The sequence below is a fragment of the Heteronotia binoei genome, chromosome 21, assembly GCF_032191835.1.
Source record: "Heteronotia binoei isolate CCM8104 ecotype False Entrance Well chromosome 21, APGP_CSIRO_Hbin_v1, whole genome shotgun sequence".
NCBI classification, from domain to species: Eukaryota; Metazoa; Chordata; class Lepidosauria; order Squamata; family Gekkonidae; genus Heteronotia; species Heteronotia binoei.
The window spans coordinates 176157658-176301836 of NC_083243.1; the positions used below are offsets into that span (position 1 = coordinate 176157658).

At 44.4% G+C, this 144179-nt stretch overlaps 2 protein-coding genes across 4 annotated transcripts in view; both read right to left on the reverse strand.

The window, feature by feature from the left end:
• Window positions 1–31632: 31632 nt before the first annotated feature.
• CFAP65 (cilia and flagella associated protein 65) lies at window positions 31633–89842 on the reverse strand. Of its 3 annotated transcripts, none has more exons than XM_060261285.1 (33): window positions 89767–89842; window positions 87681–87865; window positions 79752–79854; window positions 78760–78926; window positions 76611–76807; window positions 72967–73112; window positions 69955–70177; window positions 67899–68161; window positions 67020–67220; window positions 65993–66355; window positions 64051–64188; window positions 60658–60903; window positions 59035–59259; window positions 58572–58730; window positions 58208–58373; window positions 57992–58120; window positions 55061–55277; window positions 54736–54864; window positions 53594–53770; window positions 52691–52757; window positions 51580–51690; window positions 50074–50265; window positions 47485–47643; window positions 45181–45324; window positions 44546–44662; window positions 43531–43668; window positions 42868–42933; window positions 37943–38157; window positions 37069–37233; window positions 33576–33869; window positions 32415–32552; window positions 31970–32068; window positions 31633–31798 (listed from the first exon to the last, which is right to left on the reverse strand). In XM_060261285.1, the coding sequence occupies exons 1-33, from the start codon at window positions 89839–89841 to the stop codon at window positions 31678–31680; spliced, it is 5535 nt and encodes a 1844-aa protein (XP_060117268.1). In that variant the 5' UTR covers window position 89842; the 3' UTR covers window positions 31633–31677. The 3 variants fall into 3 exon arrangements, with proteins under 3 accessions (XP_060117268.1, XP_060117267.1, XP_060117269.1); XM_060261284.1 differs by having other exon boundaries at window positions 45181–45320; window positions 47481–47643; XM_060261286.1 differs by lacking the exon at window positions 31970–32068 and having other exon boundaries at window positions 45181–45320; window positions 47481–47643.
• A 27505-nt stretch (window positions 89843–117347) lies between these two features.
• LOC132589370 (motor neuron and pancreas homeobox protein 1-like) overlaps window positions 117348–144179 on the reverse strand; it is a 45942-nt gene continuing 19110 nt past the window's right edge. The window contains exons 2-3 of the mRNA XM_060262092.1: window positions 119526–119686; window positions 117348–118008 (exon numbers count right to left, since the gene is read on the reverse strand). Coding sequence (XP_060118075.1) covers window positions 117697–118008; window positions 119526–119686 — 473 coding nt within the window. The 3' untranslated portion in view covers window positions 117348–117696. The remainder of the gene's footprint in view (window positions 118009–119525; window positions 119687–144179) is intronic.

A 144179-nucleotide genomic window follows, 5' to 3' on the forward strand; every position in this document is an offset into this window, starting at 1 on the left:
CACCAAAGAAGAGGTACAAGGACTCCTTGAAGAAATCCCTTAGCACCTGTCACATCAACCATCACCAGTGGTCTGACCTAGCCTCAGATCGCAAAGCATGGAGGCACACCATCCACCAGGCTGTCTCTTCCTTTGAGAACACACGCATAGCTGGTCTTGAGGACAAAAGGAGATTGAGGAAGAATCGCACTGCTACAGGACCAACCCTAAATCAGACTTTTCCCTGCAGCCGCTGTGGCCGGACCTGCCTGTCCCACATTGGTCTTGTCAGCCACCAGCGAGCCTGCAGCAAACGTGGACTATTGCACCCTTCTTAAATCTTCGTTCGCGAAGCCAAGCCGAGAGAAGAGAGAGAGAGTTGCACTTTCCCAGCCATGGGTGACCGTCCTTGCACACTGAGCCCCCAGAGGCCAGGGACCTGTTAAGACCTGGAAACATGAGCAGTTAGCCCCAGGGGAGAGACCTTGCTCTCCTCCTCTCAAGTCAAAGAGCTTGCCCTATACTATCCAAGCAGCCTTGCTGTGCAAAGGGCCTCAGCCCTCGCTCTAAATCCATGCATCAGGGAGCTCCCCGGCAGAGTCCCATGCAGAGTTGTGTGGGCCAGAATGGAAGGCTTTGTGGGGGGGGGGGGCTGTGATTAGGTGCTGCAGAGGGGGCTCATCCTGCCAGGGGCGTGCGGGGGTTGGTGTGCTGTTTAGTCGGCTCCCACAGGGGTTTCGAGGCTGAGCCGGAAGCAGCAGCAAACTTTGGTTTTGGGATCCATGAGTCTCTATGGGATACGCCTGCATTCCCGTCGTCATAACTTTGTGCCTCTTGTGGGGGGCATTCCCTGGCTGAAAAATCTTAGGGAGCCGACTAATGGTTCCATGCATCTGAGGCCACCCCCTCATATGCTGGAGTAGTGGCGTATGCCCCAGTTCCACCACTGGCTTGGCGTGGTGCCGCTCTGCCAGAAGCCATGGGCAGGTGTACTCTGAGATGCCCAGGGAATAGGGCAAGTCCCATTTACACCAGCGGGGAGGGAGTTAGAATGGTGCAACTCCCATTTCTACCAGTGTAGTGATTAGTTTGCTCCCAAAGCACTTTCAGCCCCCCCCCCCTCCAGAATTGTGCTGTTAATGTGTGGAAATGTGCAATTGAAGCTTTTCATGGCACATAAGTAAATACCTCACCTGGTAAATAATGTACCATTAAACCTCTGTAAGGGGACAAGACATCTTCCTCTAAGCTAGGCAACTGTATGGGAAACTAGAGTGGCAAGTCAATTGTTTCAATTCCTTCTCTGCATTCGTTTTTCCACGGAAATTAAAGACGTCAAAAGTTCTGAGTTTCATATCACCGATTCACGTCTCAGGCTTGGCCTTAAGTGCGCCTGTCTTTATGATATTGCAATGTGTACAAACACACACACGGGTTTGAGAGAGGAAGACAGACGCTCCCCAGAGTATGAGGGATGGATAGTAATTTGCTTCTATCGTCTCCTAATCTGTTGTATGTGCAGGCAAATCATTTACCCCTGGTGCTTAAGAGGCACAGCACCAGCACCAGAGAGAACAGAATAGAAAACCAACAGGAGCTCAGTTATATAGAATCAAATCAAAGCCATTCCAGAATCGATGAGCCAGCCATATAATTGGCATCAACAATATTTTGGAAAGGCAGAGCTATCGAATTGTAGCTCTGCTAACTGGGTAATAGCTTTGTCAGTTATTTGCTGAGTCCCCTTCCTCTGATTCCACCACCACCACCCCCCCCACACACACACGCAAAGTAAACCAAACAACAAGGCATAAAAACAGCCAAACCCCAGAATTCCTGTATCTTATTTTCATTTGGATTACTTAACAATCACTCTGTTGCTACAAAAATGGAGATTGTTGGGGTGCGTGTGGGGGATGAACAAGTAAAAGGCATATTCCTACACTAGCGAGGCAGGGCAGATCAGGATTGTACCTTCTAAGCAAAATTATCTAATAGGATTGCCAGGTCCAATTCAGAAAATTTTGGGGGACTTTGGGGGTGGAGCCAGGAGTCTTTAGGGATGGAGCCAGGAGCAAGGTTGTGACAAACACAATTGAACTCCAGAGAAAGTTCTGGCCATCACATTGGAGGAACTGAGTTTCTTTTGAATACCTTGCTTTCATTGGAAATTACGGAGGACGGGAGTATCTTCTTTTGGAGCTCATAGAATTGGACCCCTGGTCCAATCTTTTTGAAACTTGGAGGGTTTTTTAAGGAGAGGCACTAGATGCTATGCTGAAAATTTGGTGCCTCTACCTCAAAAAAACACCCCCAGAGCCTCAGATATCCATAGATCAATTCTCCATTATACCCTATGGGGTTCAGTCTCCTTAGGGTATAATGGAGTACTCAGTGGACATTTCCCACCAACCCCCCAGTTTATGATAACCCTGAGGTGGTGGAAGGGCCTTCAAACTAGGGGATCCCCTGCCCCCAACCAGCTGGGGATTGGTAACCTTACAAAGTGTAACCTGAAACTCATGTAGAGTTGCCAAGTCCCCCATGGCCTCCCAAATACCATAGAGTTTTCTCCCAAATACTATAGAGTTTTCCCTCCAAAATCACTACAGCATCCGGGAAAACCATAGAGTTTTCTCAGAAATGCCTAGAGTGGCCGGCGCGTGGTACTGCCAGTGCGATAACATCACTTCCGGGTGATGTCATTGCTCCAGCAATGTTGGAGGAGGTTCTTCTCACTGGCCCATTGTGGGCTGGAAGGATTGGAACCTCATAGAATCATAGAGTTGGAAGGGACCTCCAGGGTCATCTAGTCCAACCCCCTGCACAATGCAGGAAACTCACAAACACCTCCCCCTAAATTCACAGGATCTTTATTGCTGTGAGATGGCCATCTAGCCTCTGTTTAAAAACCTCAAAGGAAAGAGAGCCCACCACCTCCCGAGGAGGCCTGTTCCACTGAGGAATCGCTCTAACGGTCAGGAAGTTCTTCCTTATGTTGAGCTGGAAACTCTTTTGATTTAATTTCAACCCATTGGTTCTGGTCCTACCTTCTGGGGCCACAGAAAACCATCCCACACCATCCTCTATATGACAGTCCTTCATGTACTTGAAGATGGTGATCACATCACCTCTCAGCTTCCTCCTCTCCAGGCTAAACATCCCCAGCTCCCTTAACCTTTCCTCAAAGGACTTGGTCTCCAGACCCCTCACCATCTTCGTTGCCCTCCTCTGGACCCATTCCAGCTTGTCTATATACTTCTTAAAATGTGGTGCCGAAAACTGAATACAATACTCCAAGTGAGGTCTTACCAGAGCAGAGCAAAGTGATATCATTTCACGTGATCTGGACTTCTGTTGATACAGCCCAAAATTGCATTGCCTATTTAGCCACAGCATCACACTGTTGACTCATGTTCAGCGTATGATCCACTAAGACCCCTAGATCCTTTTTGCACATACTACTGCTTAGACAAGTCTCCCCCATCCTATAACCATGCATTGGATTTTTCCTACCTAAATGCAGAACTTTACATTCATCCCTGTTAAAATTCATTTTATTGATTTTAGCCCAGTTTTCCAGCCTGTCAAGGTCATCCTGTATCCTGTTTCTGTCTTCTACTGTATTTGCAACCCCTCCCAATTTAGTGTCATCGGCAAATTAAATAAGCATTCCCTCTATTCCTTCATCCAAATTGTTTATAAAGACAAAACCGGTCCCAGGACAGATCCTTGAGGCACTCCACTTGTCACTCCTCTCCAAGAGGATGAGGAACCATTCACAAGCACTCTTTGGGAGCGATCTGTCAACCAGTTACAGATCCACCTAATGGTAACAGGATCCAAACCACATTTTACCAACTTGTCAACCAGGACAGTATGTGGAACCTTATCAAAAGCCTTACTGAAATCAAGATAAACGACGTCTACAGCATTCCCCTGATCCAGCAAGGTAGTCACTTTCTCAAAAAAAGAGATCAGGTTAGTTTGACATGACTTGTTCCTGAGAAACCCATGTTGGCTCTTAGTAATCACATCCATTCTTTCTAAATGTTCCAGAACTGACTGACTGATGATTTGTTCTAAAACTTTTCCAGATATAGACGTCAAGCTGACAGGTCGGTAGTTACCCGGATCCTTTTTTCTCCTTCTTGAAGATGGGGACAACATTCACCTGCCTCCAATCTTCCGGCACACTGCCGGCACCCCCACCCAGTGGCTTGGGGGCCCTAAGCTCATGCTATGCTGGCAACATACTGTAGTAGCTTTGGTTGCTAACAGTTCAGCAAGCCGTCCTGCACCAGTCAATTGTGCAGCAATTAGCTGGTGATCATTGTTAGCTCCATGTCAGAAACAATCTTCATCTATTGATTTCTGAAATCAAACCTCCATTAAATGGAGCAAGTCAGGTCAACTTCTATTTTTCCAGCCAGTTGGAATAAAGAAGTTCACTAATGCAATATCTGCTTAGCCAAGCATAGTTATTACCAGCTGAGCTGTGGCAGTGTAAACAGTATAGAAGTGAAGTACTTTTACTGCTAGATAAAAGCGCATGTATGAACTTGTCCTAATTTAAATTTGCCCTTTCGATAGTCTCCTAATTATCTCTCAGATAAAGACTTCCCCTTTCCATCTCAGATTTTTGAGAAAGACATTGTTCTTGTAACTAGTACTGCGGTATACAGAAATCCAACAGGTTCAGTTTCTCCCATCACTATCCTATGCTATATTCTCCTGTTCAGTTTTGCTGTTCCCAGACTGTTAGGCAAATTCTGTGTATCCTCACACCCATCTAAGATAGTCAAGGCAAATTGTAGGAATGACTAGATATTAAATAATTACACTAGTTTCTATTAGATGCCTCTCTCTTTCTCTCACACACACACACACACACACACACACAAATACTTTAAAATTCTTTGGCACTCATACTGTGCCGATGTGCTTCCTTTCTCTATTAGTGCATCTATATTTAAATAATTGTTGCTATTAAAGGCACAGAAACCTTGGTAAAGAATAGAAGGAAGGCAGACTTAAATGTGCTCCTTGACACCATAGAAATGGCGCTTTTTTCCCAGTTCAGCATAAAACAATGTGGCTTCCCCATGTTGAGTATTGGTGCGTATGTTTGTGTCCCCCAAACTCAACAGTACTTAAGCTGCCTTAGTGAGTTTTAATCAGCCTTGCGTGACAGTCAAGAGAGTGAGACAGACTACTAGAGACGGAAGTAGGTAAACACACTTTGGAAGGGTAGAGAAAATTTCATCAACACCCCTGCATGGCAAGTTGCTTGTGACCAAGTATCTTCTGTACCAAAGCTTGTGACCAAAGCTTCTGTACCAAAGCACAGGAGTCCAGTTTTCCTTTACATTTGATTGCCCCAAGAATTTCTGTTGGCATCCCCGCTCTCAATTTACTCAGGATAATAGAGAGATGCCAAACAGGCTGGGAGTAACTGCAGTTACCACATCCTGGTGCCCCACCCTGCCAACCGGGATCTGGGTATTCCCTGATGGAGCTGTCTTTTACCCTACCCTAAGATCAAATGCTTAAAAATACCAGGACAAATGTAGGGTTGAGTTGTCAGAGATCCAAACCCTGAAAGAGCTTCCTGTACCTTTTAAAAGGCTACAGAACAAGGGTTGGCTGGAAGGTAATCCCAGGCTGGGTGATGGCGGATCTCTAAATGTATCTTATGTAGAAGCCACCAGGAGTCTTCATTGCCTGCTGCTCCTTGGCTTAAATATAGAATGCATTTTAGTCTTCTCTCATCCTGTTGTCCAGAAAGTCCCCATTGCTGCAAGAACAACCCATATCCTACATTTCCAGGGCAATCAGTCTAGTTGGCCACTCTGCAGCCACTCCTCTTGAATGAAGTCCAACATAAGAATACTGAGGCAGATTGCAAATAACCGCTGCTCAGCCTCGGTGTTCCAGACCTGTAAAATGGCCTTATAAATTTGGTTGCTTGTTTTCAGGTAGCATAGTTAAGGCTTCGTTTGTAATTCTTGAGGGGAATTTGTATTTAAACAGGCAGATACCTCAATGTCTGACTCATGCACTGCATCTGGAAACTGTGGCTTGCACTGCTCTCTAAGGCAACTATCCCTGGGAGAAGCTGAACATAAGGGGGAAATAGTCGATCATTCCTTCAGTCTGAAGTTTGTGAATTCCTAGCGTAGAAGACTGAATTCAGCTAAGGTGTACTTCTCCCTAAAAGTTGTGCAGGAGCGGAAAACCATGCTTGGTCAGTTTCTTCCTTTTCCTGCAAATCTTATGGGCACAGAAGCTTCCAGGGCCTTGAAGTCCTTCAGTGACTGGAACAAGCAGAAATAAGAGATCTTCACTAAGTTCTGTAGAGCATTAACAATTTGTAGACTAAGGGAAGCCCTTTACAACAAAGGTTTTCACAATTCTCAACTACTCCTATGACTGCCATGCTAAAACCTCAAAAATAAGGGGTCGTGTTGGGTTCTGGATCTGAAACGCGATATTATGATTTCACATAGAACCATGAACTATAGAAATAAGTACAGAACAGATTAATGTATCTGGCATTCTGATACTCAGCCTAGAGTAAAAGCGGTGGCTGGTATGGCAGCTTTACCTATTACTTCCCAGTGTGCCCTCTGCTATGTGTGTGATCCTTTTGTTTTGTTTCAAAACCTCATTGCAGCACCAAAGGAGAAGCAGTGAAAATACTGGAAGCAAAGAGAACCAGATCACAAAGCCTAAACAATGAGAAACACTTGAAAGGTGGAGTGCTAGTCAGTGAAAAATAATGGAGCTGCAATGACCTGAATTATTGACCATACGCTATGTTCTATGAGGCTAGAATATTCTGGAATAGGGACAATTCTTTAAATCATGATACCTCAACAATCATTTATGGGAATTCCAGAGGAATACCCATGTTAATCTGTAGCTACAAAATAAAACAAGAGTCCAGGAACACCATAAAGGCCAACAAAACTATGCAATATACGTGCTTTGGATTCCCATTTGTGTGCAACAGTCATCATGTTAGTTCATTAATTCTATCACATTTTCCATACACTTATAGCAGAATATTTTGTATGAGGGGATACAATATTTCCCAAATAGCAGAATCACTGCTATATTGTGATTGCCGTGTGGAAGCTAGATGTACAAATGTCAAGACTATCCAACAGTAATTCTTGTCATGATTTTGTCATAAACAACAAAACTTATGCACACTACCACCAATGGGGCCTTTGAAAAAAATGGTTTTAAATGTTTTAAAATTATTTGGAAGCTCTGCAGTCTTCTATGGTAAGACAGTCTTCTATGGTAGTACTATTTTTTAAAAGTGACAAACTTGCTTTGTCTCCAAAACAATGGAACTAGCATCTTGGGATACTTTAACTGTAGGTTCATTTTAATTTTTGGAGGCAGCGTTGGCAATTTGTTTTTAAATGCCTGTACAGAAAGGGCCAGCTGAAGCTGCCCTTTCATTGCATGGAGGTATATATCATCTGTTAATAACATCCCACTATGCCTCTATTAAAGGAACAGGACATTTTTTTTCTCTAAGTCGTTGCCCACCCTAGTATAGGTGTGATGTGGGGATACAAATAACCAGAACGGAGATGAGAGTGTATATTGGGCCTGCATGGATGGGATGGATGTAGTTGTTTGTTTTATAACTTGGACACTCCAATAATGAAAAAAAGACAGAAGCATTTATGATTCACTGGGAGGGAGGCCTCCTAGACTACACCTGACAGACTGAGCTGAAGAGAGAATAACGTATCTGAGAGCTGAATTGATTGGATTGCCTTGGTTGGGCCAGTGTCTGCATACTGGCCTGCACTTGGAAGGCACTGCTGCAGTGGCCACCACACTTTGAAGAGCCTCTTGAGGTGTTAATGTAGAAAGATACAAGCAATTCAGAAGCAGAGTTATCCGTCCCTGTTGAGTAAGAGAAACTGTTTTATATCACTCCATTCTGGAAAAAGCTCCATTTCTTTGTACAGGAGGCATAAAGGGGAGGGGGAAAACTACTTAGAAGTTTAACAAGTATTACAGTTACATTCTATATTTCTTCACTCATCATAATAGAGCTCCATGTGGCATACTTAAGATTCCTAGGAAGTCTCCTGTCTAGGCACTCAATCAGACCAAGAGCTGCTCCAGCAGGATGGCTTTATCATGTACCCTTAGGCCATATTCTAAGCTCAAAGTTTTTAAGTCATTTTGAAGTCTTGTCATCACTGACCAGTGTATGTGAGTGAACATGTGTGCATGTACAGACACCCTTTCTTTACTGGTGTATTTGAAACTTAGAGTTATCATGGATATATGTTTCAGACATGGGCCTTTTGAAAATATAAACGTGTCCATTAAATATATATACCATATGACCGACGTCTAAAGTGGTATGCTTGGAGATTAGTTCTATATGAAACTAAATCACTGGAGGTACTTTCAGGTGAGTAGCCATGCTTGTCTGGAGTAACAGAACAAAATTCAAGTCCAATAGCACCTGGAAGTCCAACAAAATCTTCCAGAGTATAAGAGTTTTTTGATCAAAGCACACTTCGATACCTGACAAAAGAGAGCTTTGACCCACAAAAGCTGGAAGGATTTGGTTTTGTTTTGTCTTTAAGGTGCTACTTGACTTGAATTTTGTCCTCTTAGTGTCCAAAAGTGAAACTCGTGCAAATGAACTATTTGTTCCTAATTGCTGAAAAGTTAAAACACTCATGCAACCACATAAATTGTGTGACTCTATTTAATCAGTGTGAATTCAAAGAAAGAGACATCCCCCCCCCCCCCACAAAATATCTGGATAGTTGGGGATACAGTACTATTAAAATGGCAGTATCTGGAAAGCACAGAGCTTACCTTCTAGTCTTAAGAATGTTTCCTCAGTAGTAAGTCCCACTGAATTCAATAGTACTTACTCCCAAGTAAGTGTACCTGAACAACAGTCTTAATCAGATGATTTGGGTAATCAAGGTCTGCAGCTCCTCAAAAGTTGTATTTATTTGGTTGTCTCCCCACCTTACAAGCATTCCTCTCTCATTTTTATCAAGGGCAGTGTCGCCACTTATCCTACTCAGACTTTGTCCTATTTAAAGGACATCATACAACTGAATGATCACTTTCCTTGGTTGTCTTACCTCCTACATGAGTGTCAAGCTTTTGGCTACACACTGTTCCAATTCCAGATAATTTTTATTTAAAGTGAAGCTGGCTGCCTCCTCTCCTTTCCCAGATGCAGAACTCCAGTTTCTGGCAGCAGGCGCTAAGCTAGAAGATAATGTCGTTAAGGACCAACCTGTACCCCAATAAGCTTCCTCAAACCTCAGACAAACAGGAAACATTGGAAATGAGGGCTTCTGTAACCCGGTTTTTCAGGAGAGGTTGTTGCTAGAGTCCCTCTGGAAGGACACAGCTTTCTTTTACCAACCCTAGGCTGTACTGATCTAATTCCATATGCACGTATATAAGGCAACTGGAGATGTTGCACTGAACCTCACAAGGGCATGCGCTCTGTTTCTCCCCCTCCCCTCTCCATTTTGGTAAAAGGATGAAAACTCATGTTGCCATTGTCCCCAGCCTCCACCTTCATAAGGGATGCCATTCCACTGAGTCCAGGTGACGCTCTGAATTTCAGTAAATGTGCCAAGCGGCTGAAGTAGCCAGCCAAGAGGACTTAACTCAAAGGGCTACTCTTCAAGGATAGGAACAAGTGAAGGAGGCAGCAGGCATGGAGAGGGAAGAGGCTAATGAAAAGTATCCAAGAAGTGAGGTTAAAAGCCCTGCTTTGCCATACACCCTCTGGGATTTCAGGCAAATTGTTTTAACTTCTGTTTCCATCTATGAAATGAGGCTAATAGTACCTGTATGGGCTGGAACCAAAAGCCACAAGAGAATGTAACAGGGATGGTAATGTTAAGCAATTTGACACAGCAGGTGAAGGAAAAGAGGAGAGCAGCCACAAACATATCCATGTATCCCATTCCTTTCAAACAGATGACTCCTGAAGAGGCCAGCAAACTTGGTCCAAAGTGTGACCCCCATATAATGCAAGTCAAGGGTTGCCAGCCTCAGTATCAAGGAATCCCACTGTAGCCACACTTGAGAAAAGATAGGTGGTGTTCAAGCCCACCATTTCACAAGGTCTCTGGGCCATTTGGATCTGTATTCCTGGATAGCCACATTGTCAGGCTTACTTGATGTTGAGGTCACACGCAGCATACATAGGGCACACGTGTGTTGTGCTGCACAGATGCACATAAAGCCCTTTGCGTGCACAGTGCATGTGGATGAAAACGCTATATGGATGTCACTCACTGCCAGAACACATGCTTGCCAAACACATGTTGCTCACACACACCATATGTTCGCAGACCGGCTAGACCTGCCTAACGCGAGCCGAACGAACAAAACATTCACATCAGGTCTTGTGCGTGGGGCTCGACGCGAGGCAAGCACAGCAATTGCACCAGCGACAATCACCGCTAGGGCTGTGGGAGAGGGCCCATTCCAGTTAAGTCCTTCAGCCGTCCAGCATTTGAGAGATGGAGCCCCTGTTGCCACTTGGCGCTCCAGCCGGTATCACCTTGAAGAGGACTCCTTGGCATCTGTAGAAGAAAAAAAGGCCAACACAAAAAGTGGGGGGGGGGAAGGGAGAATGAGCACAAAAAGAAAAGGAGAGGGAGTAGCTAAGACTGGCAGGCAAACAGATAGTAGGAGTTTGCAGATTCAGTACTGGATACTGCTTTTGTATCCTGAATACAATACCATGTTAGAACAGTAGTATAAGGCAGAATGTTGTTTGAACTTTAGAGGCCCATGTTTAATCTCCCCCCCCCAACAATGAACCACATTGGTTACTCTTTGAGTACTGCAAAACTGCTAGTAGTAATGAAGTTACGGGATCATATTGGCACTTACAGTTTTTACTTTTCTTACCACCTCATAATCTTGATGGGAGAAGTGGAATCCACTTAGATCTCTGAAGCAAAACTACTGAAGGCACCAAAGCGCTGAATCCACCCAGTCTAGCAGCAACTCTGTTACATCTCCCCTCCCCCCCCCCCAGTCCTAGGTCACATCAGAACCCCCCCCCCCTACCTTTGGGTCTCCAGTCCTCCATAGCCCCCATCCCCGCAGCCTTCCCAGAGCTCCTCCTAGCTCCCATCCCCACCCCAGCCCAGCTAAGCCGCCGCCTGGGAATGCCTCACCTGGTTCCAGTGACACGTTGGCAGCTCCAGGTGAGCGACTCACCTTCCCGACCGAGGAGCGGAAAATGAGGGTGATGCTGGCCCTGCTGTGGCTTTTATAGGCCTGATAAAAATAGCTCTGACTTGGCAGGCGGCAAGGGGGGGGCCGGGGCGTTGGGGGCTGCACGGACGAGCCGGAGGGCTGGGTTGTCACCAAGAGTGCCGTCTCCCCTGCACACCTGTCATGGGCTCTGCATTTACTCAGGGCAAATATTGACACAGCAGGGCAGGCAGGAAGGCCAGGCGGGCACGCGGGGGGGAGGGGGCATCAGGACCCCCCCCCCCCAGATCAGCACCAGAGCCTTCCGCTTAATGGGGTTGATTAGAGCAAGTCGCTCCATAAAGAGCGGGGGGGGGGGGAGGCAGGAGATGCTCATTAAAGCTTCCCTGGAACAACACCAGCTGTCGCTTTCCGCCCACCTGCCTCGCTCACTTGGCTGCCCCAGGGCGGGCAGAGTTGGAGAGGGAGCGGAGACCCGGGCAGGTGTATCTGGAGGACACGACGCAGAAAGGGAAGGCGAAGCTAGGAGGGGAGGGGATGGGCCCGGCTGGAGGAGGTGTAAAGTTTCCACATCCTGGTGAGGAGGGTGTGAGACGACTTGGTGCGCGCCCAGGAGAGCCAGCCTGGAACGAGCAGGCTGCCTGGGGGAAAGAGAGGGCAGCGGCGGCCAATCCTTTGCGAATCCAGCCCGAGCAAAGCGGTGGGTTGTGGGATTGGCCGGCCCCATTGGTGGCCAGGAAGAGGCTGACAAGTTCAAATCGCTCCTGGGGAGGAGCGGCCCCTTGGCTCTCTCTCTCTCTCTCCGCGTCGCTGAGAAAAAAAAAAGGCCCCGGGGGTTAGAGGAAAGGGACGACGCGCATGTGAGGCTGGAAGGGAACGCCGCGGAGATCTGCAACCGTTTGCGGGGTGCATTAGCAAAAGGATTGCAGGAGAAGCCGTCGGAAACAGCGTCCCGTTTATGAATTCGTTATTGGCCTGGCCTTTTTCAATGCATAAGTTCAATTTGGTTATTCCCTCGCTGCTACTGGGACGCAGTCACTATACGTAACCATTTTATAGGTGGAGAACAGAGACATGGAATTCTGGATGGGGGGGGGGGGTGTCCCTGGCCTACATCCAACTTTCTAGTCAGTGAGCCATAGTCGTTTTGAATTCCGCATTTCGAAGAGAGACGTAGACAAAGAGGAGGTGCTTCAGAGGCCGGAAAACAACGAAGACTGTAACAACTTTAGAATTCTTGGCATTGGTAGGGAAACAGAGCAAGTATAAAGTATTCAATGCATATTTAGCACAGAAAGAATGAATGGGGGAAGGATCAGCACGAGTAATCCAGTTTTCTGTTCTTTTTACTGCCTTTGGGGGACGCTCCTTAGAGCTTTAAATGCCTGGCAGAGAGGGAGTGAGAGGGGCTGTGGCTTAGTGATAGAGCCACATGCAGAAAGTCCAGGTTCAACTCGGAACTTTGCATGCAGAAGGTCCAGGTTCAACCTCCAGCATCTGTAGGTAAAAAGGATGAGTCAGTAAATGATATGCAAGACCTCTGCCTGAGGCCCCAGAGAGCTGTTGTCTGAGTAGACAATACTGACTTTGATGGACCAAGGGTCTGATTCAGCATAAGGCAGTTTCATGTACTTTCAAATGGAGAGACAATCCAAGAGGGGCGCAAAGGACATTAGAAGGCACAAGCTGAAATAAATGTTGCTGTTGAATGCACTCAGTTGGTGCAGGATCTGGTTACCATAGAGAGTGCACTGCCTTTGATGTGTCTAGGCTTTACCTGAACTGAACACTGCAAAAATCCATTGCACAATCACAAAAGATGTGTTCTGTGGGTTCTAGCCAGGTTGGAACTTAAACCCAAAAACAGCCAAAATGGTGGGGTGGTTCTCACTGAGCACCTTGTGACACCAGCAGCTATTCTCATGTGTATTTTTATGCTACAACTCCCAGCATTAATTAACACCTGTTAACCATTGCATTTGTTAAAGCTGCCAATTCTGACTTTCCGTCATTCTCATATATGTGAAAGAGTGCATGGTTTCCAGGTGGATCTGTGTCAGAAAAGGGAAAACTGCACAACCATACTGTTGGGGACATTGGAACCAAATTGGCTCCTACACTAATTGCTGGCTTGAATGCCCAATGATCCAACCCTTCTGGAAAGCAGTATTAAATGACATTCATACTCTAACTCAACAAAATATTTCTATGACACCGGAAGCTTTGCTACTGAATTTTAGACCCGAGAACAATGCTTCCAAAGTTGTACAAGAAAGAATTACTTTACTACTATATACAGCTAGATCAACAATAGCCAGTACATGGAAAATTGACAAAACTCCATCCTTAAAAACCTGGTATAATAAACGCTGGAATTTATACAGCATATCCTAGCAAAACTTAATGACAAATTGAAACCATTAAGGGACTCTTAACTACCATTCTATATTATTATTTATTTATTTATTTATTTATTTGATTTATATCCCGCCCTACCCCACCGAAGCAGGCTCAGGGCGGCTTACAATACAAAGATTCTAACACAGAATTCAAATTTTAAATATAATAGCAATTTACATAATTAAGAAATTAACACATTAAAAAACATTAAAAACGGTGCATCAGTCCAACAGCATACAATCTATACACTTCCTTCAATATTTTGGTAGTTTGGTGGTTTGATGCCGGTCAATTATAGGCCAACCAGAAGAGGACTGTCTTACAGGCCCTGCGGAATTGTCCAATATCCCGCAGGGCCCTGACCTCTCCCGGTAACTGGTTCCACCAGCAAGGGGCTGTTATTGAGAAGGCCCTGTCCCTGGTTGACTTCAACCGGGCCTCCTTTGGCCCGGGGATTACGAGCAGATTTTGGGAGCCAGATCGCAGTTCTCTCTGGGGAACATATGGGAAGAGACGGTTCTGATATAGTGACTGTCCGGTTTCCAATTTTAGAATTCCTACAAGAAAGATCTGAGACACCTACTGTTATAGAAGCTTTTTATCTATGGTAAATGGGATTTATTTACTTGTAACAATAAGTCTGACAACAGTGACATGGAAAAGTATTTATTTGTTAATACTGTTAAATAATACATAAGTATGTATTGCTATATAACAAAACGACCAATAAAAAAATTATTGGAAAAAGGAATAGTTTGCTTACTGGACTTTTTTTTTTTTTTTAAAGGAAGGTTAACATGGCAGGTGAATCTAAATCCTGGGTGGTAGACTGCAACTTTGATGTTGTCCAGCACTCTCCCTCAGCCAATAACAGAAGCAGTTTTTCTTATCAGTCCAGATGAGAAATGGTCCAAGTCAAGGATAATCATCCTCACACTTCAGAAGCACATCCTCCAAGTCTACAGGAGAAACTATGGTCCAACCACAGGAAACAATATTGACCCTCAAATGCCCTGAATTCTGAGTATCTGAAAACTGGTGATTGTGTATGAAAACTGGGAGATCCTCAGTCAAATGGAGTACTTTTTACCTGCCAAACAAATGACAAATTCATTGGAAGGAGCGTAAGTTGCATCTGCCTGTCCGCTAACTTGTTCAGGACCTGGAATAGTTTAGCCAGACAGCATTTTAATAAGTGCTGCGGCCATCAACATAATTTGCCTTTTAACAGTTATCTATGTCACTGGGCTTATCTCTTCTCAGCAGACTTCCTCTGCTTTTGATATTCTGTGACCCTGAGAGATCAGTCACAGTGAAGCAGTATTAGATGATCTCTGGGAGCCAGCGGTTCAACACGGTATTCCACAGGTTAGCATGACTGAGGTGTCAAAGTGAGTAGAGCGAAAAGGAGAGATGGGATTCTGTTGGCTCAATTAGCAACAAAGGACAATGTGACCATTTTATTAATATTTACATGGCAGCAATCATATGCATAGCAGTTTGACAAATACAAATGGACGATCTGTGCCCCAAAGAGCTTACAATATAAATTTTAATGTAAGGCAGACAATAAAAGGAGAGGGAGATGGGAGTGTCAAGCGCGCTTATTTCTATAACATATTTTTCTTCTAGAGAAAGAGCAGGTCACCAGCTCTCTTCTGCTCCCCCCTTATTTACAACCATTGGGCAAGTAATAAATCCATCTGGCCCAAGGATGTTTATACTACAGCTTGGCTGGCATTACTTTCAAGTCGCCTCTCCCACAGGTTCACACAGACAGCTCTTCTCCCAGAATAGTGTGAGAATGGTTGATATTTCCAATAGCCTAAATCCCTTAGTAATAAAATAGATAGTTGTTCAGCAACCTTTGAACCCGTGACTCAAGTATGCATCTGTATGGTAACCTTTGATGATACCCTATATAGCAACTGTGTGTACGTCATTACTCCCAAGGCTTGTGTCCTTGGTACAGCTCCTGAGTTTCTAACAATAAAACAGCTTTGATTTAAAAACAAAAGACTACTTATTGAGAAATATCGGCGCTTGACAGGGAGCAGGGATAAACCAAAGAAGAATCTGAGTCCATTCAAGACACATGCTCCAGGCTTAGTTCAAGTAGGGTAGGGGGACTAAGAAACTATGCCCATGGCTTTGCATTGAAGGTGGATTCTGAAGGGAGTGACAGAGATGGCATTGGGCAGTGTTCTAGGGAGCAGGTACAAGTGACAGCAGGTGAAAAAGGGTCAAATTGTTTGAGGAAGCAGGACCTTGAGGAGGAGGTTGGTGAAGTGGCAGAAGTAAAAGTCACAGGTAGGATGTACCCAGGCTATGAGAGGAGAGGTCATGAAGGAGTTTGAAGGTGAGGACCAGGAGTGGACAAAAGCAGCCACTGCAGGGATATAATGAGGAACATCATATGGTCAGCAATAGCCAAGGACAGAAATCATTGGACCATTGATCATAAGGGGTAGAAAAAGAGTGCTATGTTTTTGCTATACTTTGATGTGACATAAAAGAATGCTGAGGGAAATAAAAAATAAAGCCAAAGCTTTGTATCAGTTCCAAAGGCAGGAATCGTGAAGAAGACACTGACAGGGACTGAGGCAGCTCTATACAGCTGACAGGAAAGCTGTGTGTACTTTGTATGCTCATTGATTATTCTGTGACTGCTGTCACAAATGTTTACAGCCATTCAGGACAGAACTAGCCATTACCCTAAATGTGGAGTTGCCACCACAAAGTTCTGCCCCATGTTGAATTCCTCCTCTCCTCTTCGCGTAACATGTAATTAAATGCATATATGCAATGTCATGCATTTTTCTCCACACAGTTTGGGAAACATAGGAAAGGTAAATGTGTGTGTGTGTGGGGGGGGAATTGGACATGGGACTATGTTTTTCCCTCAGAGGCACTCCTATGTAATTTTTAGTTCCACTCCTTGGACTATACCAGCAACGAAGGCCTTTTGTAAAAGGTTGGAATGACTTGAACACCATCTAGTGTGACCTGTTAGAAATGAAACAGAAATCTCCATACTCAAACACTCCTAATAGGTGATCTCAGAAAATAGATTACAATCCATGTCATAGGCCTTATGATCCCTCTAGTAGTGTGTCGCACCCAACTACAAAGGATGAAGCTGCTCCCATATGAGAACTGTCTGCAGGAGAAGGAAAACAAAGGTGGGTGGTTTTACATGCTTAACGGTGTAACTCTGCTTAAGGTTACACTATCAGTCTCTCCCAATGAAATTAAAAGGAATCAGTAGTAGTTAGCTTTGGCTTCATCATGCCATTTGTTTCAGGATGCTCTGGGGCTGGAATGGTAGAACAACACTGAAGATCTTGCACAATGTTCTTTTGTCTTCTTATTGATACAACACTTGTTTACATAGCACTCTATAATCTATTTTAGTTCGTTATGATGCATACCACTATTATTCCCACAATATAGACATTATTCTTCTGCGACTGCAGTCACAAATATTTAGGCCCTTGCAGGGCAGTTAGCCATTTCCCTGAATGCGGCGTTCCCACCACAAAGTTCTGCCCCATGAGGACGATGAGGGACACGCCCAAGATCACGCAGTGGCTACGTATGCCAGATGCATTAGCACCGCTATATTTCATTCTTTGAAGCGATCGTTTGGATTACATTCATTTAACTTGCGACTCTCATTTAGCTTGCGGTGATGGCAGCAGCAGAATTATTGCTGTTTTTATTAATGGGAACTCAAAAGGCCTTCTCCTTTCGCTTACAATTTATTTATTTTATTTTTTTGCAAAATATAAACTGAACCATACAAGACACACCATGTCAATTTATTTATTGGATTCAATTTTTATATCGCCCTTCCCTGTCAAACATGACTCTGGGCAGTATGCAACAGATTAAACATATTCATACTAATTTAAGATTAAAACATTGAATTAACAGTAAAATTATATTAATCCACTTAATCAGATGGTGACTAGAACTTCTTGTTGTGCCACTGCTTTGTGTGTGTGAGGGGTGGGGGGGTAAGAATGCCAGCCAGATGAACACTATCGCTGTTCTCAGCCACATGCCTGGTGGAACATCTCCACCTTACAAGCCCCACAGAACTGTATCAAGTCCCAAAGGGCACAGATGTTACTCAGCAGAGAGTTCTACCAGGTTGGGGCCAGGACACTAAAAGCCCTGGCTATGGTTGAGGACAGCTGGCTCTCAGGCCAGGGGCCACAGAGTATAATTTCCTGCAGAGTATAATGCTTTTTTGGGGATATACTAGGAAAGACAGTCCCATAGATACATGGGCCCTAGACCATTAGGGGCATTGAAGGTAAGTGTCAGCTTGTATACATTGAAGTTTGCTTTATGACCTGATTTGTTTATTTACTGCTAACTAACCCCATGCCTTTTACCATACTAACCATAGTATTATAGTGGAATGTGGAGAATGGCCAGGAGGGGGGGAGTCGACGTGCCAACAGGCTTTTGAAGTGTTAAACATCTAGCTGGTTCCCAGGCGCCTAGCAGGAATAAGCAGAGACGAGCAAGGCCATTGCAGGGGAGGAGAGACTGCCATGTCGGTGGGAGATAACAGATAGGCGCCCTGGCTCTTCTCAACTGAGGAGCCCCAGTTTTATTGTGGGAAATGATTTAAACCCCTTATCCTTTGATGTGTATCCATATATGCTCATGCCTGCACCCCTCTCGTTATTAGTATCAATGAACCTGCGTAGTGAAATGCATTGCTGTAATCAATAAAAGGAAACTTTGTTTTTAACAAAGCTAAGCCTGTTCATTGTTGAAACTTCAATGCCCCTTCGCTGACAGTAAGCACCAAAGCCCTGAATCTGATCTGGCACTCCACTGAAAGCCAGTGCAGCTCACACAGCACAGGTCAAATATGTGCAGTTCATGGGTCTTTATAGGGACTCACACCACTGCTTTCTGAACCAGTTGGTGTTTCCAGGTCAGTCTCAAGGGTAGCTCTACACAAAGTGAGTTACAGTAGTCAAATCTGGAGGTGGTCTTTGCATGGATTACTGCGGCTAGGTCAGGGTGGGACAGATAGGGAGCCAGTAGCCTGACCTGGCATAGCTGAAAGAATGTCTGTCTGGCAACATTTGTGATCTGGGCCTCCACAGATGAGGCATCCAGAATCATGACAGTTGGTGCTAGTGTTAAGGGCATGCCATCAAGAACTGGGAGTTGGCACCGCAAATCCGAGTCCTCCCTACCCAGTCACAGAACCTCCACCTTAGCAGGATTCAGTCTCAGCCAGTTCTGTTTCAACCATCCTACCACAGCCTCCAGCCCCTCAGCTAGAGTTGCTAGGACAGCATCTGGCCGACCACCCATCAACAGATATAGCTGGGTGCCATCAGCATACTGATGGCATCCCGGACTGAAGCTCAACACCAGTTGGTCAAGGGGGTGCATGTAGGTGTTAGACAACATCAGGGGGAAGAGTGCTCCCTGAAGGACCCCCGCATACTAAGGAGTGCCTAGTTGACACCCTGTCACCCAGCGCCATCCTTTGTCTTTGACCTTGGAGAAATGAGGTAAGCCACTTCAAATCTGCCCCTCAAGTTCCTGCATTGGCAAGGTGGTGGATCAAAATATTATGACTGACAATGCTGAGCACTGCTGTAAGGTCAAACAATAGCAGTGCCAACCCACCTCGATCCAACTGTCTGTGGAGGTCATCAGTGAGGGCAACCAATGTCGTCTCTGTTCCACGTCTGGGGCAGAAACCCAACTGGAATGTTAAAGATCCAACTACAATATAAACAATTGTGCTAGGTGCCAACTAACGGATGTGATGAAGGCTGTAAAAAAAATTCTCATAGGATTTCATAAATGTCCTATCATGTTATTATGTCTTCATCACAAGTATGCCACTAAACTTGTCCTAGTCATCTGAGTTCCCATTTCATTCCCCCTATTACGAACCCTCCAGCTTTCATTTCATATGCAGAACAGGAACATTTATATGGTACTCGTTTCGGTTGGCACCATCATAAAGAACACAAAACATCCAAATAGCAAGCCGTTTACACCAGTTATATAACACATTTTATCTCAGTTATATACTGTGATCCTGAACCTAAACATGCAATTTCTAAAGATGTCTCTAAAGCAGCTCCGAAGTATTCTAGTGGTCCATGTTCTGTTACTACTGTTCCTTCTAAAGTCCTCTTCAAAGAAACAAGAAAAGCCCTGGAATAGCATCTTCACCCAATAGCCAAAGTTGGGCCCTGATGTGCCAACCTATTGCCCCAGGAAGGGTATCATAACAGAACTGTGTACAGCAGCCTCTTACTAGGCAATCCCATTTGTTGCTTTTGTTCCTCTTTTTAAAAAAAGGTAATTCAGACAATGGAGAGAATCAGCAGGTGTTAAATGTTTAACAGGTCTATGGATCACACCTGGCCAGACAATGCGCACCCCTACCTCGTGCTTTATTGCTTTTGAGTGGAAAACAAACTAAATGCAGGTCTCTCCTGGTAGTGGGTGAAAAGGAATCATGTCATGAGAGCTGCCCATGGTTAAATTCTCCTTCCAGCTAAGGAAAGGCTTTCACCGAAGCACAGGCAAGTATAACCCAGCACAGAGATCCTAGGTTACTAAAGGGATTATAATGAAGGATATTGTCATTGTGCTTGTTCCATAGAAAGACAATATGATAAATGATACGGTTCATTTGATTTAATTTTGTACCCAAATCTTGAAAATGTATTACCCAGCTTCCAATTAGGTGGTGTTTTCATTAACAATAGTGCTTGTCTGTCAGGGGTTTCCAGTCGATTTTGCCATCATAGATTCAGACCTTCCACAGAACCCTAGAACTACTTTTTAAACGAAAAAGATGGAGGAGGGGGATAATCTGGGGACTCAGCAGTGGGCTGAAAGAGCAACTGACAGGAAAATGCTGCTTGTGTGATGAATGTACATTTCTCGCTTACAGCTATCACACGGAATGCTATCAATTTAAGTAGAGCTTATTTCTATTAGAATCAAGGGTGGAGTGAAACGTTAAGACAACCCAGGAGAAAGCCGAACCAAATATTCCGTATGGTGCTGGTAGCACCACTGGGGCTCACAGCCCAGCTTGGCTTGCAGGAACCAGCAGCTTACCTACCAGGAACTTTCCTGACAAGTTGAAGGGCCAGTCTTACTGCTATTCAAAATCATAAACCTCTCCACCTTTTACTTACTGAATCTTATTACCTGTGGTAGCCATACTGGACCTAGCGGAAAAGACTTTTTGTTGATAGTTGAGTGGTGCAACATCTGTTGTCATTGCAGTAAGGCAGCTCCATGGCCCTGCCAAGATTTCACTTTGCTTGTGTGATGTAGCCCTTTCACCCAATCCTTTTAATTTTCTGCTACTACAGTGGCCTAAGATGGTGCTAACCTGGAGCCGCTGCCGCTTTTTCTTTCAACAAGAATGTCAAGAAACTGATAACAATTGTTTGTGTGTAGTGACATATCCGGAGTTTCTCTCACAATGGTGCCTTGTGACAAAGGCAATTCCTAAACAAAGCAAAATTAAGACAGAAATAAGAGAAAGGAGGGGAATAAAAAAACTTAACCCAAAATTGAATTAAGACCCTGGAAAGTGAAATAAATACAAATCTGAGGGCCAGTTCCTAAAAAATGATAAATGTAAAACATAAACGTATAAATAATGCAAAATTATCAAAAAAAATAACGTATGTACTACAAGATAATTTAAAAACAGTTATGGGTCCAACTATAACCTCGATACAAGATAAAATCGTGCAATGTACACAAATGAAACCTAATGTGACCTGGGACATTTTGGCCAAACTGGCCTTCTTTAGTGGTCAAGCACAGATTGTGCACTTAGGCTCAATACTGCAATAATAATACAAATAGTTAATCAGTGTAGGACCATAAAGGAGCTTTATAGTTATAATCAATGATTTAAGGCATAGTATTATTATGGAGGCCTCATACAATATTGCCTTGTGTCATAATCAGATGCATATAATCTGGATGATGTTTCAATTATATACCTTCCAATTCTGGTCCAGAAGATACAGTCTCAAGAGCAATTCAGAGCATATGTGCAACAACGGTACATTTGTTAAAACTGTTGCTGGGCATGAGCCCCTGTCTTGAGAACATCATTGGAAAGGGGAATGAGGGTGGTGGAATTTGATTGGGGCCCACATCATGCTGCTTCCTTTATTGCAGGGGTCCTCAAACTTTTTAAATAGGGGGCCAGTTCACTGTCCCTCAGACTGTTGGAGGGCCAGACTGATGTTACTGTACAAGGCCGCGGGCCGTCAGTTCTCCGTCTTCTGCATCTCTCTCCCTTCCCCACACCACACACCCCGGCCTGGGAACTCACCTCACCTCGGTATCACCTCACACTCTGTCTCCGCCGCCTCAGCCCAGTGCCGGAAGTGTGCGTTGCTAACGCAAGTTTAGGTCGAACGTCACTTCCGGTCTGATTTTGCCATAACCCGGCGGGCCGCATAAACGTCCTCAGCGGGCCGCATCTGGCCCGTGGGCCGTAGTTTGAGGACCCCTGCTTTATTGTGTCGAGTGCTGTGCCAAAGGAATTTCAAACACCTCATCATCTGATAAATCTTGGTGAATGGAGACACTGCCTTGAAGGCAGTGGTGTCCTTGGCCTTGAAGAATGGTCATTTTTCATTGGAACTGGTGAGTCTTGCTGCTGAGGTGACAGTGACACGTGATTGGTTGAGGACAACGCTTGGTTCCAAGAGGTGGCATGGGGTTGGTGTCAATCGGGCGAGTCCTGTTGGTCTCAAACGAAGGACAGACTCGATGTCAGGGAGATGGGGATTACTGGCATTGAGCCAGCAGCTGGTGGCAAGGAAAGAGGAAAGCTGAGGTTCAGCTTGGTAAGCATAATTTAACTTTTTCTTAGATTTGTTTCAACAGCAGCTCCGAGGCTGATCAAACAGTGGTTAGTTTTTCCAACCGTTGGAAAGTGGATGGGGTCAGTATAGAACCTACTAATGGGGCCCTTGCTCTTTTCTCTAAGGCAGGCAGGGCGCTTCTCCAGTATCAGATTGGGGGCCACTAAAGCCTCTTCCCACAATGCAGTTTTGAGTCTGACTGCTCTGCCTTCTCTAGCCTTCAAGTGTGAGGCAACGGCAGGCTAGGCATGAGGCAGTATTATGTGCTTTGCCCAAACATAACAGGCGCGGTTTGTTCTTGCCGTTCTGAGCCATTTTGGCTCCACATGCTTCACTAGCTATGTGTTGGGAACCTGCTGGAGATTTGGGGGGGTAGAACCTGGGAAGGGCGATGTTTTGGGAAGGGAAGAGACTTCAGAATGGTGCCTTGCCACAGAATCCACCCTCTAAAGCAGCCGTTTTCTCCAGGGAAACTGATCTTGGTTGCCTGGAGATCACTTGTAAAAGTGGGAGATCTCCAGGTACCACCTGGAGGTTACAAAACAAGAAACTGCAAAGCATGAATCAGAACAACAATTAACAAAATACAAAACTCTTAATATTGTGAAAATATCTAGCCAACGGCTAACAAGCAAATAATAACTTAACAGAGCAAAGTAGGCTCACAGGCACCAGAAGCAAGCACACAAATATTAATATGTACACCATTTCCCTGGAACAAAAAAATTATATGTCCATAAGTGGAGTCCATAGACTTCCAAATCATTCATACAAGGAGACAACGATGAATCAGCCAAATTAAGATGCCTTTTCCGGATACTGGAGAATGTTTCAATAATTTTTGCTTCAGTTCGTGTGGCTGCTGTGACGGAACCTGATTTCATTGTTTACTAACATTAGACACAGAGTTCATAGTGCTTGGGTAGAATCGCAGGTTCTCATGTGAAGACACTAGCAAAGGCTGCATAACGCCTGCCTGGAGGTTGGCAACCATATAATCACTTTAAAAAACCCTTACTATCCTACCCATCATCCTTTACAGTTCTGAAAAAAATCTTCATGAAGTGAAAACGGCTTGCTAAGGAACATCATCTCTTTATGGTGGCAAGAAGACTAAGGGGAGAGTACTCACCCTCCCCTGTCCCATCTGGGTGGGAAAGGCTATACTGAAGACGGAGAGGAAGGGGAGCACTCTTGGGCTCTAGAAACTTCTCTTTAAAGCTTGTTAACTCCTCTCCAGATGCCATGAAGATGAAGATTAACACTGAAGCCAGGATGTTTTTGTTTAGAAGAAGAGATTGGGTTTATACCCCACCCTTCACTACCCAAAGGAGTCTCAGAGCAGCTTACAATCTCCTTTCCTTTCCCTTCCCCTCTTCACAACAGACACCTGTGAAGTAGGTGGGGCTGAGAGAGCTCTAACAAAAACTGCTCTTGAGAGGAGCAGCTCTGCAAGAACTTGTGACTGACTCAAGGTCACATCAGCAGCTGCAAGTGGAGGAGTGGGGAATCAAACCCAGTTATCCTAGATAAGAGTCCACATACTTAACCACTACACCAAAGTGGCTCAGTTTAGTGGGGCACATAGCCAGGATTTTTCATTTAACGGAGAACATTTAGTGGGGGGTCCCAGATGAGCGCCATCAAAAGTTTGGCTTGCCTTTGGGTCCTGGAAATGGGCCTCTCTATCCCTGCAACCACAGGCTGCCTACCCAACCGCCCTCCTGGCGCCAGCTCTGGACTCTGGCTGTGGGAAGGAAGGGTAGTATTGGGATGGGAACGCTGTCTCGAGGGGCTTCATGGGGAGAAGCTGCGCAGCACTGCCCGGCCAGGGGAGGGGCACCTCTGCCTTGGCCACTTTTGTTTCCATGGTGGGGAGCAGTACCAACTCCCCTTACCCTGCTGGTAACAGGCACCATTTCTCTTCCTGGGCCTTCCTTTGCTGCCTGGTTTTCTCGCGGGGGGTGGGGGGAAGAGACATATAGTGTGGCCAAGCAGCCAGTGTGCAGTCCTCCCCTTTTTTTTCTTTAGCCAATGAACCAAATTCTTCCCCTAAAAATTTGTTATGTAAAAATTGTATCCGATTGTCTAATGTGTACTTCTTGTAGACAAATTATATTACATTTTTGTTTTGTAATGCAATGAAATGTTGCTCTTAGTTTCTGCGGCGAATTTAGGCCATTAACATTCCAAGAAATTAATTTGTAATCCATAATGATTCTTCAATTAAACTGTGTCCCCAAAATCCTTATTGTCTGCCAAAAACCCGTCCATGCCTTGAATGTCTATTATGGAATACTTCAGCCCTTTATACTCAAAAGTCCAGCAGGTAAAATCCATTGATATCTTGTACCTTTTGCCCTTAATTTATCCGTCAAAGGTTTAAATGATCTTCTGTCACTAATGACCTTCCTTGGTAGTTCCTTCATCATTCTGACTCTGCTCTCCTCCGCCACCAATTCTTTTGCAAATTGTTGGCTCAAGATCCTTCCCACTATATCTCTAGTGGTAAATTTAATTACTGTGTCTCTTGGCAATTTACACCTTCTGGTAAACTCTGAATTGACCCTGTACACGTAATCACATTGATCTTCAGTCTTCTCTGGATCTTCACCCAAATATTCAGCAATAATAGTCATGATATATTTCTTTAAGTCCTCTTGATTGTTTTCTGGCACCCCCCTCAGATGTACAAAGTTCTCCATCAGCTTACAGTCTTGTAGTAGAACTTTTTCTTGAATCTTTATTGTAACATCTTGATTTGTAACTCTATTTTCCACCTCTTGCATCTTCTGTGTTGTTGCTTGTGACTCCTTCCTCAGATCTTCAATTTCTTTCTTGATCTCTTTCTTTACAGCTTCAGCACTGGAATTTATTTCTTTTGTTAGTTCCTTAGTTATCTCTTTTGTTATTTCTTTAGTCTCTTTAGTCAACTTTTTCTCCCTTGTAGTTATCAAATCTTTCATTGCCTTTGTTAATCTGGCCTCCATAGCATCCAGCTGTTCTTGGGCAATCTTAGACATTTTGCCCTCTACTGAGCCAGCTCTTCCACGCGTTCTTAGTTCATATTTTGGATCAGACATCAGACGTCAGTCTTCTCATAGCATATAATAGTCCCCAAGTTGACCTCACCAAACTACAAACCGATAACACGGTTCAATAGATTAGAGCATGCCCTCTTCAGCAAGCCCAAAATTGCCATCCTCAGAGCTTCCTGGGCCAAGATATTAATATTTAAAGTTTTGTAAACATTCAAAATGGCAGCCACAACTTTTTCAGGCCCCAACTCTGATTTTTTGGGCTAGAGTAGGCCTGGAGGTCCAGGATGTGTCCCTCTTCTCCCAGCGCTGTTTCCTGACTCTCTGGAAATGAAGTCCCATTCTCAATGGTTTCCACTCTCGAGATATTTTGATCATCACTTCCTGTTTCCCAATTGCAAGCCGAGGCTTTGTTATGACGGGGGATTTTTTTGCAGAAGCCACAAAGGTAAACAAATCTTGTTTTTTTGAGTTTTACAGCGCCTATTAAAGTCCCAAAGCCACGATTTCACCCCCAGCCTCTGTAACACAGCTTAACTTCTTTGCAAATAGTTCCAAATCTTTGTTTCTTTAGTTTAAAAACGTTCTTTTAATCCCGGAATGAAAGATAAGAATTGTACCTTATCAAGTGTCCAAAACTTCCTTACACCGATCATTCCAATCTTCAGTAGTCTATAGTCCATAGAAAGTTGGGGTTGGGTGAACTTATGTCAACTTAATGACTCCAAAAAGCCTTTGTAGACATTGTTATGCGATTTCTCACAGGAGATTCTTCAAAGCCGAAAAGGAGCCCCTACAGGACTCCTCGCCAGCCAAAGTTAAACTCCTCAAAATCTTGCAAGCATGTCTTGGACTCTTCCCATAACTGGGAGGGTAGACAGCAGGTGATAAAAACACCTTTTATGTCCAGAACAAGGGCGTTGGTCCACTCCGCGAAAGGGAGATGCGTCAATTCCCCATCTTTCCAACTCCGGAAGCCATGAATACTAGTTTTTCCAGCCACAAAGTCTCAACCTGGAAGAAGAATGACTGTGCCCCACAACTGTGTGTGTGTGTGGCGATTTGCCCAAAAACTTTGAATGCCTGTACATACACTTCAAACAAGCCCAACAATGGATGAAAATCTTTGAAAAGTAGTTACGTGTGAGTGAAGAATTTAAGTTCTTCAAAAGTTTCCACAGAAGGGCAAGTAAACACCTCAACATCCTAACTAGTGATGGAAGAAAAGGACGGCATGGGGGACATGAACAACAGTTACGTTGATTGAACTGAAGTTGTTCTATAATTTTAGGAAAGGTAATGAAAACAGTTGGAAGATAGGCCAAGTTCCTAACAGAATATTATTGTCTGATCATCTCATTCGGTAAAGTAACATTGTCTTTTTTCAGTGACATAGACAGTCTCTTAAGGCACCTTTCCACATTGCGATTGTGAAAAACAGAACGTGACAAGTGGGGACTCATAATACTCACAGAGGGGTGACTCCCACTGCACATTGCTGCCGATTCCCCACTTTTCCCTCTTTACAGCTTGGGTGGGGGACAGAGACTCATGTGGGGGGGGGGATCCCAAATCCCCACTCATTGCTAATCCTGGCATGGCTCCAAGCTCTCCCCCCCCCACCTCTATAGAGCCCAGTGTCCTCTTCCTCCACAGCCTGGCTTAGCATGGCTGTTGTCGTCCTCTGCTTCCAGGCTCAGCGCAGCTTCTGCCTTCTCCACTACTTTGGCTGGGTCCAGCATTGCTGCCAGCCTCCTCTGCCACTAGGGTCCAGCTCAGCACAGCTGCTGGCCTCCTCCTCCAGCACTGCTGGGCCGGGATGGAGCGGCTCCTTCTGGGCTCCTGGACTGCATGGCCAATGCTGTCAGGCCTTGTGAAGCTCCGCTCACTGTGCCGCCACCACTGAACCCACCACAGCTCCCTATCCCATCACCAACCACCCAAGGTAAGCGTGTTCTCTGTTTGTGTAGGGAATGCTACTTTATTTTTCAGAGGATTTAAACTAGACTGTTATCGTTCTTTTTAATTTTCAGGTTTTTCTGCAAGCCTGGGGAATGCCCCAAGTTTGCTGAAAAATCTGTTTGGCCTCCATGTGGCCTTGATCTGTGGATTTAGATATCTGCAGATGGGAGCCACACTTGGCTAACAGTATACAGATGAACACATTTAGACTTTCTTGAGAAAATGCCAACATGCTGTTGTCCCAAGAACGCTAAAAAATTCATTGCGCTGTTTTGAGGGGGGGGAGGGGTTCAGATTGTACATTATCACCTACAAACTGAAATATGGTATGCCCCAGCCTTCAATGTTCAGGCCTGTTTCCACAGCAGAGGCAAAAAGATAACTTCCTTTCTGGCTATGAAGAGATGTGACACCTTTTTTGAAATTATTGCCAACAGGCCTGGAGAAAATAACAGAGGCTTAAGGTGCAGAAATGGGCAGTGGAGGCTATTCATGGCATGCGGGAAGTGTAAATAACATAACCTGGTAAATGACATCCTATTAACATTCTATTAAAGGGACATTTCATCCTTCAGGCAATTGGCAACCATACTTTTCTCATAACGCTAAGCTGCAAGTTTTCAAAAGTTTGTTGCATTCTCTTTTCGTTTAAGCCTAAGAAGGAGCAGTGCCCTAAAGTGAAAGTTTAACTCTGGGCATTACTGTTTGTGTAATATCCCCCATTGTACCCCATCTGGGTACAAGAAAAAAACAAACAGATAAGGAAAGCATTTGATTCCTGGGCCATGAATCTATACTTTGTGGTACCTGTACAGAATATCAGAAGGAAGAAAAGTTATTCGATGTCATGAACTCTTCCGCTTCCATTCTCGATTAATAAACCATGTAATTAAAATTAAGAAATCTTTCCAAAATTCAGAAGAGTGGCTTGTGTTAGTCTTTCATAGCAAAAACAAACAACAGTCTTGTGGCACTTTAAAGACAAACCCAGTTTAATTGTAGCACAATGCTTTGTGGACTAGAGCCCATGTTGTCAAATGCGTATAGTATGCCTTCACTAGTAAGGCATTTACATGCGAAATGATATAGGGGGTAGGAAATAGGATAGTATAGATATCTGCTGAATGAGAACTCACTTCATGCACCTAATGACATTTATGCTGCTATTAAAAAACGTCAGTAGTGCTACAAGACACGTTTGTAGTTCCAAAATGTTGCTGGAGATAATGCCATCAATTAACCCAGGTATCCCCAACCTTTTTGAACTTGCAGGCACCTCTGGCATTCTGATATGGGCACAGCAACAAAATGGCTGCTGCAGGTGGCAGAGCCAGCCACAAAATGATTGGCACAGCTTAAGTTCAGTAACACAGTGCAGATCCTTGTGCTGTGATAGCAACTGCTACCAAAGCAAAAAAAAAAAAAAAGATTAAAAGCCCCAGCTGGCCCCACCGACTTGCTAAAAACACTTGGTGGGCACCAGAATAGGTGTTAAAGGGAGCCGTGTATGGGCACCTGTATGGCCTGGGTGACTCCATCTTTGTTACATGCTAATGCTTAGCTGCCTTGAGTCCTGGGGGCAGGCACGGCATGTGGGGTTCTGTTGCCCAAGGCAGAACCCTAAGGCACCCCCCACACCGGTAGATTTTTCTAAGCGTGTGCACAGCATAACGATGTCAACCTTACGCCAGGTGAACTCAGCTTGCCGAGTTCGACAGGCGCTGCAGATGGGAAGCCCAATTTTTTTTCTTGGCTTTAAGGGATCTGTAGCAGAACTATTTTGTAATTGGTTCCCTGCCTTGGAAAGAGTCTTTTTTCCCAACTGTCTCCAGCTGGTAGATCTTGAAGCTCTGACCAAAAAAAGATTAAACCTCTCAGTCCTAAAGTATGCCTAACCCTAGCTTACGGGAATCCCTTGTCGAGACCAAGGCCCTATAGAGTAGCCCCTGGGGATTGTCCAGGATCCAGGACAAAAGTATATAACTGAGGAACAGTGAGGCATCCCCACTGGCCACAGGGAGGGAAATGGTTAAATCGCCTCTGCTGCTCCTCTCTCTCTGCTAATTCACTCCAGTCGTCTTTCTCTGGACTCAGGCATGACTGGGCTCCCTCTGCTAGAGTCATGGTGTTCCTCCTTGGTCAGGGTCCCCCTCCTGACCTTTATACCAACTTCCCCTTCCTACACCCCCAGGTGACTGCCTTCCCCAGGTGTTTCTCCACAATGTATATTTGGGTCAAGCCAGGGACAACACAGGTGTTCCCCCCCCCCCCCGTTCCTCCAGTGGGGGGTTTCCCTCCAGATTTTCCTCCCATCTACCTCTCACCCAAACTCCTGCGCGATGGAGCCTATATAAAACAGCAAGGCCTCAAGTGCCAGATATCCCTCTTTAGCCTGAAATCTACCAGGGACAGGGCTTTCTCTGTAATGGCCCCTTCCTGGTGGAACCAGCTGCCGGAGGAGGTGAGGGCCCTGTGGGACCTTGCTCAGTTACGCAGGGCCTGCAAGACAGCCCTCTTCCGGCTGGCTTATAACTAACCGGCATTGGAAACTGAGTGTAGTTTTATTAGACTCCTGTTATGTTTTTAATGTTTTAACTGTGTAAAATGTTTAAATTTAATATTTTTATGTTAGATTTTATGTGCTGTGAGCCGCCCTGAGCCACTTTGGTGGGAAGGGCGGGATATAAATCGTAAATAAACTAAACTAAACTAAAACTAGCAGCGTAGCTTGTAGTAAAAAAGGGAGATGTGTGGAAAATAACTGCAAAATTAAGGGACACGTGCTGAAAAGAGATGATTTTTAGTTAAAATTATCAGTTTTCCCCACAGCTGATAATTTTATTTACACAACTTGTTCCCATCAGGAAAAGGCATTTAGTATAGATGTCTCAGCATGTTTAAGAGCAGGGTCCTTAACGGCAGCTTTTTATTTCCAGGATGCAGCTCAAGCAGCTTAGTGTGTGTGTTTTGGTGCTGTCTATAAACCTACAGCGCAGGGAACTGTGGTGGTGGTGGTGCTGCTGAAAGGGCTGTTAGCCAAATGGGACAAAAACCTGATGACATGTGGCAAACGACGGTTGTGCTGATTTAGATTTTTTTTTTCTCACTACAACATAGTAGAATTTCCTGTTCAATGTTTACAAACCTCTGCCTATTGGAGGACAAACAAAAAAACCCAAAACAGCCTGGATGAATGGGGCTCCACCAGCGCCAGATTAAACCCTGTGGAGGCCCCTGGGCAGTCAAAACCTTGGGGGCTCCCTCACAAATTACCTCAGAGTCGGAGCACCCGCCCCCACCACCCACAGCCCTCGCTGCAGCCTGCAGGCACCTTCTCAAAAGCCCCTTTGACAAAGCTGCGGGGGAGAGGCGGAGAGAGGCAAACTTGGCGACGACGCCAGCAGCCGCTGCACCAGGCAAGTCAGGCAAAGAGCAGCTCAATCGCCGGCTGCGCGTGCAGGCTGGGAGGGCTGCAAGCAGGGGGAGGAAATGGGGGGGGGAGCCAGCCCAGGGCCCCTAAAGGCATGAGGGCCCATAGGCCAGTGCCTACCTGGTCTAATCATTAATCTGACCCTGGGCCCCATCCTATTCCTTGGTCACCTGCACTGTAAGGACGTGGTGCATACCATAGCTGGCTATCTCAAAGACCATATAACTCAGATCTTTTTTGTTCCTACTGTCCACTATAGCTCCGCGGCTTGCATATTTGGCTGACGTATTACATTATATCACCAGCGAGGGAAATACCTTGCACTATCCCCTGCTGAAGTGAATCTCTGCCAGGCCAGGCTGGACAAAGCCTGTATTGCCCCCTGCTGGAAAAAGAAAAAACTTGAACACAGAAGACTTGCAGAAGTGAAAGCAATTACCTTCATTTGAAGAAACCCCACAATGTGTCTCACGCAACACAAATGGATCCATCTTTGCTGCAGAACAGAATCAAATTTTGAAGATAGCATGACACAATTTCCTGTGCTTCTCCTTATACTACAAAAGGCAGCGCCCACATTACAGTTCTGCTGCAAGTCATTTCTCATTTGGTCAAGGAGACAGGCTTCCTAGAAGTGCTATAGCTCTCACATAGGCTAGGCTGCTGCAAATACTGGCCTCAGGCGGCCCCAGAGTTTGTCAGGTGCCTACGAGGGCAAAGTGATGTGCCGTGGTGCATCAGAATCCTTCATCTCGCTGGACATACAGCTCGGTGGTGCTACAAAACGCTGGGAGAGTCTGCCGCAGGACTCAGCAGAACTGACATCTCTGAAAGAAAAAAGTTTCCTTTAATTTCTCCCTGTTTCATCCCCACCATGTTACTGAATGTGTTCTACCTATATAAAACAGCAAGACCAATTTCTGGCTTTTAGGAAAGAGGGATTCAGCACAGCCCCAGTAAGGCATTGAAATTCGGAGTCAACAATACAGAAAAAATACCTGTATTCCTCATATCCTGTCCTGACTTTCCTTCTAGAACTGGAGCTGCCATGGAAATCTTTAGTTCTGGCTGATGTATCCTGGTCCTTCACGGAGGAGCTGTAATTGCAGAGTATTCACCAAGCTCAGTGCAACAGTTGATGCTTTCACTACCCAGACCTCCGATCACTTCCCTCTGGCTGCCCACACTCCTCTCTCCCCTTGAGACCCTTTTCCCCACGCTCTCAGCAAACCGCAAATAAAACTCTGGTCAGTCAAAAAGGGAACCAATCAGGCAACAAGAGAGAAGATGGAAGAACACTTCCAACCACACATAAACAGCTTTCACCGTTGCTGAAAAGGGCATCGCTCAAGCTCCTCTTTCCTTTGCCCTAGCCTCATGCTCAAGTCTAACATTAATTTGTAAGTGCTTTCATTTCCAGAGCCCACACCCAAATCTACTTACTTTTGGCAGAGAAGAGGAGGGAGTGCAATGATTCTGGGTCTTGCGGTCAACACCACCTCGCCACGACTGGCCTCCACCAGAATGTTCTGGATGGTATTGTCCAGTACCAGTTCTGTCAGATTTGCATATGCCGGCATCCTTGGAAGAAAGAATGCTTCAGTCCCCCCCGCATCTAGCAGAACTGTATTTCTCAATATGCTCACGCAGAACGCTATTGTGGTACACTTCTCTCCTTTATAAGAGGCACAGCTACCACAGTGGCAAAGACTAGGCCCAGATCTAACAAGCCAGGAATGCAATGGTCTGGAACGCATTCATGAGCGACAAGAAGGATGGATCAGTCAGTCCATATATATAATGCAGATGCTCATGGGGGAGAGGAGGGGGGAGAGACCTTTTGATTTCCCATGCTCTCCTGGAACTACTTAGAGTATATCAAAGGTCCAGTGCCTACCACCTTGAAGGACTATATTCACTTTCTCTTATAGCATTGATGGGAGTTACTCACTTCTATGCAGGCCTCGATTTCAGCAGGAGCTCACAGAAGCACAGCTCCTGAACCGTTCCGAGGGCTCCCCCTCCTCCTCCCCACCTTGTCCATTGAACAGTAAGTGCAGCTGCACAAGAATCCCTGGATGAGCTCCACCAACTATTTTTCTACAAATCACCCCCTGCGTCTATGACAGAAAGTAAAGCAAAGGAGCTGCCACCAGGGATATAGATGAGATGGGGGGTAAATCCAACCCATTGCACTTGGGAAGAAAGGAAGCAAGCTTTGCCTACTCCCTCAGCTATTTGCTGATGGCAGCCCCTCTGCTTCTTCCATAAGTAGCTCCCTTTCATTTCTGTGGGGAAAAGTAAAGGGAGGAAAGGCATACAGACTGAATACAGTATTTTCCACGTATAGCTATCCTCAGGGAGATCGAAATATGGCAAGCTGGCGATTAGCTTTCCCATCTCATATGGTTCTGTAGGAAAGTTCCTGTTCTGTTTTGTATTGCAGGAATATTAGCCTCAGAGTATGGCTAGTTGTGAAAGCAACATCACCCCGGAGTCGGAAACGACTGGCGCTTGCACAGGGGACTACCTTTACCTTTTTTATGACTAGTTGGCTGGCAATTCCTCCTCAAAGGTGATCCCAGAGTCATATCTTTTGGTTACCTGAGAATGGCTTCTCTCTCCTCCTGGAACTGTTCCTTGCGAATGATGACACTTAGGCTCTCTATAGCATCTGAAGTCCCTGAAGGTGATACCTCCCCTCTCCTAGTGTCTTCCTCTCCTATCTTGTCCTTAGCAATGACTTCTGGGGAAGGAGTTTTAGGGGAGGTACCAGAACTCTGCTTCTTGTCATGCAGCTTGGCAGACTCCTCACTCCAAAACTGGCAAAAGTAAGGTGTGGGCTCAGCAATATTTCTCACCACTGCCTCATGAAACTGGGTCTCCTCCAGCAAGCCCCTGGAATATTAGGAGGGAAGGTGAAACCAGAATGAGACACAGAGATGGGCTACATTTGTCATGTCATTGCCTTTAGTCTCCAAGAAGAAGAAGAAGAAGAAGATATTGGCTTTATATCCCGCCCTCCACTCCGAAGAGTCTCAGAGCGGCTCACAATCTCCTTTACCTTCCTCCCCCACAACAGACACCCTGTGAGGTGGATGGGGCTGGAGAGGGCTCTCCCAGCAGCTGCCCTTTCAAGGACAAAGGTTCAGAGCGGCTCACAATCTCCTTTATCTCCCTCCCCCACAACAGACACCCTGTGAGGTGGGTGGGGCTGGAGACGGCTCTCACAGCAGCTGCCCTTTCAAGGACAACCTCTGCCAGAGCTATGACTGAAACAAGGCCATGCTAGCAGGTGCAAGTGGAGGAGTGGGGAATCAAACCCGGTTCTCCCAGATAAGAGTCCGCACACTTAACCACTACACCAAACTGGCTTTCTTCCTCCCCACAACAGACACCCTGTGAGGTGGGTGGGGCTGGAGAGGGCTCTCCCAGCAGCTGCCCTTTCAAGGACAACCTCTGCAAGAGCTATGGCTGACCCAAGGCTATTCCAGCAGGTGCAAGTGGAGGAGTGGGGAATCAAACCCGGTTCTCCCAGATAAGAGTCCGCACACTTAACCACTACACCAAACTGGCTCTCCAAGTCCAGGGAGCTAGGATAAGCTAATATACCCCAGAGATTCAGAGTATAGGGCGGAATATAAATCCAAAATCTTCTCAGAGGCTACTTCAGTGTATGTCAGAAAAGGGGGAAAATAGGGCAAATCTGAAGGATATATTCTTAAACGGCATATAAGGCACCCTGGTAACATTTGTTACAGTGAGATTTCATGGGGAATTATCACCTGTGCATGGAGCAACAGCAGGACTCAAGATGCATATTTCCCATGTAACCATCTAGATTGTACAGGTTGCGATATGGCAATTTATTTATTCTTGATTTTATTTCTATTCCGCTGTACCCACAAGCGGTCTCAGGGCGGATGACGACAAGAGGTTTTACAGAACCATGAAAACAAACTGCCACAACAAACTACTTAAAACCATTTAAAATTACACATTAATTTATAAGGGCCCAGCAGTGCTAATATACGACAAAACAAAAAGTCGCAACAGAAGCAATAATAACATCTCTTTACATGAGCAAATGTAACAGGGCAGGTTTTCATCAAGGGAGGCCAGACGATTGGCGTCCACCCCCTCGACAAAAGGCCTGGCGGAACGGTTCTACTTCCCCCCCCCCCTGCTTAACAGTTTTTTATTATAAAGAAAAAAACCCCAAAAAGACAACAAAACAACTCAACATTGAAACATTGAAACACAAAATAACAATAATAACACTAATAACAATCATACAATCATACAACGGACCAACATACACCAAATTAACATCATTCCAAGATCCCCAATCATACAAGGAGCATTGGGGGATATCAATTTACAAGCTGTGTTGTTCCAAGTCTACACCTTTTTCTTTCACCCAAAGATAGACTGGATTCCACGTCTCACTACATTTCTGCATATTACCCTCTCGTAATCTTGTAGTCAACATATCCATCTCAGCAGCTTCTAATAATTTTGCAATAAATTCCTCTCTATTTGGGATTAAGGATGTCTTCCAGTAGTTAGCATAGAGGATTCTGGCTATAGTAACAATATGTAATAATAATTTACAGGTAGATTTAGGGAGATTATTTCTACAGATACTTAAAAGGTACAATTCTGGTACATGGGGTAAATTAATTTTAAGGATTTTTTTGATCCATGTACTAATCAAAGCCCAGTATTTTTTAGCATAGTCGCATTGCCACCATATATGGTACATGGATCCTTTAATTTTTTTACACTTCCAGCATTTCTTGGAATAGTCGGGATATATCTTTGCCAAACGCACTGGAGTAAGATACCAGCGATATGCCATTTTATACAAATTCTCTTTATATACCGTAGATCTTGTCAGTTTAAGGTTTTGTTTCCATAATTTATCCCACTCATCTAATTCTATATTATATCCAAAGTCTTTTAGCCAATTTATCCAAGCTTCTTTGACTACTTCATCCTGCATTTTGTCCTGAAGCAACCATTCATACACATTAGAAATAATTTTTGGTTTCATTTGCAATAATCGATCCAACTCATTCCATTTTGATTTTTTCGGAAAACCTTTTTCTTTATCCAGTGGAACGGTTCTACTTTACAGGCCCTGCGGAACTGCAGTAAGCCTCACAGAGCCCTGATCTCAAGCAGGAGCATGTTCCACCAGGTGGGGGTCAGGGCGGAAAAGCTCCTGGTCGAGGCTGCCGGGGACAGCCAGCAGATGTTGGTCAGTGCGGCTCAAGGCTGACGGAGGGGCCTATGGGGAGAGATGGTCCCTTAGATATGTTGGTCTCGGGTCATATAGGGCCTTGAAGGTGAACACCATCACTTTGAAACGGATCTGGTACTGAATTGGTAGCCAGTGCAATTGGCATAGCGTCAGCTGAATGCACACCCGCGCAGATGTCGCGGTCAGCAGGCACACAGCCGCATTTTGCACTAGCTGGAGTTTGCGGATCAGATTCAAGGGTAAACCCTATAAAGTGAGTTTCAGTTATCTGTCAGTGACGGTAGCCAAGTCCTGGGAGGAGAGATAAGGAATCGTTTGCCTGGTCTGCTAAAGATGATGAAAGGCAGACCAGGCAACACTGGTGACCCGGGCCTCCACAAAAAGTGAGGCGTCCAGGATCACCCCTAGGCTCCTTACTCTCAGCAGCGGCACCAGCAGTGCCAGGAGCCTGATTCAATAAAGTCCTCCTGCAGGAAAGGAGGATTCTATTTAGTCAAACCATCCAACAATAAAGATTTTTGCTTTTAGCAAGAGTCTGAACTAGAAGATTTTGTATTAGAAACATAACTTACTGTTGTGGATGGACCAGGAAAAGCTGGTTGCAAATCCCCACTCAGCTGTGAAAGAGCCTAGGCAACTTTGGATATTTCTATCTCTCAAGATAGCTGACTTGGGAGAATACTATGGGACAACCTGAGGCGCATCGCTCTGAACACTTTGTAGTAACAGCATGACACAAATGTCTCCACCTAACCCTACAGTTCTATGACCCTGGGTATATGCTGCCTTTGTAAGGGAGGAATTCTAGCAGGGAGGGGAGAAGTGACTCACTTGATTACTGTAGACAGCACATCTGTCACTAGCTGCGCCTCCTGTTTTGAACAGTTTGCTAGTTCCTGCCAGGTTGGAGCCAATGCAGTTCGTCGTTTGCTCTTGCCATTATCAAGAGGTGTTTTATCTGAAGCATTATTTCTTGCCGCTGTTGTCTTAAGTTGGCTGGAAAGAGGAAAGTGATGAGAATTAAAACACTGTACTGAATGATGCTGTTAGTGCACCAGTGTATCTAGAAACAAAGGATTCAGATACTGGCTTAGGTTGCTACATTTCCCCATATCACAGGAATGAAATGGAAGGTATCAGTGGTCTGAGCCTGTATAACAAGGGTGGTGTGTGTTTCACCTATGCTGCATATCCCTTGATCCTCAAGAGGCTCTCATATACTGCTTTTCCCAATCACAGCATAGACAGTTTAAGAAAAGCAACATGTAAAACAGTTCTCAAACAAAAGAATCACAGGGGTATGATTTACCCAACATTTACGATTGGAGGAGGAGGCTGGATTTATATTCCACCTGTCTTACCCAAAGGAGTCTCTGAGCAGCTTACAACCTCCTTTCCCTTCACCTCCCCACAAAAAAACATCCTGTGAGGTACGTGAGGCTGAGAGAGCTCTGACAGAAACTGGTCTTGAGAGAACAGCTTCTGACAGAGTTATGACTGACCCAAGGTCACCCCAGCAGTTGCATGTGGAGGGAGTGGGGAATCAAACCTGGTTCTCCCAGATAAGAGTCCATGCACTTAACCACTACACCAAACTGGCAAACTGTAGTGCTGTTAGATACTAGCAATAAACAGCATATCTGGATAGAGAGCCAAAATCTTTTCTGTGAAGTTTGCAACAGAAGGGGAAATGTGTTTGTCTTACCGATAGAGGAAATACTGGGGCATTTCACCAGAGAAGCTGTCCAGGAAATCATCGACTGAGTGAGATCTGGCAGTGACTGCCAAGTGCATGAGGAAGGGCAGGGGGGGCTCTGGCTTGGCCCACAGCTTTCTGGCCTCTTTGTCCCTCATTTGTCTCCTCTGGCTACGGCTGGCAGGGGGGTTGGGTGCACTGTTGTTTTTAATGGGGGGAAGAGTCTGTTGGGAATAATTGAAACACATTCTTCATTCTCTGAAACTAACCAATAAAACAATCCTTACTGGAGGAATCTTGAGAAAAAGGGAGAATAGAGACAAGGTATACAAATAAGTGGGATGAGTTTCTTTTTATTTCATATTGTATTCTGTATTTCCTTTGATTTTCTAATGAATTAGGCTTTTTTTTAGAATAAGAATTACCACCCCTACCATACAATTCACTCTGAACCTTTAAAGAAAATGAATAATACAGAACCCAGAAAATGGTGTTACTCTTACCTGTAACCATTGTTCATCGAGTGGTCTTCTGTGCAGACACACATGGGGACTGCCTGAGGGCAGGCTTGCCACAGAAAAGATTTCTAAGCTTTCCAATAGGCAAGGAGCACCCCTTCTTCCTCAGGTGCTTTCCCACCAAAATTATCATCTGACTGGGAAGAGGGGTGCTACTCCCTCAGTTCTCTCTATGCCACCATCAGAGACCAAAGTTACAGAGAATTCACAGCAGGGCAGGAAGGAGGGATGTGAGCCTGCATGGAAGAGCACTCAATGAACAATGGTTACAGATAAGTGCAACCCCATTTTCATGGCGTCTGTGCATTCCCATTTGGGGAGTACACTGAATGAAGCAAGTGGGTGCAAATCTCTCAAAGCAGGAGACCACAGAGAACCACCTTCCGGATGGGTGTTTAGTGTCATGTAATGACCTTCACCCAGAACTGCCTTAGAACAGAACAGCAAGCTCAGAACAAGTGTCCCAAATGAAATACCAACAGGGATATGTCAAATAAAACAGTACTCTTTTGGAGGACCATGACACCTAAAGTAGCATTGAACAGCTATGCACTCAAGACGGAATATAAGGGCCTCAGCCAATCCACAAGGATGGGCTGTGTGAGAACATTGACCATGTGTGACATGAGGACTGAGAGATAATCCTTGGTAGATGATCCCAGCCAGGGCATCGCCTTGTGAAACATCATGAGTGGAGAGGGCTTGGGTTAGAACCCTCAATGTCTCCGTGCCAATAGTGGAACTGCTGCATACTAAAAAAACCATATTCTAAATACCACACTGGCTTTTGCTTCAAAGTGTGTCACATGAGAGTGAGTCCTGCAAGGTAATCATTTTTAATGAAAACAGTGGCAGTTAAGGAGTCCCCCAATTCATTGACAGTTCTGAAGGATACCATGGAACCAAGAGGAGTTGCGAACTACTTAGGCTTGCCTCAAAAAGCATACTTGCCAATCACTTCTGAGTTTCCCCATAGAGATGGTACCAGTATCAGTGCTGAGAGATTGCAGCAAGATGGTGGGTTGAGCCTGCTGTGTCAGCTTTTAAAACTAGACCTTAGGAATAGGGAGTGGAGCTCAACAGCAGGGGATAGTGCAGGGTATTTTCCTTGCTGGTGATATAATGGAATATGTCAGCCAATTCTGGTCCTGGAATCCAGGCAGTCCCAATAGAGTGGTAAAATACAGCAGGACTTAAGCACAGCTAGTTCTGTTGTCTCAGGACATGACTGAAAACAAGGGGAAACGCCAGTCATTTCAGCCACTACAGGAGCTGAAGAGGCCCATAGAACCCCAACTGAAAAGCACAATACTGTTCTGACACATAATACCTTTCACAAAGAAGCAGAGAGAATTGCAAAGCTTTGTTAACCCATGCCTCCATGGATTTTACTGTGAAACTGAGGACAATAAGGAAAAAGTTCTGTCAGCCAAGCATAGCTAAGCTTCAAAACAGGCCTTTAACAGGCCATACTTCCAGGTCTCTGGTTGGAATTAACAGAAGGCAAAGAGGGGGAAGATTTCCTTCAGGCAAACAGTCTCTGCCAGGCCACATAGGGTTGCCAAGTTCCTCCGTTGCTGCGGGGGGGGGGGGTGTTTTCTCGGTGCACCATGACATCACATCCATGGTGTGGCATCCTTCGTGTGATGACATCACTCAGAAGTGATGTCATCACACGAAGGATGCCACACCATGGATGCTCTAGGACTCATGTGATGATCAAATGCTTTCAGACATCTCTAATAACAGAAGTCACTGAGCCCCAGTAGTTAGAAATCACTGAGCCACTTCGGTGGGAAGGGCGGGATATAAGTCTAAATATAAATAAATAAATAAATAAACAAACAAACAAACAAACAAACAAATAAATAAATAAATGAGTCTCCTTCTCCAGAGCCAAACTTAGAGGGAAATGGTAAGTTGGAAATTTATTTTATTTATTTATTTAGTTGGCTTATATTCTGCCCTTTCCCATAATGGGCTCAGGGCGGATCACGACATAAACTGAACAGTAAAAACCTACCATTTAAATTTAAAACAATACAATAAAATTAATAAATCAAACAATAGAACAATAAAACAAATAGGTGCATCGTCAGGCTGGAAGGGCACATTTCACAGGATACAGCAGTTTTCGGCCCAAAACAAATGATGGCGATAATAGATAGGACAGCACCATGGTCTGTAAAGCATGATGTCCCAACAAGGGAGGCCAACTGATGGAATAGTTGCTGGAATAGGATGCCCGCTGCCTCAACCAAAGGCCTGGTGGAACAGCTCCATCTTACAGGCCCTATGAAATGATAGTAATTCAGGTAGGCCCAGATCTCCATAGGGAGCTGATTCCTACAGGCAGGGGCCAGAGTTGAAAAGGCCCTGGCCCTGGTTGAGGCAAAATGGATGTCCTTCAGGCCAGAGGTGGTCAGGAGGTGTTGTGTAGCAGACCGCAAGGACCTCCGGGGTGTATATGGGGAAAGGCGGTCCCTCAGATATGTCAGTCCCAGGCCACATAAGGCTTTAAACGTCAGTACCAAAACCCTGAAGCAGATCTAGTACTTGATTTGTAGCCAGTGCAATTAGCGCAGCACCGGCCGAATGCTTGCCCGTAAAGGCAATGCAATGAACAGCATTTTGCACCAGCTGAAGTTTCCGGATTAGCCCCAGGGGCACGCCTGCGCACAGCGAGTTACAGTAATCCAGCCTGGAAGTGATCATTGCATGGATCACTGTAGCTAAATCCTGGAAGGACAGATAGGGCGCCAGCTGCCTGACCTGCCGAAGATGATAAAAGGCAGATCGTGCAACTGCTGTGACCTGGGCTTCCATGGTAAGCGAGGCATCCAGTATCACTCCCAAACTCTTCACCTTCTGAGCCACCACAAGAGATGCACCGTCCAGGATTGGGAGGTGGGGGCCTAAGCAAGCAAGCTCGATACCATCCAGAAGAACCACTAATTAGCAGCCGAGGTCTAATGCTGTTCAGTTGGCTATCACTCCTTGATTTCAAGCAGAGCTCCTGCACAGACTTAGGCAAACAACTAAAACTTAAGCCCTGGCGCTACAGGTGATCCCTAACCAGTGGATAAGGAAGGAAATTTATTTATTTAGATAATTTATATTCTGCCCTTTCCCAAACGGGCTCAGGGTGGATAACAACATTTGAACAACGATATAAAACAACAGTTAAAACCAATAAAAGTGAACAATACAGTTTGGCGGAATGGATGGTAAAAGGAGATTTTTCTTCCTTGTCGAGCTTGCTTGCTTAGGCAAGGGGCTGCTGTGACCTTAGGGTCAATGAAGTGAATCTTTTGGAACCCTGGAAGACTCTGACAGACAGCCCCTGAGAGGAATTGCCCTGTGAAGCCCTGGACTTTTAACTATCTACAGTTGGCTTGTTGCCAAATAGTTGGCTTTAAAGGCTTTTAATTTTTCTTTGCACTATGTGCGGGGGGGGGGGGGGCGGGGAGATGCCTGTGTACCCAGAATAAATTTTGTTTGAACTTTTGTTCTGGTGTTTGTGTCAGTGGTTTGCAAAAGGGACCAGTTGCCTTTATCCAAGAGTGCTCCTGAGGGAATGTACGGATGCCTTAAGTCAGGGGTGGCAAAAATGTGGCTCGGGAGCCATACGTGGCTCTCTGACACATATTGTGTGGCTCTCAAAGCCCCACCCTTACCCCATTGGCTGGCAGCTCGGAAAACGCATTTAAAGTTGCTTTCTTTCCACCACTCCCTCCCACATCTATTTCCTGCCTGTCCGCTCTCAAGCATCTGGCATGCAAACATCTGCTGCTCTCAAACATCTGACACTCATGTCTTGTGGCTCTCAAGCATCTGATGTTTATACTATGAGGCTCTTATGTAAAGCAAGTTTGCCCACCCCTGCCTTAAGTATTTCCTTGCTCATTTGGGAATTATTGACCCTACTAAGGGAACAAGGAGGACTGGGCCCTGGAACTTGAATACCCAGTCTGGTGGCAGCTTATTTGGGGGAAGGCAGCAGAGCTCTGCCTCCCTCTTTGGAATAAGCTCTAAAGGCCCTGTTAGTAGGTTCCCAAGATCGGTCTCCTCAAAAGGAGCTGGGAGGTGGGCCAGAAGGGCCTGCAGGGCTCTACATTACCCTTGTCTTCTAGGAGCTACTTCCTTCAGACTTGTTAGGGATGGGCTAAGCTTTCCACTTCCCTAACTCAGCATCCTTCTTAATCCTCTCCCACTATGCTTCACTCTCTCACTGTTAAGTGTTAACCCTCAGTTCCTGACTGACACTCTAAATGGAACAATTCCATTTGAATCTCCTGTCACTCAAGCTTCTCAGGCCGGATTAAAGCCTTCATCGTGCACGACTGTCCGTCGCAGTGCCCTATCCATCATCTTGTTCTGTAAGTGTATTTCAGTTGGGAGGTGCAAGCATATTACCTTGTATTTCCGGATCTCTGTCTGTGGCATCAAGGACTTTGCTGACTCCATGGATTTTGAAGAACCCTAAACAAGTTTTCAAATAAACCATTTAATCCACTTTCTGCTTTCAAGGTGGCTCAGAGGGATAAAAAAAAAAAATTAACATCAACATTCAATACAAATATTTTGTGGCAAAGGGGTTCTCATAACGGAGGGGAACCTGGCTACTTCCTGTTGTACCTCAGCGGACTGCAAAACTGCCAGAGAAGCGCTCTCAGCTATAGCTGAACTCAGGTACAATGGAAGGGAGCCTGACTGCTTCTTACCCTCCCTCACATGACCTCATTAATGGCAACGAACAATACAAAATAAAGTAAACAATGAGATAGTGTTGGATAAATAGCGGGATGGTGCTAAACTGTCTTCAGTAGCTCCTGCAGCAAAATTAGCTGCTCAAGGGATCTGAACTCCATTTAGAAAAGCAGCCAGAAAATGTGAATGTTTGTAATGTTAAGGGTCAAAACTTCACTCATTTTGGCCACTTTTTTACATATGTTTGAAAAGCCTGGAGAAAGACAGTGATGCTGGAAGCAGCTCCCAAAAAGCTTCCCAATCAGAAACTTCATCCAAACAAATCCATACTGCTCCTGCCATCTCCCTCCTTAACAGGCTTGTCCTTACCTTGGTATATTCTTTTACATTCTTCTTTACATGCAGATCCTTTTCTGTGATGGTGAACTCCACAGCCTGCCGTGCCTTCTCAGTTTCCCATTCTTTCAGCTCTTTTTCATACTGATCCAGTGGTTGTTGTGTGAAAATCTACAAAGGAACACTCTATAGTTAGCTCACCATGTTCCAGCTTAACATGCCTGCTACTTTCCTTTTTCAAAGGTCTGAAGCTTTGTCTGTTTGCAAACATCCGATGCAATCTGAGTCCAAAATTTTGGCAAAGCTCTCTCTATTAATGTGTCAACTTTGAAAAAGAATTGCTGCAAAATAAAACTTTATCCAGGCAAGAAGAAATACAACCACAGCAACAAGGAGAGGTGTTTTTACCAAGGACAAGCCCCAGTTGTAGTGGCCCAAAAATTATAGAGAGAAGGAGAGAAAACGGAGCTACATGTTTACTACAGCATCTTATTTGGTACATACACTGTGAAACAGTTTTTAGAACTTTGTCTTTTTTCTTAGGCAGCACATAATTTCCACAGAACCTGTACCCTCTATGCAGTTGTGACATCTGCAAGAGTTTATGTTGCCTAACTTTAACTATACTGTTGCCCTGACCAGGCTGGCCTGATCTTGTCAGATCTTGGAAGGGCCCTGGTTAATATTTGAATGGGAGACAACCAATGGAGTGCAGAGTCTCTAGGCAAAGGCAGACAATAACAAACCATCTCTCAGTGTCTCTTGCCTTGAAAATCATATGGAGTCACTGTATGTTGGCTGAAACTTGACAGCACTTTTCACCACCGCCAATTTTGCTACATACGTTTTACATTATCACTGACGTTAACGAATCAAGCAATAACAACTCCCCAAGTTTAGAAAGCTCATTCATTTTGAAGCTATGTAGAAGGTCCATCTTTTTGAACTGTGGCCTCTATGGTAAGCACTGAAATCCTTTTTTAAGTTACTTTCAGCTACCAATGTCACTGAGTTTAGATATTAAGAGAAAGGACCTACTTAGCCTCACCTCACAGATCAGATCAACATTGTAGAAGCAAGGGGTTTCACTTGTATGTAGTGTGAGAACGCAATGAGTGCTCTCTCCAGCTGGAACAATCCCAGTCTCTGGAACAATGTTCAACACCTATAAACAAAACAAGAGATGATTGCATATAACAATGCATCCCTACCAAATACTGTAATAGCTGTTACTCCTATTCTGAAATCACGTACTATCCCTCATAGCATGCAAAAGGTTACATACAAATTAACCCTGAGGTTACATACAAATTAGCAAAAACTGGCTAAAAAAACTCTAATAATTTAGTTAGGAAATAGCAAAACACCTTTGCCAATCTGTTTGCTGTAACTGCCATGTTCTGTTATATTTGTAGTTTTACAACAGTATTTTATGCCTTTTTATGTATGATTTTATGGCCATTCAGCTTTAATTTTGTACGATTTTACTGTTTTTAAATGCTGATTTAGGCTGTGAATAAACAAATCAATCAATCATACGCTCCACTGGTTCAGATGTCAAATCTAAAAAAGGTCGTTGTGAGATGGGCACAGCCAAACTAAGTTCTATAGGAAGCTGAAATGAAACAGAAGAGCAAGGAGAGTGCCAAAAGGAAGGGAAGCAGTCAAACGGATGGAGCTCACCACCATGGCATTTGAAGTTCCAATGTACCAAGTAAAAACGATTGCCTCCTTCTCAGATGTGTTGTTGAGAAAGAAGAGGCGGCTGCATTTGCTGTAAACTGGGATGTTGCTAAAACAAATCCGGGGCTGAGATAAATACACTGCCTGGAACGAAAAAGACAGGTGATCCCTTAGCCTAAAAAAGATGAGGTCCTTTTCCTTCTCCCTCCTGTGAGCAGAAGGAAGAGGACCTACAGATGTGCCTAGCATAGGTAGTTAATGGTAGTCACTGAGGAAGCAACAGATTTATTACATATTAAACTAGGCCTACTGTATATACAAATGAGTAACCAACTGATTTTATACAAACTTCCAATATACTGATTTAGACCACTGGTCTATCTAACTCCATATTGATTCTTCACAGTTTCAGAAGAAACAGTTCACAGTTTTTGGGACCTGAGATTCTGCATGCAAAGCACATGCTTTAGCACTGAGTTATTATCCCTGTAGTTTCCATAACTTGACTGCATCTTATTTGTCTGTTTTCACACTCCAGAGAAACGGGGCCAAATTAATTATATGCTTGTTTCTAACTTAACATTTTGTGGGGTAATTATTGAGCAGCTGGTAATAGAGCAATTGGAGGAGTTCCTAGACGACACATCTACCTTTGCGATTTTTCAGTCTGGCTTCAGGCCTGATTTTAGATTGTCCTACTAGTTCTGGTAAACAATCTGCACCTACAAATAGGTAAGAAGGAATGCCTGCTTCATTAATACTGATTTCGCTGTTTCTGCAGTATGGCCAATGACACTTTATTGTTGTATCCTTTTGGAAAAATCATGGGGATTGTGAAACACAATTCTGAAATTATTCGGATTGTTTCTATTTAACAAGCAAGGAAGAATCCACAAGCTGAATTCAACCAGGGACATTGCCCAGGATTCAGTTATAAATGAGAGAGCTTCAATTGTCTGTAGCTTTGGAAATGGGTGTCATCGATATGCTGTTATATGCAGTGGTACATCTCTTTGAATAAACCTCCAGATGTGATAATCTCTGTTCTGAATCAGTGCCTGAATTGGTTAAGTGGTTGAAGGAGAACAGTCTGAAACTAAATCCAGCTACGATGGAGGTGATGCTGGATGGTAAGGTTGAGTTTTACGTGATGTCGCACTGCCAGCTAGAAATAAGGCTCCATGGTAGATTCTGTTAAGAGTCCTTTTGGATCCTACCCTTTTGTTTGAAAAACAGGTAAAATGTAGTAGCCAAGAATACATTTTTTCTATGCACTTGGCACACAAAACAGCATCTTTCTTTGACTCAGCTAATCCAGCCACACCAATCTATGCTTCGGTAAATTTGAGGACTGAATACTGTAACTCACTCTACATGGATTACCCCTGAAAACAAATTTAGGAAATTGTGAGTGCAGATTGTAGTAGTCGGTTTATTGATGAAAGTTAAGCTAGCCACCTAAATTATTCAAATATCAAGATCTTTGCATTGGCTGTTCATTTTATTTCTGTGTTCAATTTAAGGTACTGCTTAAAATCTTTAACACCTTTTTAGGGCCTGAGGTCTACATACTTGGAAGAACATCTCTAATGGAATCTGTGTGACCAACAGCATTCCTCTGGTCATGCTTTCTGTCTCTTTGTGCAAGTATGGATGGTGCTATATCATACACAATTCTTTCTCTGTGGCAGACTATATTCTGTGAAATAGAGTTCCTAAGAACACGAGGAAGACCTCATTTTTAGAAACCTCGTTGAGTTTGAGCTCGTTCAAAGGTTTTGCAAGACCATTTAACTGGGGCATAGTATTCTAATAGCTGTCAATACCCTTTTAAAAATTCTATTTTGTTCTAGTTTGCTTTATTTGTTCTTACCCAACTTGGGTCTCCAGGCTGAGGAGAAAGATGGGCTAATAATTTTAATAAATAAATCTTTGTATAGACTGGTTACGTATAAATATAATACATTTAATATAAAACTGATTCTTAGAATGGGCTGGCACACATGCAGCCTAGAAGTTCACGCAACATGAAGCCCTTGAAATACATATAGCATGGGAGCTAAATATTGTGAATGACAAAGTGTTTTGAAAATACACACAGTTTTTGTGGGCTCGTGTGTTAAAAGCTGCACATTGTATTTTATGGGAAAGTATCCTTCAAATAGCCAGTGCTACATTAAAACTGCACCACTAAGATAAGAGAAGCTGGTGCAGTGCCAAGGATTCATTTTCAGTGTCAATTTGAAATGCCTTTTCAGTACTCTCCCATGCATTACTGGAAACTCAGTAATTTTCAATACTTACCAAGCCAGGCACTGTTAATTTTGCAGATCCTAGTGCTGTGACAGGAGACACTACTTTATCAAACTGTGCCGCCTCTCTCATAACATGTGGATCATAGCCTACGCCCTGGAAGGTGATCAGAGCACAGTCTCCCTCAAGGATGTGGATGGGCACATCCACCTAGGCAGAGAGAGAGGAGAAAAAAGACTTGCAGCTTGAAAGAGCCCTGGTTTGCTCTGGATTTGGTCAGCAGTATAATAATAATAATAATAATAATAATAATAATAATAATAATAATAATAATAGATTTTATTTATATCCCGCCCTCCCCGCCTAGGCAGGCTCAGGGCGGCTAACAACATGTCCATACAACAATTATACAAACTTTTAAAATCAACATTAGTCTTAAAAACATTCTGGTTTAAAATTGACAATAAATTAGCAAAAGGCATTCCTGGTGCTATTCTATCAGTTGGCATGATGGCGAAAGTCACTGAAGCGAGTCCATCAATCAGCAATCCGCAAAGGCCATCCTGAAAAGGATGGTCTTGCAGGCCCTGCGGAATTGGTCAAGGCTCCGCAGGGCCCACACCTCTTCCGGGAGCTGGTTCCATAGGTGTGGAGCTACAAAAGAGAAGGCCCGTGTGTTCTGCAGTTTTGCCTCCTTTGGCCTGTATTGTTTGGAACATAGCAGCCATCCTGGAAGCCTGGAATAAACCCCTCAAGTACCAATTTTGAGGAGGTATGGACATATCAGGAGAGACTGTAACTCTATTTTGGACAAAGATTTTTCAAATTGGCACTGAAGAGGAAACTGGTGTCAGATTTCAATTGGCAGTTAATATCTTTGGAAACCAACAAGCTGCCGGAGGATCACAACTTTGAAAGCCCCGCTGTTTGACATGAAAAGGGAAGCATTATCTTTACATGCACTGTGGTACTCTCCTCTATATTCTGTTACACATGCCTGTGTATAGGTTCCAGGACTAAATCCTCTTTCAGTTAAAGCATGGCTACAGTCCAAGAAACTCAGTTTTATTAAATCTGGTCAAAAAGAACAGTTCATTCCAGTATTTTTGATAGACATTGGCCATTTGGGTATACAAATCAAACATTTATTCTCATTTACAGGCCCCTACTATATGATTAGGGAGTTTTGTACAACAAATGCACATTTTTAAAGTTCATTTATTATATCTAGATATTTTCCTTCAAGGCTGCGTTTCTGTTGCAGTTACATCTTTCTAGAATTCAATCTGCAGTATTTTGTAACTGAGAAAAAATTGACGGTTCTCCAAGATAGTTGCAATTGTGGTGTAAAATGTGGTTGTGTGGGTACAGTGTCTGTTCACCCACTAGACTTCTGAGTATAACCCAACTGCTTCTCCCATCCCATAGCGTCAGAATTTTGTGAACTTTCAAAGCATATATTATTACCCAAATACCCATCTACATCCTCAGTGTTCAACTACCTACTCAAAGATGCTCATCCACCTTTCTTTTAAATGGAAAAGGGTAAAGCTACCCCACTGAATTCACTCCATTGAAACTTTGTTTTGTTAAACTTTGTTTAATGTTATTGTAATTCCCTAGAGATTGTGTGCTCCTCTTCTCCTATACAAGAGCACACATCTAGTTAGATTTATTTTTTTTAGAGAGGGAGAGCAAGGTTTTGTGTCCACCATCATCTATTCAAAAGGTTTTAATGATGAAAATCAGTACGGAACAGGGATTTTTTAAAAAGCCCAGCAAGAACTCATTTGCATATTACGCCACACCCCTTGAGGCCAAGCCAACCGGATCTACGTTCCTTTTCAAAAAAAGCCCTGGTTTAGAGGATTATCATGCATAGGTTAAAATACAATTTGGGCACACTCTGAATTATAGCTTAAGGTTCCAGATAAAAGGGTGACAGTGGTATCAAAGATTTCAGGTTTTCACGGCTGGCATCATCATTAGGGTTTGTAGAATCTTTCGGGCTCAAGTGCCGTGTTCTACTGGAGAAAGTTTTCCTTCCAGACGTTTCGTTCTCAGCTGCGGAGAACATCCTCGGTGGTGTTGCAGCCGGCGCAGGCGCTCTGACCTTCTTGGCTGCTGTGCATTGAGTGAGGCCAGGGCTGCTCTCAACACCCCCCCTCCAGCCTAGAAATAGCAGCTCTCCAGCAGCCCTGGCCTCACTCAATGCACAGCAGCCAAGAAGGTCAGAGCGCCTGCTCCGGCTGCAACGCCACTGAGGATGTTCTCCGCAGCTGAGAACGAAACGTCTGGAAGGAAAACTTTCTCCAGTAGAACACGGCACTTGAGCCCGAAAGATTCTACAAGCCCTAATGGTGACAGTGGTGCTTCAGCTTTGTACCATGATACTATTGTTCTCTGCAATATACAAGAATGGGAGCTAGGAGTGCTGAAGAGACCCAATAAGGACGTCTCCGAACAAGTTAAACCATCAGCAGTTACGAGGCAATGAGATGGATGTGACTGTATCAGTGGGAGAAGAGCAGCTGAAGAAACGTAAGTTCTAACTGTATACGTGGGTGGCATTGGGAATGTTATGAAATATCTGCACATTTCTTAAGACAAAGTACTTCCTCTTGAGGAAGAAAACCTTACGGAGTACATTTTGGCTTCCAGTGGGGCAAAAATCCACTCAGTATGGGCAGTCAAGCCTGGGCCAATCTCTCCTTTTGGATTTAAACAGAGAAACACTGCATGCTGATGATTTTCTTCTTGAACCTTCATCAGAGCATCCACCTGGATTTCATAAACTACTTTCGTAGCCCCTCCATTGTATAGTTCATAGATCTGCAAGGGAAAAAAATGCAAGTTTACTGCTGGAAGGCTAGTCTACACCGCCTGCCAGGTTACTCACACGAACCATCCAGTTTTTACCCAGCACAACACTATCAGGAGTAGATCCTCTTAGTAGCTATGGATGGAGATAATATTTTGAGGTAATTTCCCAGCAGAATTACCAAGTTTACTCCTTTACACACTCTCTACTATGCACAAATAAAACTCATAGGGCGTTTTCGCACTGACCTTCAAGTGGCGCGACCACCTTCTTCACACCAGAGGATCTGCGCGGATTTCGCACAAGAAGCGCCAGAGCACCCAAAAGAGGCGGCGACTTCCGTCGCAAAAGCCGCTCAAACGTTTTCCTGCTTCTCGGCGGTTTCCGTTTGAGCGGGTTTCGCGACGGAAGTCGCCGGCTCTTTTGGGTGCTCCGGCGCTTCTTGTGCGAAATCCGCGCAGATCCTCCGGTGTGAAGAGGGTGGTCGCGCCACTTGAAGGTCAGTGCGAAAACGCCCATAGGGAAAAGGCAGGCTCTCCAGTAACGAATTTCAAACAGGCCGGATACTCAAGAGAGACTGTACAGTATGCAATAATCACAAAAAGCCACACTTTCTCCAAAGATGGACAGCTATGTACGGTTTAAGCCTAAAGGGCACTAATGCTGGGCAAAATGGATGTTACCTCAGCAAAATAGGGATTCCCAAATACATATTTGCCAAGCTACTGCAAATGCAGGGGTGGAATCATTTATTTATTTAGGCAATCTATATTCTGCCCTTTCCCAAAACGGGCTCAGGGTGGATCACAACATTCTAAATACAATATAAAACAACAGAATTACATCAATAGGAACAATACAGTTCTATGGAAAAGTGAGTGGAAGAGGAGGGGTGCTTTATCCTCTCTGTCCCTACTGACTTTCCTATGCAAATGCCCTCCCCACAATTGCTTTCTTTAATTGGCCACATTTTACATCGATAGATAGATGAGAGAATAAATGAGTTAAAATGTCCCATGCTGGGGAGGGGGACAATCAGCAAGTGGATAAGCACACCTCTAATATGTGACATCCCCCCTCAACGCAAACACCCCCCCTGCTTTGATCTTTCAAGGCAAGCATGCCTCACACTCCATGGCCCTCACTCACAGACTGTTTCTCCTGTCATCCATCATCCTGGGTTGCCTTCTATCCAAACCTGGCCACTGAAGTCCCTTTTCTTTATACTGATTTTTACAATTCAGCCCAGGGGGGTGGGGGGTTGAGGCTGGGGGGGGGGGCTAGAAAAAGACAAAACAAGACAAATATTACTTTGGATATTTCACCTGTTTAGGAGGGTCACAGGTTCCAATAGCAATGGGTGTAAACACATGCTTGGTTGAAGTGAAGTGAATGTAGTGCCGCTCTAGATTCAAGGTCACGCCAATAAAATTCAGCTGGAGATGCAGAATTTTTTTAAAAGAAAAGGACAGACTGTTAAGACAGTATCATCATATGTTGTCAAGGCATCTCATGCTTGCTTCAAAAAAGAGATACAGAAGGACAGCCAGAGGTGTCTTTGCATTCCTATGCTTAGGGGGTGGGGAACAAGACCTCCTGGGAACAGTTCTGCAGCACTGCCAGAGGATCTCATTCCCACGCAAATTTGCCCTCTGGTTCACAGCATAAGAGCTTCTGGCCAGCTCCCTGGCCATAGGACAGGAGGGCTATGCTCCAGGCCAGAACTCCTGCGCTCCAAAATCAGCTTCCCCACTGGGCAGCCACCAAGACATGTGCCAAGTGGGCTGAGCCAAGTGAGCCCATCCACAGGCTTTGCACGAAGGCACAGTTAAGCCTGTGTTTTCACAGCTTGCTCAACAAGCTGAATTTTCAGCTGACGGTAGCCCCTGAAGAGAAAAATGGAAAAGAAAAGACTGATGGGAACACATTGTTCTCACTGGAGATCTTGGGAGGATGATGGGCACCTAGTGGAGGCCCAATGGAGCATAAGAGGAGTGCCCATTAGATCACAGGGTAACTGATTCAACTTGACACGCTGAGGGGAGAGGGAGGGAAAGTGAGCTGAGCTCACTAATCAAGCTCAGCCTGATGATGGAACACTAAAGATAAAAAAGGGGAACTGATATAAAGTAATTGAGGACCGTGACTCCTATTTTTGCCCAGAAGAGACAACCAGTGAGCTAATCTGTTCCTGTAAAATACCACAGCATCCCTATTGGGGGAAAGACAGACTTAAGAAGAGTTGAAATAAGAGGTTTCTTGAAGACAAAATCACTGCACAATTGTGACTGCACTGTCACAAGCACTCTAGGTCTTGACTACATCATAAAGGGTAGGAATTTTTTTTAAAAAAAATCTATGCCTGCACTGGAGTGAAAGCGTTTCCAGGAAAATAATGCCCCCAATGCCATACAGGCAGTTGAAATAGAATCATACCAGAATTTCTCGACCGTGGGAGATCTTCAACAACACCGGAAGTCGGTCAGTACCAAAGAAATCATGTCTGGAAGGGCAAGAACAAGCACAAGTATCAGAATTGCAGACAGAACAAACTGTTCCAAAGTATGAGCTAGAAAATATGTCTCAAACAGTAAATTATGGGAACAAAGTTCGAGACCAGTGACACCGTGAAGACCGACAAAATTTTATTCAAAGTATAAGCTTTTGTGTGCCACTGGACTCAACTTTGTTCTGTTGCTTCAGACCAACACAGCTCCCCGCCTGAATCTAGTAAATTAGGGACAATTTATTTCCCTGATAAAGAGGTGCACTGCTGCGTAAAGATCTTTCCAGGCAGAAGGGCGCAAACACCTCTCTGGATAGGGACAAAGAGTAGTGAGACCGCTTAGATTTGCAGTGGTTTCTGAGCCCTACGCGTAAGCTCAGGACATCCAAGAATCAGGCTTTAGGGAATGCAGAATCAGTGTAATTTTTTCCCTTCTATTTTAGCAACAAAGAGTAGGACTCCAGTAGCACATTAAAGAGTAGCAACATTTGTGGCAAGGTATGAGCTTTTGCGAGTCACTACCCACCTGCCACAAATTGTGTTAGTCTTTAAGATACTACTGGATTATTGCTCTTTTTTTACTGCTACAGACAGACTAACGCAGCTACCCGTCTTGATCTATCTTTTATTTTGTAGAGCCCTTCGCATGTCTCGGCGTGTGTTTGTATGGAAGCGTCTGGTTTTGGATTGACACGACACTGCCCTTCCACATCAGCTCTCATGGGCATGAAAGCTGTGTTAATGAATCCTGATCGATACAGGAGCCGACCTTGGCGTATGGGTTTGAGATCAGCTCCCACTTGAGGAAGAAAGGAACCAAGGTTTGTGGGTACCTATAGGATAGATGTACAGTTTGCTCTTGCCCTGGAAGGAGATTTCCTGACTTGGGACAAATGCTAAAAAGTCGGTTATCCTGGATCCGCATCTGGTGTAGCTCACTGGGATCATACTCAGCACTTTCTGCCCAGTATTCCATGTCTATCTTCTGGTCGGAAGGAAACAGAAAGGCCCTAGGAAGCATCCATCAGCCAAGGTAAGAGAAAAACAAACACAACTCATTATTAAAAGGCAAAGATTACTGACTTGATATTGAGGAAAGTAGCAAGCGGATTATGCTGCTTGCCTAATTGTCGTACAAAGCAAGCTTTGCAAATCTGATCATACATGAGTGCACTTGGCTTTTTAAAGATAATTTTCTTCTTATAAGCTATCCAAATTCTGCATCCAAAAGCTGGGTTCTGCACCTATATAAACAATACGCACATTGAATGCATAAGACTTCCTTCATAATTCATTCTGCATTTTCACTGTCTTGGTACAGTTAGTTCTGGTTTTGCTAGTCATAGGGAAAGGGAACGAATCAAACTGATCCCCTGCTCATTGGGAATCTTTTTTTCTGGCATCTTCTGATTTCAAAAACTTAAGTAGGCATTGAAGCATATCTGTTGTCCATCTCATATTTAGAAAAGTAGGATGGGAATAATGTTAATAAGTAAATCTTCAAAGTCGTGTACATTAGAAACTACACACACACACACACTTTAAATAAGAACAAAGATTTTCAGGGAGTTAAACTGTTTCCTCAACACCATACGCTGTGCTTTTCTTTGCCTTTCTAATAATTGTGGTATATGTTTAACTCTGATCCACACCCACAGTTCTGCCATTGCAACAGGCCTTGTCTCTATACACATACACACATATGTATGCAGCTCAACTGGTCCTTAACACTGCAGCTTCCCTCTCTACCCTCCAGTGAGCCCTGAGGGAGCATTCTGGTATTTTGTCTCAGATTCTAGTGAGAACCAGAGGCCCGAGGGATTCTAAAACATCACAAGCATATTCCATTCACTGACTTCCCTCATTTAGTGGAGCCATAAAGAAGGTCAAGACCCTGTTCGAACCTGAACAATACGAGTTGTTCATGGAGCTCTTACAACTATTCCCTGAATAGGACCAGAGAATGATTACTCACCAGTTCACAGGCATCGCCCCACTATTTTGCAGCATCAGCACCACCGCAGAGGGCTCACTTCCGACGGGAGCAGCGCCGAAGTTGAAATCCAGCACGACAGGGGTGTAAACGGGGGGCATCCGTTGTGTGCTGCGGTTAAAAATAAATGGATGTGACAAAAAGTCCTGAAGGCAGACTGCAGATTCCCAGATATGCCATTATATTTTGACTTCTGCATACTTGAGAAATGGAAGTGCCTTTCAGACTCTGAAGAATTAGGACTACTCCTGCAAATGAACAGAGAAAGCAAGGAGTGAAAAATAAACAGGAGAACAACAAACTTTACCTGTGTCTGGTAGGCACTCTGAAGGTGAGCTCTTGCGGAGTTGGATCTCGCTCCAGATACTTATTCAGAGTCTCCAGGGAAAAAAGCTGCCAGAGGTGCAGCTTGCAAATGCCACGGGCACTGCCTGTCCCGCAAGCATCAGTGATGCAGATGGATGGATAGATGCCTGTGGCTGTCACACTACACACTGGCTGCTTTTCTACAAGAGGTTCCTTGGCTTGTTGGCAGGGGTAGAAATACAGAAAAGTTATTGCAGTTGAGATAACACAGTACTGTTTTAGACCATTTTATAACTCAAAAAACGCATCCCCTGTCCCCTTCCTTTATGGCGAACTTTCCACCGGCCATCGAAATAGAGGGGCACCAAAGAAGAGGTACAAGGACTCCTTGAAGAAATCCCTTGGCACCTGTCGCATCAACCATCACCAGTGGTCTGACCTAGCCTCAGATCGCAAAGCATGGAGGCACACCATCCACCAGGCTGCCTCTTCCTTTGAGAACGCACGCATAGCTGGTCCTGAGGACAAAAGGAGATTGAGGAAGAATCGCACTGCTACAGCACCAACCCCAAATCAGACTTTTCCCTGCAGCCACTGTGGCCGGACCTGCCTGTCCCGCTGGTCTTGAGGACAAAAGGAGATTGAGGAAGAATCGCACTGCTACAGCACCAACCCCAAATCAGACTTTTCCCTGCAGCCGCTGTGGCCGGACCTGCCTGTCCCGCATTGGTCTTGTCAGCCACCAGCGAGCCTGCAGCAGACGTGGACTACTGCACCCTTCTTAAATCTTCGTTCGCGAAGTCAAGCCGAGAGAGAGACAAACCATATTTCCCTTTTCCCACTGTAGACATACTGCGTTCCTCCAATGCTCCAACAGCATTTACTATTTCTGGGGAAATGTGCTTCTTCTCCCAGATTCAATGCTATTAGAATTGCTGGTTACTATGGTTCTGTCAATTTCACAGACTTCCGTCGACTGTTGTTTGTGACATGAGATGAGAAGGTCTATAGAAGGAAGCGCTGATTATCATGGCTGTTGCCTTAGATGAGAAAAGCTAATGGACAGGCTCTGATCTAGGAGCTTTAGGCAAAAGACAGCAAGAAGGCAATTTTGCCTTTGAAACTTGATACAGAGAATCAAGCTGAAACCTCTAGAGTTGAGGTTTCAGCTAGAAATAAACACCCTAAATAAATAACTATAGTTTTCTTCTCACATCTCCTCCCTCCCCAGATCTGATTCCCACATGAATGTCTGTGCTTGATGTAGGAGACAGCAAATAGTAGCTGTGCTCTCCTGTACATTCCTTCACAATCTCTCCAGTGCCAGGCACAAATGAAAGGAAAAGGAGAAGAGGGAGCTGTTCTGACTATTTCTTCCTCCCACTCCGTACAAACATGTGCATGCCCTTCTAAAAAAATGACTAGGCAGCACAGATGAGGCAAAGTCTCTAAAGTTTGTAGGAATGAGGGGAAAAAACTCATTGCTCCTTTGGAAAATATGAAAAAGAATGTAAATGTGCAACAAATATGCAATAAAAGAAATAGATGAAAAAGCCCATCAGCAGAGCTGCATCTGGAAAAGCACTTTGTCAGTTTAATTTGTTTTTACAACTATAAAAAAGAGAGGTTGACCTAGAGAGGAGTTTCTCAAAATGCCTTTCCCATAAGTCACGCCCACTGTACTATTGTTGGAGTTTTTAATTTTTTTTTCTCTGTGTGTACACGTGCATGCATGCCTAGAAGTCATGGCAACTTCTGGTGACTGGGGCATGGAGGACATTCAGAGAAGTGGCTTGATATGGCCTGCCTCTGCCTCCCGCTCCTAGTATTGAAAAGAGGTCTCCCGTCCAAATATTTGCCAGGGTCAGCCCTGCTCACCTTCCAAGATCTGATGAGATCAGGCTTGCCTAGGCTATCCACGCCAGAGCTTTTTCTTTTTTTCTGCATTGATAAGTGCTCTCCACTTGCAAGATAGTACTACGGCATTTAGTTTCCTTTGGATTAGAGGTAATTTTGTAATATTTGCTTGTTCACAACTACACACGCTCAGCATTTTGCATGCAAGCAGATCGTAAAAGCAGATGGCGCACTTGCTAACTCCATACAGATTCCAGAACAGCAATGACATGAACCATTATGGGACCTTTTGCTGTTGCAAGTTCACTCGGTCTTTGAATTCAAACCGCAACTATTTAGTTGTCTCTCCAACCAACCCCCCAGGTGTTATATATATTTACTGAAATATTTATAAATTGCCTTTCACAAAAATTTTATTTGTAAAGCAAAATCACAGGACTGAACTACTAATCGAATAAACTAAACTAACTAAACTAATGCCAATCAAGGCACCATTTTCCATTCTGAAAGGAAGCCTCACCAAACCTAGCCAATGGTTCCCACTGCCCGGTTTCCTTGAAGGCTGATTACTTCTCCTCTCCCATTACAGAGCATAAATCCACTTTGTATTTTAGATAAACCACAAAGATATTCCCTCTTCTCACCAGTATGTTGCGTGAGGGGCGGGACATCATATTACCACCACTCCACTGGAGTTTGCACAGATATTCCATATAGGATTTTTAAAAGTGTGAAGGAAGGCCCCTGGATTAACAGGAGACACCTTGACCCTCTTGTGCCAGAAATTCACTTAAGATCATTCAAATGACAGAGGATGGAACACTATAACAATATAAAAGAAGCAACAGGTGAGCTCCCTTTGCCTAAGAAGCTCATGGCCTAAGCTAGGCATTTTGCTAACTCATCACTCAGCTTCGAGCTACAGAAGCTTTTTGGAAGGTTAAATACGTAGTGAAATAAGGACAGTCTCATCTGGTGCTGAATCCCCACCACCACACCTGCACTCAAACAGATAAATAATTTGCTTATTGTGGACAGTGACCTATATTACTTTCCAGTTCCTCTAACTGCTCACCTTTCACAGTGGAGAGGGCATAAAAGACAGTCCAGGTGTAGTGCAACTGACGGGCTGGGCTAAAAGTTGCTCGCAACAAGATCTTTCCCCGAGCAGGAATTGTTCCTCTGTAGTGGTCAAGTTCTATTGCTGGGATGGGGGGGGGGGGGGAGAAATGGTATGAACATGGAGCAGAGAACTCAGACAGCCACAAAGATTTGCACCTTTAATAAATACCTAGTGTGTCACTGGCAACTTCTTCAGGGTCACACGGTCCAGTGATCGACTGCTCCACACTGAGTATATATTTTAGGGAACAGGCCCCATTGTTTAACAGCACAAATTCACATGACTGTGTTCTGCCAACTAAGATACTGCCAGCATCCACTTGCTCTTCTAGTGCCTGCAGCCCAAACACAGAAAGATCAGGCCCATCAAGCAAAACAGATTATAGGAATTTCTTCTAAATATACTCCCATACTCAAGACAATGAGGTCCAGAGATGCTAGATTGCCCCTTGAGTTTGCTTTAATGGGCACCTCTATAATAGTGCTTAAACTCTCCTCCAACACTCTTTATTCCCCCAAATGTTGTAACTTACTGTTAAGGTGGCCATTGCTCCCTCCCCGATAACTCGTAGTGGATAACGAACATTCTCTGGGGCTTTGTCATTCAGCATCTCTTGATCTCTCCACACCGTCACCCAAGCCCGCAGAAGATATTTTATCTCCTCACTAGGGGTGAAGGTCCATGTCTGAGCCTTAAATCACATGCAAATGAAGAAGATGGTCAGTGTTTTCTGACTGTCCAGAATGCAGAATCCAGAACATGAAAACAGTTAAAGATAAAGAGAAACTTTTAAGAAGACTTCAGCTGCCACGCATCCACTTCAGTGGCTTCTCGGGCATTATTTCTCCTCTCTGGAACTATGTGTGTATGAATGTGCTTATCTAGTTTTTACAGGGAAAGCGGAAGCATACTACCATCCATGACTGAAAGTGGACTGTGTTACCATTCAATGTAACTGCTTCAAATTACTCAGCAAAAACCATGTGTCTACTCACCAAAGCTTCATTGGGAAGAATAGTCCCTTCAGCAGGCTGGACAGACAGGAACTTTTTGTCAGACTGCTGGATCTTCCACTTGAAGAACATGGGAAGCCGAGTGGAGTTCTTTATAGCATAGGTATGTGAGGAAGAGAGACCCACACACGTGGGCTTGAAATAGATGCTGCCATCACCTTCTAAGAGTAGGACAAGAGGCTCAGCACAGCTCTGGAGAATGATTTCCTGAAGAAGCAAACATCAAAAGTAATCTTTAGCCAACATGCTTCCAACCATGGTGCTTCCACGAGGTAAAACTGAGCTGAACTCTAGGATAGCAAACACAGACCTGAAATAGCTAGGACCGACATAAGAATGCATAGAACCAAAATTACCGAGATAAATTAATAACAGGGTGGATCCAACCAGCTTTTTTTCAACCATCCGACCATTTCCATGTGGGAACACTCATCTAGCTTGTTTAAAAAATATGAGGCAAAGAACAGCTGCTTAAACTGATGATGCATGAGAAAACTTTATCCTACACTGTGGCTCAAAAGGGGGGAGGGGGTTATGTGCAGGAGAAGGTAGCAGCGTCCACACCTTCTGACCTGGCTACCATACAGTGAGAAATGGCTTAGAGATTGAGCATGGGGTTTGGATACGGAATGTGGGAACAAGTAGAGGCAGAAATACTATAGTGACACACACTTCTTGAATTTGATTAGACCAATATTTGATTAGAGGCAATATGATGGGTGGAGCCACTGTGCTTGTAGCTATATATTGTAAACATGGAAGTCTAAGGGCTCCACAGAACTATGCACTATTAACACTACACCTTTGCTCAGAAGCACCAGAAACTCAAGGTATTCGTTCCACAGCAGTGCCCTTATATTTTATACACCCTTTTTTGATTGGTTCGTTTTGATTCCCTTTTAATTCATTCTTTGACGTTTGTGCTCACTCCCTCTCTAATACTGGAAGGCTCACCTAATCCTGCTCTCATTTTTAATGGGGCAAAGAGCAACACAGCTCTCCATAAATTATATGTTAGGTGTACAGCGTACCAGGCGTCGGATTCAGTGGGAGCTCATAGGAGCACAGCTCCTGAACCTTTCTGAGAGTTCCACCTCCTCCTTCTGAGAGTTCCTCCTCCTTCTGAGAGTTCCACCTCCTCCTTCTGAGAGTTCCACCTCCTCATCCATTGAATAGTAGGTGCAGCTGCAGAACAACCCCTGCATGAGCTCCACCACCTATTTTTCTACAAAATGACCCCTGCAGCATACTATTGCCTTATGGGAGCATTGCATGATAGTTAGAATGTGACTGTTTTATATTTCTAATCCATCTTTCACCCAAAATGGGTCTTTGGAGCAAATCACTAAAAAGTCAGGCAGACATATATCTGTTTAAAACAAGCTAGACTTTTAAAAAAAAATCAATTACATCTGGTGATCAAAACATCTAGCCAAGAGATCACGTAACAAAGCAGATAAATTCAGAGAGAGCAGACAGCTAATACCGGTATACCTTTCCCCCTTCATATTCTGCCTAGCTTCTTTGCAAAGCTCTTCAAGGTTTGTGTTAACTATCAAAGAAGAAAATGATGTGTTGGTAATCCAGTGAGCGAATTTGACCCACCTTTGTGAATGATGGAGAAAAGTTGAGATGCAGGGACAAGGTATGCTGCTGTACAGAGGTTTCCTGAGGACAGGTTGAGAGGAGGAGGATCTGGTGAGCTCCAGGTGCAATCAACCCAAAGTGAGGCTTGATCAGAATGGAAGGGCACTTCTCCAGGCTCATGTGGAAGCTTATGGCAGTGGTGCCTGTGTTGCAGAGCAGCATGCTGCAATATGTGGTGGTGTTCTGGCATACTGGAGGAAAGACCTAGAAGCAGAAAGGGACTTGGACTGAAAGAGTAGCCATCCGTATTAGCCTTGGTGATATGATTTATGAGAACTGTAACTCCTAAAAATACAAACAAAACACTATCATCAAGCTTACTATAAAGGGCCAGCTCTTTTAATTGGATAATCTTACTCTTATTGTTGTGTATGCTGATTAATGTTATATAAGGATCGTGTTCCTGCCTGGCTCATTGGAGCCTGTAGGACGAAGCTTGGGGACTCAGGAATGATGGGCAGGAGGATCCAAATCCCTGTTGCCCTGCTCCAATCACAGGCCTCCTGCTGGTTTGAATGATCCAGTGGCGTCTTAGCACAGGAACCTTGAAGTGTATATACCGGCGTATAAGATGACTTTTTTGCCCTAAAAAACATGCCTCCAAGTGGCGGGGTCGTCTTATACGCCGGGTGCACTTCAGTTGGGATAGACATAGCTGCCCATAGTGGCCTCCCGATGCCCGCCCACCTCATTCTACATACCGTCCAGTATCGTGCGGTATCCAGCACAGCCGCGGCGGGTCATCAGCGTGGCTGCGGCGAGCATCAGCAGCGAGACAGGGGTGCCAGCCTTTTCGGCGCGACCGGCCTGTTCTGCTCGGCGGGAAGCAGCGGCGCTCTGGCCCGCCCCTTGTCTATGCAGAGCTCGCACTTGCGCACTAGTGCCGGTCACAGGGAGATGCAGGGGCGGGCCGGAGGCGCTGCGGTCGCACTGCGGCCGTACAATGCTGACAATGACAGGTACTGTATATAACAAACTCTATATTTTGAGTGGAAATGTTGGGGAGTCGTCTTATACGCCAGCAAATACGGTAGTTGGCTCTGTTGACCCCGTTAAGCAGTCTTCTTTAGTTACTGGTTACCATACTTTAACTCAATAAAGAGCTATGATCACTGCAACCTCACCTCCAATATGCATTGAACCCACTATATTATACTTATCCTGTCCCTCCTCCAAGCAGTCCAGAGTGGTAGATACAGCTCTCCCTTCCCCATTTTATCATTACAACAACCCTAGGAGATAGGTTAGGCTGAGAGATAGTACCAGTATGACTGGCTCAAAATCACAGCAGAGCAGGGATATTAACTCAAGCCTCCTTGTCCAACCACCACTTTACTATATTGGCTCCCTTTTGTAGACAGAAACAGACCCAAAATTAAAAGGCCAAGCATGTACTGGTACCCACTGATTACATCCCCAGGTCGTTTATAGTCTACACCCATGTGAGAGGTAATTATGAGAGGAATGAGTGATTCAGGGGCTACAGATTTTATTTATTTAAACCATTTATTTTCACCCTTCCATCCTACGTAGGCAGTTTACCACAAAAGTCAGCAAAACAGTACAAACACAGTCATCATCAATAGAAGACACAGTGGTCACCAGCAGACAAAGCAAATCAGAGAAGAAAAAACAATGGTTCACTGGGGAAAAAAAGTATATTATGTTCCACTCAAAGACCCCTACACGTTTTGCATGCTGCTTTGTCAGGCGATCTGTAAAGCAGCCTTTCTCTCAGGACATTCTCACTGTAACATGCTGCTTATTTTTCTCTGCTTTGACTCTAAATTGGTATGCCCCCCCCCTTTTTACACTCAACAGAAAAAGCAACCGTAAAATACATTTCAGCATTCGCAAAGTACTTCACCGTTCAATAAAACTGCTCAATTCTGCTCAAAAGCAACTGTAAAATATATTTCAGCATTAGCAAAGTAATTCACCATTCAGTAAAACTGCTCAGTTCTTTCACCCTGGAAGAATGACAATTCAAAATTAGAGAAACAAGAAGTCCCTATAATTCAAAGTGTCCCTTAAAAAGGGTTGTTTTTAACAGCCATTGAACATTTTGCAGAGAAGGAACCACGTGTACCTTTCTTTAGGAGCACATTTCACATTCATAGCACTGCTACCCACAAGGTCCTCTCTTCTGTGGCTGCCCATCACCTGTCTAATGACAGGGGCACCTAGAGAAGAACCTCACAAGATTACCTTATGTCTGGATAGCACTATAGGGAAGATGACCCTTCCCATGTGCTGTTCCCAGATGCTTTAGAGCTTTAAAGGACATCATCAGCACCTAGAACTGGGCAAGTGGTGGTTCAGTGGAAGAGCATCTGCTTGGGAAGCAGAAGGTCCCAGTTCAATCCCCGGCATCTCCAAAAAAGGGTCCAGGCAAGTAGGCGTGAAAATCCTCAGCTTGAGACCCTGGAGAGCCGCTGCCAGTCTGAGAAGACAATACTGACTTTGTTGGACTGAGGGGGGTCTGATTCAGTAGAAGGCAGCTTCATATGTTCTTCATATAACTGACAATCTGGTCAAATTAAACAAAATAAAAGAAACATGCTCCTGTTGATTTGCCCCAATCAACAACTTTATTTTAAAGCTGCCGTAATTTTTGAACACTCTTCAAAGGCAGCTCTGTGTGAAATATTTTACGGTAGTTGTCTGGCCACTGAGTTCACACCCAGCCTTGGACACTTCCTTGCTGGAAGACATTTACAAAATCTGCCTCCCATCTGCACAACAGAAATATTAACAAGCCTGGCCCGCATTATTCCAAGAAGTAACAAAATAGGGATCTCACAGAATCAAACACACTTACAAAACTATGGTGCATGTTATCCATATGAAACTGTAACTGGGCCTCTACTGACCTCTGCTGTCCTCAAGCTGGATAAGACACCAGCCAAGAAATGCTAACTCAGAACCTCAGGCTGGATTTCTCTAAAGTAAATGAGGAAAGAGCAAAAAAACAAATAACAAAACCCACTCTCCTTCCAATAGAGAACTGCACAAAGCAAACCTTTGGGTACATGTGCAAGTTTGCAGAAGTGGGAGGAAACCCAGTGTGGTCAAATGGATAAAAAGATTGCTTTTAACTCGGTATAACTTAGTTAATAACTGTGCCCAGTCTATGCCAACAGATGTCCTTGAACACAAGATTTTTCAGAATAATTATCTTTTTTTGTTAAGTGGAACCAGAGATTAATTTATCAGGACAGTGCCTGAAATAGAAGCCTGTAGCACTTCTCCAAGAAAGAAATGGAAATTAATGATGAATTCCTTCCACTCTGCAAATAGGAGATGGGCTACAAATAAACCACCCCAAGGAACAAAAGCCACTTTGCTCACCTTGTAGGATTCCAAAGTATACTGTGGGATAAAGTGCTGTCGCCCAGGTTCAAAAGTATGTCCACGCAAACGGACGGTGAAGCTCCACGACGGGCATATGGTGGTGGGCTCTTCAATATTGTTGTAGTTCCGTAACACCTACCAGCAACAAGAGATGGGGGTAAGGCAAAACCCGTTGACTTAAAAGGACACCACAGCAAGGTTTCATCCATTATATATCCAGTCCGAATTTTAGTTATATTTATTTCTGGAAAATTTACATTTCTCCCTGCAGCTATAGGCTTTCAATAGAAAAGGAAGATAACTGTCCTTCAATAGAAATCCCAGGTTGATTGCTAGCTCCATTTTTAAACTTGTCCTTTTCTCAGTGGGCATAGCAACACTTACACACAGTGTCCCTGACAGTCAGTCCCTCAGACCAAGCTGCGAACAATCTTTTTCTTGACACCTTCATAACATAATAAAAGTCTTTTCGCCTTGGCAAAATTGAGCAACCTGATTGGTTGAGACTGGGTGGAACTGTGGTGCATCAACCTTTGGCCCATCAAACTATCAGTCAAGAGTACTTGAGCGCCATTGGTTGAATCCACTCCTCTCTCCCGCCCAAGTGGCTGTTACTAGCCAGCAAAGCTGATTCTGTCAGTAAAAGGCAACCAACCTTAGTTCTGGCGGTTACTGAGTCTCCCTACTCTCCCATTGGCTGAGCTGTCTATTGCACCAATTCACAGAGGAGAGAAAGAAACCCTTCCCTCTATTGGATCAGGGAGAAAGGAGGAGGGAAACAGCCAGAGAAAGGCTTCCCTTGATTGACTAAGAACTCTTCTCCATCCTCCCCTGGAAAGGGGGAAGAAGGGCATCCTGTGCTTAAGACCAACAACATTATCAGAGAAGATTGCAAATTTATACCCTGCCCTTCTCTCTGAATCAGAGACTCAGAGCAGCTTACTATCTCCTATATCTTCTCCCCCCACAACAGACACCCTGTGAGATGGGTGCGGCTGAGAGGGCTCTCACAGCAGCTGCCCCTTCAAGGACAACTCCTGTGAGAGCTATGGCTAACCCAAGGCTATTCCAGCAGCTGTAAATGGAGGAGTGGGGAATCAAACTCAGTTCTCCCAGATAAGTCCGCACACTTAACCACTGCACCAAACTGTACTGAGACAGAGACAGACTGTTGGTCTGGAAAGGTATCACTAAAGGCCTCTGAGGCAGAACTTATTGCAGCCAATCCTAACTATGGCTGCCAGTTTCAGGTTGGTGGGAAATTCCTGGAGATTCTGTGGTGTTGTTTGAGGAGGGCATAGGGGTTAGGGCTTCAGAGTGAGGTCCGCCAGACACAGGTTCCTGCTGTGGAAGCTGACTGTGTGATTTTGGACCAGTCACAGACTTCCAACCTAACCTACCTCACAGGGTTTTTGCTCAGATCAAAGGGGGGAGAAGAGAATGATGTAAGCTGCTTTCGTCCCCCCCACCACTGTGGAGAAAGACTGTTCTTTTCCTATGTAGAGGCTGCAGGGAGGGGACAGGCGATAGAAAGTTGAAGTCAGGAGGCAGATAAAGGGAAGAATATAAGGTTGCCAACTCCAAGTTAGGAAATTCCTGGAGATTTAAGAGGTGGGGCCTGTGGAGAGGTAGGACTTCAGACAGGTACAATGCCATTTCCTCCTAGGAAACCACTGTTGCCAATCTCCAGGTGAGAGCTGGAGATCACTCAGAATTACAACTGCTCTCCAAATGGCAGAGATCAGCTCCCCTTGAGGTGGGATGGGGGGGATGAATGCCTTCACTTGGGTGGGAAGACACTAAGGGGGGACACTCACCCAAAGCCTCTTTCTAGATCCCGTTGTATTTTTCTCTATAACAGATTTTATTCGTAGTCAGTTATAAAGATCAAGTTGGAATTTCTATGCTATAAATGCCTTAAACATAGATTCCTACCCACCTTGTAGAAGGCAAACCCTTCTAGTTCTGCTGCATACAAAGAGTTGAGCTGAGGAGGCTGAAAAGTGACAAAAAAAGCCATAGATTTAAGAGGTGGGATGTCACAACTATCTGGAGCCACCTGGAAAGGACTCTCTGGCTTGTTTGTCCATTTGACAGTGATCTTTCCTTTCGTGCAATTAGTCAGGCAGAGAGGAAGTGGCTGTATATTTTGAAGCTCTATGCAGCAGCCAAAATCAAACTCATTGGTGCTCAGGCTGACATGAGGAGGAAACACAGTGAGGTCACTGTTTACTCCATCGTGGAAGTATTCAACCATGGGCTCAAGAGAAGGATATTCCTCAGGTGCCTTGTCCTCCAGCATCTAGAAACAAAGAAGAGATATCTCTGACTAAAGTGAAGATATACTGAAGATAGCTGACCAGTCAGAATGGATGGGAGTCCGTGTGATCCTGACAAGTTTATCCGGCTTCTTTAGTAGAAAGTAAGAAATGAATGATGCCCATTCACAAGAAAAGCCAGATCCCTACAGCATTTCAACTTTCTTTTTTTTGTGTGTGATTTTACAAGGATAAAGGCCCACAAAGGATAAGAGGTTAAGTTTAAAGCTCCACATTGTTTAGCAGCTTCACAGTATACTCAGAGTAATCACATAGCTATCATACATATCATATTAGGGGAGGGATGGTGGCTCAGTGGTAGAGCATCTGCTTGGGAAGCAGAAGGTCCCAGGTTCAATCCCTGGCATCTCCAAAAAAGGGTCCAGGCAAATAGGTGTGAAAAACCTCAGCTTGAGACCCTGGAGAGCCGCTGCCAGTCTGAGAAGGCAATACTGACTTTGATGGACCAAAGGTCTGATTCAGTATAAGGTAGCTTCATACGTTCATACAATCGCAAAAAAAATCAAGAGCAATTTGGGCCTCACCATGGGCACATCCATGGGGCACCAAGAGAGTACTCCTATTGGACATCCATAGCCATGGGAGCAGAACAGGGTAATCTTGGCCCCACCAACAGATGTGTTTTACCTCTGGAGGAAGTGTGAGGGCTCCATTTTGATCCAGCAGCAACTTGCCTTCCCTCAGCATGGTACCCAGGACATCTGGTGGGTAAAAGGTCAGTCCTCGGGCCATATGTGTCCTATACCTTATAAGGTCCTTCAGTTTTAGAATTTCTGGTTTCATTGTGTCTGAGTGGCACGTCCCAAACAAATCCAGGAACAATGGGTCCTAAGAGGCACCAGAAATACAAAGAAGGATCAACCAACTTTGCCTGCACTCTAGTCAAGGCTATAGCTCTGTCACTCTTCTTTCATAGAATCACAAAATCAGAGTTCGATGGTACCTCCAGGGTCATCTAGTCCAACCTCCTGCACAATGCAGGAAACTCACATATACTGCCCCCCCCTAAATTCACAGGATCCGCATTGCTGTCAGATGGCCATCCAACCTCTGTTTAAAAACCTCCAAAGGAGGAGAGCCCACCACCTCCCGAGGAAGCCTGTTCCACTGAGGAACACACGGAAAAGCAGCCCTTGCGTAGCATTAAAAGGGCTAATCATTGCTCACTTATTCTAATTCTCATCTTAATTCTCATTTCATATATTTCTACTCACAGGACAGCCAAGAGCTATGGGAGGAGGGGGAGGGTGCAACAGAGCGGGGCTCAAAGACTAAATACAACCTGCAGAGATGTAAAGCTTGCAGCTCAGATCAAAATAAGTGCTTTTGTCAAGCTGACACACCATGTAAAAGAAAGCATTAAGACAGCAGAAACTATTCTGTGTAGGCATAGCAGCCAGTCAAAAAGACATGATCCTGTTCTCCTGCTGAAACACCACATCTTTGACATGGGGAAACACAACCAAGAGCAACACTTCAGTGGGAGACAGAACCCAGTACTCTTACCTGGTGATGTACAAGGCAAACCACTCTTCGGTAATAAATCATTGGATAGGTGGGCTGGAAGGTCACCTTCAGTGTAATAGTGGACATCCCAGACAAAATTCCACATGGGTGGTCAAAATAAAAGATACTCTGTTTACAGTCAATGTCAAATTGATAATAGGCTGGGACATCAGAAGTATTGGTGATGTTTAAGGGCCGAGTTAAGCTCTCCCCTAGGTTAATGCAGTCAAAGTAGACAAAAGGATGAAGAGAAACTCCAGGACCTGTAATGACAAACAAGGCAATTTTCACACTGTGTCTCTCAGACTAGTCCACTCACATTAGACCTCTGACGCTGAGCAGTCTTGCCTAGTACTTGGATGGGAGACCTCCAAGGAATGCCAGGGTCCTGACACAGAGGCGGGCAATGGCAAACCACCTCTGAATGCCTCTTGCTTTGAACACCCTACACGGTCACCATAAATTAGCTGTGACTCGATGTCAAAAAACCCCCAACAAAACGCATGTTGCTACTGACACTGGGGAAATGATGTGTTCGTATACCAGTGGTTCCTGTCTTTTTCTTACTCTGAATTTGGTTATTAAAAGTGTAGCTGTAAAAGAGGAGGAGGAAGGGATTGGATTTATACCCCGCCCTTCACTCAGGCGCTGATTCTGTACTAACCGTGCTCTGCATCAGGCTTCCATTTCTCTCCGGAGCAAGCTAGCGATTTCACACCAGCTGCTCCACGCCACCATTTTGCATGAGGAAAACCCGCGATTTGCTGTGCACAGGTTTTTTTTTTTCAGGTTCACACTGCGGCGTGGCAAATTGCGGGTTTTCCCCACGCAAAATGATGGCACGGAGCAGCTGGTGTGAAATCGCTAGCTTGCTCCGGAGAGAAATGGAAGCCTGGCATGGAGCAAGGTTACTGTGGAATCAGCCAGAGTCTCAGAGTGGCTTACAATCTCTTTTCCCCTCCCCTCCCCACAACAAGACACCCTGTGAAGCAGATGGAACTCTTGAGAGCAGCTCTGAGAAAACTTGGGGCTGATCCAAGGTCACAACAGCAGCTGCATTTGGAAGAGTGAGGAATCAAACCTGGCTCTCCCAGATTGAAGTCCATGCTCTTAACCACTATACCAAACTGCAGTACGGACAGCATAGTCCCATACTGCTGCCTGACAAAGGATACAAGATTGGATACAACATTTGACTTCAGAAGTCATTTTTAGCAACCAGACCCTCTTCCAAAGAAGTTGCTTAGTTTTTACCACTCCTTGTGTCCCTGAGTTGAAGATGTGGTCTGAGCCCACAAGGGATAACAATCTTGGTGATTGCTCTTGATCGCCTGTTTCCTTGGGTATTCAGCAGTATTCCCAGATATTGCTACAGACACATTCTCATTCATACAATATCAAAGACACAGCATCCCTCCCACCGACTAGTGAGAGGAAAGGTCAGCTTTCTTCTGCAAAGAGTGCAAAATTTTGTTTATTGATGGAAGCGGATACTAGAAATGGGCTACAATGCCATAAATCGTAGGAAGTGACCTGCGCATGGCTTTTTTTTGTAGCAGGAACTCCTTTGCATATTAGGCCACACAGCCCTGATGCAGCCAATCCTCCAAGAGCTTACAGGACTCTTCTTACAGGGCCAACTGTAAGCTCCTGGAGGATTGGCTACATCATGGGGGTGTGGCCTAATATGCAAAGGGAGCTCCTGCTAAAAAAAAAAAGCCCTGCCTACAGGCATGCCAGCAGCAGTAAAATGTTGAAAATCACAGTAGTAGAAAACAGTATGAGAATCCAAACAATATGGTTTGTAGTTGTAATTTACTATATTCCTTGGCGAATTAAAAAGACCTATTAATAATTAACTGTGGAATACATGTAGCACCTACACATGGTTGAACTTTCCATGCAAACGTTCATATACATCCCCTGACTATACTCCAGTACTCAGAAAGATTCTGCGAACTACCTCTCCAGGAATCAGCAGAAACAAGAGAGAAATGCCTGCATGTATATTTTTGATTCAGCATGGAGAATCAAAAGCGTTCTCAGTGCCTTGTACCTTTGCATGATCCTGTCAGCTTCAGCACAGAATGTGTCACATTCCCAGCAGGTGCAACAGTGAAATAATCCACACTGTTCATGTCCACAATCCTCGGGTTAAAACGAAAGGGGACGAGAAACTTCCCACCAGCCGAAACAACGGCTTGGGTGACATCGCAAAAGAAGTCACAGTCACGAAGCATTAATTCTTTTGATCTTTCAATCCGGAATGGAGCATTAACCTGCCAAGAAAAAAAAACAGTTACATCCTTCTCTTTAAGAAGTGAAAAGCCTGCCCTGCATCTGATAGCTTAGGTCAGCAGAATCTGAGCCAAAGGAACATTTGGGAGATTCCCATGCAAGCCACTCATATTCCCTTTGGCTAAGTAGTGGAAATGCACCAGGAGACAATCAGAACAGTATTCTCCATTCCATCCTGAGGTACTGTATTGGATGAACAAGGACACCAAATAAAGTTTTATGTATTCCTGTGCAAAATAAATCAACTGCAACTTGACAGCATTTTACACATATATACACATGCATGCATGCACACGCACATAAACACAAACAAAAAAAACCTGGGGGAAACTGAAATATATGCAATACTTTATTTTTTATCAGATCTAAATTTACTTTATTACTTAAACACTATAAAAGGCACACAAAACTGTACTATTTAGCATGCATCCAACTAAAGAGTGCTGCAGAATGCTTTTGCACATGTTTTTGCTACCATAAAAGCATGGAAATTTGAAAACTGGAAATACATTTCATAGTAAACAAAAGAGAGTTATTTGGACACAAACTCGCATCTCAAGAGAACTACTAGTATTATGGAATACAGAACTTTATAGCACCGAACACTTTAAAATACTGAACTTTTTCTGGGCCTTCGCATATCTAGCCCTATGTCAGGCAATATTGCAAAGACATCAAAGACTGTTGCTCACTGTTGCTTGCTTTCCTGAGGTTGAAACAGTTGCAGGACAGGGGAAATGAAAGCAGGCTATCATCCATGGCTATCAACACTTTTCAGTGATGGATTGCTAGGCCCAACTAATGCTTAGCATGGCAGTCTGATATAAATCCAAACAAGTCTCATGATGCACTAATCTCTAATGTTCAGTGGCACATCTCAGGAGCTATTCCACAAATGAACCGTGCTTACCTCAATTTCCACGGAAATCAAGAATGAAAGGCACTAAGTTATATGAAATAATGTCAGCAGGAAGCAAACTGGGAAATTGTTCAGCCTAATTTGGTAAAACTGATTTAATGAAAGGTGGAAGGAAGAGACAACAGAGTCAAAGCAGAGCACATCCCAGAACTTGTTGGACATAGTATAGGGCTTACCATGGAAATACACCCAACTTTTGCAACTTTTGCAATCTGGCAATTTTGTAATCTTTTGCAACCTGGCAAATACAATTATTATAAACATGTGCCTTGAAGACCAAAGGTCCACCAAGTAACCACTACTTACTTTCTAGCAAGCTACCTAACACGTGTTGATTGATGAAATATTGTGACAAAGAAGAGGAGATTGGATTTATATCCCAGCCTTCACTACCCGGAAGAGTCTCAAAGCAGCTTATTATTTCCTTTCCCTTCCCCTCCCCACAAAAGAGAGCCAGTTTGGTGTAGTGGTTAAGTGTGCGGACTCTTATCTGGGAGAACCAGGTTTGATTCCCCACTCCTCCACTTGCACCTGCTAGCATGGCCTTGGGTCAGCCATAGCTCTGGCAGAGGTTGTCCTTGAAAGGGCAGCTGCTGTGAGAGCCCTCTCCAGCCCCACCCACCTCACAAGGTGTCTGTTGTGGGGGAGGAAGGTAAAGGAGATTGTGAGACGCTCTGAGACTCTTCGGAGTGGAGGGCGGGATATAACTCCAATATCTTCTTCTTCAATCTTCAAAAGACACCCTGTGAGGTAGGTGGGGCTGAGAGAGCTCTTTCAAGAACCGTTCTTGAGAAAGCAAAGAATGCTAGACTAAACTCAGAATCACCTGACACGGATTCATTATGTCTTAACTGGAAATGCATCCTGAGAGTGCATTCTTGCTTTGTAAATTTGAAACGTATTGATGGATCATGGGTAGTTTACTAAAAGAAAAATGACGCAATGCAACACTGAAGTCATCTCACCCATGAATTATAGCATGAGTACACTCCCTAACTTGCTACTCTGAAAAAAAAAATGGCTGAGTCCACTATAGTAGGTTTTGAGACTCAACAGCACAAAGGCAAATGTTCAGTGCATCACTCCAGGAACTCATTTGCATATTATGCCACATCCCCTGCCACCAAGCCAGCTGGAACGGCGTTCCTGCACATTCCTGCTCAAAAAAAGCCCTGCATCACTCTCTGAAATTTGGTCGAGAGAATTACGGGATAGTATCTAGAATAAGGACGACACTGTGTGGCTTCAAAAATAAGCTCTCAAAATGATTATGGTAATTGGCCTTGAGTTGGTTATGGAAATGCCCTGTACAAATAATGTAGAGCCTTGTGAGGCAATCTGGATGAATCCTTCATCATATACCATATGCCCAACGTCTAATTTTTCAGCATATGTCAAGATTTTACCACACTACTACCATAAAATTATTGGAATCTTCTGTGTAAAATATTAGTATGCTGTATGTACAGATGAAAAGAGCCCCGTGGCGCAGAGTGGTAAAGCTACAGTACTGCAGTTGGAGCCCTCTGCTCACGACCTGAGTTCGATCCCAGCTGGTTCAGGTAGCCGGTTCCAGGTTTCCATCTGAGGTCGGTAAAATGAATACCCAAATTGCTGGGGGGAAAGTGTAGATGACTGGGGAAGGCAATGGCAAACCACCCCGTACAAAGTCTGCTGTGAAAACATGAAAAGCAATGTCACCCCAGAGTCAAAAACGACTGGTGCTTGCACAGGGGACTACCTTTACTATTTTTATGTACAGATGAAACACAACTTGGACATGTACTCTTGAATATGTGATTATGCATGTGAATAATCTCCCGGTCAAATTCAGTAATAATATTCCTGTACCACAGACATATTGCAGATCTCCACATATCTTTCCACAGTGCTACCAACAGCAACAGAGCCAAAGCAGAGCACATCCCGGAAATGTCTATGCCCAGCTTCTTCGCATGAGTCTCCTAGCACATTCACCAGCAGATGGGGATATTTTGCTGCAAAAAAAAAAGATAAATGTTAAAAAAAAAACCCAAGACTATTGGAGTTTTCTATGCTGAAAGCATGTGGAAATTCAGGCGGCATCAAAGAGTGGGTGACCAAGACGTGGGTCAACACCCTGAATAATGAGAGTCATCTTAAATTGGAAAAGCCAGACGTCCAAAGCGAAACACCGACTACAGACACGGACCAGCCATATCCAGGCAACTTGTGATGGAAAGGGCCACAAGTCACTGCTAATTTATAGCAACGCCATACGGTTTTCAGGACATAAGCACAGCTGGTTTACCGCTGCCTATCTCTGTGTAGTAACCCTGAACTCCCTTGATGGTCTCCCATCCAAGCACTAACCAGGGCCCACCCTGCTTAGCTTCCAAGGTCTGATGGGCTAGATTTCCTAGTACGTCTTACCAATTGCAGCGTAATTGATCCATGCGTGTTACTAATTGTAACGTACACAAACTGGGGGTCTGTCTACGTATGGGACTGATTAAAATGCAACACATCCTCTCCTCCTGACTTCTCATTGTCCTGAGGATAAAAGTAAAGCAACTCTTTGCCCCTCTGTAACATTTGCTGTGTTCCTAGGTTCCTGCTATGCCTGTCTTTGCGTTTGCAAAAAATAAATATCTGTCTCTCTACCACCTCTGTAACTCCATCTGTTCCCTCAAAGGTATAAGTAAAAAAATTACCTTTTTATCTCTTTGTGATAGCACCTGCTTTTCTGGGAATGCTAAATGTCAATCTGCCTGTTACGCCTTCCTGCCTGTATTCCTTACAGCTCCAAATGTAAGTCACTGCCCACTGCATAACACCTCTCTTTGCCTATTGTGTAGTCTACTTTCTTCTGTCTCCGTCCTGTATAATCTTGTCCAGTTTCTGGGGATACTAAACGTTTTTGTTTTCCCATTCTGCCATGTAAGAATGCCTTATAGACGTTGCCATGATCCTAGTGCAGCCTACAAGCTCCAGGGAAGCCTGTATTAGACAATCAACCAGGCCTACATCTCCCAGGATCCCCTCTGTCCCTCTGATTGGGTGGGCAGAAATTTTGGAGGGAAAACTTGCCCAGTGGAGACCAACGGTGTGGGACTTGGAAGGAAACAATAAAAGGACTAGCTAAAGTGGGGGAAGTGTTCTCTCTGGAAAGGCTGAACTGGAGAGAGGCTGCAGCAGGAGGGTTTCCTCATCCAAAGAGGGGTGAGTTGGTTTGAAATCAGAAGGCGGAAACACATCAGAGCTTTTATTTGCTTTGTACCACCTTTACTGGTTTTTCCTTTTTCACTGTTGCATAAATAATTAAAACCCACCTGTTTGTTCTTGGGCACTTACAATAATAGCATCATAGAGTTGGAAGGGACCTTTAGGGTCATCTAGTCCAACCCCCCGCACAATGCAGGAAACTCACAAATACCTCCCTTTAAATTCACAGGATCTTCATTGCTGTCAGATGGCCATTTATTTATTTAAGATTTATATTTAAGATTTAAGATTTATTTAAGATTTATATCCCGCCCTTCCCACAAGTGGCTCAGGGCTCTAGCTTCTGTTTAAAAACCTCTAAGGAAGGTGAACCCACCACCTCCTGAAGAAGCCTGTTCCACTGAGGAACCGCTCTAACAGTCAGGAAGTTCTTCCTATTGTTGAGCCGGAAAGTCTTTTGATTTAATTTCAACCCACTGATTCTGGTCCTACCTTTTGGGGCCACAGAAAACAATCCCACACCATCTTCTATATGACAGCCCTTTAAGTGCTTGAAGATGGTGACCATATCACCTCTCAGCTGCCTCCTCTCCAAGCTAAACATGCCCAGCTTCTTCAATCTTTCTTCAGAGGACTTGGTCTCTAAACCCCTCACCATCTTCGTTGCCCTCTTCTGGACCTGTTCCAGTTTGTTTATATCCTTCTTAAAATGTGGTGCCCATAACTGAACACAATACTCCAGGTGAGGTCTTACCAAAGCAGAGTAATGTGATACCATCACTTCACGTGATCTGGACACTATACTTCTGTTGATACAGTCCAAAACTGCTTTTGCCTTTTTAGCCACCACATCGCTGTTGACTCATGTTCAGCGTATGGTCCACTAAAACCCCTAGATCCTTTTCGCACATACTGCTGCTAAGACAAGTCTCCCCCATCCTATAGCCATGCATTGGATTTTTCCTACCTGAATGCAGAACTTTACATTTATCCCTGTTAAGATTCATTTTATTGGTTTTAGCCCAGTTTTCCAGCCTGTCAAGATCATCCTGTGTCCTGTTTCTGTCTTCTACTGTATTTGCAATCCCTCCCAATTTAATATCATCTGCAAATTTAATAAGCGTTCCCGCTATTCCTCCATCCAAATAATTTATAAAGATGTTGAACAAAACAAGTCCCAAGACAGATCCTTGAGGCATTCCACTTGTCACTCCTCTCCAAGAGGATGAGGAACCATCCACAAGCACTCTTTGGGTGCAATCTGTCAACCAGTTACAGATCCACCCAACGGTAACAGGATTCAAACCACGCTTTACCAACTTGTTAACAAGGATAGTATGTGGAATAAATCAATTATTGTTATACTGCTTGGGTCCTCATACCTGTTTGGTGATGGAGGAAGGAATTTTCTAAGAAGTAAGTCAGAGGGGTTGGGGGGGGTGCTCTGGACCCTCTCAGACAGACCCATACGCGAGTGGTGGCAGCCTATAGAGGCCCTCCCTGATCCCCTGCTTGTGACAGAAGTACAGACTCCTGTCCGTGTGCCACACAGCAGGGCCTTCTACTGGCTGCCACCACTCTGCTAAGGGTCTGTATGGAGGGCCCAGAGCACCCAACCACCCTTGTCTTCCTTATTAATAAATACCTCCTAATTGTGACCAAGGAGACATGAGAACCCAGGCAGTATAACAACAAAAAGAAATTTATTATTAGAGCTCTAAAACAATAAGTGGGTCACAAAGATTTAGTGCTAAAGTGAATATGAAAACACTAAAGGTTGCTGCAAAGAAACAAAAGCCCTGACATATTTAACTAGACAGTCCCTGCTCTAATAACCAATACTCACCCCCTTGGGGAAGGGATCTTTTCCTGCCGCCTCTTCCAGAGAGCCTTCCTTCTCTGTCTGCAACTTCTCTAGACAGAGAACCTTTCTACCTGCAGCTTCTCCAGAAAGGAACACACCCTGTCTGGGTTTGGCCCTGTAATGCTCTCCTCCCAGACCCCCCCCCCCTCTGTGGGCTAGTTTCCCTCCAAAACTTTGGCACCCAATCAGAGGGACAGAGAGGATCCCGGGAAATGTAGGCTTTCCCCCAGTAACTCCTAAGCAGGCTTCTCTGGGGCCTGCAGGCCTCACTAGGCCCAGGATCATGATACCGTGTTTTATGGTAACTGTATAAATAACTTTCTAGATGCTATAGAGTCCAGTTTCTTCTACAAAACTAAGACCCTTTTCTCCCATTTCTCTCGCAACGTGCTGTGTACTCTTGCTTTCAGAGTCTACATATCCTTACCAACAGCTGTTAGTCTCATGGACTTCTGCTCCTGAGTTTCTCCAAAGCTGCATGTTGCTGACACATCATGCACCAGAGCTGCATGAGGTTGAAAGGTCACCTTTATTGGGCACTCTTGACCTGGATCCAACATGCCATGGGAAGGAATGAAGTTGAAAGGTGTTGACACCTCCCAGCTAAAGCATGTATATACATCCCTGGAAGAAACAGAATCATGTTGTAAGCTAAAGGTTCTCCAACATGGAAACTGAGGATGTGAACCAGAAAAGTATGCAGAAATGGGATAACACGGTCTCCTGTTACACATGAAACTACAGGTACTGGAAATGGTACATGTCATGCCATCAGTTTCCTTATCAAAAAGACAATGCAATATATACAGAGAATTCTCCCATGCCTCTGAGCATCTACTCATAGCCCAAAGCAGACTGAACTGATCATTTATTTATCTATTTTTCAAATTTTCATTCTACTTTCCCCAAACGGGCTCAGGGCGGATCACAACAGAGTCAGGGACTCAGTACAATAAATTACAGTAGATTAAAATAACTAAAACACGGAAATTCAGAAGGTAGCATCAATTACAGGGGAAAAAACTATTAAGGCCATGTTGGTGGAGTCAATGGGTGCTTCAGTAGATTGGGAACTAGAGTAGGGAGGTCACCTGAGATGGATGCCCATCACCTCACCTGGAGGAACTGCTCCATTTTACAGGTCCTGCAGAATGATAAGAGGTCCTGCAGGGCCCTGATCTCCAATAGGAGCTGATTCCACCAATCTGGAGTCAGAGCGGAGAAAGCCCTGGCTGAGCCTAGGTGGATGTCCTTTGGGACAGGGGAAACCAGCGGATGTTGATCCAGTGAGTGCAGAGCTCTTTGGGGGACATATAGGGAGAGGCAGTCCTTCAGATATGTCGGTCCGAGGCATGTAAGGCTTTAAAGGTTACTACCAGCACCTTGAAGTGGATCTAGTACTCTACTGGTAGCCAGTATAAGTGGCATAGTACCAGCCAAATACATGATTGCACAGGCGATGCCATCCACAGGCATGCCGCCACATTCCGTACCACCTGGAGTGTCTGGATCAGTCTCAAGAGCAAGCCCCCCCTAGAGTGAGTTACAGTAGTCAAGCCTGGAAGTGATCATTGCATGGGTCACTGTAGCTAGTCACATCTATTTCTCTCAAAACCCAACTATGATAGGCTGATATTTTATACTTAGCATATCCAGACCTCGGATTCAGTGGGAGCTCGAAGGAGCACAGCTCCTGAACCTTTCTGAGAGTTCCTCCTCCTCCTTCTGAGAGTTCCACCTCCTTGTCCATTGAATAGTAGGTGCAGCTGCATAACAATCCCTGGATGAGCTCCACCACCTGTTTTTCTGCAAAACGACCCCTGAGCATATCCCTTGAGTGTTCAAATGCTTTACCTGCAATATCTCTATAAAACTTACAACGATCATGCAAGGAATTCCTGTATTATCCCCATAATGCAGATGAAGGGAGGCTTAAGGCTGCGAGACAATTCATAGCACAGGCCAAGATCTGAATATAGGATTTATTACTTCATAGCTAAGATTCTCACAATGCAATCCTATTCAGGGCCACTCAAAAGCCACTGAAATCAATGGGCTTAAGACCGAAACAACTCTGCGCAATATTGCACAATCGTTCTCCGAGCTCTTCTCCAAGCTACCTTCTTCCTAGGGAAAGAAGATATATTGAAATGGAAGCTTAAAGACCTGTCCACTCTGAAGAGAACAGCAGCGCCTTAAAGACCAACAAAATTTATTCCAGCATATGCTTTCATGAGTCAGAATTTGCTTCTTCATCAGATGTATCTGCTCTGACTCCAAAACACTTATGGAATAAATGTTATTACTCTAAGGTGCCACTGGACTCCCACTTTATTTTACCACTACAGACTAGCAGGGCTACCAATCTGGAATTAAGCTCACTGCAGAAAAATCCCAAAACACTGTTCACAACTTCCGACAGCATCCAGATCAAATGTACTTTCAAGCAATTAAAAGTGTTCTGCGCCTTAACTACTATGCTGAACCTTTCATAGCAATTGTGAATGGAATAGACCAGCAAACGGGTCCTATTACAAATTCAAACATTTTTGAAGACAAAGGACAAGAACACTCACCCATCATTGTGCAGGGTAAACGAAGCCCATGTGCAGTCATAGACAGCACAGGGAGGGAGCTGAATACTGTCTGGGAATAGCAAGCTGAAGCGTGGCAGCTTAGCACACAATGCAACAGAGAATACTCCCTCTGGCTTTTCAAAGAGGATGCTATCTTCATATTCCTTCTACAAAGGAAACAAAGCAAAGAATCAGGCTGAACTACTCCATGGAAAATGCAAAGAACATTCATAGTGCTTCCACGTACATAAACAAAAGCTTCACATTCATGCACCCCAGCAGTAAACAGAGGACTGACTGCACATGAAACCATGCCAGCAGAAAGTTCATTCATTGAAACTCTTTGAAGACCAGCTGAGTAATATTGTTACTTTATCTTTTCTAGAGAGGTTTATGGGGCTGTCATCTAACCTGGACAGTATTGGGAATGCTATATACCAGAGGTGGCCAACGGTAGCTCTCCAGATGTTTTTTTTGCCTACAACTCCCATCAGCCCCAGCCATTGGCCATGCTGGCTGGGGCTGATGGGAGTTGTAGGCAAAAAAAAATCTGAAGAGCTACCGTTGGCCACCCCTGCTATATACTATTGACACTGCACTTCTATTTTGGCTGTACCCAACAAGTTATACCCTCCCTTTTCTAAAACTGGTTTCCATCCTATTGTCTGATGAAGTGGGCTTCTAGCACACGAAAGCTTACATTCTGAATAAAACTTTGTTGGTCTTAAAGGTGCCACTTGACTCCTGTTTGGTTTCCTTCTAGTTAAGGTATAAGGAGAGTCCTAACTTGAGTTTGCACATCTGTGCCACCAAACCAAAAATAATTTTATGAAAAGCAGGGTACACAGTGCCACAGGTTCCAGCTGAGGCAATGCATCACTTTCACATGCCCCCACAGCTCTGTCAGTTCAAAATCCCTCCCTTTATACTATGTTCCTATATACAGCTATATTGGTGATGTTAAATAGGAAGGTAGCACATCCCTTGCATACCTGTTCCAAAGGTCGGAAGACGATAGGCAGAGTTAAAGACATCCCAGGGCTCAGAATAATTGGCTGTGGGAAAACAGTGATGAAGAAATGTGTAGCGGGTGGTCTGGAAAAAAAAGGTATGAAGGGAAATGGACATGGAAGTGATATGCTGAAACAAAAACAGAACAAAAAGCATGGGTATGAAATTTCAGCAAGATGTTCTGTATTACTCATATATGAAACAACCAAATTAACACTGTGAAGCTTATACCACATATTAAGAGAAATTTAATAAATCTAAAAATAATCTTGTTATAGAATATTTAAATTATAAAGAAAACTTAAATTTCTGCGCAACTGAAAGATCTTGGAATACACAAAAGTCAAAGGATGCTAACTTAGTATACAACAGGTCAGACAGTCAGAGGAATCTATTAGAAGTTATGCAAATGCTAGAAGCGTGTGAGGCAAAATCAGGGAGTTGGAATGCTTAATGTTGGAGGAAAATATAGACATTGCGGGCATTTCAGAAACTTGGATGAGGATAATCAGTGGAATATGGTGATCCCTGGATATGAATTACATCAGAAGGATAGGGAGGGAAGGGTTGGAGGTGAGGTGGCTCTGAATGCCAGAGAGGGTATACAGTCCAGTAAGACTGAGATGGTAAGTGAATTAGATTCACTTCTGGAGATGCTATGGGTCAAAATAGTGGACTTAAAAGGAAGCTTAACTCTGAGACTTTAAACCTGTCCACCAGATCAGAAGATAGATGATTGCAAAATGATGAAAGAATTCAAGATAACAGCTAGACAAACAAAAACTGTTGTAATAGGTGATTTTAACTACCCATACATTGATTGGGTCGATATGTGTTCAAGTTGAGAGGAAAAGATTGTGTTTCTAGACATTCTCAATGACTGTGTTATGGAACAGATGGCCACAAAATCGACCAAGGGAGAGGCAATCCTGGAGTTGGTCCTAAGCAATGCCCAGGACCTAGTGAGAGATGTAAAAGTGATTGCACCACTTGGGAAGAGTGAGCATAATGTTGTTGCTGTCACCATTTGTATAAATAGGGAGTTTCTCAAAAAGACCAGCACAACCACTTTTAACTTTAAAAAGGGTGACTTATCAGAGATAATGGGCCATGTGAAGACGAAATTGAAAGAAAAGGTTAAAAGAGCAAAACCATTGGGGAAGCTTGGAGACTATTCAAAACTACAGTCCTAGAGGCTCAGATAAAATATATACTGCAGGATAGGAAAGGCACAAATAGGTATAGGAAAAGGCCTGTATGGAAGCGGTAAAAGGTAAGAAGGATTCCTTTAAGTGCTGGAAAGCTAGTCCAAGTGAGGTTAATAAAAGGGAACACAGGCTGTGGCAAATCAAATGCAGATCTGTGATCAGGCAGGCAAAAAGGGAGTATGAGGAGCATATTGCAAAAAACATTAAGACCAACAGTAAAAAATTCTTCAAATACATTAAATCAGGAAACCAGCCAGGGAAGCAGTGGGGCCCTTGGATGACCAAGGGGTAAAAGAATTACTGAAGGATGATAGGGAAATCGCTGAGAAGCTGAATGCATTTTTTGCCTCCGTCTTCACTGTGGAAGAGGAGCACCACTGATTTTGTAGGGGTGTTGAAAGACCTGAGTCAGATGAGGTGATGAGAGAGGAGGTCCTACAACTGATAGACAATTTAAAAACTGATGTCACCAGGCCCAGATGGCATACATTCAAGAGTTCTGAAAAAACTCAAAGGTGAACTTGTGGATCTCCTGAGAAAAATATGTAATCTTTATTAAATCTTTATTAAAATCTGCCTCCATTCCTGAGGACTGGAAGGTAGCTAATGTGACCCCACATCTTTAAAAAGGGTTCCAGAAGAGATCCAGGAAATTACATGCCAGTCAGTTTAACTTCAATACTGGGAAAGTTGGTGGAAACCGTTATTAAAGAGAGAATTAGTAGGCAAGTTGATGAACAAAAGTTATTAAGGAAGACTGAGCATGGGTTCTGTAAGGGAAGAGTTCTTTGAGAGGTTGAACAAACATGTAGACAAAGGGAACCAAAGAGATGTTGTTTACCTTGACTTCCAGAAAGCTTTTGATAAAGTTCCTCATCAAAGGCTCCTAAGCAAGTTCAAGAGTCATGGAGTAAAAGGACAAGTCCTCTCATGGATCAAAAACTGACTAATAAATAGGAAACAGAGAGTAAGTATAAGTGGACAATTTTCAGAGTGGAGGGTGGTAAGCAGTGGGGAGCCTCAGGGCTCAGTACAGGGCCCATTGCTTTTTAACTTGTTCAATAGTGATTTGGAGTTGGGAGTAAGCAGTGAAGTGGCTAAGTTTGCAGATGACACTAAATTGTTCAGGATGGTGAGAACCAGGGAGGATTGTGAGGCACTCCAAAGGGATCTGTCAAGGCTGGGTGAGTGGGCGTCAACATAGCAAATGAGGTTCAACATGGCCAAAAAGTAATGCACATTGGGGCCAAAAATCCTAACTATAAATACATGTTGATGGAATCCATACTGGTGGAGACTGACCAAGACTGACCAAGAGAGAGATAACACACTTAAAATGTCAAGACAGTGTGCAACTGCAATAAAAAAGGCCAACACTATACTGGGGATTATTAGGAATTGAAAACAAATCCGCCAGTATCATAATGCCCCTGAATAATTCGATGGTGCAACCTCATTTGAAGTACTGTGTTCAATTCTGGTCACCACACCTCAAAAAAAGATATTATAGCATTGGAAAAAGTCCTGAAAAGGGAAACTAGAATAATTAAAGGGTTGGAACATTTTCCTATGAAGAAAGAATAAAGCGCTTGGGGCAACATCAACTGAGGGGTGACATGACAGAGGTTTACAAGATTATGTATGGGATAGAGAAGGTAGAGAAAGAAGTACTTTTCTCCCTTTCTCACAGTACAAGAATTTGTGGACACTCAATTAAATTGATTAGCAGTCGGGTTAAAACGGATAAAAGGAAGTACTTCTTCACCCAAAGGGTGATTAACACATGGAATTCACTGCCACAGGAGATGGTGACTGCTGCCAGTATAGACAGTTTCAAGAGGGGATTGGATAGACATATGGAACAGAGGTCCATCAGTGGCTATTAGTCACAGAGTATAGTTGGAATTCTCTGTTTGGGGCACGTGATGCTCTTTATTTTTGGTTCTTGAGGGGCAACAGTAGAAGACTTCAAGTGTCCTGGCCCCACTGGTGGATCTCCTGATGGCACCTGGGTTTTTTTGTGTGACAGGGTGTTGGACTGGATGGGCCACTGGCCTGATCCAACATGTCTTCTCTTATGTTCTTAAATTCTCTCATACTGGCAGCACCAGGAGACAAAAGATATTAAGCACACTGTATTCCAGTTGAACAAACTGGAAAATTATACTATTCTATATAACCCCATGGTGCAGAGTGGTAAAGCTGCAGTACTGCAGTCGGAGCCCTCTGCTCACAACCTGAGTTCGATCCCAGTGGAAGCAGGTTCAGGTAGCCGTCTCCAGGTTGACTCAGCCTTCCATCCTTCTGAGGTCGGTAAAATGAGTACCCAACTTGCTGGGGGGAAAGTGTAGATGACTGGGGAAGGCAATGGCAAACCACCCCGTAAAAAGTCTGCTGTGAAACGTTGTGAAAGCAACGTCACCCCAGAGCTGAAAACAACTGGTGCTTGCACAGGGGACTACCTTTACCTTTGCATAAGAGCCCCGTGGCGCAGAGTGGTAAAGCTGCAGTACTGCAGTCGAAGCCCTCTGCTCATGACCTGAGTTCGATTCCAGCGGAAGCTGGGTTGAGGTAGCTGGCTCCAGGTTGACTCAGCTTTCCATCCTTCCGAGGTCAGTAAAATGAGTACCAAGCTTGCTGGGGGGAAAGTGTAGATGACTGGGGAAGGCAATGGCAAACCACCCCGTAAAAAGTCTACCGTGAAAATGCTGTGAAATCAACGTCACCCCAGAGTCGAAAACGACTGGTGCTTGCACCTTTTACCTTTTTTTTAACTATATAACATCAATGGTATGCAAACATTATTTATTTATAGAATTTGATACATTGTATTTAATGTTTCCTCCACACAATGCAAATTGCACTAGGCATCTCGTAGCAATAATATATAACAGAAACCAATAATAACATCACTAAAAACAATGGCTGTTTTCCTAAAACATATTCTATCAGCAACAACATTAAACAAACCTGAATAAATGCAATGCTCAATAGCAATATAACAAACATCTCTCCTATATAATAATTTCCTTAGCAGGTCACAAATCAGATGCTCTCCCATTGGCTGAACTGCTTGTTGCTGCTTTGCAGAGAAGATAATGAGGGAGGGAGGAGGTGAGAAAGAGCCAGAGAAAGCCTCTTGATTGGCTGAGATCTCCTTCCTCTCCTCCTCTGAAAGGGAAACAGCCAGAGATTGGGAAAATGGTGTCCCACGACAGCAGAGCAAATACAGATAGAGGGAGAGGGGAGGAAGGAGGGGAAGAGGGAGAGAGGGAGGGTGAGGGGGACAGGGGAAGGAAAGCCAGAGAGAGACAATGAACTCCTATGTTTAGGACTAACATTATCAGAGAGTGTTGGTCTGAAAGTTATCAATAATGGCCTGTGAGGAAGAACTCATTGGGCCCAGTCCTGACTAGGGCTGCTAGTTCCAAACTGGTAGAAAATTCCTGGAGATTTTATGGTGGAGTTTGAGAAGGGCAGGGTTTGGGGAGGAAAAAAGGCTTCATCTGAATATAATGCCATAGATTCCAATCTCCAAAGTAGTTATTTTCTTCAGGGGGAGACAGATCTGTTGTCTGGAGTTCAGTTGTGATACCAGGAGATCTTCAGGCTCCACCTGTGGCTGGCTACCCTAGGCCTAGCTGCTTGCTACTGTTCAGCAACAGCCCCTCTATGACAAACAGTGTAGCACAGGAGTTAGGGCTTCAGAGCAGGGTCCGCCAGACCCAGATTCTTGCAGTGGAAGCTGACTGGGTGATTTCAGACCAGTCACAGACTTTCAGCCTAACCTACCTCACAGGGTTGCTGTGACAGGAGATTGATGTAATCTGATTTGGTCCTCCCTCCACTGTGGACAAAGACTGTCCTTTTCCTAGATGCTGCAGGGAAGGGGAAGACAATGGAAAGCTGAAGTCTGAGGGGCAGATAAAGGGAAGAAGATAGGGTTGCTAACTCCAGGTTGGGAAATTCCTGGAGATTTGAGGGGTGGAGCTTGGAGAAGGTGGGGTTTGAGTAGGGGTGGGACCTCAATCAGGTACTGTCAAGCCTCCATTTTTCTCTATAACTGTTGCTCAGGGCCTCCTGTTATTTTCTGTTATTTACTGCTTAGCTGGCCCGGCACTCTGGCAAGCTGTTGTTTATGACCCAAGATAGTTCCTGTTGTGTCTTCTGTGAAATGTAATATGTCGCCCTCCCTGGTTCTCAGGGTTCTTCTCTATTCACAGGTCCCTGATAGAATACTTTGTAGTGGAAAGTTACGATGTTTATGTTAACCTGGTAACCTTTAGGTTTGAATATTGCCACCATTTAGTAATGGCTTATGTTATCCTATATAGTGAATGTATAACCTGTATTGCCTCTTTTCACTGACAGTGTCAGTGAAGCATCTGTTATTCTAATAAATGCATCTATTTGAAATAACAAAGGATCTCATTCTTGGAATATTGGGGCTTGACATTGTGAAAAGACTCCTTGCTATGGGACTTAACTGAACTTAGAGACTTTTTAATGCTATGGTGGAAAAAGCCCCTGACAACGGACAAGACCCGGAAACCTCGACATCACTGGGGTCCGAAGAACAAGGTACCGAAGCTATCCCAAAGCAGCTCCCATGGCACATCATGGATGCACAGAGGCCGGTGAGAAGGGGCTCCCTGCTACACATCCAGCAGCTGTTCATCACCCTGAAAGACTGGGAACCCCGCAGATCTACAAGCCTCATGGACGCAGGCCCGATGCAACAAGACGCGATCCTAGGGCTACTTCCCCTCCGAATCCGGAGCGAGGAAGAGGAAGAGTGGGACCAGTCAGAGGCAAGCGGGGGTGAGAAGAGAGAGGAAAAGGGCACTGACCCAATTCCTGATGACAGGAGGAAGAGCAAAATCCCGAGCTCCAAATTTTCTCCAAATTATGAGGTTTGAGATGGTGGAGATGGCACGCAACCTGCTGGAGGAGATGAGGGCGAACAACGCATTCATGGCCAAGAGGTGAGGTGGCAGCTCAACCTAGCTCTAAATCCACCACCGCTGCCAGCCCCGCCGGGAAGACAACAACCACCAGCCCAAGTGCCACCACCTCCCCTGCCCCCGGTAGACTATGGGAAAGGCTGGGAACTAATGGCAACCTTCAACGGAGACCCGGAAGAAGTGGAATACTTCACTATACAAGCTAATGGCTTCATGTATTACTAGGGGCACACCTTCCTCGATGAATTTAGCCGAGTGGACTACCTCGGGTCAAAACTGCAAGGATCAGCTAAGAGATGGTATGTGAGCCTTTACAAGACTCACAATCCCGAACTGGACACAGTAGCAGCTTTCTTACAAGCCATACTGGTCCAGTATGAAGATCCGCTACGGGAGATTCAGGCCCTCACCTCCACGACATGTAGCAAGTGGCCCAATCCATGAGGGAGTACGCAGCAGAGTCAATGCCGCGAAGGTTCGCGGTTGGAGCGACCAGATGATGATAGAGCAGTTCCAGAGAGGGATGAACACCAGCGTTCTGGATAGAGCCCTGAATCAAGCCCAACCAACTTCCTTGGTGGGATGGATCCAGCTAGCGGGGGAAGTGGAAACCCACATGTGACACATCACCCTCCAACTCCAACAGCAGCAAGGGGGTAAGGAGGGCCGTCTCAGCCTGGGGCAAAATCCGAAGGGAAGAAAACAGGACCCAAGGGAGCGCAGACGAAAACCCCAGGCTCCCGACGTTGCTTCCGATGCGGAGACGTGAATCATCTAGCAACTGATTGCCCAGAGAGATCTCGAGACCCCCCCTTACCCCGAAGACCAGTGCGCCCAAGCCAAAGAAAGAAGAGGGATGCCAAAAGGAGCAGGCTCGAGGCAAGACCGCAGCGGCTGCGCCCCAAAATGAAGACATCATACTGGTGGTGGAGTCGGGAGAGGAGTCCTGGGAAGAAGAGCCGTTGGGAAATGGGAACGTCCTGCACTGAGCGGCACCGAGTGGCAGGTTGAGGAGCTAACGGTGCCACTACGGGTGAGATGTACCACAGACTGTTTCAATACTAGGGCAGCCTCCCCCTCTCTCAAAGACACATTAACTAACTTTTGGACCCACTTCCAAGGAGCTCAGGGCGAGACAGGTTAGGATTGTCATGGCTGAGTGGGGATTTGAACCTGGATCTAACATTCAAACCACTACACCATACTGGCTTACGCACAATGCAGACCTCCAATGTTAGCAGAGAACCAGTGCGGTGTACCAGTTAAAAAGTGGTGGACTCTAATCTGGAGAACCAGGTTTGACTCCCCACTCCTTCACATGAAACCTGCGGGGCGATCTTGAACCAGCCACAGTTCTTTCAGAATACCCTCAGCCTTACCTACTTCACAAAGGGCCTGTCGCGAGAAGAGGAAGGGCATGTGCCCAGCAGCAATCCTATGCAGGGTTAAATCCCGCTGTGAGTAACAAAAATAGGATATCGCGATGCAGTGTGTTTGAACAGTTGGATAGGATGTGGGTTGAACAAGAGCCTGTTCTGTTTGTATACATTTGTGTAAATTTCAAACCGCCACAGTTTCAAGGGAACGGCACCTTGTTTCAGCAGTGTTTTCCTCAATAAAGCTGGGTTGATTGGGGAGATTCAAATGAGCACTAGCAATGGTTACTACTCCAGCAGAAAGAAGCGACTGCAGAATGGAGAAAACATAAACCCTCTTGCCTACCGCATGGACTACCCACCTGAATCTCAGCTTCTGGGTTTTCAGACAAATATTTTTCAGAGTTAAATGTTTGGTGAATTCTTTTCCCAGACACCATCGACGCCAGTAGAGAGCCTCAGCTACTTCAATGCCCCCGAAAGTATTCCTCTCCTTGTGTTTCCTCAGGGTGGAGACTAGAGGTCTTCGTATGGGGACAGACACCTTCTGAAAGAACAAGGGAAAGTGGTCAGGCCAGGCGCTGAGGTTTCCAGCGCCCCAGGCCGAAATTTACCCCCCCGCCCCTCCTTTTTTTCTTTTAAAAAAAACTTTCAGATGACGTCATGTGCTTGCTCCTCCCCCCCCCTCCCGATCAAGAGCGGCAAGACAGCAGGCTGTGGGTCTCAGCGAGCTCGCTCCCCACCCCCGATCTTGCCGAAGCTTGCAAAGAGCGGGAAGACAGTGGGCGCTCTCCCCCCTTCCCTTCGTGGCACTGCTTTGCAGCACCGCGCTCCATTGCCCCCCCCCAGGCTTATCCTAACCCCTCGCCCTCCCACAGTTGCAGCGCTGCAAGCCAGGCCACACTCCCCCCCTTGCATTGCTGCTGCCGAGGCTGGTCCTTACCACTTTCAATGTGGCTGTGCATGGCTTCTAAGCCTTTGAAGGGCCCGCAGGAGGAGAGTTCGCTCCCCCTCCTTCCTGGAACCGGAAGTGAGGGAGAGCGAATTCTCTTATTGCGGGACCTTCAAAGGCTTAGAAGCCATGCACAGCCACATTGAAGCCAGTAAGGAACAGCCTAGGCTGGGGGGTGGGGCGAGTGCGGCTTCCAGCACTGCAAAGGGAGGGAGGAGGGCGGCGGCGACGGGAGGGTGGGCAACCTCAGCCGATTGTGCCAGAGGGAGGGAGACACCCCTGTGGGAGCCGGCGCCCTAGGCCGTCGCCTAGTTCGCCGACTCCCACGTGCCGGCCCTGAGTGAAGTGTGTGCTCATTGGCTTATCAGAATAAAAAGTTATCTAAGTGCTCCTGAAGCATGGAAGCATGTTTATCCTTCATAATAATAAAACCGTAGTGGTATTGGCCAAATGATGCCTGTGCTCCATAAACCATTGGTTCATCATGTGTCATTCTCCACCTCTGTATTCCCACTAGCTGATTCCCCTGTTCCCTACCTACTGCAGGCCCGGGAACACTGGACAAACCACCAAAACAGTCTTACCTCAGATACAGACACATCCCTGATACTTCTCTCTCCTCTCCATCAACCAACCTCAGAAAGGGCTCCAACTATACTGCGGCCTTTCGAAGCGTCTCCTCAGAGGCCATGGTGGCGCCTTTTTCCTGTCACTCCCTTCCTCCTCCCCTCAGCCTCACCCCAGGACAAATGAGGATTGGGTCACTGGGAAAGCTGCAATCCAGAGGTTGTTGCTAGGCAGTAAAGGGAGAGCCCTCAACTGAATATAATATCATAGAGTCCACCATTCAAAGCAGTTATTTTCTCCAGGGGGAGAGAGCTCTGTTGTCCAGGTCCCATCTGGAGGGTGGCTACCCTAGGCCTGGCAGCACCCTCTGGGTGACTTGATACCATCTGACAGGCATGACTTAACTAGGCCTGGCTGCTTGCTCCTGTTCAGCAAGAGCTACCCATGACAGCCAGTGTGACTTAGCAGTAGCCAACTCCAGGTAGGCAAATTCCTGGAGATTTGAGGGGTGGAGCCTGGAGAGGGTAGGGTTTGAAGAGGGGTGGGACGTCAGACAGTTACAATGCCATAGACTCCACCCTCCAAACCAGCCATTTCCTCCTGGGGAACCACTGTTGCCAATCTGCAAGTGAGGGCTGGAGATCACTCAGAATTACAACTGCTCTCCAGATGGCAAAGATTCGTTCCGCTTGAGGTGTGTGTGTGGGGGGGTGAATGCCCTCACTTAGGTGCGTGGGGAGACAGCAAAGGTGGGGGGGCACTCACCCAGAGCTTCTTTTTAGAGCCCGTTGTATTTTTCTTCACAATGGGCCTTATTCCTAGTAATGAAATATTCTGGAGCAGTTAAAACAATATCAGAGGGAAAACATTGTCTTCAAACCCAACAAGGATAACTCTTTTGCCACCATAGCCGCAAAGACCACACACACCTGCATGGTACCGCCATGACAGAGTCTCTGAAGAGGATCTGAGCTGGATGTAGATCTGTGCACCTGAGTGAGCATCTTTGCACCTGAGAGAATCAAAAACATGTTAATTGTTCAGAGAATATTTATGTTGCCGGTGGCGGAAGAAGACAGCCCTTTGTGATTATCATCTCATCATGCTGATTACTCACCAAAAGAGGGTGCAAAGATATTGTTTTTCTGTTGCCTGTGAAGAATTTTTATATCAAGACAGATATGTCCTAACCCTAAAGCAGGGGTGTCAAACATCCAGCCCATGGACCTAATCCATCCCTCAGGGGACCCCAATCAGGCCTGCCAGCAACTGGCCATTGTCTGCTTCCTTCTCCCTTGCATTCTTCCTTTGGTCACCATTTTTTAATTCTCTCCTGTGATGAGAGAGCTGAGCAAAGCAGACTTTCGCTCTTTCCCTCTTCCCCCCTCCCTCTTCCCAAAGGGAAGAGGAATCTCAGCTAATGGAGAAGCTTGGCTTTGTACCTCTGCTGTGTGATTGAGACAGTCTGGGTTGCCAGACTCTTTCTTTTTTAGAATTTCAAGTTTTTATTGAGTTTAGATAAAAGGGAAAGGGAAAGAGAAGGCAAAATACAAAAAAATAAAATAAAATATACACACTACGGTTATTTCTACTACAGAAAAAGCTATAAGATTCATTATACTTGCAAGCCTCCATATTTTAACCAAATATTACTATAACATTCTACAAACGTTTTGTGACTTTTTGGTGATTTCTTACAGTTCTGTTAATCAAATTAAAAATCATATCCAATTATCCTTAATACCTACAAGGAGAAAGAAGGAAAAGAACAGAACTAACAAACAAAATAATTAAATACAAGAGAAAAGAAAAATAAGAAGGGGAAAACGAACAAAAATTCTTAATCTGTCCTACAGGCTTGTTTACTACCAAAAGACAGGATAACTTCACAGTACAGCCATATAACTATCTATATTAATAAAAGTAATTTTCAAGCCAAACGTAAAGAGCAGGTCTCCAGAATTATAAAGCACATCTATTCTCTGCCATAAATTGACAACAGTAAAATATAAACTTAAAGAGTTATTCAAAATTGATTAAACCATCTTGGAAACAACAGATACCCAAATATTATAGTACTTATAGAAATAGAAAGGAGAACAAGAAATCCTAATCTGTTGTACAGGCTTGTTTACTACTCAAGGAAGAGAGAATATAAATTCCACTAAATTACTTTACCCAAATTGAATAAAGAAAATCACTAAAAAAAATCCTTCACATGATTAGAAGTTCCTCCAAATTATTGTATGCTGATAAAAGTTAGACATATATTTTAAAAACTATTCAGATTGATTTAAATTATTAGGGAAAATACATATTTTAATGCCATATGCAGAAGAAGAGGGTAAAAAAGAAAACACATTTCAAAAATCTGCAGAAACAAAAATACTTCCAAACTATGAGTTTAGCTTCTAGTTTGTGAGACTGTAAGTAACTTTACACTTCTAGGTTCACTGAGGATTTAGTCTATAAAAAACGTAAAATACAAGATGTCCCTTTACTTATTTGAAATATTTAAATCTCTGTAGCTTATTATTAATTATTGTTTTGTCCTTTTAATATTTTCTCCCCAATGTATCTTAAATTTTAAAAGCTACCATCTTTATAAAAGCGCTTATAAAACCTTCCCTGTATCTTTAAAATTACCAATTCTTAAACTTCAACCAGTTTACCACCCAATTCCGTTTTAAATTTACTGCCCATATAAAAGCACAAATCTCCTAATTTAAGCTTTTATTTATACCATCCAATTGAAAAATTTAAGAAAAAATTAAGTCGCAGTCAGCCTTTGTTCAAGTTGCAATATAATATGTCCCTAATCCAAGTAATACTTGCTTAATTTTAAACCGAGTCTGTCCAAATATGTATGTTTTTTTCTTTAAGAAGTCTCTCATATGGGGGGGGGGGTCTTTCCCTCCTCCCTCCCCCTCTTTCAGAACAGTCAGATTTGGTTTTATAATAGGGATTTCAGTAATCGGTAATGTACATCAAACTTACTTGCAAAGTACAATTTCAATAGATGCAGAAGGGGGGAAAAAGATGCATTAAGAAGCTGCTGAAGAGAGAAGAAGCTGGCAGTCACCTCTGACGCCATTTAAAAATGGCGATTGGAGCAGCGGGGCATCATAGAGACAGCAGTTCTGAGATTCGGTCGCCACTGATCTCCTGAGCCTTCTGTTGAGCTGCTTACCTCCCAAGATCCTCCCCGCCCCCAACTGCCAGATTCAAGAGCGGCTGTCGGGAGCAAATCCGCAGCCGCTCTTAACCCCAAAGCGCCAAAACCGGAAGTGGTTGCTTGCCAGGCTCTTTCAATCATACTGCAGAGCTACTGAGCCAAACCTCTCTTCCTTCTGTTGGCTGAGGTTCCTCCTCCTCCTTGTACCCTGGAGGGTAGAGAGAGAGGGAAAGAGGGAGAGTTTCCTTTGCCTGGTTCCCTCCATTGATCGCATGGAAGAGACACAAAGAATATACTTTTAAGACCAACAAAGTTTTATGCAAGGTATGAGCTGTTTCCCTTGCTACAGAGAAAGAGAGAGAGAGTGTGTGTGTTTTGTTGGTTCGTTATGCCAGGGGCCTCCTGGGTACAACTGAAATTGCCTCCCTCTTTTCACTGTATTCATGCCTTCATGATCCAGAAGAAGAATAACAACAACCAGGATTAGGCTAAGAGTGTATCCTGACCAAGTTCACCCAGCACATTTCCTTTGATTTTTCTTTCACATTTCTCTTTGATTTCCTTTGACTGGGGATTTTGAACTTAGACTTCCCAGATAGCAGGCTGATACTGACCACTAAACATGGCTGTCTTTCTGTTCTTGCACTGTCACATAGGAATCGTAGTTATTTTTCTGGGGAAGACTATAGTTTTGTAGACAAACACATAGCCTTCTGTCTGTGTCACGGTGCCTTCACATTTTCTTGACCAGTACATGAAGCAATTTATGTACAAAAGCTCACAATGCTCAGCCATTTCATGTTTTCCTCAGGGTCTTAGGGTCAAAAGTCTTAGACTATGAGATTTCTATAATGAATGTCAATAAATCAAAAGTAAGCTTGCAATTTATGGATGGACAGCTGAACAACACCTTAAGAGCATACTCAAGATTGCTACAGCACAGGCATTGTCTCCCGTTTTTGATGCAATAATTCAGAGCAAGAGGAGTTAGTTATCAGAGACTGTGAAACAAAATATTGCAAGCGTGCTAATGTTTTAAGCATGTTTTGTTATAAGTTAAAAATAGATTCAATTGTACTTGTCTATGCCCTTTATAAAGTTCATATCTCTGCTACTTGGCATTAGATTTTATGACACACATGGCCCGACTGGACAAGGTCTCATTTATGTCAAATCTGGCCCTCATAAAAATTGAGTTCAACTCCCCTGCCCTAGAACATTCAGCACAATCTTCTTAATAATGTTTACTCGGTAAATCCTAGTCGGTTGTCTCTGAACGGAAGGAAACTTACTCCCAAGTGTGACTTTGCTGTATTTTAAGGATAAACTGACATGAAATTGCTATTGATATGTATACACTGTTAATCTAAGGTTAACTTGAGTCTAACTGACTTGAATCTAACTGCACTTGAATCTAACTGTTAATCAGTTGCCCTGAATCCCTACCAGAGCAGGAAAAGTCATTCTAGCCAAGAAGTAAGGGTCAAAATACAAGTGACACTGGAGTTCTGTGATTAGAACTCTGGATATGTAATTTGGCATTGCAAAAAGTAACCAATAAAGATCTGGTCTCCCAGGGCTGGAGAAGGAGGGGTTAACTCTCTCAGCTCTGCCGTTTACCCAACCAAAAATGTTCTCTGATTATTTGAGGTCCCAGTACAGAAAACACCTATCTTTTTCCTTACCATGGCAGGGGTTGCCACATTGTGGCTCAGGAGCCACGTGCATCTCTTTCACACATATTGTGCAGCTCTCCAAGCCCCTGCCATTCTGTCCACCAGCTTGGAAACAGCATTTGTCTTTTACAGTATACTTTAAAATTTTTAAGGATGAATTAATACCAAAATTACAGAAGCTGATGAATGTAATAAGAACTAAAGGGAATGTACCAAATACATGGAAAGAAGCTGTTATTTCTTTGATACCCAAAGAAGAAAGAGACGTCACAAATGTGAAAAATTATAGACCAATTTCGCTTTTGAACAATGATTATAAAATATTTACAAGAATTCTGGCAGAACGACTTAAGCAATATCTGATAAATGTTATAAAGGAAGATCAAGCTGGTTTTCTTCCTAAAAGACAAATAAGAGACAATATTAGAACTGTTGTAAATATTGTAGAATATTATGAAAGACACCCAGAAAAAGAAGTAGCATTATTCTTTGCGGATGCAGAGAAAGCATTTGACAATTTAAACTGGGACTTTATGTTTGCAGTGATGGAAAAAATGGAGCTTGGAGAAAGTTTTATAAGAATGATAAAGGCAATATATTCTGAACAAAGGGCAAGGTTGTGCGTTAATGCAGATCTTACAGATGAAATGAAAATCAGCAAAGGTACTAGACAAGGCTGCCCGCTTTCGCCATTGCTGTTCATAATGACTCTTGAAATTTTACTGATGCAGATTCAAGAAGAAAAAGATCTAGAAGGATTACAAATAAAAGGCTATACCTATAAGTACAGAGCATTTGCTGATGATATAATGTTTATAAATGAAAATCCCATACAAGCTACACCTTTGTTATTAACGAGAATACAAGAGTTTGGGGAGTTGGCGGGACTTTAATAAATAAAGAAAAATCAAAAATTTTGTGCAAGAATATGCAGATAAATAGACAACAAGAATTACAAAGACTAACGGGTTGTGAAGTTGCCTCTAAGGTTAAATACCTAGGGGTAGAGATAACAATGAAAAATATTGATTTGTTCAGGAACAATTATGAAAAACTATGGCGTAAAATAGAAGAAGATATGCTAAAGTGGAACAAGCTCAACTTGTCATTGTTGGGCAGAATAGCTGCAGTAAAAATGAATATTTTACCAAGGATTATGTATTTGTTTCAAACCATCCCTATTGTGAAAGATGCTAAACAGTTTGATAAATGGCGAAGGAAAATTTCGGAATTTGTGTGGGCCGGGAAGAAACCAAGAATTAAAATGAAAGTCTTGACAGATGCGAGAGAGAGAGGTGGATTCCAATTACCAGATTTGAAACTGTATCATGAAGCAATTTGTTTAGTATGGATGAAAGAATGGATAACGCTGTTAAATAAAAAACTTTTGTGTTGGAAGGCCATGGAAAAAAATTCGGCTGGCATGCATACTTGTATTACGGAAAAAAGAAGATGGATGGTCTTTTCTCTCACCATTATATAAGAAGTAGTCTATTAAATGTGTGGATAAAGTATAAGAAATATGGTGATGAGAGGAGACCTTTGTGGATAGTGCCAGCTGAAGTGATAAAGTTAACAGCTAAAACAGTTAATGAAAAACAGCTATCATATAACCAGTTACTAAAAATACAAAGTGGGAAAATAGAACTGAAAACTGCAGAACTGAATTATAAATATGATTGGTTTCAAATGCAACAAATAAAAAGCTTGATGGAGAATGATATTAAAGCCGAAGGAATAAGGAAAGAACAAACAGAAATGGAAAGAGTTCTGCTTGGAGACAATGAGAAATTAATCTCAAAAGTATACAAATTACTTTTACAATGGTCTACAGAAGATGAAGTAGTGAAATCTCAAATGATAAAATGGGCAATTAATGTAAATAAAGAAATAAAGATGGAATCTTGGGAGTATCTGTGGAAGAACTCTATGAAACTCGCAACATGTCATAGTATTAAAGAAAACTGTTTTAAGATGATGTATAGATGGTATATGACTCCGAAAAAAATAGCAAAGATGAATAACAAGATGTCAGATAGGTGTTGGAAATGTAAAAAGCATGAAGGTTCTTTCTACCATATGTGGTGGACTTGTGAAAGGGCTAAAATGTTTTGGCAGATGATTCAGCAAGAGATCTCTAAGATTCTGGGATATGAATTCAACAAAGAGGCAGAGACTTTTCTGCTGGGATTACAAATGGAAAAATTTCCAAAAGAAGATAGAACTTTAATATGGTACTTGCTCTCAGCTGCTAGGACATTGTATGCGCAGTTATGGAAGCAAGAAAAAATACCAGAAAAATGGGACTGGATTACAAAAGTTATGTCATGGAGTGAAATGGACAAATTAACAAGAAAACTAAGAGACTATGATTTAGAACTTTTTAATGTGGAGTGGAAGAAATTCAGAAGATATGTAGAGAAAGAGTGGAAAATAAAAGGACATTGGACAATTTTTGATGATTAAGATTTTTATAGTTAAGGGTACCTTGAATATTTGTTTTTTTAAAAAATAACACTGGCGGGGGTCAAGTAACGGAGGGAGGGGTGGGAGGAAAGTAAGATATGGGGTAGAACGATTTTTTTTTTAATTTTAAGCTCTTTATAAGTTGTAGATATAATTCTGCTACCATATGTTACTAATAAATTTGTTTATACACACAAGAAACAGCATTTGTCTTTTTACATCCTTTTGCCAAGCCAGCTGAAAGCATTTAAAGTTGCTTTCTTTCCACCTCTCCTCCCCTTTCCACCATCTATTAGCCTGCCTGCCTTCCCTCCACCTTTCTTTCTTTCTCTCCCCCTTTAAAGTTAAATGCGTCTCCAAGTCCCACCCCAATGCTGTGCCAGCCAGCTGGCTTGGCTCAGAGAAGCCATTTATTTTTTTAAATCCCTTCTCCAAGCCATGTTGGCTGGCATTGGCGGTATGTGGGGGGGAAGGCTCGGAGAACATGTTTAAAGGTAAAAGTGCTTTCTTTCCACCTCTCCCTCCCTCCTCCATCTATTTGCTTTCTTTTCACCTTTCTTTCTCTGTTTCTCCCTTTCTTCCTCCCTCTCCTATCTGTTTGCTTTTCTCTCTCTCTCTCTCTTTCTCCCATCCTCCATCTATTTGCTTTCTTTCCACCTTTCCACCTTTCTTTCTCTCACTCTTCCTTCCTCCCCCATCTATTTGCTCTCTCTCTCTCTCTCTCAACCTCTTTCATTCTCTCTCTCATTTCCAATCGAGGGAGATAGTGTCACATTCTCAGGGCGCAGGCAGGAGGGAGTCTAAAGCCGGTCTGAAGTCAAAGTTCAGGGAGTCAGTCAGGAGTCGAGTCACCACAGCAAAATCACAAACCAGAAGCCGAAGTCAGTGTCCAAAGCCAAAGGGTCAGGGTGTCAAGGAATTCAAACCGGTCAGGAACTGGAATCAGGAAGGAGCGTGGATGCAAGCTGGGAAATCGACTTGTTGCTTCCACGAGGTTGCCAAGTCCCAGGCGTGAGTTATATGGGAGCCTCAATCAGCCTGCTCCCTGGGTGGCTATAGTTCTCCTAGTACTCAGGGCTAAGAGATCGGAAGCATTGGCATGCTGCGCTCCTACGTCTTGCCAGTGTTTGTCGAAGATGGCTGAGCATTCTTGAGATGGGAGGGGGAGAACTTGGAGGAGACTGATTGTCAACAGTCGGCGTGGGTGCCTGGAATGTGGGGAGAGGGATTGATGGGCCAGCTGTTGGTTCTTCCTTGTCTGTTAACCTTTCCAGCTCCCCCTCCTCAGGGCTCATGACAGCTAGAGGGTGCTTGTCAAAACATATCATCTTGTTAAAATTCGATAAAAACAGAGAACTGAAAAAATATCACTTTCAAGAAAAATTTCAGGAAACAAATAGTTCTAGATATCTAGCAGTTCAGTTTATTACTATCAAAGATCAGTTAAAATCTGAAGTAAGATGTGCTAGCTGCTCAAGGCTGCTTTTATTCTTGCCTGGTGCTCTCTCTCTCTTTCTCTGTATGTGTAATAATATTAATTGCACAGTGAATCAAACAGGGGTGTGATTAGCATCTTGGGAGCTGGTGGGTCAGAGTGAGTCCAGCTGCATTTGTGTTTTGTGGTTCTCAAACATCTGACATTTATTCTATGTGACTCTTACATTAAGCAGGTTTGGCCACCCCTGGCTTAGGGAACTTGAGAGGGAATATGCAGTAAAGGAAATGTCACAGAGCATAAGACACACACACCCCAACATTCTCCAGCACTGTAGCCCTGATTTTGATTGTGTCTCCCTTTGGCTGCTTTTTAGGGTCAAAATTAGTTAATATGGAATGCCACTCACCAGACTTGAGCATCATATGTCATCTGCTTGTTAGGCCTCTAAGGCAGTTGCACCACACAAACAAGAGAAAAATCAACATGCAAATACCTGCTAGCAATTTGCTTTCACTGATGAACTCTCAGTCTCTACTTGCCTCCCCTTGTGTGTCTTTGATTTTACTTTGTAAGCCTGAGAGCATAGCCTGGTCCTCCTTTCATCTATGAACAGGGCCTACTACCAAATCCTGAATTTTAATTGATGTAACTTTGGAAGACATTTTTTGTCTGAAAAACCACATGTGGTTACCATTTCTAGAGGGGTACCTATGTTAATCTATTGCAACAGAAACAGACAAGAAAGAGGTTATGTCACCTTTAAAATTAACAAACTTATTGTGAGCACCAGTGTGTTGCCATGTTTTGAGTATCAGACTAGGGTCTTTGGCAGGTCCAGGTTTGAGTCCCCCACCTGCCATGGAAGCTTGCTAAGGTGACTTTTAACCAGTCACTCTCACCTACTTCACAGGGTGAGGATAAAATGGAGGAGAAAAGAACAAAGTTGTAAACTACTTCTATCGGGGTGAAAAGCAGAATAGAGGTATCTAAACCAGGCAAATACATAAACTTTGGCATAAGGTTTTATAATCTACGGTCCTCAACAGTAACGCCGTTAGAATGGGAGGTGCTACACGACTCCTTTAGTTTGGTCTGGGAAACAGGATAAAATATCTAGATTGATAGATGATAGATGATAGATAGATAGATAGATAGATAGATAGATAGATAGATAGATAGATGATAGATAGATAGATAGATAGATAGATAGATAGATAGATAGATAGATAGATAGATAGATAGATAGATAGATAGATAGATAGATAGATAGATGATAGATGATAGAAGATAGATAGATAGATAGATAGATAGATAGATAGATAGATAGATAGATAGATAGATAGATAGATAATGATGATGATGATGATGATGATGATGATGATGATGAAGATAGATAGATAGATAGATAGATAGATAGATAGATAGATAGATAGATAGATAGATAATAATGATGATGATGATGAGGAGGAGGAGGAGGAGGAGGATGGATGGATGGATAGAGATAGATAGATAGATAGATAGATAGATAGATAGATAGATAGATAGATAGATAGATAGATAGATAGATAGATAGATAGATAGATAGATAGATAGATAGATAGATAGATAGATAGATAGATATTTTATCCTGTTTCCCTGTATATAATCACCATTGTGCAACACAACAGGTTGTGTAGGGTTGCCCCGGCCATTGGATTGCCAGATCCAGGATGGGAAATTCCTGGAGATTTGGGGATGGACGCTGGGGAGAACAGGGACCTTAGTGGGGTACAACGTCACCGAGTCCACCCTTCAAAGCATCCCATTTTTCTCTGTGGTCTAGAGACGACCTCTAATGCCGAGGAATCCGGTCCCGCCTGGAGGCTGGCATCACTAAGAGGGTGTGGAGAAGAGAGGCAAAAAAGGAGCTTCGAGAGAGGGGGCAAGTTGTGGGTGGAATAGGAAGCCTGTAGCGAGGCTAGGGCTGTAGGGGCTAGAGAGGAAAACTGCAGGTTCTACTGTTCCTACCTAATTTTCTTTCCCTCCGCAAGCCAGGAAAATCCTAAAAGGCAAAGAAGCGTGATCAAAGAGGCTCAAAAGCGGTCGAAGTACTCCGAACGCCTTCGCGTTACTATGGGAACGAGAAAGCGGAAGTGTCTGACGCGTCGTCCAGAGCAACCGCCTACGGCAATCAAAGAGGGTCATTCCCCGCCCCCCTTTTAAGGCAGACAGCTGGAAGCGAAAGGGTGGATCCCAGTGGGCAGCTGTGTTGATCTGAAGCAGTGCAACAAAGCGCGAGTCAAGTGCAACTTGGAGGGAAGAAGAGAGTTCAAATGAACTTTAATGGTCAAGAATAACATAAAAAAAAGAAGGAAGGTTCAGGTGGGTAGTCGTGTTGGTCTGAAGCAACAGGAAAAGAAATTAGTCCAGTGGCACCTTTAAGGCCAACAAAATTTGATTCTGAAGTGTGCATGCACATGAAGATTTATACTAACTTATTGGTCCTAAAGGTGCCACTGGACTCAAACTGTTCTCTACAAAAAGGCCGTTTTAAGCACTCGGTAAAGCTGCCCAGAAAGACCGGCTGTATCCTTCTTCCCCTGTTTCGGGATAGAGTACAGTAGCACCTTTAAGCATTCTGCTGGGGGTTGGACTAGATGACCCTAGAGGTCCCTTTCAACTCTATGATTCTAAGACTAACAAATTTTGTTGTAGCATAAGCTTTCAGGACTCCCAGCTTTCTTTGTCAGATGCCAGCTTCCCTGCCACAGAACACACAATCTACAGATGGCAGCTCTCCAGCCCTGCCCCAAACTACACAACTCTCAAACAAGAGAAGCGGTGGACCACACCTAGCTCCACATCATTCTGTATCTGACACAAAGCAAGAAGCATTTAGACTTACCTTGAGTGATGGATGGTTGGCTGGTCTGGGCTCTTTTGCGTTACCTAGGCTGCACCACGAGGAGGCGAGGCAGAGTTGCACCCCAAATGAGGAAGATCACTGGGAGGGCCTCAGATTGTGTGAGAGGAAGGGAACCATTCCTTCTCTCTCAGCTCAGCAGCAACACACCAGCTATCTCTGTCCCATTAGAGGGACCTCAGCATTGGTATGGCTGCTGGCTGCCTGTCATCATCACTGGCACCTCCCTCTTTCTTCCTCCTGCCCCTGAAAAAAAGCCTGGGTTATCCTGGCTGGGCCTGTGGGTGCTGTCGGTTACAGTTGGGGGCTGCAATGGCCCTTTCAGTATTATTAGGCATGTGTGGATGGGGACTGGGGAAATTTGGATTGCTTTGCAGATTTTAAACCAGCATTCACTTTTGGTTTGGGGATGGATGAGGGGTGGGGTGGTGCACTGCCAATCAATTTGTGAGTGGGTTTTTGGGCTGTCTTTGGACTCTATATGTTTAGTGGAAGAGTGTTTTATAACCACCTTCCAAATGCAGACCAAGAGAGGATGCAGGAACAAGTAGGTACTCACTTCATTCACTCTCAAAGTCTACATTCGGGGAGCTGAACAGAGGCAAGTTAACCTTCAGGAAGACCAACTGCTCAACTGTCCAGGGTTGCAGGCGATTGCAATGTGGGCAGACAATGTTGCCCATATGCAAAAAGACGCGCTCGCTCTGCACGCTCGGTGGGCATGAGAGGAACACCTGGGCCACAGAGGAGAGGGCCAGCCAGACCCCGTAGTCCAAAGGAGATGTTTCCTGTGACTCATTGGGTTCCAAAAGATAGTCCCTCACCATCGCAGCACCTGTCTCCGCTCTCGGGCCTACCGCTCCCAGAGGGGCCTATGAGCCGCCCGATGAGTGTCATCTCAGGACTCTTCTTGGCGTGAGTCTGGTGGGAAACACTGCCTAACCGGGGTGGTTGGGGATGAACAGCAGTGGAAGTGGCAGATGAGCTGCTTCCACCCCCCTCCTCCTCAGTTACCGGCACTGGGCCCACCCTGACTCTGCAGCACTCGACCTTCTGGGAGAGCTCGTCTTGCCAGCGATCGGGCTCATTGGCCCGCTCGCAATCGTGCCCCTTAAGGTTTGGGTCTAACATGGTTGCCAACATATAGACCTTATCCTGGGTGAAAGTCTGAAAGTGGGCCTCAAGCCCTTCCTGCAGCCTAACAACCATGGCGTGCACTGCTGGAAGAACATCTGCACAGCCTTGAGCTGGCTCTAGAAACAAGGCCAGGTCCTCACAGGCCATGGGGACGACCAGTGTGATGCTCGCCGTGTCAGACACGAGCATTTCTGTGTGGGTCTTGAAGGGCCCAAGAACCTCCACAGTCGGAGAAAAGACCACCCAATCCTCTTGGGTGAGACGGTTCTCATCCCGAAAGACCCTCATCTCAGAGACAAAGGCATCCAGGGCTGCTCTCTGCTCCACCATGCGCTCCAGCATGGCACAGGTGGAGTTCCAGCGTGTGTTGGCGTCACCGATCAGGCAGTGCCCTGGCACGCCTGTCAGTGTTTGTTTCTCAAGCAGCAGATATGAGTCCGTATTGCTGCGTGAGAAGTGACCCGTGATGTGCCAATACTTCTGGAGCAGAAGTTGATACTCATGGGTCACGGCTAGATACCGACGATCCTGGCTTTTCGTCTGGCCCAACGCGTCCTTAATCACGAGGCGGAGAAGTTGGGCCATGCAAGCAAGGTGTTTTAGGCCCTGATGCTGGACAGCCGCCTTGATGTTGGAGTCACCATCAGTCACCACGAAGCCTGTGGCGACGTCCCCGCTGCCTACCCAGCCCTCTAACTGCCGTGAGAGGATGGCTCTGAGAGTGTCCGCCGTGTGCGGCGTGTCGACTGCTTCGGTGTGCAGCAAGGCCCATCAATAGCCGGCCTGGCGGCCCTGACCATGCCTGCCGCTACTGCCACCCCCACCCTGCAGCTCATTGGATTGCCACCAATGCACAGTCAGGGAGAGACACCTCTCGAACGCATGTTGGGAGCTCCAGATATCTGAGGTGAAATGAACAGTCCCCCCAGCAGCACGGGACAAATGCTCCTTCACCACAGATCTGGTCACCCTGAAAACAGATGGCACAATGGTCCTGCTAATGGTGGTTCTAGTAGGAACTTTGTACCAGGGCGCCAGGTACTCGAGCAACCCTAGCACCCCAGGATTCTTGACCACTGAAAATGGAAGCCCATGGGCGACCGACCTGGCAAGGTTCCAGGCGATCACCCTCCTGCCATACCTGATTCCCCCTCTTGGCACACAGGTGCCATCCCCACTAAACATCTCAGGCAGAGATGGCTGGCGTCCCTGCCCTGTCACAGAACTCTCCTGAAGAACTCTGGAGGTAGTCACGATGGGATGGACCTCCTGGCTGGGTGGTGTTGGCTGTTTGGGCACCCCAGCACCAGCCTGCTTCTCCCCCTTAAGAAGCACTGCCTGGTGGTGCTTCCGCAGGTGGTTCCACATCCTCCTCAGAGTCAGGTGGGCAGGGTCCCACCCACGACTGATCCAGGCCCTGCACTGTGCATAGCATGGATCCTTCATAAGTCGGAAATGCTTCCAGACTTCAGAGGTGTATGGATGCCCAAGCAGGTGTACGGATGCTCGGGGCAGACACATCATGTCTTGGGGTGGCAGGAGGGGCTTGTCTCCGGGGGGGGGGGGAAGTGGGCAGAGATGGAGGCACCTCGTGTGTCCCCATTTCTTCCCCCTCCAGAGGTTGGAGTGCTGGAAGGCGGCTGTGGAGTGACCCTATGCACAGGTGGGGGGGGGACTGTGTTCTCCCCCTCCCCTCCACCCCTCTTGTCTTCTCCTTGGCCTTACCCCCAGGGCCCCTCTTCTGCTGCCTGTCACTCATGTCACCCTTGGCCAGTCTCACACAACCTGAACTGAGAGTGGCTTTTTTACAAACCTAACTCTCTACACTGTACCCTGAACCAACAGGTGCCCTGACTTCTTTTTAAAAACCCTCCCACCAAAACTTGTTTGTTTGGTTTTTTGGTCCCTAACCTGTCCTTCTTTGGGTTGGGGTAGTAGTAGTCTGGTAAAGTTTAGGAAACTAGGTGATCCTGCCTTTACCTGGCTACAGTTTTTAAAAGGCTACCTTGAGATCAAGGCAATCCTTGTTATATCCTCCTAGTTAAACTTCTCCTAAGTAGATCCTGGGACAAACTGGATTTCCTTGCAAACTAGAAATCAGATGTCCCCTATAACTAGAGAGAAGCTGTGGTTTACCCTATGGAAATCTAAGGATGCACCGGCTTTCAGTGGCTGAAATCAAGATGCACTGCAACCCTAATCTCTTCAAAAGGGAGCCTGATGTGGCCTAGTAGTCACGCTGCCTTTTATGAGAAACCTAAAATCTTTTTAAATTGCCCCTATCTGGCCTAGTTGAATTTTGAAAGAAGATAAAGCCCTTATCTGGGTTAATTTTTTAAAAAATTTCAAAAAACACAATCCCTAAAAACACCCTTATTAGTGGGGCAGCCTATTTAGTGGCCCTATCCAAACCAAAAGCACCCTCAGACTCCAAAAATAACTCTATAAAAACATAAAAGTGACCCACCCCACACAGCCCACACACCAACCCCCACACCAACCAGAGGTAATTTAAAAAAACCAAAACATGACAGAAAGAAACTTAACTTTTAACACACACACACACACCAAAACCAGAACCAGGAAAAGGGACAACAGGACAGGATGCAAAACCAACAGCAACAGATCCAAACAGATCACTGAGAAAAGACCAACAAACTCAACTGTTTAAAAAAATGACCTTTTTCAACTATAAAAAACCTCAGTCCAAATCAGTAAACAACACCCCCCATTGTTAAAAAGTGACCTTTTTAACAATGAAAATTAGGCCAAACGCACCCCCCCCCAAGAACCAGAACCAGAATAGAAAAGGAACAACAGCAGCACAACACAGCAGCAACAAATCAAACACAGAATCCTTTTAAAACAGTAAAAAAATTAACTTTTAACAATACCAGAACTTTACCAACCCCTCCCCCCCAAAAAACCTTCACCCTAACCCCAAGAAATCCAAGCCACCCAAATCAGGAAAAGTAAAAGGACATTGCACTTTTAAAAGTCCTCTCACTAAAGTAAGATATAGGCAAATTGGCAACCCCCCCCCACCCCAGGCCCCCACCCCCAGCAGAACCCTTTAACCCTAACCCCAAATAAGCTACCCAGTACCCACCCACCCAAATCTGGATTAGTAAAGGGACTCTGAGTCTTAAAAAGTCCTTTTACTAACTAAAATAAAAACAAGAATCCCAAGACTGTCTTACCTTTAGATGTCTTCTCTTCTCCAGGCAGGTCAAGCAAGGCTGAGAGAGAGCAGCAGCAGCTGAGGCCAAGGGCCAGCGCAGCACATTCTCTCTCACACACCAACACAGCAGCAGTGGAATGGAGTCCAGCCAGGCAGACTCCCTAAAAAGGTTCTCTGGCCCTACACAGAGCAGTTTCCAAAAATACTACTGCTCTGCAATTGGCCAGAGAACACTGTTGCTGATGGCTGGGGGATTAGCCCAGCCATCAGCTACACAACAGCCCTGAAAAGCATGCATTTGCAATGCATTTTGCAAATGCATGCTTTGGATTGGCTGCTGGGGCTCCTCTCCCCCTCCCCCTCCCTCCCTGATCCCAGGGAGGCTATGAGAGAGGCGGGAAAAGGCTTCCAAAGGTGGCAAAGAAGGCAAGCAGCTGCCCTGAGGCTGCAGAAGCTCCTTTCCTGCCTTTTCTATGGACTTCTTTATACTTCTGAATATTGATTCGGAAGTATACAGAGAGCCAAATACGGCTCCCGTATTATGGCTGCAAATTGGATTTGGAAGTATACAGCGCCGTATACTTTTGAATCAGGGGTGATTCGGAGGTTTCTTTTGGTTCAGCTGAACCAAATGCACACCCCTAGACACAATATGAAACTCTGTGCACACTTACTTGGGAGAAAATGGTCCTTTCTTCTGAAAAAAATATGCAGCACTTGGTTGTCAAATCAAGTATTATGTGAACTTCACATTTTGTTTTTGAGATTAATATAATATTTTCCCTCAGAATTTGGAATATTTGCTCTGAATTCATTATTCTTTGATTTACAGAATTTCAGAAGTCAGCTGTGTTGGTATACAGTAGAAGAGCTAGTCTGAGCCTGACAGTGGGAGCTTTAGAGCTTATACCCTGAAAACCTTGTTGGTTTCTAAGGTGCTCCTGAACTTGTACCTAGCTCTTGATTTCCACAGATGACTTTATGACTTCAGCATTGACTGTACCTTTGTCACAAATATACCTATTATTCTCAGCAGCAAAGTCCATGCAGATATAGTGTTATCTCCTTATCATTAGGCCCAGCTTGCATCTGCTTGATTTCCGGGAGCCTTAAATGCTATATGAGAGTCAGTGTTCTCTGGCCTAGCTTACACAGGGGCAGGCAACATTGCATCTCATGAACAGCAGTGTAAATGACTAGAGTGTACATGGGCTAGATTAGAGAAAGTAAACTAAAATTATCAAAGATTTCAGGTTTTCACGGCTGGTAACATCATTAGGGTTTGTAGAATCTTTCGGGCTCAAGTGCCGTGTTCTACTGGAGAAAGTTTTTCTTCCAGACGTTTCTCCGTAGCTGAGAACGAAACGTCTGGAAGAAAAACTTTCTCCAGTAGAACACGGCACTTGAGCCCGAAAGATTCTACAAACCCTAAACTAAAATTGTTTATAAAACATAGTTTGTGTATCTTTTTTTTAAATATTCTAAACATTTCAAATGTAATTTTCTTCCCTAGATTGTTTTAGGTTTTATACTGTTTTCGCATTGATAGCTTTTTATAAAATGTGAGAGTTTTTAAGTAAAGCGTTTCTGTTTAGTCATTGTCGATACAATGCTTATGAAATGATTCAGCTCTGTGTTTTGATAACTAAGCAACCCAGAGATGCTGACTCTGCTGATCCAGTGCCTACAGAATGTTGCCAAATGATGAGGACCAATAAGCTGAAGCTATATCCAGAAAAAATGGAGAAGATGTTGCTGAGATGGAATCCAGCTGTTTCAGAAGCTGCAAGTTTGTTTGTGGTAGATCATGGAGCTCTTTATATTTCCCTTCCTTGACTGCTTCAGAAGCAGTCGAATGTGTGGTAAAAACATCTTCCATCATTTATATCTGGTATGCTGACTGTAGCCTTTCCATGTATTTGAGGGGGGGGGGGGGAAGGGAAATGCCAGGCCAGGAAATTCATGCCCTCAGCTACTGAAGAATATAGGGCTACAAATTGCCTGGAGAACAGTGTCCTGCCTGTTTAACAGAAGCTTAATGGGAGGAGGGGATTTACTAAGCATCAGCAGCCTGTGTCCACCAACTGAACATTTATTAAAGTGGCCTGACTGTTTTATCCAGGCCTGTTGGCAACCCTATACAAGAGACCATCCAAGGCTGCAGTTGGATCCTCGTTCCATTTTTGGGTATCCAACCACACATATTGTTGATACTTGAAAACCTTCAGCCTCTTTGAAACTATCAACAGCTTGAAGCATTTTCCACCATTTATTAAGTTCTTGTCACCTTTTAGATTGTAAATTGCTTTGGATAGAAAGCCGGGTTGCTAACAGGCCAGGAAAACAAATGTCTGGTCTCTTTAATCAAGGCTTAACGTATGGAAATAGACAGCTGAAGCTTCTCTTGACATAGAGATAAATCATATTCTGTTTAGCCTATACTAAAGGAACAGGGCATTTTTCTCTCTCGGCAGTTACATTTTAACAGAAAGGCAGTACATAAATGCATTTGATCAATTAATTAAATAACAACTCTGTTTCTACTCAATGGCTATTCAGTGAGCCAACAGGTAGGATGATCTGTGTTGGTAAAAAGGAAAGAAATAACCAAGGTTACTCTGAAGGAATGGGATCTTTGAAGTCAAGGATGATGGGGTAGAATGGATTCCAGGAACTCAAATCCTAGGCTCTAGCTTCCTGGTCAGAAGGAAAATTATATGGTAGCTCTGACTTTACTCCATTCTGCATCGTTGCTGCAGGCTTAGGACACAAAACATGAATTTTTGGAGTAACAAGTTCATATTTCATTGAGCAATAGATAATGAAAAAAGTAGATCACAATTAAGCAGGAGTCCGGTTGCTTTCTCAGGAAGTCCCAGGCAGACAGACCATGCAGTAACTTCTATAGCATCGTTATTTCACTCTTCCTCCAACAATCCTATGTTCCCTCCTCTCTATTTTATCGTCACAACAACTCTGTGAAGAAGGCCAGGCACAGAATGATTGACTGACACACGAAGCTGCCTTATACTGAATCAGATCATTTGTCTATCAAAGTCAGTATTGTCTGCTCAGGCTGGCCGCAGCTCTGCAAAGTCTCTGGCTAAGGTCTTTCATATCCTCTCAACTGGAAATGCCGGGGAATTGAGCTTGGGATCATCTGCATGCTAAGTAGACATTCTACTACTGAGCCATGTCCCTTCTCCTGAGGTCCCCCAGTGAGCTTGAGCATATGAACCTATGAAGCTACCTTATACTGAATCAGACCCTTGGTCCATCAAAGTCAGTATTGTCTACTCAGACTGGCAGCGGCTCTCCAGGGTCTCAAGCGGAGGTTTTTCACACCTATTTGCCTGGACCCTTTTTTGGAGATGCCAGGGATTGAACCTAGGACCTTCTGCTTCCCAAGCAGATGCTCTACCACTGAGCCACCGTCCCTCCCTTCATGACACAGTGAGGATTTGAACTCAGATTTCCCTAATAATAGTCCGGAATTCTTAACCACTATGCCATATCGGCTCTCAGATACTTAACCACTATACCATATTGGCTCTTATGCAGAGTTACACCTTTACAAATCGATTGAAGTCCATGGGCCTAGAAGTGTGTAACTTCACAATGGATTGCACTGTCAGAGAGTATCACACTCTTGGAAACCCAGTATTGTCCTGGATGAATTTCCAGTGGAACCCACTGGAAATTCCAATGGAGCACCTTAGAAATGGGTACTTGAAGGGTAACCTTCTCCCAAATTGTCCAGCCTGCCAGTTAAGATCTGCCTCATAAGTCCTGCTCTCTTGGCCCCACCTTCAGAGGTGAGGAGGGTGGCAACCAAGGACAGGGCTTTTTCAGTAGTGGCACTTCACTTATTGAGTGCTTTACCCTTTGCCTGGTGCTATGTTGCTCTCTTTTAGGAGCCTGTCCAAAATGTTTCTTTTTTTCTAAGGGCCTGAACTTTTTTGCACCATTTCAGTGTGCTTTTTGTGTCTGAAAATGTATTTTAAACCGCTCCGTGGTCTGCTTTACAGCTTATGTTTTTACGCTGTGTCTGGGGTTTTAGTACTGTGTTTTATTCAATAACTTTTGTTTTTATTGTGCGGCATTGTATAAACCTTGTTGAGCAGCTTTCTGGAGGGGCAGCATAAAAATTTTCTAAATAAATAACTCAAGGCTTTTATATTCATTCCTGTGCTGGAAACATTGCACTGTGCCTGTGGCGTTCTGGATTCGCTTCAAGGTGCTGGTCATAACCTTTAAAGCCCTATACGGCCTGGGATCTGCCTACCTTTGGGACCGCCTCTCCCCATATGTGCCCCAGAGAGCACTTCATTCGGGGTCCCAAAACCTCCTTAAGATCCATGGACTGTCCATCACTAGTAATAGCTCCTGCTTTGCGGAATGCCCTCCCTGAAAACAGCAGGGCCCTGTGGGACCTGCCACAGTTCCACAGGGCTTGTAAAACTGAATTATTTAAACTTGCCTTTAGAGACTGAAAGGAGATAGCGAGGGCTTTTTTTGTAACAGGAACTCCTTTGAATATTAGGCCCCACACCCCTGAGGTAGCCAATCCTCCTGGAGCTTACAGTAGGCCCTGTATTAAGAGCCCTGTAAGCTCTTGGAGGATTGGCTACATCAGGGGTGTGTGGCCTAATATGCAAAGGAGTTCCTGCTACAAAAAAAGCCCCGGAGGTAGCTATTACTCCACGGCACTGATAATCCCCCACAGAATCATCATAACTGAAGCAAGAACATTCAGAGTAATTAGAAACGCGCATCTTGGTTTTAATGATTGAAAACTGTACTGGTTGATTTTCTTGTGTAATCTGTTTTTAATGTTTCATGTGGTTTATTTGCCGTTGTTAGCCGCCCTGAGGCCGTCAGGGGAGGGCAGGATATAAATCTGATAAAATAAAATAAATAAAATATTTGTCCTAAAAAGAAGCCTTGCCCTGATGACCATGACAATTGCCCAAGCTACTGCCTCAGCATCTCCAAATGAGAGAGGCTCCTGGGCTTTAGAAACACCCTTGCAGATGCCCTTGGTGCTGTGGTTCTGAGACATGTGCAGAAGGTTAAAAGTGTGCCTTCAAAGGGGGGGGGGGGATGTCTGTTTATGTTCTGAATCATGCAGCTAAATGATCATAAATCAAACCATTTTCCCTTTTCCTCCACTAGCACCCTTCCTGCCAAGCTGGACAGGTGCCCAGTTACTGCAGAAACAATCTCATAAATAAAAACCACTAAATAACATGCTTTACGTAGGGGCAGGAAGCCACAAACAGACTCGGCAAGAGCTGAATGCCATCATCCATCACTTTAATGGGTGTACTCTGGAAATTAAACCTGTCATGCCCCATCAAGGAGAATGTTTCAGCCTGTGACTTCCTGATATGCACACTTCTTGCACCATTTTCCTTGCCTCATGCCACCTTCCCCGTGTGCTTAACCTATGACTTTTGCTACTCTGGAACTCTGATGTCAAAAAGGTGGTTCTAATAATGAGGTAGGCTGTCCTTAGAATCCAGTGGTGAAGTGCCTGAGAGGGTATTTGCTAACTGACATTATTTGGTATGGGTATGATGCTGGGGACTTGCGGCCTGCAGAGCAGGGCAAATGAAGGCTCATTTATTCCAGCTTGAGAAATACAGACTGTACCTGATTTTAGGATTTCAAAGGGCTATGTGACAATGTCCCTTTTTTCTTTTTCTTGGATCTGGTAACACAGCTCTGAGGAGAGAAACATCTGCAGGTTAGATGACAGGACTTTGTATGGGAGAATCTCAGGTTATATTTATGAGATTGGCAATTGTTGGGAAACAACAAAACCAAAAGCAAGAACGTCCATTATTATCAGGAGCATGGTTCATTTGAATCTACGTTTCAAACTACTCTCCTCATTATCTCTAGTTCCCAAATGGGGTTCCTGCTCTTTTGGGTTTGCATGTATGGCTGTTAGGGCCATGTTAACCCACTTAATATATTGACACAAGCTAAGATCCAGCAATCCTAGTGCAATGTTTCATCAATATGTCAGTGTTAGAGAAATAGATGTGTTGCTGTTTTCTGTCCATGTGATGGAGAAGTGGACATTCCAGCATTGCTAGACGTGCCATGCCAAGACTTTGATTGGTCTTCTGTGTCTTTGAGAGCTGCCATTTCCTGTCATTGCTACACTTAGATTGGAAAAGCACACTTGATTAAATTCTGTTTTTCTTTCCATTCTTAAAAGGTACAGAAGTCTTCTAATGGTCCAAATAGCATAACATTAAGAAGAGCCCTGTTGGTTCAGACCACTGGTCCGTCTAGTCAGGTATCCTGTTTCACACAGCGGCCAACCAGTTCCTCTGGACAGCCAACAACAGGGCGCAGAGGCGGAGGCCTTCCCTTGATGTTGCTTCCTGGCTTCTTGGCGAGAGGTTTAGTGCCTCTGAATATGGAGATTCCCCTCAGTCACCATGGCTAGTAACCACTGATAGACATACCTTCCATGAATCTATCTAATCCCCTTTTTAAAGTTGCTTATTCCTGTGGCTATCACTACATCCCCTGGTAGAGAATTCCACATTTTGATCATTTTTTTGTGTGAAGCAGCATTTCCTTTTGTCCATTCTGAGCCTACTGACCTTCAGCTTCATTGGATGCCCTCAAGTTCTAGTATTTGGGGAGAGAGAGGAAAATTTCTCTTTGTCAACTCTTTCCACCCCATGCATAATTTTATAAACCTCTGTTATGCCCCCCCCCCAAAGTTGTCTTTTTTCTAAACTGAAAAGTCCCAGACTCTTCAGCCTATCCTCATAGGAAAGGGGTTCCAACCCCCTAATCATTTTGGTTGCCCTCTGTACTTTTTGCAGCTCTGTGATGTCCTGAGATATGACGACCAGAATTGTACACTGTATTCCAAATGAGGCCATGCCACAGATTTAATACAGGGGCATTACAATATTGGCCCTTTTATTCTCAATCCCTTTTCTAATAATCCCTAACACAGAGTTTGTTTTTTCACTGCTCTAGCACACTGGGTTGTCACTTTCATTAAGGTATCCACTATGACCGCTAGATCTTATTCCCTCTCAGACTCAGCAAGCTCAGACTCCCAACAGCCTGTTCTTGGTTGGGATTTTTTTTGTCCCGGTGTGCATCACTTTACACATACCAGCACTGAACTTCATTTGCCATATTGTTGCCCACTCATCAGTTTGTGGAGGTTCTCTTGGAGCTCTTCACAGTCAGCCTTGGTTTTCACCATCCTGAATAATTTGGAGTAATCTGCAGACTTGGCCACTACGCTTCTCAGTCCTCGTTCCAGATCACATATGAATAAATTAAATAGTACCAGCCTCAATACCAATCCTTGTGGGATCCCACTTTTTACTTCTCTTCAATGCGAGACCTGTCCATTGATTCCTACTCTTTGCTTCCTGTCATTTAATTTATCCCATGACTGCTATGTTTACTTAGAAGTCTTTGGTGAAGTACCTTGTCAAAAGCCTTTTAAAAGTCCTAGTATATAATGTTGACTGGGCCACCATCGTCTACATGCTTGTTCACTTTCCCAGAGAACTCCAAATGATTGGTGAGGCAGAACATCCCTTTACAGAAGCCATACAGATTTTTCCTCAGAAGGCTTTGTCTCTCTGTGGGCCCAACAATTCTATGTTTGATTATAGTTTCTACTAATTTGCTGGGAACAGACATTAGGCTGACTGACCTGTAATTTCCTGATTCCCCACTGAATCCCTTTTTAAATATTAGTGTCACATTTGCTACTCTCCAGTCGCTGAATTTGGTGGCTGAATTTAGTGATAGGTTACACATACGGTTTTGTGGATCAACTATTTCACATCTGAGTTCCTTAAGAACTCTTGGGTGTATACCATCAGGACCTGTGAACTTTATTTTTAAAATTTTCCCAGTAGGTCTAGCACTTCATCTCTAGGCACCTCAATTTGGCTCAGTTCTTCATACTCCCTTCTTGAAAATGGGCTGTAGTACATGCCCCACACTTTTCATAGTGAAAACAGAAGCAAAAAGGTAACTGAGCTTCTCTGCCATCTCCCCATCTTCCTTTAGCAATCCCTTTATTCCTTTTCCATTCAAAGGCCCACTGCTTCTCTGGCTGGGTTCTTGCTCCAGATATATTTTTTAAAATGTTTATTGTCTGTCTTTATGCTTTTAGCAACTTGCTTCTCAAAACTCTTTTTGCATGCCTAATTGTTGACTTACATTTCTTTTGCCAGAGCTGATGGTCGCTCCTGATCAATTTATTGGGGCAGACCTTCAATTATTTAAAAGAAGCCTCTTTATTTTAATAGCTTCCTTGACTTGCATTGTTAACCATGTAGGCCTTCTTTTAGACACTTCTTTTAGACTTGGCAGTGCCTTTTTTTAACCTTTTCAGAACTAGGGAAATGCACAGCCAACAGCAAAATAGAAAATGAATGGACTGGGGAAAATGTGTATCAATAAGAGAAGAGATAGTCTTACTGCTTTCTACCGAAAAACAAAACAAAACTGGGGTATTTAAAATATTTTACAACATTTATATGCCACCTTTCTCAAGAAGACCCGAGTTGGTAAGTGCTGCAGTGGTGATATGGCACAGACCTTTATTTAGAGGGATTTCCCTCTCATCTCTGAAGCTTTAAGATATTGCTTGAATAGATATCGGTGTACATTGAACACTGTGCTGAAAATCAGTTCCTTTGAAATAAATGGGTCTTGTTTTTGATTAGGCAGGGCTAGATTTAGGATGCAAATGCTCGTAGAATAAGAAGGATTGAGGAGATTAAATAGGAGAGCGGTTGTTTTGTTTCATTCTTTATATTGTTTTTAGCCAAAAGGTTCGTGGAACATAGAATTTCGTATGCCCTGACTTGGATCTTGATGGCTAAGCAGGGACAGCCCTGGCTACTATTTGGATGGGAAAGTTCCAAGAAGCACCAGGGTTGCTATACGGAGGCTGGCAATGACAAACCACCTCTGTCTGAGTGTCTCTCACCTTGAAAACGCTAGGGGATCACCATAACTCAGCGATGACTTGTAGGCATTTCCCACCACCTCCAATATTTAGTTGTAGGGAAAAGATAATAGCTTGTGTCTATTGCAGCCTCTGGGTGTCACTGTTGCCCTGCCAAGTATTTGTTTGTTACAGAGGTGCTGTATCATAAGTTTGAGGCGGGCCTTCCTAGGAAGTTGAAGAGGTTTCGTTAGTGAATCCTGTCTCTCCCCCTCTGCAATGTGTGGTGCAGCTCCCCTCATAACCACTTGTTTGTTGAGCAGCTGAAGCTTTCACGGCATGAAATTAAATGCCATATGGTAAATAACATTCATAAACCTCTATTAGTGGAAGAAGACGACATTGGATTTATATTCCGCCCTCCACTCAGAGAGGCTCGCAATCTCCTTTATCTCCCTCCCCCACAACAAACACCCTGTGAGGTGGGTGGGGCTGAGAGGACTCTCACAGCAGCTGCCCTTTCAAGGACAGCCTCTGCCAGTACTATGGCTGACTCAAGGCCATTCCAGCAGGTGCAAGTGGAGGATTGGGGAATCAAACCTGGTTCTCCCATATAAGAGTCCACGCACTTAACCACTACACCAAACTGGAAACCAAAATGGAACAGGATTCTTTTGTTCATAGTATTACACATTATTGAGTGGAATAAGGGAAGTTTTCAAAATGAAACTGCTGCTGAAAAGTACCTGTTTGCAAAAAAACCCCCAAAAAAACACCTTTGCACTGAGAAATAGTTTAATCTTCACTGAAATCAAATCCCTTTCAAAAAGTATCCCCCCCCCCCTCACATGTCATTGGGATGTTGCACTGTTTTAGCCTGAGGACTCCAGCTGCTCAAGGTCCTTCAACAGTGCTAAAGATTTCTTCTCTCAGTGCTGCATTTTTGCCGCATGTGGGACACACATCAACAGTGAACAATGAAATTACCTCCTTTAACTCATATCAGGATCCTTTGAATCACTGGCCTCTTTATTCATGACTCAGCTTTTATGAAATGGGGCAGCTGTCCAAAGTCTCACCAAAAAGTGAATGGAGCAGTCCTAAGCAGATATATTCAGAAGTACCATTTTATTCAAAATTAATAGGTGTTATTAGGATTGTAGCCTAAATGTACGGCACTTGGAGGACTGAACTGTTTGTGGATCCTTTTTAACAAGGTGGGCTGATCTCAGTTTTGCATGGTCTACTTGGGTGGGTTTTTTTAGACCCACACAAATATACCACCTGTTCTGCTCATATGTCTGTAGAAGTGCATTTTTCCCAAGATGTACAACAATCAGCAGGTGGTTATCAGTAGACCGCATGCTATCTCCTGCCTATCCCTGATTTACAGTAGATAGTATCTGATGATATAGTGCACTTTTTGGCAGACATTAGCTCTCTGTCTTGTATGATTATGTATGTGTGAGTGGCACTGGTTTACTGTATATGATCCATTACTCTCAATACATTCATTATATCAGTATTAAAATGAGATTTATTTTATGGAGCAAATATCAGTGGCTATTATTAATAGAGTTGCAACTTAAATTTTTCTTGCACAGGCAGAAGGGCGCTTGCATGTATACCAAGAAGGCAGCTCACCAAGTCTTTTTCCCACCACAGACCTCTGCATCATACCTCATTTTGTTCTGAAGAGTCCCATTCCCCCCCCCCCAATACCAAAGAACCATTTTGAGGGAATGCAGCAGATTACAGCAAGAAGGGGGAGGAAGATATCTGTTCTATGGGTTGATCAGATCTCACCATCCTTTGGATTCAATCCATACAATCATAATCACCTTTGGGGATGACTCGTGTATGTGTGTGTGTGTATTTAAATGCTACTGGTTGGAATGAGGAATGGTGGTTCTGATATGGATGTGTGACTGGCTCGGTGAATGACTTCAAGGGTTTAGCTCTCTATCAGGTATTTTGTGCAAACCTTCACTGTACATGTAAAATAACTGAACAAAAGGAATGCCTGAAAAGCAGTCTGGGAAATAGTTTACGCTGCAATGTTTAGAACACTTTCTGAGAGTAAATACCATTGAATAAATTAGGACTTACTTCTGAGTAGTCCTGTTTAGGACTGCTGCCTGAGTTCATTACTTGGATTATGGGTATTTGAACAGTCAGTCCCCGCCGGTCAGCAGGTCGTGTCCTGTGTTCAGCAGGATGGTTGACTGCTTGTGGAGAAGGAAGTCTTTATTTCTAGAACAGGAGCAGAACAGGCTGATGAATGTTGTGGTTGGGTGGCTAATGAACCTTGAGGTTAGTGGATTTGTGGCTGAACGGCATTGCTCAGGTAAATAGTAAAAATTTCATTGGGCCGGCTCTAGTTATTCTGCAGGCTTTGGGACCACGCTGAGCCTTTCCTTGGAAGCAGGTGTTCAGAGTAAAAATAAAATACGATTTGTTTTCCCATGTGTTAGTAGAATTCCTTTGCTTTGCCCATGAAGAAAATAACGTACGCTTGAGGCTTAGGGTCTTTCTCTTGATTTTTTTTGTTGTTTTCCAAATAAAGTACTGATTGGGCATCAAGTCTGAATATGTAAGAACATTTTTGCTCTGATATTTTTGGTCATTCAGAGAGACTAAGATTGCCTGTGGATGCGCACTATGATCTGTTGTTGTGTTATTCGAGTCCCTCAATTATTGGAGAGTTCCAGGACAGACAGAACTCTTTGTTAGGCTAGATGGTGTTTTTTTGGGGGGGTGGGGGTTATAGGGAAAGGCTAGAGGAGATATCTCAGGCTATGATCCTAAGGCATCCTGTACAAAGTGCTTTTCAGATTTTGGTGGATAGCCATCAAAGGTAATAAAGTCCTCTGCCAATTGGTGTTTCTGTAAATCTAGGTGAATCACAAAAGGACATGCATTTCCCAGTTGTAGTCCACCTAATTTACTTATCAACATCAATCTATGCAATAATCAGGTAAGAGTGAGGGGAAAAGCTGGTTGGATCCAACCCACTGTAAGTAAGCTAGGTTGTGGTAGTATTCCCTTGAGAAACTTCCCAGACTCTTTTTTTCCTCCAATTGGAGTATCCCTTCCTTTATTAGCTAAATTTTGGTGTTTCCAAGATAGACAAAATATGTGCATCAAGACTGCATCATTTCATCCTAATTTTAGTGGGTGTATGTCAGCCCAGCACTACCAAGTGGACTGCTCAGTGCACCATGTAACTCACAAAGGTCAGTGCCTGCAGCCTAGATCTTTATTGCCACCCAGCTTCCATGCATGTCATATTCCTAACTTTATCTAAATACTGTGCTTAGATGGTACCAAGTGCTACTTGTGGCCATGTTTTTTACAAGTTTGGGAGCTTGGCTAGCTTAGGACCAGCTTTCCATGCATGTGTCGCCTCATACTGTCTTCCTCCAGCGGTATGTATCTGAAAGGGTGTCATTTGCCTTTGTAGCCTTTGAAATCAGTCTTGTTGAAATAACATCCTCCTGCTTGCCCTTCCTCATTAAAAGCTATAGGGACCAAGATGGTATTTGCTGCACCAGTAGTAAAACGTGGGATGCGGGGAGACTCCTAGTATTATTTCAGGACAATTTTGGCAATCAATTGGTTGTAGGGAGTTTGGGAACCATTCTCAGAAAAGCAAATCATAGTCTGCTAATATGTTGAGGTTAACGTCTTTATACCAAGGTGGGTAGAATACCAAGATGGGGAGCATACCCCCTAACAGAACAATGACAAGATAAATATACTCGAACACACATAAATTAATTGACAGTCTCTCACCAGGACACAAGCCCAGGCATAGTCCTTTTAGTCCACTGGCAGAAGGAGAGCACAAACCCACTTTTGCTTGGCTACAGTTGGTTCTTCATTCTGCTTCCAGAATGTGCACACTGCCCTTGAGGTTAGGATCTGCTCATAATAGCAGGTTCATTTCCCTGTGGGTGGAGCTCTGCACATCCTCATCCTCCTCTGAGCATGAGGAATCTGGACTGTAGCTGAAGTTCTCAGTATTATGATGCAAAAATTCCACACTGGCACTGTGCCTGCTAAGTTCATCACCACCACTCTCCTCTTCCTCCTCCTGCCCTTGGGTTTCTCTGGGTAGCAGTTTTCCTGAAGCCTTGCTTGTTCCCTTCTGTTTCTCAGTCTCCGCTTGTGCTACCTGCTCCTTGGCTTTCCGACTCCGCTTCCATTTCATCCGACGGTTCTGAAACCAGATCTTCACCTGCAAGAGATGGGCAGACAGACTGTGACAGGCAATCAATTGTGAAGAGATTCCTTAGGCTCTTACATGACCAAAATGCTTTTATGGCCACAGTGTATGAATAAGAACTCAGTCTTCAGTAGGATTTAAAACCTCCCAAAGAGGTGCTGAGCTTCCATGGAGATCATGTATCGATGATACCCTTTCTGGGAGCAAAGTGAGAGAGGGACTGGTGACAGGACTTGAGCCCAGCCCTGCAACAGTTTGGAATTCCTCCTCCAGAAAGTTAAGTAATAGAATATGCTAGAATTGAAGTGATAGGGAATCACTTTGATTCAAGTACCCCAGAGAGACATCTCATCTCCACCCATGCAAGAATTAGCTCAGCAGCAACCCATAAATACTTCTCTTTATAACACTTTAGAACTCTCCAATCTTCTCATAGATGTGCTCTCATCTCTTCCATAGTTTCCTGTCTTCCAACTTTGATTTTACTTAAACTAACCTTACCTCATATCATTATCACACTGTTTGGCAAATTGCATCTTTTCCTTTTGAAGCCATTAAGCAAACTGGGAAAAATATGTTATTTTCATTCCCCAACCTGTACGGTTTTTTCTTTGTAGATTTCTGTAAGCAGTGACTCCACAGCTGATTAATTGACCTAACACTGTCTGTAAAATTGCCTGTCATTTAGATATGGCTCATCCACCAAATGTTGCATCCTGTGCTTGGAGAGTTTAGGACTAATTTCCACAAGGTTTATCTTTTCAGATGGTTTCAGAATTACCGAAAGAGGTGCAAAATGTATTCAAAAATGTATTGAAATAATTATTGGAAATATTCTAATTATAATTAAGAGATAAAACATATATAACTTTCAACCCAAAAACGTATTGTGCACAGAACAGTGTTCACAGAACTCAAGGTTTTAGCCTAAATAATGATTGTTATATGTCAAAAGTTTCTTCCGGTAGTTTTCAGGTTCTGTGTAGTAATAGCCATACTTTGATGGTGAAATCCCTTGAGAGAAAAATATCCCTTCCCCTTATCTCTTAGCTCTAAGGCACTTAGACACCATTTTGTCAGGTGAAGAAAGTACCCATGTGATGTTTTGCACTGGACCTAAAACTGGACCACTGTGCACACAATCTCACCATGCATGCAATATTAGCAGACCAGTTTAACATCCATCAGATCTCTGGTGCTCTAATGATGTGCACATTAGCTGTGGGCCCAGTTTTAATGAGATACTTGATGTATGCAACATTCCATATCCCATGGGTTAGTACTTCTTGCCATTTAAGTCAAGCCCAATATTCCCAGCTCCAAGCAGATACATGTACTACACTGTAACTTTGCAAAGCAGTTGGAGAACAAATATATTAGTATTTTATTTACAGTGATTTATTTTAAAATAATGATGATTGTGTGTGTTAATTTGGGGAACCTAGAGACTGTTTGTGCCTGCTGTAGCTACACCAGCTTCTTCCTGACAATTCTGAAGATTATATACAGTCTTCCTCACCAGGCTATACCTGAGTCTCAGTTAGCATCAATGAAGTAGCCACCTCAAAACGTTTGGGCCGTGATAAGTACTTGTTGATCTTGAACTGGTTCTCCAGCTCAAGAAGCTGCTGGCTGGTAAAAGCTGTTCGTGGCCGACGGCATTTCCCCATGAGACCAGACTGTGGGACAGCTGGAAAAGAAACCAAGAGTCAGGATCGGCGTATGTGGCCCAGAAAGATGGGCTATACTCTAGGCCAGAGAAAAAGGGAACACAAGAATATATATTAAACTATTGCCACCTAAGCCAAAAGAGCAGTAGAATTGTGCTTAGGACAAGATGGAGCAATCACATTTGCTGACAAAGGTGTTTCGAAACTGATGTGCCTGAATGACACTTGCCAGCCTCAAGTGAAACCATGTATGTATTGTAAAGCTCAGAAAGGGTGAAAAGGTATTATAAATCCTCATGGCCATCAATTGACTCGATTGATTCGGAAACCTGGTAAGAGCACATATAGAACAGTCTTTCATTTTCTAATGTATACTTTCAGGGGTTTTCAGGGGGATGTGTGAATTCAGCCTTTCACTGATAGTATTTTTTAGCGTGTAACAACTTCAGAAATATTTATTTCTTTGCGTTATTTATATCCCACCTTTCTCCACCATCGATGCACTATTTACACAGTGCCGTCTACACACCCATTGCGTGGAAGGGTCCTCTAGCAACAGCTGCAGCAGACTTGAAATCTACACTCCATTTTTCACCACTGTCACTTCCTCCTCCTTTGTTGATAAACCAACCATAATGTTAGCTTCAGTGGGGAGGGGGCCTAAAGAAACATGACATTTGTCAATTAGCAATGCTTATAATTCTTATGGTGATCTTTCCTGGTCATAAGGAATGAGCTCCATATAAACCAGTTCCTACATTATGCTACTTCTGATGGTCATTTATTTGCAAGAGCACTTATGCAAGTGGTACCTCAGATAACGCCAATAGTTTAATCAACAACTATAATACTTTACAAAATGGAAGTCGCATCTTGCTCCCACAACTGAACTAAGGCACTCTAAAGTTTGGGATCTTTTCATACAGGAGAAGATTACTGACAATGTGCATCAAGCGGAACCTTGCTAAAAAAAAAAAAAAAATCTCTCCCAGAAATGATTTCATTCTTTGAGTTAATAACTTCCAGTGACATTCTACCTCACAAACAAATATATCACAAATTGATTTCCATGTAATTATTGTCTGTTTTCTTGGATCCTCTTTTTTTTCTCCCTTTGTTATTCCCACAGATCTCAGTTGTGGACACTCCTATTCCAGAGGTGGTGTTATAAATCATTTGACATTTTAGCTATGACAGGTACATTTTATCATTAAGATCTGTATTTTGTCTCTCAGTATGTTCTAATGCTCTGAAGTTGCATTTATCTTTCCCATATATGATGACTAGGTGTCATTCTGTAGTTATTATAAGTGACTCGATTTCTGTGCTGTTTGTATCAATTTCAAAAGTTCATTAATTGTTAATATTAAAGAATATAATACTTAATTGAATGTGGGGATGGACACAACTACTTCCACAGGACCCAAATATTTCTACAGGCCCAACTAGGGGGAAGGGGTTGCAGAGGGTGTGGAAAATATGAGAGTGCCATCACTTTTTTCTTAAGTGATCCTCCGCCATGGCCAGTGACCTGACATATAAACATGGAACAGGTGAAGTCTTTTCCATCATTTTTCTCTGCCAGGAAAAAACAATCACCTGCTAATAATTATTGTCAAAGGCAGAAGAGCGGGAGCATTTTTTAAAGTGGCAATGCAACATGTAACTTGGGGTGAAGGAAATGTTTGCATATGAACAAACAAACCAATTCAGAATGTGGGCAGGAAGCATCACCCCTCACTTTGAATGGGTGGGCATCAGGCCGATAGCTGCGGGAGTTGGGGGGGCAGGCCACTCTATTTCATACCCCTTTCCATCTATAGGGCCCCTCCATTGGAGGGCCTCCATTACGCTTCTGAGTGAAAGAGAGAGAGAGAGAGAGAGTGCAAGACAGGGAGCACAAGCACAAGCGAGAGAGAGCAAGAGTACATGAGACAGAGAGACAGAGAGCACAAGAGCAAGTGAGAGAGCAAGCGAGAGAGAGAATGAGAACCAGTGAGAGAGCACACAAGAGAGAGAGAAAGCACAAGAGTGAGCGAGAAAACAAGTGAGAGAGAGAGAGAGAATGAGAGCACAAGAGCAAGCAAGAGAGTGAATGAGAGCAAGCAAGAGAGCACACAAGAGAGAAAGCAAGCCAGAGGGACCAAGAGAGAGAACGAGATCACAAGTCTCGTGACATGAGAGAGAGCAAGCGAGCACATAAGAGAGAGAGAGAGAGCCAGCGAGAGAGAGAGAGCAAGAGTGTGCAAGAAAGAGAGAGAGACTCTGGGCCATCTGAGATGTCCTGGGGACTCTGAAAGCACTCTGCCCTGCAACCCCCCCAGAAAAATTATCCCTTGGCTCCCCCCCACCTGAAATTTTCTGACTACAGGCCTGGTGGGCATAGTTGCAGATAACCCCAAATCTCACAGGCATGTATTAGGGTTGCCAAGTCCAATTCAAGAAATATCTGGGGACTTTGGGGGTGGAGCCAGGAGACTTTGGGGGTGGAGCCGGGAGACATTGGGGGTGGAGCCAAGATCAAGGCTGTGACAAGCATCATTGAACTCCAAGGGAGTTCTGGCCATCACGTTTAAAGGGACTGCACATCTTTTTAAATGCCTTCCTTCCATAGGAATTAATGAAGGATAGGGGCACCTTCTTTTTGGGCTCATAGAATTGGACCCCCTGGTCCAATCTTTTTGAAACTTGGGAGGTATTTTGGGGAGTGGCACTAGATGCTATACTGAAAATGTGGTGCCTCTGCCTCAAAAAACAGATCCCCCAGAGCCCCTGATACCCGCAGATCAATTCCCCATCATTCCCTATGGGAATCGTTCATGGAGGTACATGGTGGCTGTGGGGGCGGGGCTTCCCCTGCCGGCCAGCTGGCTGGGGGAGGGGGGAAGCCTGAAAAACCGGGGGATCCCCCTCTGGGACCTGGGGATTGGGAAGCCTAGCATGTATCCAACCAAGCAGGGCTGAAATTTATTTAGTAAATTGGATTTCTGAATCCCCGTTCTCCGCAGGCAGGGCTCAAGGCAATTTACAATGAAAAAGGGACAATAAATAATTCAGTTGAAATTTAAAAATACAATTAAAAACAATACAAGTCCTGAGTTGGCAAAAAATAAAAAATTTCCACAGGCCAACTAGGGAGGAGGGGTTGCAGAGGGCGTGGAAAATATGAGAGTGCCGTGTTGTCTACTGTGCTGTCAGTACCCACAACCAAATGCGCAGTGGAACATCTCTGCCTTACACGCCCTGCAGAAAGATAGCAAATCCTGCAGGGAACATTGATTTATTATTTAGATTCCTATCCCGCCCTCCCATAAGGCTCTTGCAGAGCATTCCAGCAGGTGGGGGTCAGGGCCAAAAAGGCCCTGGGCCTAGTTTAGAACAGCCAGATCTCTCTCTGGCCAGGAACCACCAGGAGGTTCTTATTCCCAGATAGGGTTGCCAATCCCCAGGTGTGGGCAGGAGATCCCCCGGTTTGGAGGCCCTTCCCCCGCTTCAGGGTCGTTAGAAAGCGGGGGGAGGGGAGGGAAATGTCTGCTGGGAACTCTATTATTCCCTATGGAGATTTATTCCTATAGAAAATCATGGAGAATTGATCCACGGGTATCTGGGGCTCTGGGGGGGCTGTTTTTTGGGGTAGAGGCACCAGATTTTCCGTATAGCATCTAGTGCCTCTCCCCAAAATACCCCCCCAAGTTTCAAAAAGATTGGACCAGGGGGTCCAATTCTATGAGCCCCAAAAGAAGGTGCCCCTATCCATTATTTCCTATGGAAGGAAGGCATTGAAAAGGTGTGCCATCCCTTTAAATGTGATGGCCAGAACCCCCTTTGGAGTTCAATTATGCTTGTCACAGCCTTGATCTTGGCTCCACCCCTAATGTCTCCTGGCTCCACCCCCAAAGTCCCCAGATATTTCTTGAATTGAACTTGGCAACCCTATTCCCAGAGTTTGATGCTCTTTCAGAGTCATATTGAGAGAGGCGATCCCAAAGGTATGCAGGTCCCTGACTGCTAAGGGCCTTAAAGGTCAAAACCAAGAACTTTAACCTGATCTGGTGCTCAATGGAAGCCAGTGCAGCTCACACAGCACAGGTTGGATGTGTGCCATCCGAGGGGTTCCAATAAGGACCCACTCAGCTGCGTTCTAGACCAGCTGGTGCAAGGGTAGGCTCTAAATTAATTACACTTCAGGCTGCAGAATGATTTAGAGGTAATTTCCACCAAATTTCTCCTCTCGCAGCAGACCCCCATTTGGCCCTCCATGCTAGGGCCCAGGAACAAAATTGGGGGGGGGGGGGTTCAGTGGGAGGGGAAAGCAGGTCTGCTCTGCAAAGACCATAAATCGTTGCGTATGTGCCAATGAAAGGGTGATGAAAGTATTTGCAGCCATCTCTCCTTCAGCTTTGTACCAGAGGCCACTCTCCCATGTTGCTCCTCTGGGAAAGCATCCATCAATCCTATTCTGTTTTCAAACTTTCCCTGTAACCAGCAGTGGCATCTGTGAGCCCTAGCTGTGAGGAGACATAGGCCTGACATGTTGAGTCCGTCACCTTCCCTTCCAGTAATGATTTTATTGCCCGGCTGATAGTAAACGATTTGATACGTTATCAGCGTTCATTTTAACAATCACAAAATTCCGTTGATGAAATTAAACCTCCTTTATTAGCCTAAGGTGTATTTAATTACCCCCAGCTGTCCCCAGCTGTGATAAAGGCAGCCCTTCTCCACAAAAGCCTCAGAGCACCTATCTTGTTAATGAGCTTTTATCTGAGCAGACTGCTGAATCAGGAGGGAAGCCAAACAAAAGAAGCTTTGAGGGGGACCGCTTGGCCTCCTTGAGCAGGGTGCCTCTCAGTCCCTCTATTATTATCAACTTTATGGGCTACCTCCAGGATTAGCTTTTACTGCCCTTCATTAAATAGAGAACAGACACTCAGTGGCGTGGGCAGGAACAGACAGGTACGGGAGTACCAGGAAAAAACCATTATGGGAGTTGCAGGAAAACACACAATCCACTTTGATCGCTAAGCAAAACGTGGGTGGTCCGCAAAGGGAAATTGCCATACCCACCAGTGGGTAACCGGTACTCTTTTTGCTATCCTAGTTACCAAGTAAGGAATTCTTATTCCTAGTTGCTGCACAGAATGAAGAAGGAATAATATATGAAGCCGATCTGCCTGACTGTGACAGAGCAGTCCTGCATTTCTAGAGATTGTCAACAAGGAGTTTCATGCAGTCTTAGTTTGTACTACTACTTGCTTTAACTGCCCTGTTTTTTAAACCCTGTGACTTCTATATATGTAAGAGGGCTCCCTACTGCTCCTACATCTGCCAAAAAAGTTGTTGAACATAATGATTTGATAACATCAAATTAATATTATTATTGCATTGTCATTGGACATGTTGCTTCCCGGAGCATAAGAAGGCAGGTTGATTGCATCCTGAATTAATTCTTGGAGCAAATTCCTAGCTGGTTATCAAGAGCTCTCTGAAAATTCAAATAGTGTCAAATTTAAGAAGATTTCAATTTGAAATAAAACGATTTCTGCAAAAATTAAATTGTGTTTATTTAAAGCAGTAGTTGGATCTGGGTGGGGTGGTTGGTTTTGCAGTAATGCAGTGTATAAGACTAGGTAAACTAAAGCCTGCAGAGTGAAAATCAGCAAAGAGAAGTCCTACCTCAACGACCTTTGGGGGTTCTTTGAAGTTAACAAGCGTGTGGATAAGTAAACAATGCATGTTTAGACTTCCAAAAGGCTTTTGACAGGATAACTCACCAAAGACTCCTGAGTAAACTTAGCAGTCATGGGAGAGAGGACAGATCCTTTTATGGATTAAAAATGGGTTAAATGACATGAAGTAGAAATAAATGGACAGTTCTTGCAATAGAAAGAAGCGAATAGTTGGATCCTACAAGAATGTGCATTGGGACTGGTGCTGTTTAATTTCTTGTTAATGATCTGGAATTGGAGGTGAGCAGTGTAATGTTAAACTTGTAGATGATAAAGCTGTGAAAAACCAAAGCAATTTGTGAAGAGTTCCAGACGGCCCTTTAAGCTGTGTTCGTGGGCAACAACATGGCATGTGAAGTTCAGTATCAGTAAGAATACAGTTATTGTTGGAGTATGCAAGTTCATCCTTAAGTCATGAAAAAATTAATTTGTTTATGCGTGCTAATAGTCCAGTGGCACCTTTAGGACCAACAAGGTTTTATTCAAGTTATGAGCTTTCGTGTGCAGGCATACTTCTTCAAATAAAATGAGATGGAAGGAAACCATTCAAGCTTATAGACAAAGTTGAAAAGCAAATTAGCATATAACATGATAATGACATTTTGAGACAAACCAAGAACAACAAGCCAAGTGTAAAGGGTCAACGACTGTATGGATCCAACAGAGCTACTCACCTGGATCTATGCATGCTAATATTAGCTAGCTATTTAGCTTAAGATTAATTAGATTTTAGGTACCTAGTTCCCACGAGAGAGGTGACAATATGCTTGATGAAATGAGTTGTAAAATGTCTATTGCTGACCGGTTTTATAGGGGTACTATTTGGTTTTTGTTGCATAAACAGGGAAAGGGGGAGCTTAGGAAACTTTATTGTCCTTTGTTCTCCCACACACAAGGTTTCCCATCCTAACAGGCGACATGGACCTTAGAACTAGTTAGATAGGATGTTTGTTATTTGACTTCAAAATGTAACCCTTTTCTCCTTTATATAGCAAAGTTTATTCTTAAACTAATAATTCACGTGTGCTGCCTTCCTTACTCTGCTATATATTCCAACAGTGACGCACACGGATGCAAAAAGTTCATATGCTTAAATCTATGCTGGTGACACATGAACTGACTGATATTGAGAGATAATGCGATCTTGGGGTTGTAGTGGACACCTCAATGAAAATGTTAACTCAGTATAGGGCAACAGCTGAAGAGTATTGGGAGGAAGAATGAAACTAAAATGGCCAATATTAGAATATCCTTGTATAGAGCATACAGAAACTTCATTGTGGGTAAGGATAGGGTGATGCTACCTTTGTACATTGAGAATACTGTATACAATTCTCAAAAATATAACAGAGCTGTGAAAAGTGCAAAAGAGGGCAACCAAAATGATTAAGGAGTTGGAGCACCATCCCTGTGATAAAAGCCTGGAGAATCTGGGACTTTTCAGTTTGGAAAAAAGACAACAAGGGGGAAGGATACAATACAGGTCTACAAAATTGTGCCTACAGTGGAGAAAGTCGTTTTCTCCAGGGCTTTTTTGGTAGGAAAAAACCATCCAGCAGGAACTCATTTGCATATTAGGGCACACCCCTTGATGTCACCATTGTTTCACACGGGGCTTTTTTGTAGAAAAATCCCAGCAGGACCTCATTTGCATATTAGGTCACACCCCCTGACACCAAACCAGCCAGAACTGCATTCCTGTGCGTTCCTGCTCAAAAAAGCCCTGGTTTTCTCTCCTTTTCCCAAAATACAGAACCTGAGGATACCCAATAAAGTTTATGAACAATACATTTAAGACCGATTAAAGAAAATACTTCTTTATTCACTGAGTAATTAAATTGTGAGATTCGCTGCCATAGGATATAGTTATGGCCACAGGGCCACCCCAAGGACTTCTGGTGCCCTAGGCAAATAATTTCACTGCCTCCCATTTCTGTAGAGAAGCCACCAACCACCCTTCTCCACCTGCACTGTGGGAAAGCTCCCACCACTCCCACCACCCTCACTTGAAGTGCCACTCCTCTCAATATAGCAGATAGGCAATAATGCCCCTGGAAAATGGCCCCACCCTCCCAATGGAGGGGAAGGGATGAGGAATAGGGCCCATATCCTACTCCCCTATGGAGGGAGGGAAGAAACAGGCTTGCAATCGACCCACCACTGGTGCAGACCCCAATTGTAGATGGTTTGACAACAGGGCTGGTTTTGATGCTCTTTCACCTCTGATGCCCCAGATGATTGCCTGGGTATGCCTAATAAAAAGGCTGTCCCAGGATGGCCGCAAGCATAAATGGCTGTGAAAGGTGATTAGACCAGATGGGGGGGGGGCTCTTTGCCCTGTATGTTCCAGTTTTGTTTTAAAATGAGAACATTCTGTATACTGAGTCCCTCCATAGTTTTTAGATAAAAGTAAGATTTCTCACACAGAAAGGTGATCTGATCCTTCATCATCACTGATCACACTTTTAGGGTGAGAGGAGAGTATATGCTACTTTCACTCTTGACTATCACAGAAGGGCAAACCGTAGTTTCCTGCCTTTATTCTCCCACAGTCTGCCTGCAGGTGGGCTATTTATTATAATAGGGTAAGGCAAAGCCTGGGCCTCTGCCTCCGTTCTGCCTCCACCCATGGCTCCACACATACAAGCAAAGTCTTTGCTTTTGTCCTTTGCAGGGCAAATTGTGTTGCTGCTTATTGTGGGCTGGTGAGACTCTGCCTGTATCCTCTGCCTTCTGCCTGGAGCTGCCTTGCCTAACCGCCAGTATTTGCAAGCAAATTTAGCAAATGTAACCACAGATAATGAAATCATTCAGAGAACACAGAGCCAATATTTATATAGAATCATAAAACCCCTTCAAAGCCAGTGAGACAGTACAATGATTGACAGAAAATAGAAATGCAGTGCATGGGAACACCAACTGTGATGAACAACATGATGTAGTGGTTAAGAGCAGCGGACTCTAATCTGGAAAGCTGGGTTTGATTCCCCACTCCTCCACATGGAGCCTGCTGGGTGACCTCAGGCTACTCACTGTTCTGTCAGAACTCTCTCAGCCCCACTTACCTCACAAGGTGCCTGTTGTGGGGCAAAAAGGGAAAACAATTATAAGCTGCTTTGGGACTCTTTAAGGTTAAAAAAAAGCAGGGTATAAAACCTACTCTTCTGTTTGGTGAGAAGTTCTGTAAACTGTTTTGGCTGGATCACATCCCTGTTAGGCACATCTATGCTTAGTCACTTTCACTGCTCCCTCTGCTTCCCTCTGGCCAGGCAATTTGCTTTTTTTTTTTTTAAAGTATATCTTAAAGAAGAAGAACAACAAAAACCCCTGGAAGTTCTGCTATTGATGGATATCCCAAGGTCTCATTTAGTTTGTCTCTTAAATCAGGAGTGAGCAGCTTCAGTCTTGAGAAATCTATTTTTTCCTTGTGTCAGGAAGCCATCTGCTGCAAAATGGCTCTCTGATGAGGCAGAGTTGCATTATTCCAAGAAGACTAAGGCCTCCACAGAGCCTTCCCCCAAGAAGACATAGCCCTTCACTATTGTCAACTGCACCACCACATAAGGGTACATTGTCTACAAATTCACACCTGATTGGCTCATCAGGGGTTCCAAGGTCAAGACCTAAGCATGCTATACAAACACCAAGGCAACTAATCATTTCACAGCTGAGGAACACTGAGGATGAGAAGATTATCCTTTCTTATTTGCTGTTCATGTCATCATTCTTATTTATGACTTCACTAGAGAAGAGTGGTTGAGTGGATGAAAAATATACTAGAAGCACCACACGGTATAATTATATTGGAAAGGATACATCACCCATTAAAGAATTCTTAGGGCAATAAAAGGGATGATTATTAAAAGAAAAGCACATTCACATGTGCTAAATATCAATTCAAACAGAATCCTGCACAAACAAGACTGGCAACTGGTACAGTGTCCTGTTTTGAAAAGTATCTTCATTAGAAGACTGCAAGATGGAAAGCTATCAAATAGATTTTCAATAAGTGACTTTTCTATGTAACATACCAAGACAATTAGGAAAACAACAGTAAGAAGTTCAGACTGCCTCTCATCCACCTATTAAAGAGCATTTTCCTTTATGTTACCAAGAAAACTTAGTATTTGCTACAGCTTCTTAGTACTTTTTTTCACCCAGTTCTGCACACTGTGTTCCTCTTGGGTCTTGTTTTCAGCTAGACTGATTGCCATAGAAATGGGAGCCACCCCTTGCAAGGAAGAAGGGAGAAGACCAGGGGTGTCAAATGTCCATTCTGTGGGTCTGATTCAGCCTCCGGGTAGCTTCTATGTGGCCGTCCATGGTCTGCTTTCTTCTCCCTCTCTCCTGCTTCTGTCATCGCAATTTTTATTTTTCTCCATAGGATTGAGGCAGCTGAGCAAAACAGCCTCTCCTTGCTCTTTCCCTCTTATCCCTCCCTCTTCCCCAATGGAGGGGGAGAGCCAAGGAATCTCAGCCAATGGAGGAGCTTGGCTCTGTAGCTCTGCTGTGTGGTTGAGATAGACTGGCACAGCTAGAGCTGCCCCAATCAAAGCTCTAGCTGTGCCAGGTTCTGTCTATCACACAGCAGAGATACAGAGCCAAGCTTCTCCACTGGCTGAGGCTCCTTCCTCCCCTCCCTTGGGGAAGAGAGAGAGATGCTTTTCTCAGCTGCCTTAAAAACCAACATAATTTTGTTCAAGGTAAGTCAGAGCTTTTTGCCTTGCTTTTCTCTTTCTCTCTCACTAAGCTGGGCTTTCCTGGGTGCAACTGAGTTCCCTCCTCCTTTTCACTGTATTCATGCCCTCATTATCCAATCTTTTCTCAGTAGGAAAGCAATGTGAACTGTTTAGATGAGGAATAACAAGAAGCCAGTCAGGTGGAGACTGGGGATTTTGAATTTAGGCTTCCCAGATAGTAAACTGATACTGACCAGTATACATTGTTCTCCCTCTATTCTTGCAGTGCCTCATAGGAGTTGTTTTTTTCTGAGGAAGACTGTAGCTACTAGATAAACACATAGCCCTCAGTCTTATGTCATGGTGCCTTCACATGTTCTTGATCAGCACATTAAGCAACTTATGTACAAAAGCTTACAATGCCCAGCCATTTCACGTTTTTCCCTGGGTCCTAGGGCACAGAGCATTGACCATGAGATTTCTGTAGTGAATGGCAATAAATCCAAAGTAGGTTTGCAACTTCCAGATACACACCCGAACAGCATACTCATTGCTACAGCACATACATTGCCTCCAGATTCTGATGCAATAATTCAGAGCAAGTGATGTCAGTTATTAGAGACTGTCACATTCACAAAATATTCCAAGAGTGCCAATGTCTGAAGCATGTTTTATGTTAAGTTTTAAAATAATCTTTAATTGTGTTTGTGCCCTTTATATTTGACAGACAGGCATAACCTTTATTGGCATAACAGAAAAATACAAGATCTGAAGGAACTGTGCTTTTTATAAAGTTTATATCTCTGCTACCTGACGTTACATTTTATGACACACGTGGCCCAGCCCAACAAGGTCTCATTTATATCAGACCCAGCCTTCATAACAAATGAGTTTGACACCCGTAGAGAAAACCATGAGGGGAGAAGACTAGGCAGGTTTTGAGAGCCACGTTTAAGATGGTGAACACTGGGCTATAAGGATTCCTTGTTGTTCCTGAGTCAAATGCTTCATGGCATTATGACACCAGCCTGGGATCTACCAGCAGATAATAATCTACTTTCAGCCCACCCTACCCTTAAATTAATTTCAGGAATAAACACGAGTGGATTCCCCCAGGCAGTCAGATGCAGCTAGATCTAGGCATAGGAAGCTGCTTTCTGGTGAGTCAACTTATTTTTTCCATCTAGTCAGGACCGTCTGCTCTGGCTGGCAGCAGCTCTTTAGAGTCTGGCAGTGAACTGTCATTCCCAAGACTTGCTCCTGAGGTCATTTTAATGGAGATGCTAGGGACTGAAGCCCATGATGACTACATAGGACAACTTCTATGCTGGAGGGCTTCTTTTCCACACCCAGCTATTAGCAGAATTGAAACAGGGCTCCAAGCACCTCTTGAGCGAATCCTATATAATCCATTAAAATTTGTAACCAGGCAAGAACCTGTTGCGTGTCTACTCAGATGTTAAGTCCCCTTCAGCAAAAATGTTGCTTCTCCTAGCAATTTTATTATTGTTTGTTTTCAGGCTAATTAATTACTACTTCTTCCTTCATAGTTAACCTGTTATTTAATAGCATTCATAAATCAATAGTTAATTATTGGTTCTTTTTCCTTGGGGAAAGGGGGGCTTTATAATTTTCTTCTTTGTGGTGAGTAAAAGGCATTGCTCTTATTTTCCTGTTACTGTTTATGGCTCTTAGTCATAAAAATACAAAATAACAATTTAAATTTTTAAAAGATAAATGAACTGTGGTTTTGACAGTCTGCAGAGTGAACAGAGTATTTTCTACTACCTCCAGAAAAAACAGGCACTAGGAATTGACACTTCAATAAGAAAACAGGAAATTTAATTGATATGGAAGGAAATTTGAAAGGGATAGTGTTGGAATTAGAAATTACTTACATTTTAGTCATTATGGAGTTAACAAATGTTAGCTGTTAGTAAACAGGACACGATTATGTAGTTTGTATCCAATTAAAAACTGTCTAGTATACCAGGGAAAACCTGGTATTGTTCATTTAGCACCTTGTTTGTGAGAATGCTTTGATCTTCTATGGCAGGTTAATAGTTGATCCTTATCTTTGTCTTGGTGAGAAGAAGAAGCAACAAGGACCACCATTACAAAAAAAGCTATCTAACTATTAGGATTTAGTTAGTGAAGTAGAATGCATTTTTATTTTTATTTTTACATTCCAAGTACCTTTCCCTGAAGTTTTTTCAGTAAACAGTATTTCTTTTAAGCATGTAACGTCTCCATTCTATCTGCACATCACCTCTGAATTTTAAACGAATATCCCAACAGATAGTAACACTAAGAAACCGCAGTCATGTTTTAACTGTCCACATAGAGTAATCTGACATGGTAGTAGAATTGCCAACAAGTGAGGTGGGGGAGAACCTGATTCCTTTAATAGAATCTCAATGTGTGGAACTAGGCCACCGATGATGGTTTTTGTGGCATGGAGATAAATAATATCACCTGCTAAATGGCATCTTATTAGGCTTGTATTAAAGAGACAGTTTTCCCTTCTTGGTAGTTTTCCCTCACTGACTCTTCCACGTTTGCATGCCTATATGTTTTATTTAATTGTTTTAAATTGTATGTGTGCATGTGTATGCACACACACACACACTATTTAAATGTTTTAATGGCTGCCACTTTGGGGCCCTAAGCTGGATAGAAAGACAGCATATACTGTATTTTAAAAGAAAAAAGAAAGAAAGCTAGCAACTCTCCGTGACGCCTGTATTTTCAGTTGGAGTTGTGTGTGTGTTTTAATGGCAAAAATCATGCCAGAAAAAAAAGACAGAAAAATTAACTTCTGAGGCATCTTATACATCGAAGAGGCCTTGTCTGCCCTGACCCACCCCACCTCACCTCACCTGTGGTGGAGAAGGACACTAAAGATGTTTCATGGCTTATCACAAAGAGATCAGAAAGGAGGAGTTGCCAGTAGGCTTAGAGAAAAATGTCCTAGCCTAGCCTTTAAGAGAGTCTTAATTGGATGTTATTTACCAGATTATGTTATTTACCTCCATGGTATGAAATACCTCACCAACCCACTACTACACATGGAGCCTCTATTAAAGGGGCAAAACATTTTTCTCTACAGCGTTTGCCAGCACTACAGAAAGGTCCATTACTAAGCATTAGCTAAAAGCTGACTTGGATGGCTCGGGTTTCCTGATTTCATCAGATCTTGAAAGCTAAACAGCGATGGTCATTATTCGGTCATTCTACAGAGACAGGTAGCAAATCCCTGGAAGCAAATGAACCCTGTTTTGTGTGCCAGATCCCTTAAAGTGGAAAGGAACGTGTGCAAATATTCAAAACTGACCAGCAGTTTCACCATTAGATGTCTATATGGGAAATGTCAAACTGTACATTCAAACCCTGCTAAATGTCAAGTTTTTAATCTCAGTATTTGAATGTTCTTTACATGTTGGTGAGAAAGAGCATGCAGGTACTATATCACATCTCCTTGGCTTCAGGTTACTCACCTCAACTGAAGTAATTTATCTGGGACCATATTTCTGTGGTCAATAAGGTGTCAGTTTTCTTTTTGGTATCATTTTCTGCCTCGGGCATTAAAACACTGGGAGGTGTCTCTGCTTGGGAATGTATACAGAAGTCCTCAGAAACATCACGATCCAAATATACCAAATTCTTTTCACACGGAGCCAGACTGTGCTGCTGCCACTGCCACTGCCTTGGCCTTACTCTTCTACACAAGTGTGAATTTCGACATTGTCCTTTTCTACCCCCATGCCTTTGTTGCCTTTACAACATAAAAATGTAGCGAGATTGCAATTGATGCTTTCTCCATCAATGCCACAGCAAATGCAAGCAATTAATACAGGCATTCTATTAAGCTCTGCCTTGCCATAGGCTTAACATTTCAGAGAACTCTGAAAGAGAGCAGATAAGAAGTGCTATAAGGTTGAGGTCTGGCTTTCTAAAAAAGACCAACACCATTAGGAAGGGAACTAAAAACAAATCAGCCAGTATCATAACGCCCCTGTATCAATTGATGGTGCGGCCTCATTTGGAATACTGTGTACGATTCTGGTCACCGCACCTCAAAAAGGATATTATAGCACTGGAAAAAGTCCAGAAAAGGGCAACTAGAATGATTAAAGGTTTGGAACACTTTCCCTATGAAGAAAGGTTGAAACGCTTGGGGCTCTTTAGCTTGGAGAAACATCAACTGCGGGGTGACATGATAGAGGTTTACAAGATAATGCATGGGATGGAGAAAGTAGAGAAAGAAGTACTTTTCTCCCTTTCTCACAATACAAGAACTTGTGGGCATTCAATGAAATTGCTGAGCAGTCAGGTTAAATCGAACAAAAGGAAGTACTTCACCCAAAGGGTGATTAACATATGGAATTCACTGCCACAGGAGGTGGGGGCAGCTATAAGCATAGCCAGCTTCAAGAGGGGATTGGATAAAAATATGGAGCCATTGGGCTGATCCAACATGGCTTCTCTTATGTTCTTATCACAATTTCTTGAGTGACAGGCAAGTGGAAATGTTCTATATTAAGGGGGCCTGACCTATGAAGAAGATAAATGGCCATTTCTCACCTGATCTTTACATGTTTTATTTCAGGAGTCAATGATAATGGGGCTTTCAATTTTAACTTTCCATTTTTCATCCCATTATTCACCTAGTTTCTTTTTATAATTAACAAGATCACCATGGCATACACATTTTGACATGGGCTCCAAAGTTATAAAAGGGCTAAACTTTACTCAGCAAATCTGAGCTTTTAATAACAATCAAGATGACAGGATTGTTTCAACATTTAGCAAGCTATTATCTTATCTTCTCATTTCATCAGGTTAAGCCCTGGTATGAGCTCAGATACCTTTGCATCGTCATGGGAGAGCATTCCTCTGCATGTGTGTGGATGCTGATAGGATGCCAGAGACTCAGTTGTGACCATCTTCTGCTGCCTTACACCAGACAGAAAATAACAGCCTGTGTACTCTGTCATATGACCATTAGGATTGCCACCACATCTGGAGGAAAAAATGTCCTGTCCCTTTAATAGAGGCTTAATGCGTGGGACATGAATGCCTGAAACTCTTCATGGCGCGGAGGTAAGGAACGTTCCATTAAGCCTCTATTAAGGGGACAGAACCCCCCCCCCCAAAGCTGGCAACCCTAGTTTCATGGTAATGTGCATTTTCACTTTGTTTTGTTGTAACATTACAACTGTCAAACATGCCTGGATCCAGCTTAGCCACCCCACCCCACCCCGGCCATGGGTGGAGTCCCCAGAGGGAGGGAGGAGGGGAGGCAGCTGGGCACACCCTTCATCCACTTTCCTTCTTTAGATAGTTACCCCCGATGGGAACCCAAAGCACTTTCATCCTCCGTTTTTTCCTCACCACATATGAAGCTGCCTTCTACTGAATCAGACCCTCAGTCCATCAAAGTCAGTATTGCCTACTCAGACTGGCAGCGGCTCTCCAGGGTCTCAAGCTGAGGTTTTTCACGCCTATTTGCCTGGACCCTTTTTTGGAGATGCCAGGGATTGAACCTAGGACCTTCTGCTTCCCAAGCAGATGCTCTACCACTGAGCCACCGTCCCGCTACAATTCAGCTTCCGCGTGGGGATTGGGACCCGAGTCTCCCAAATCCTATATGACCATATGAAGCTGCCTTCTACTGAATCAGACCCTTGGTCCATCAAAGTCAGTATTGTCTTCTCAGACTGGCAACGGCTCTCCAGGGTCTCAAGCGGAGGTTTTTCACACCTCTTTGCCTGGACCCTTTTTTGGAGATGCCGGGGATTGAACCTGGGACCTTCTGCTTCCCAAGCAGATGCTCTACCACTGAGCCACCGTCCCTCCCCTGCTCTCCAGGGTCTCAAGCTGAGATTTTTCACACCTATTTGCCTGGACCCATTTTTGGAGATGCCAGGGATTGAACCTGGGACCTTCTGCTTCCCAAGCAGATGCTCTACCACTGAGCCACCGTCCCTCCCCTGCTCTCCAGGGTCTCAAGCTGAGATTTTTCACACCTATTTGCCTGGACCCTTTTTTGGAGATGCCAGGGATTGAACCTGGGACCTTCTGCTTCCCAAGCAGATGCTCTACCACTGAGCCACCGTCCCTCCCCTGCTCTCCAGGGTCTCAAGCGGAGGTTTTTCACACCTATTTGCCTGGACCCTTTTTTGGAGATGCCGGGGATTGAACCTGGGACCTTCTGCTTCCCAAGCAGATGCTCTACCACTGAGCCACCGTCCCTCCCCTGCTCTCCAGGGTCTCAAGCTGAGGTTCTTCACACCTATTTGCCTGGACCCTTTTTTGGAGATGCCGGGGATTGAACCTGGGACCTTCTGCTTCCCAAGCAGATGCTCTACCACTGAGCCACCATCCCTCCCCTGCTCTCCAGGGTCTCAAGCTGAGGTTTTTCACGCCTATTTGCCTGGACCCTTTTTAGTTGGAGATGCCGGGGATCGAACCTGGGACCTTCTGCTTCCCAAGCAGATGCTCTACCACTGAGCCACCGTCCCTCCCCTGCTCTCCAGGGTCTCAAGCGGAGGTTTTTCACACCTATTTGCCTGGACCCTTTTTTGGAGATGCCAGGGATTGAACCTGGGACCTTCTGCTTCCCAAGCAGATGCTCTACCACTGAGCCACCGTCCCTCCCCAAGCCACCGTCCATCCCCATTTCATCCCTAGCCGGTCTCTCTAACCCCAATAGCACACTGGCCCTGTCTAGGCACGAGGGACATATATAGGTTTACGTTTTAACGTCGTTTAAAACAAACAAACAGTCCTGGGAACCGGGTTGGGAGCCAGTTCGAGCTGAAAAGTGAGATTAAGATGCAATGAACAAGTCCTCAACTCTCAACTCGATACCGTGAGCGTGGGGGACAATTTTCTGAAGCGCAGCAAAGTTAACAAAGCTAAAATGTTTCATATTAAAGCTCTGAACTCGGAACGACTTTCTCAGATTTGTCCATAAAATGATACCGGAAAGGAAGAGTGAAAGGAAGAGTCCATCAGGTAACTCTGTGTTGCTCGCTCAGAACATGAACGAAGGTTTTCCTATCGAAGTGTATCTCCATACAGACGAGCACGTGGCTGCTGCAGCCACCATCCGGCACTTCTTCGAGCGGAGAAAGCTACGCGTGTGCTGAAATCAATGGAAACCGGTCCTTAACGGTGGTAGCAAGTGCCCTCAAGTCACAGCTGACTTAGGGCGACCCCTCATGCGGTTTTCAAGGCGAGAGACGTTCAGAGGTGGTTGCCTGCCTTACGACATAAGCCTGGTGAAGCCTGGAGAGCCAGTTTGGTGTAGTGGTTAAGTGTGCGGGATTTTATCTGGGAGACCCGGGTTTGATTCCCCGCTCCTCCACTTGCACCTGTTGGAATGGCCTTGGGTCAGCCATAGCTCTGGCAGAGGTTGTCCTTGAAAGGGCAGCTGCTGTGAGAGCCCTCTCCAGCCCCACCCACCTCACAGGGCGTCTGTCGTGGGGGAGGAAGGTAAAGGAGATTGTAGGCCGCTCTGAGACTCTGTCCTTGGAAGGGCAGCTGCTGAGAGAGCCCTCTCCAGCCCCACCCACCTCACAGGGTGTCTGTTGTGCAGGAGGCAGGTAAAGGAGATTGTGAGCCGCTCTGAGACTGTCCTTGAAAGGGCAGCTGCTGTGAGAGCCCTCTCCAGCCCCACCCACCTCACAGGGCGTCTGTCGTGGGGGAGGAAGGTAAAGGAGATTGTAGGCCGCTCTGAGACTCTGTCCTTGGAAGGGCAGCTGCTGTGAGAGCCCTCTCCAGCCCCACCCACCTCACAGGGCGTCTGTCATGGGGGAGGAAGGTATAGGAGATTGTAGGCCGCTCTGAGACTCTGTACTTGAAAGGGCAGCTGCTGTGAGAGCCCTCTCCAGCCCCACCCACCTCACAGGGCGTCTGTCGTGGGGGAGGAAGGTAAAGGAGATTGTAGGCCGCTCTGAGACTCTGTCCTTGGAAGGGCAGCTGCTGAGAGAGCCCTCTCCAGCCCCACCCACCTCACAGGGTGTCTGTTGTGCGGGAGGCAGGTAAAGGAGATTGTGAGCCGCTCTGAGACTGTCCTTGAAAGGGCAGCTGCTGTGAGAGCCCTCTCCAGCCCCACCCACCTCACAGGGCGTCTGTCGTGGGGGAGGAAGGTAAAGGAGATTGTAGGCCGCTCTGAGACTCTGTCCTTGGAAGGGCAGCTACTGTGAGAGCCCTCTCCAGCCCCACTCACCTCACAGGATGTCTGTTGTGGGGGAGGAAGGGAAAGGAGATTGTAGGCCGCTCTGAGCCTCTGTCCTTGAAAGGGCAGCTGCTGTGAGAGCCCTCTCCAGCCCCACCCACCTCACAGGGTGTCTGTTGTGGGGGAGGAAGGGAAAGGAGATTGTAGGCCGCTCTGAGCCTCTGTCCTTGAAAGGGCAGCTGCTGTGAGAGCCCTCTCCAGCCCCACCCACCTCACAGGGTGTCTGTTGTGGGGGAGGAAGGTAAAGGAGATTGTGAGCCGCTCTGAGACTCTTCGTAATGGAGGGCGGGATATAAATCCAATATCTTCATCTACCTCACAGGGTGTCTATTGTGGGAAAGGAAGGGAAAGGAGCGTGTGAGCAGCTCTGAGACTCTTCAGAGTGGAGAGTGGGATATAAATCCAATATCTTCTTCTTGGTGGGGGTCTCCTATCGAAATACTGGCCAGGGTCAACCCTGCGTAGCTTCGAAATTTGAACCAGATCAGGCTAGTCTGGGCCAACCATAGCAGTGCAGTACTTAAAAGCTAGATCTTATATTCAGAATGGGATATTTATTGTGTTCAAAAGTGGATGTTCAAAGCCCGAAAGCGTGAGAGGGATATTTTCAAGGAAGAATATATTGCTTCGAATGGTGTATAGGAACATAAACGAAAAAGCGGGAAGTGGGGAGAGACGGAGGAATGAAAGGCGAAAAGGGAGGCTAAAAGGGGAGAGCTCTTAAAACACACATAGAGAGAAAAGGAGCCATTTTCCCTCAGCGATGGTGAAAGCACGCCCATGAAACGATAGACTTCCTCTAGAGGAACCGTTATGTGCGAAACGATAACAGTTTATTTTGCTAGTTAAAAACGGGATACCAATCGGCAAGCTTTTACGTTCCACAGAATTGTTCAGCCGCGAGCGAGCGCCTCTCAGCAGGGAGCGCCGTTTTCAAACTTCAGTCGTGGTGGTGCTTCTTCCCCTGCAAGAGGCAACCGCAGAACGGCTCCAGGGCCTTCCTCACCCGGATCTTTCTCCAAGGGGCAGGGCGGGGGGACGTCTTGGCGAGAACAGTTGGCTTTGCTGGGCGCTGGGGACGTGCAGGAGAGAGACCCCGCCAGCCAGCTCCGCCTTCTAACCTCATGGGAGGGAGTCCATCGTGATTACTGACAGGTAAACGTGGACAGGATCGGGCTGCCCGGCTCCCGGGCGGTGCTCGGTTGCATCCCTCAGAAAAGATGCTGCCCACTAGGCTGCCAAGACGAGGGACTTGAGAAGGAAGCCCTTCTTCCAGGATGCACCTTCGCTGTTTCTTGGGGCATTGGAGCCTCTGCAATCCATTCACATCCCCTTCGATTCGGATCATGTCTTCCTGGTGAGCCAGCGTTCAAGGGAACAAAAAAGGAGCGACGCAATCGACTATTAAACATTTCTAATTGCAATTTGATTTGTTCAGGGAAAGATGGCGACCAATGGGACTCCCCTCCGTAAATGTCCTAAAATCAAGTTCCACCCGCATTGATTTCTTGCTTTCATTTATCGTCCGCCTTTCTCGGTGGGACTCCAGAAGGAATGAGCCAGATATCGCCATGGCTCCTGTGCACCTGGTGGTGGTGGTGGTGGTGGGGAGATGGCATTGCCAGCGGCTCGAGTTTCCCAGCGCTTGCCCTGTGAATTAAGTGCGATTCAGCCAAGCACCAGTCCTTCCTTTGGCCTTCTCCAGAGGCGGAACCCTAAACCCGCCAGGTGGGCCGCTCAGTTTGTTGCTTAAGGCCCCGACTCACATCACAACGTCAGTTTCAGTACCCAGACACTGTGAGGTATGTAATGGTGCAGACCTTCGCCTGGAGCAGTTCATACAGTCAACATATTTAGGGGGAACAAGGAAGGAAGGCGTATCCATGGTAGTCGGGGTGCCAGAATCATTCTTTATTGATCCTTTATGATAATGACCATGGAGATAAGTAAGGCAAATCCACATTTACTGAACAGCGAATAATCTATTAACGTTTTCAGATCTTATCCATAGATATTTCTTAGCAATTTCTCAAGAAGGAAGGGAGGGAGGGAGACAGAGAGAAAGAAAGAAAGAAAGAAAGAAAGAAAGAAAGAAAGAAAGAAAGAAAGAAAGAAAGAAAGAAAGAAAGAAAGAAAGAAAGAAAGAAAGAAAGAAAGAAAGAAAGAAAGAAAGAAAGAAAGAAAGAAAAGAAAGAAAGAAAGAAAGAAAGAAAAGAAAGAAAAAAAGAATGAGAAAGAAAGAAAGAGAGAGAGAGAGAGAAAGAAAGAAAGAAAGAATGAGAGAGAGAAAGAAAGAAAGAAAAAGAAAAAAGAATGAGAAAGAAAGAAAGAAAAGAAAGAGAGAGAGGGAGAGAGAGAGAGAGAGAAAGAAAGAAAGAAAAAACGAGAGAGAGAAAGAAAGAAAGAAAAGAGAGAGAGAAAGAAAGAAAAGAGAAAGAAAAAAGAATGAGAAGGAAAGAAAGAAAAGAGAGAGAGAGAAAGAAAGAAAGAATGAGAGAAAGAATGAGAGAGAGAAAGAAAGAAAGAAAGAAAGAAAGAGAGAGAGAGAAAGAAAGAAAGAAAAAAGAAAAAAGAATGAGAAAGAAAGAAAGAAAAGAAAGAGAGAAAGAAAGAAAGAAAAAACGAGAGAGAGAAAGAAAGAAAAAACGAGAGAGAGAGAAAGAAAGAAGAAAGAAAGAAAGAAAGAAAGAAAGAAAGAAAGAAAGAAAGAAAGAAAGAAAGAAAGAAAGAAAGAAAGAAAGAAAGAAAGAAAGCTATTCTTGAGATAAGGGTTTAGAATGGTAGAAAGGCAGGGACAGGGCTAATCCTCAATGAAAACGGGAGGCAAGGAGATCTGGGCGCCCGAGGATGCTAAAAGGCAGTCAACCTGGGGGGTTCCTCTCGGGACTGTAGGGGAGGCCTCTTGCTGCGAACCCACCTTCCTCTGCAGGAAAGAAGTTCCCGCGGGGTGTTCTGCAAGAACTGGCTGGGACGCTGCCCTGCCCTGCGTGCCTGGAGGTGGGGGGGGTGGGGGGGGAGGAAGGGGACAGAGCCCTCCAGTCGGGCTTTCCCCGTCTGCCTGCTGCTCCCTGCAGTCCCATCTTGAATGGCCCACGAGGCAGGCCAGCGTTGTGACATGAGGAGAAGTAAAACGAGTTTAGTCGCGCATTTTTCTCGCTTATGAATGCAACTGTGTTGGGATTAGCAAATCTGCAACACTCCTGTAATTATAGAGTTAGCCTTGTCGTTAGTGAGTCAACAGGAAGTCGCATGTGTTTACTATAACCTAGCAGTTAACTGGAGAGAAAGCCCCGCGAAAGTCTGTAGGAAGTCTTAGAAGTTAAGCAACCGTTATCCCTAAGTAGTGATCACAAGACCAACACTAGAGTTTCGCGCCGCCTGAAATTACCTCCTCAAAAATACTTTTTCGAAGAGGCAATTCAGACGTTCAACTACGAAGTCATTTGGAAAGAAAGGTGCATCTTGCTGCTGGCGAACCGGCCTCCGGGGCAGATAAAAGGTAAGAAATGTGCAAGGCTGCTGACAACGGGCAAAGAGCTGGCACCGCGCACTTTGCATTTATAGAGGGGCCTCCTTTCCAGGAATGGGCCCCAGTGCAGGCTCAGCAAGGAATTCGGAGTAAAGGCGTTTCCAGGCTTCTTCAGGTTTCCAAAGGTCATCAACAAACCCCTCGGTTGTCATCTTTAGCTCTGCCCCTCTCCCCGCAGCTTCCCTTACACATTAATTAAGATTGCCGGGAAAAACATCAACAACCTGAGATATGCAGATGACACCACTCTAATGGCAGAAAGTGAGGAGGTCCTAAAGGACCTCTTGTTGAGGGTGAGAGAGGAGAGCACAAAAGTAGGCTTGAAACTCAACATCAAAAAAAAACCTAAGATCATGGCATCCGGCCCCATCACACCTTGGCAAATAGAAGGGGAAGACGTGGAAGTAGTGACAGACTTCACATTTCTGGGATCCAGGATCACTGCAGATGGTGACTGCAGCCATGAAATTAAAAGACGTTTGCTCCTTGGAAGGACAGCTATGGCGAACCTGGGCAGTATAATAAAAAGTAGAGACATCCACCCTGCCAACAAAAGTCCGTATAGTCAAAACGATGGTATTCCCAGTAGTAACGTATGGTTGTTAGAGCAGGACCATAAGGAAGGCCGAGCGCAGAAGAATAGTTGCTTCTGAGCTGTGGTGCTGGAGAAGACTCTTGAGAGTCCCTTGGACTGCAAGAAGATCAAATCGGTCAGTCCGAAGGGAAATCAACCCAGATTGTTCCCTGGAAGATCAAATGCTGAAGCAGAAGCTCAAACACTTTGGCCACCAAATGAGAAGGGAGCACTCCCTGGAGAAGATCCTGATACTAGGAAAGACAGAAGGCAAAAGAAGAAGGGGACGGCAAAAGATGAGATGGCTGGACAGCGTTACTGATGTAACAAACACGAATTTGAGTAGACTTCGGAGGATGGTGGAAGACAGGAGGGCCTGAAGTGACTTTGTCGATGGGGTCGCAAAGAGTCGGACTCGACCTGCGACTGAACAACAACACCACTTCAGTCATTATAGAGTTAACCCTGTTGTTATTGTTAGTCAACAGGAAGTCACGTGTGTTTACTGTAACCTATCTGTTAGCTAGAGAGAGAGCCCGCTGAAGTCTGTAGGAGATTAGGGATTGTAGAATCTTTCGGGCTCAAGTGCCGTGTTCTACTGGAGAAAGTTTTTCTTCCAGACGTTTCGTTCTCCGCTACAGAGAACATCCTCAGTGGCGTTGCAGTCGGAGCAGGCGCTCTGACCTGTGCACTCAATGCACAGCAGCCAAGAAGGTCAGAGCGCCTGCTCCGGCTGCAACCCACTGAGGATGTTCTCCCCAGCCGAGAACGAAACGTCTGGAAGAAAAACTTTCTCCAGTAGGGCACTTGAGCCGAAAGATTCTACAATCCCTAATGATGTTACCAGCCGTGAAAACCTGAAATCTGTAGGAGATCTTAGTTAAATGACCAGTAATTAAGTGTTGTGACTGGAAATCAATGTATTGCCTGTTCTGCATTTTACGGCATCTCTTCCTCCCTTTGTCTAAGTTTGAAGAAGCGAAGCCATTCCTAGCTTTGTTCTCAAGCCGTAGACATGTAGAAGTTAGCGTCCTGCCGTTTTCTTCCCGGTTTTTACCCTTCCCTGGCAGTTTTAAGTAAAGCGATCATATCCTTTTAAACACGCACACGATCCCTGCGCATTCTCTGCTGTGCTACTCATTCCTAACGCTGCTAAATAATATTTTTCTCTAAGAATACCCAACACTTTGACATCAGAGCGATCTCAAAAAAAAGACAGGAAATTGGGCTCTAGACCATGAATACTATTCCAGTGATTTAAAACGTTAGAACTTCGGGTGCTTTTGCTGTTGTCGTTTGTAATCCTGTGTGTGTGAGAGAGACCCCCCCCCACACACACACACACACTCTCACACACGTGTAGTTTGGGAGTGGGGGAGTACAAGAGGATGAGGATCCAGTCCGCGTGATAAAGCGCTTTGAAGATGTCCTTAGTTGCAATGGAAGAGTGCTGAGCAGAGGCTTAAACTTGCCAACTAGCGGTTGCACGAGTGCGGCCGAATTCCCCCCCGCCCGGTTCTTTCTAGCGATCTCCGAAGCGAAGCAGGGCTGGGAAACCTCCCGCTCCAAGGAAACCTCCCGCTCCAAGGAAACCTCCCGCTCCAAGGAAGTCCAGGGTCGCTCCGCAGAGGCAGGCGATGGGACCTCCGGACCTCTCTCTCCTGGCAGACCCCACATAAGAACATAAGATGGACCTCTGCTACATATTTTTATCTAACCCTCTCTTGAAGCTGGCTATGCCTGTAGCCGCCGCCACC

Bases quoted from the DNA above. Each gene is read 5' to 3' on its own strand.
- CFAP65 (XM_060261285.1), bottom strand. From the start codon at position 89,841: ATGCTCACTCAGGTGCACAGATCTACATCCAGCTCAGATCCTCTTCAG. The intron at 52,758-53,593 runs GTACCCACAAAC...TTGCCCTTCCAG, and splicing joins ACTGTACATCTATCCTATAG to ACATGATTTCTTTGGTACTG. The intron at 32,069-32,414 runs GTAAGTAGATTT...CTGCAATTACAG, and splicing joins CCTCCTCTTCTCTGCCAAAA to CTCCTCCGTGAAGGACCAGG.